The following is a 144,179-nucleotide window of genomic DNA, read 5'->3' as shown; positions in this document are numbered from 1 at the left end:
ATGGATTCATGTGCTTGACAGTTTGGTAAAACTGAAAACGTTTTAACTCGCCGTGTCACGCGAAAGTGTGCTGGCACGTTTTATTGTTCATCGTCTTGTTTTTAATGTCCAAGTCGGCAATAAACAGAAAAAAAATGCTGTAGAGTAGTGGTTAAGGTGCCCGTCTGAAAACCATAAGGACCGAGGTTCAATTCCAGACTTGGTAGTAAAATCTATTCTAAAGTAGTCGTTTTATTTTATATTGTTGCGTACTTTTCCATCCTGGCGTCAAGTTTCTTTCCGAAAACGAGGGCCATCAACCATACAGACCATTCCGGCATCAGAGCTCCGCGCGGTTTCATTCCGGACTTTCTGGGGAAGTACAGCAATTTCCTGAAATAGCCTAATCCTGTATACCACATCCTGTAAAGTAATCTTGTATACGATTTCCTGTACGAATTTTATACAGAATTTTTCAGTAGGGCTAGCTGGTAATATACGGTCTGTGCATGCGCCTGGTACTGCCGTCAGTAAATTCCCGGCGTCGCTTCTCTGGACCCCTTTTGCATGCACTGACTGCAAAGACAAGGCGTAGCCAAGCAAAACAATTATAATGCTGACACAGTTTTATTCAAAAGAAATGCGCAGGGATAATGTTTGAAATAATTTACCGCATCCTCGCTACGGACAGCAGTTCCAAGCTTGATATTGAGCCACTTGTGTGTGCTGAATTCTGTCAGAGCTGTTTAATGTAATAGTGAATGTGGGTCACTACTTTAGATATCACGTTAAGGAAAGCAAAGGCGTGACACATCAATACGTTCTCCAGATTGCACAGGCGTTGGGATACGTTAGTCGATGAAGTGTTGTGCAAAGCGCCTGATGTCCTAGCACCATTTCCATTTGTGGATTTAGCACCACCTTTATTATGAGAAGTCACTTGCGAGGGATCTAAATGCACTTTTTCGAAGCTAAATCACAACCTAAACGTCGAGCGTTCCTAGTAAAGTACATTGAACAGCCCATGCTCGGCGATGTCGCCCGCATCAGGGCGCTTGCTGCTTGGGGAGGACTGACTCCGCCCGGACAAGAAAATTTGATTTTCGTACAGTGTTTCCAATGTATCCGAATCATTACATGTGCTGTATCAGGCTATTTTTAATGCTGATGAAACACAAAAAGAATTTCCCTAACGAGTCACGGTACCCATGACTGCAGAGCGTAAAAAATGGCAAAGGCTTAGCTCGGTTCTGCTAGGATATGCGTAGCGAGAGGTACGTTTTTCTTGCTAAACTTGTTGTGGTCATGTATGTTTAGCAATGCGAGACGTTTGGTATACACATCTTTTATTCATTTTGCTTGACAGAGACGAAGACTGCTCGATGATCTGTGAAGTAGCAGGCAGCAGTCTCAATTTTGTCTATACAGTATTTCGATTTGGTAGCCACCAAAGTTGACGTCTTATACTTTGCCTTACTCACCGGTGTCAAATTCAATTGGTGCCAGTCTCTCGCACACACTACAAAAGCGTGGAAGCGTCCAAATAGATTGCTCACAATGCTTCCTTCAAACTTGCAGGTCGCAGATGCACTTTCGGAAACTCGAATGATGAGATCAGTCCTACGACGGGCCTTCACATCTTTGACGAAGCTGTTTCATAGGCCCCATTTGGCGGATATGCGTCTCTATTACGCTCGTCAGTCTGGCATCACCGTTTGGCAAGCCGTTCTTCTCTCTGTTCGGGCGTCTCTGCTTCTCTCTTAGCCTTTAAACTCATTCCCTCTTTACTGCTGCTATCCCTATTGCAAAAACCAGAGTCTCCAGTGCGAAACCAGTAAGATTTTCGCGCTGGTTTTGCAATGAATCTGCTGGGCACGCTGGAGGTCTGCGATATTCACTGGAGCAGTAACGGGAAGACACTGGCTGCACTGGTGCGATGGGAGAAAAACGCTGGGATTAGACTTTTGACACTGGGTGTGTCGCTGGCATCCGCGATGCACTGGGAGGAGCGCTGTAGGTGCGCTGGGCCGCACTGGTCCCAGTGCCCCAGTATAGCTGGTGCGGCCTGCGGCGTCAGCCGGAGTAGCATCCCTCAGGGGCCAACAGGGCAGCAGCGTACTCGCAATCGACCATCGGGGCGCATATGAAAAATATGGTTCAAGCAAGCGCTTTTTGCTGAGAAGTCGTTGCGCATTTGTAAGAAAACAAAGGCAGTACCTTTTTTCTACAGTTTCCATGTTTCGATAGGCCGTTTCGAGTGTTTCGAGAGCGACAACGATCGCTGCGCCTCAATCTCATAACATACTGACGATTAACGCACTACTAAAGCTGGAATTGAATAATGTGGGCTACCATGCATAACGAACTTCACAGCTGATCTTAAGGGCACTCTAAAACAATGATTACTGCCAAAATGTTCAATGCGTACTCAATCGCAGGCGAGTGTAGCCTGCACCACGGCCCAGTATCAACAGCAGAAAGAAAAACTAAAACGAGGAAGAGAGTAGTTTACCGAGCGATGGGTCCATGAGAGAAAAAGCAACAACATACAGCGCTTGTAATACATAATATTTGGCGTGTTTCTCAAGCTTTTGCGCTCCTTCTTACTCTGCGTATCAAGCAGCCGAGCCCTCGGTCATCGCAACGCTTCCCGCAATGTTTACATACAAATAAGGTTTAGTTACAGGCAATTAGGGTCATCGCTGCGGCGCTTGCCGGTATTGAAGCTTGGTCGCACGTTTTTCCTTGAAGGCTTCTACTAAAGCTCCGTGTTCAGCGAAAATTGCGCCCACGGTAGCAGAGCACCACTCAAGAGCCGGCGTTGGTAAATTTGCCAGCGATGTTAAACTCCACATGTTAAAATGATTCCAGTGCACAAAATAGCGCGCATAGGCACCCAGAACATTAGTTGCAAGTCGTGAGAGCAGACAGAAAGCTAAAATGATCAAGAAGTTGCAATTGTTAGAGCGGTAGCAATAGCCTGTAGACTGCGAAACATGAAGTCCCAGCCTTATAAATGCGGGTCATGATATAAAATGCAAAAATGCTTATTGAAAATTCAGTTGGTTAGCGTGCTGGTTAGCGTGCTGAGCTGGTGATTGCTATGTACCTAGGGACATAGTTCGAGGCACGCTTGGTGCAGTAATTTCTTTTCTTTTTTTTTTGCTTTTTTAAAGTTTTTTATGTACCTAACTTGTTTCGTTACTTTTTACTTTTTAATTTTTATCCCACGCCTTTTTTTTCGGGCGAACAATGCCGCCAGCGCGGAGCGTCCCAGTATGCCGCGTCCCAGTGCGCCCAGTGTCCAGCGTCATACTGGGACCATAATCAGGTATGGCGCTGGGGCGCTGGCTCCCAGTGGCACTGGTTTTTGCAATAGGGATGCGCCGCTTTTTACGCTCTGCCGGCGGCTGCGTTTCGATGAAGGCGAAACTGAGAAAAGGCCGTGTGCGGTCGATGTCAGCGCGCGGTAAAGATCTCCAGGTGATCGAAATTGCTCCTTAGCCCTCCACTACGGCTCCTCTTTCACTTTTTCCTTTTTTCTCTCTCACCTTTCTTCCTTCCCTAACAGCGCGGGTCAGGTGTTCAGAGAGCAAGTGCGACAGATACAGTGTCCTTTCATGTGAAGCAATATAATATTTTTACTACTATTATCATTATTACGTTCTGCATCTTGGCATATCCGCTTGGCAAGGTGTTCTGTTGTTCGGGCGTCTCTACTGCTATGAATCTTGCAGTTTCCGCGTGGCAAGACGTTCCTCTTTTTGTTCGGGCGCCGCACGTTACTCGCGTTGCAGCTGCAGTTTCTCGCATGTGCACTTGCGGCCAAACGGACATACTGCGAAATGCGCAGCTGACTACCGTAGTGTAGCTGTAGCTGCAAAAAGAAAAGAAGAGCCTTACAGGTGAGTTGGATTCGCTCGAGTAGAGCCGAAAGCCATCACTGACGCCAGCCAGCAACCAATTTTATAGTTATTACAAATTATGCAAATATTCAAAATGAAGCCGAGCTTTTGGAAATTATGTCCCAATTTATTGTGAAAACGTGAATGGCCCGAATAGAACTGTAATAAATATACTTATCTCGTTTTCAATGTACCACATTGCTAGCACTCGTACGCTAAAGCATTTAGCCCTGGCGCGTTCACTGCTATACTGAGGAGATGCGGTTCAAGCATATTATGCGTCGCGGTAGCAGTTCACAGTAATAGGGCGTGGAGGTCGTGGTACTATAACTCCATACTAGAGATGTTTAGCATTACAGAGAAGTACTGGCGCAGATATATACCGGTTTATCGGGTTTATAGATATATACCGGTGGCCAGACTTTTCCCCACTTTGCCACTACACGTGCGCAGTGGGTGAGCAGTAAATCGGCCTACGTGTAAGTTGTAGTGAGCCTCATGGTGTAGGTTCAGTTCACTCGTTCAATCGTGTCCGACTCTTCGTGACCCTATGGACCATGACACGCAACGCTTTCCGGTCTCTCACTATCTTCTTAACATCGCATAACTTCATCTGCAGTGCCTCGAGGATGCCATCTAACCATCGCGTTCGCTGCCTACCCCTTCTCCGGTGACCCTCAACCTTTCCCAACATCAAATCTTTCTCCAGCGACTCCTCTCTTCTCATCAGATGACCAAAGTAGCTGAGCTTTAACTTTAGAATTTGATCCTTCAATGAGCAGTCAGGGTTTATGGTCGACAATATCGACTGATTTGATCTTCTGGCAGTCCAAGGAACTCTCAAGGGTCTTCGCCAGCACCACAATTCAAACGCGTCAATTCTTCGGCGTTCAGCCTTTTTCCCAGTCCAACTGTCGCACCCATACATCGCAACTGGAAAGACCATAGCACGAGTTATACGGATCATGGCTGGCAGACTAATGTCTCTGCTCTTTACTAGTGGTCAAGGCTAACCATTGCTCTCTTTCCCAGAAGCAGGCGTCTCCTAATTTCATGGCTGCAGTCTCCTTCTGAGGTAATCTTGGAGCCCAAGAACAGAAAATCTGTCATGGCTTCCACTTCTTGTCCATTGATGCTCCAGGACTTGATAGGGCAAGACGCCATGATCTTTGACTTTTTATGTTCAGTTTAAGCCCAAACTTCTCACTCTCTTCTTGTACGCGCATCACAAGTCTCTTTAGTTCCACTTCACTTTCTGCCATTAAAGTGGTATCATCCGCATATCTAAAGTTGTTGATACGTTTTCCAGCAATCTTCACTCCAGCTGAAGACTCGTCCAGACCGGCCTTCCTCATGATGCACTCTGCATATAGGTTAAATAGGCAGGGCGACAGTATGCAGCCTTGCCTCACTCCTTTCTCGATCGGAAACCAATCAGTAAGACCATGCCCAGTTCTGACTGTGGCCTCTTGCCCTTCATACACATTCCTGAGGACAGATGAGGTGAATTGGAACTCCCATCTCTTGGAGAGCTTGCCACAATCTGCTGTGATCTACGCAGTCGAACGCTTTCGCATAATCAATAAAGAAGAAGTAGATGGGTTTCTGGAACTCTCTTGCTTTTTCCATGATCCAGCGAAGGTTAGCAATTTGGTCTCTAGTTCATCTGCCCTTGCGAAACCCAGCTTGCACGTCCGGAAGCTCCCGATCCACATACTGCTGCAGCCTACCTTAGAGGATTTTCAACATCACCTTGCTAGCATGAGAAATAAGCGCGATCGTGCGGTAGTTGGAACAATCTTTGGCACTGCCTTTCTTTGGAATGGGGATGTAAACTGACCTCCTCCAATCCTGTGGCCACTGCATACCCTGCAGTGGCCACATCTTCTGACATAATGTATGCAGAATGTCAACAGCGTCATGGTTGAGGATTTGAAGCAACTCAGCTGGAATGCCATCAATTCCGCTAGCTTTGTTCTTAGCAAGGCTGGATAAGGCCCATTCAACTTCACTCTTCAGGATGCCCGGCTCGAGATCAGTAATCACAACCGTCTTATGTTGGGTTTGCACATTCGGGTCCTTCTTGTACAGTTCTGTGTATTCCTGCCACCTCTTCTTTATCTCTGAGGCTTCAGTGAGGTCCTTGCCTCGTTTGTCCTTTATCACGCCCAGCTTAGCACAGAAGCTTCCTTTGATATCTTTGATTGCCTTATACAGAGTTCTTGTGTTCCTTAATTGGCTGTTGTCCTCAACTGCTTGGCACTGAATGTTCAGGACGGCATTCTTATCTCTCCTTGCTATTTTCTGAAAATCCGCATTGAGAACCTTGTATCTTTCTGTTCCCCCATAAATTTTGCCATCCTCCTTTCCTCAGCTGTTTGCAAAGCTTCTTCAGATAACCAGGTTGCTTTCTTGAATTTCTTTTATTTTGAACTACCTTAGTTGCAACTTGCAGCGGTGGCGTAGCGGTAGAACATCCGCCTCGCATGCAAGAGGACCGGGGTTCAAATCCCGGTGCCGCGCAATTCTCCACCGGATGACAAAAAAAAAAAAAAATCCGCGTGTTGATGGAATTGCATATACAGGTTTGGGGTGCGACCTGATGCCGGTGAACACCTCCGGCAACGCACTCCCTCACCAGAACAGGAGTTGGCCACCCTGGTGCAGTAATTGGCCACAACCTCCTATGATAAGCTCCATAAAACCTCGGCCCTCAGTCACCAGCGGCTGCGGAACAACTGACCACGGCGGCGGTCAGACCTGTGACGCAGCAGGGGGTGCTAAGAAAGCCTGGCTCCGCTGGACAGGCCGCCATTGGAAACTGACCCTGGCAACGTTTAATGCTAGAACCCTAGCTAGTGAAGCTAGTTTAGCAGTGCTGTTAGAGGAACTAGAGGGCATGAAATGGGATGTCATAGGGCTTAGTGAGGTTAGGAGGCTGAATGAGGCATATACTGTACTGAAGGATGGGCATGTACTGTGTTATCGAGGTTTACCAGAGAGGCGACAACTAGGAGTAGGTTTCCTTGTCAATAAGTATATAGCGGGTAATATAGATGAATTCTATAGTATTAATGAGAGGGTTGCAGGCATCGTAATTAGGCTTAATAAGCGGTATAAACTGAAGGTTGTACAGGCCTATGCACCTACAAGTAGTTATGATGACCAGGCAGTTGAAAGCTTCTATGAAGATGTAGAATCGGCAATGCGAAAAGTAAAGACGCAGTATACTGTACTAATGGGCGACTTCAATGCCAAGGTAGGGAAAAAACAGGCAGGAGGCAAGGCAGTAGGTGACTATGGCATTGGTTCTAGGAATAGCAGGGGGGAGTTACTAGTTGAGTTTGCAGAGCGCAATAACTTACGAATCATGAATACCTTCTTTAGCAAACGGAAGAACCGAAAATGGACATGGAAAAGTCCTAACGGAGAGACTAAAAATGAAATCGACTTCATAATGTGTTCAACCCCCGCCATTGTGCAGGATGTAGAGGTAATCGGGAAAGTTCGATGTAGTGACCACAGGATGGTGAGGTCCCGAATTAGCCTAAATCTGAAGAAGGAACGAAATAGATTAGTAAGAAAGAAACCCATCAACGAATTAGCGGTGAGGGGGAGGGCAGAAGAGTTCAGGATCTCGCTACAGAATAGGTATTCAGCTCTAACTGAGGATGGCGACATTACCCTAGAGGCAAGGAACAATAATTTCAGAGATATCATTACTGAGTGCGCGGTAGAAGTAGGCGGTAGGATAGTTAGAGAGGATACCGGTAAGCTGTCTAAGGAGACGAAAGATTTGATTAAGAAACGGCAGAGTATGAAAGCTTCCAATCCAACAGACCAGATCGAATTGGCCGAGATATCAAAGCTGATCAATAAGCGCAAGGTGGCCGATATAAGGAAGTATAACATGGAGAAAATTGAGCATGCTGTAAAGAACGGGGGAAGCCTTAAAGCGGTAAAGAAGAAATTGGGCATAGGCAAAAACCAGATGTATGCGATAAGGGACAAGGCGGGCAACGTCATCACTAATATGGACAAGATAGTCAAAGTAGCCGAGGAATTCTATACAGATCTCTACAGCAGCCAAAGTAGTCAGGACCGTAATGAGATTGGCGGTAGGGAAAAACAGTCAGACGTTCCACCAGTGACGAAGGATGAGGTCAAGAAAGCACTAGAAACTATGAAAAGGGGGAAATCAGCTGGAGAGGATCAGATAACTACAGATTTGCTGAAGGACGGGGGGGATATCGTGCTAGAAAAACTGGCCACCCTGTATACGCAGTGCCTGGTGTCATCGACGGTACCGGAAGCATGGAAGAATGCAAACATTATCCTCATTCACAAGAAAGGGGACTCTAAGGACCTTAAAAATTACAGACCAATCAGCTTACTGTCTGTTACGTATAAGGTATTTACTAAGGTAATCGCTAATAGAATCAGGACAACCTTAGACTGCAATCAAGCAAAGGATCAAGCAGGGTTTCGGAAACGGTACTCTACTATCGATCATATCCATACCATCAATCAGGTGATAGAAAAATGCTCAGAATATAACCAGCCCTTATACATAGCATTCATTGATTACGAAAAAGCATTTGACTCAGTTGAAACCTCGGCGGTGATGCAGGCATTGCGAAATCAGGGGGTAGACGAGCCGTACGTGAAAGTGCTGGAAGATATATATAGTGGCTGCACAGCAACCATAGTTCTGCATAAAGAAAGTAACAAAATTCCCATAAAGAAAGGTGTTAGGCAAGGAGACACAATCTCCCCAGTACTATTCACAGCTTGTTTAGAGGAAGTATTCAGAGACTTGGAATGGGAGCAGTTAGGGATAAGGCTAGATGGAGAATACCTCAGTAATCTGCGATTTGCTGATGACATTGCCTTGCTAAGCAACTCGGGAGATGAACTGCAAATAATGATTGATGACCTAGACAGGAAAAGTAGAAAGGTAGGCTTGAAAATCAATATGCAGAAGACTAAGGTAATGTTCAACAGCCTCGGGAAGGAACAGGAGTTTACATTAGGTAGCGAAATACTGGAAGTAGTAGGCGAATATATCTACTTAGGACAGGTAGTAACCGCAGATCCGGACCATGAAAAGGAAATAACAAGAAGAATAAGATTGGGATGGAGCGCATTTGGCAAGCACTCGCAGATTATGACTAGCAGCTTACCGGTATCGCTCAAGAGGAAAGTATACAACAGTTGCATCTTGCCTGTACTCACCTATGGGGCTGAAACGTGGAGGCTAACCAAGAGAGTTCGACTTAAGTTGAGGACAACCCAGAGGGCTATGGAACGAAAAATGGTAGGGGTAACATTAAGAGATAGAAAGCGTGCAGAGTGGGTCAGAGAAATAACTCAAGTTACCGACATTCTAGTGGAAATTAAGAAGAAGAAATGGACATGGGCAGGACATGTAGTGCGAAGAGAGGATAACCGATGGTCGCTGAGGGTAACAAACTGGATTCCAAGGGAAGGAAAGCGTAGCAGGGGGCGGCAGAAAGTTAGGTGGGCGGATGAGATTAAGAAGTTCGCAGGGGTCAAGTGGATGCAGCTAGCACAGAACCGGGTTAAGTGGAGAGATATGGGAGAGGCCTTCGCCCTGCAGTGGGTATAATCAGGCTGATGATGATGATGATGATGATGAGTTGCAACTTCTTGTATTATATCACGAACATCAGTCCACATCTATTCAGGCTCTCTGTCTTCTAGATCTAATTCTTGAAATCGATTCCTCACTTCCACAGCGTATTCTAGTGGAATTTCATCCAGATCATACCTGAAAGGCCTTCTAGTTTTCTGCGTTTTCCTCAATTAAAGGATAATTTTGGCAACAAGAAGCTGATGATCGGTGCCACAATCGGCCCCAGGCCTTGTTTTTACTGCTTGTATAGCGCTTCTCCATCTCTGCCGGCAAATAATATAATCGATCTGATTCCTGTACAGACCGTCCGGTGAAGTCCATGTGTACAGGCGCCCCTTGTGCTGTTGAAAATGAGTATTCGCTATGGTCAGGTTGTTTTCTTGACAAAACTCTACTAGCCTCTGCCCAGCTTCATTTGGCTCGCCAAGACCGAACTTGCCTATAATTCCGGATATTTCATGGTGTAGGCCTATGCTACAAAGCCGTAATAATTTCGAGTACAACGCATGTATACCAACACGCCGGCGGAGGGCGCAGGCGAAGTAATGCCGCTATGGTATGCACGTGTGCCGCAACTCAAACGAGCAAGCCTCGTTGTTATGTAAACGTAGAATAGCACAGGAATCAGTGAGCAAATGCTATGGTTATGATAAGCTTTGTGTGGATAGTTTAGAGGCATTGTAGCCTGCTTGTAAGACCCCTCGCGATGTTTAGTACGAGTCAACGTTTGGTGCAATTATGAAAAATCGTAACATGCAAATTGGTTGAGGCACTTATTAGCGAGCTTGTTGGTGTTTGATTAAATGTCGCAGTGCCGACCGCAATTGTTGCTTTTGTTTGCAACTCAGTGTTTTGTATGGCTATTACGAGAATGACTTTAAGTAAACTATGAAGTTACCATTATCCGGAGAAACAAAACCGAGGTGAAACTGTGAGCGGAAATAAATGAAAGAGCGCATTTTTTCATCGCCGTGTTTTTTTACAATCGTTATGTTAAACCCAATATTCCCCTTTTGTGAAAGCGTCCACATGTTCATCGAATTGAGTTGATATTTGTGTGTTGTTCAATTAGTTTTACTGGTAACATATATCGAATCATTACGGCGAATAGTTCCAGCTGTAGCTTTACTATGGAGTTCCCCTTTGAGGGCGCAGAAGTATTTTTGAGGTCACATTGCGTGCACATGCAAATAAAAAATATCTCCACGCCCAGGAAATCGGCAGGCGTTAAGAGGATTGAAGTACAACCATGCGGCCGAAAACATTGCAGTGTTCATTTTCGTCGCCACAAAAAGTTTGCAGGAAAGCCGTACTGTGCGTTAAACTTCCTGAAACATTCTCGTAATGTGTCTCGTTGGCAATCACAAATTCGTAAATGAGGCTGAGGCTGATAAAACTTTATTCACAATAAGTGGGAGGAATAGAGGAAGTCAGCTAGCGTGCCGCAGGCCGTGGAGACTTTTGGCAACGCCGGCCCATTCGACGGCCTCGAACTGAATGCCAGGGCCATCGCTGGACATTAGCTTGTCCCAAGCTTCTTTAGAGAGATCAGGCAAGAGTTCTGAGGGAGGCTTCTGGGCTTTGCACGCCCAGATCATATGCTCGAAGTTGTCTTTCTCGCCGCAAAACTGGCAGAAGGGATTCATATCCTTATTTATGAATTTTGATATATAGTTTGGATTGGGGAGGGTCCCCGTCTGTAGCTCTCTCCATATTACTTGTTGTCTGGTCAGTGTTTTATGGGGTGGTGGGCATCAACATGATTGACAGCTTTCATCTGGGAGATATTTCTACAACAGCTTATACAAACCCTTCCATCTAATTATCCCACTCGTCACAAACATGCTGCCATATCTTGCCTTAGTTGACAACATCTAGTCTGAGGGTGAAATCTGTTTCATGGTGTCGCACAAGCATGGTGTACAGCGCTTCCTCTAACCTGGCCCGGTGTACGAGACTGTGGCCATGCTGCAAGTAAAAGCAGCCACCCAAAGGCATATTCTCACGTAGGGGTGACAAGGCCGTACACACAAAAGAAGACACAGGCGTGATGGTACTGAGATTAACTCTTTATTGGGCAAAAGAACTAAGCAACTCGGCGGCGGCGATATCAACAAACTTGCTCGTCGATCATCAAACTAAGAATGCCCGTCGCATTCGTCAACGCTCAATTTATAGGCTGCTCAGAACTATCTAGATAACGTCGCAAACTGCTACTAGCACAACTTGGAACATTGTAGAAACATACGCGAGTGATCGGAAGATTCGAGACAGATCTCGGCGCATCTTGCATGGTAGAATTAGTATGGTAGCGTAACTCCCATAGAAGCCTGCGTGTCGACTCTGAGCGACGCTTTAGTTTCCCGGCGCCCCCTGCGAACTGTGAGGCAAAACGAACACGGGACGTTGCTGTGACGTCACAGTGACGTACTTTTGGCGAGGAATTTGATTGCCTTTGTTCTTATGAACTAAAAACAAGGCCAACAACGACGGAGGCAGAACGATGTTCGGATAAGGCAAAAAAATGAACACCGTAACTTCTCAGCCAACTTTGCTTGACATGGATGTCTACTGGCAAGTTTCACGTTAACTGAAATGTTACGGCATCTTTAACCACCTTATCAAAGCATCGTTCTGCCTCCGTCGTCGTTAGCCTAGTCTTTCGTCGCGCGTCATGTAAACGCATTCTGGGGCTTATTTCTTCGGGCACGTTTTTGAATAAGTGCCTTCAAGTGAATTCGGCAAGCATAGGATAGAATCACCATGGCTTGAGGGATTTCACTAAAGGCATGCATGAGTGAAGCTGTGCTGCATAGAAAGCCAGGCTTTATTTATTCACGATTATTTACATAGACGCTTCACGACCAAGCAAATCTTGAAGTGTAGGAAAGCGACCACCGATCATTCGTCACGGTCTTCATGAAATCCTCCTGATAACAAAATTACCTGAGCGTAGTCTCCCAACGAGGCGCGGTGAGATTATAAAAGGATAAAAGATTTTGCTAAAACAAAGTACATATCAGTGTCAGAGAACAAAAAAAAAAACGAGTGGAATAACTAACGCTAGCGCTAGAACACCAATCTGTAAGAACTTAGGTCAGCAATTCAAACTGGGATTGCTAGTATTTAGACGTTAATTTGTCTTAAAAGTGAAAATATCTGCGATATAGCTTCGCTCCAATAAATCTCGCCTTGTTCACGATTCCATTATTTTACTCGCGCTTCATTTGCCACTGAGAGGAGTCAATGTGAGGCTACAAATTTAAACCTTAAGCATTTTATATGTGTATGAGAAAGCTCCCATTGACAATAGAAACATCCCTGTGATGACGGCTAAAGCACATTCAGCGAACGGTGATGCGGTAATACGACGCAGTGAGCGAAACACGCAGCAAAGGGAGCGGAACGGAAGGCTTTGCGCAATGCGACACGCGTCTTGGGGGCAATAAAATCTCACCTTCACCGTTCAATTCAAACAGATGCAGCGATACGCCGCTCATGCAGACGTGTATCCGTAAAACAAGCTACCACTTTTGCGACGTGGGAGGCCGAGCTGGCCGAGCCGAGCCGCCGAGCTGTGACGCAGCATTATCCCATCGTCCGGAAATGCGCACATGCAGCGGCAATCAGTTTCTCATCGAGCACACACCGTTTTCGCCTTGCTTTAAAGCTCTACCACAACCAACAGAACGAGATACTGACTGTTTGGTACAAATAACCCACTCTCTGTACGCAGCACGCAACGATCAACGTTGCACCCGGGCCGATGACGCACCCATTCCACGGATGAAAAAGCTTTGGTCTGAGCCATATTTGAGCTTTGGGCAACTACGCAGCGGATACTAAATGGCCGAGAGAGGCTTTTAGAAACAAGTTAAAATGTTATTATAAATGTGACACGTTTTTTCTTACTCAAGAAATAAAAACTACATTCATTCCTGAGCGCGAATATTATGTTTACTTTCTAGTTCTTTGGAGTGCTGCCAGATCTTATTTTCTGTGCTTTAGTATTTGGCCTCACAGTTTGCAGGGGTCCTCATCATCGAGTTGATGCCGCTGGCAATAGGCAGCTGCACGCGTTTTCTTTCAAGTAACGTGATCATTTGAATTGACCTTGCATCTTGAGCGACAGCGAAACTGATAGAGGTGCGTTTCGAGACATCGAACATTACCAAACAAAGAATACAGAACTGATACGCGAGCTAGAATCAGAGTGATAAGGCAGCATGACGGTGGCTGCTAGAAACAGCAAATACAGTTTAGAAGGTTTCGCGGCATTACTCCCCCTTCAAAAAACTTTGCCTCGACGTTCCAAAATAAACAAAGCAACCTAAATATAAACATTACAAAGTTTAAAGACCACGGATTCTTTAACGCGCATAACAAGGCTTCAGACGAACAACATGTACGATTTCAGGGTGCGCGCGTCGCCGTTTTGATGCTGTCGTACCGTCGGGAATGACTTCATAGTCGAGTTGACCGACGCGGCGAAGGATTTTGCATTGCCGGAAGTATCAACGCAGCAACTTTTCGCTTAGTCCTCGGCGACGAATTGAAGTCCAAACCCGCACTTGATCTTCTCGATTGTACTCTGCGTGGCGTCGTCTTCAGTCGTATCTTCAGGGTTCGGCGCGCTGTTGGTCTTTAATCCGCAGCCGTGTGAGTCTTCGGGCTTCCTCTGCACGTTGCAGGCAGGCGGCGACGTCAAAGTTGTCCTCGTTGGTTACGTGTGGCAGCATTGCGTCGAGCATCGTCTTGGGCTTCCTGCCGTACATAAGCTTGAAGGGGGTCTTTCTGGTCGTCTCTTGAACTGCTCTGTTATACGCGAAGATCCCGTACGGCAGGATGGCGTCCTAGGTCTTGTGTACAGTGTCGACGTACATGGCGAACATGTCCGCGATCGTTTTGTTCAGGCGCTCCGTAAGTCCATTCGTCTCGAGATGGTACGCAGTTGTTCGTCGATGACTTGTATGACTGTATTCCGGGATGGCTTGTGTCAACGCAGCCGTAAACGCCGTTCCCCTGTCCGTGATTAACACTTCCGGGATGCCTTCTCGCAAGATAATTCGTTCGCAAAAAAATGGCGACTTCTGAGGCGGCATCATTTGGTAATGCTTTTGATACTGCGTAACGGGTAAGGTATTCAATGGCCAAGATTATCGACTTGTTACCCATAGGTGAAGATATAAATGGGCCTAGGAGGTCCATCCCAATCTGTTGAAAGGGCAGGGTTGGGGCGAATTCGGGTTTAGCAGTCCAACTGGTCTTATCGGCAGCCTCTCGCATCTTTTTCACTCTCGACACGTCTTCACGTAGCGGGTAACTTCGGCAGGCAGTCGCGGCGAGTAGTCGTTCTGGATTCGATACAACGTGTGCGCAAACCCGACATGGCCTGCTGTGGGCTCACCGTGGAACGCCTGGAGAATTTCCTGCCGGAGGTGTTTAGGCCCTACAAGAAGCTGTGTGGTCCTGTTAGGTGCGAAGTTCTTCACGAGGAGGCCAATGCTTAACGCGAACAATGCTAAATTATGCCTGAACAAAGCAGGAGGGGAAGCGGTCTTTTCTTCTAAGTAATCGGCTGGCGCTCTGAGCGCAGGGTCTGATCGCTGTTGTTCTGCGAACCGCTGGCACTTACCTCTGCCAAAAGGCGTCTTCGCCGTCTTCTTTCGCCGGCGCATCAACGGGGGCTCGTGACAAGCAGTCTGCATCGGAGTGCTTGCGCCCTGACTTGTAGACGACTGTGATGTCAAATTCGTGAGGACGTAGGCTACATCAGGCAAGGCGGTCGGAGGGGTCTTTCAAATTGCCAGCCAGCAGAGCGCGTGGTGATCGCTTACCACCTTGAATGGTCGGCCGTATAAGAACGGGTGAATATTCCAAACGGCCAAGATGATCGCAAGGCACTCCTTCTTGCTGGTCGAGTAATTGGCTTCGGCTTTCGAGAAGGACCTACTCGCGTAGGCGATTACTTTCTCCTGTCCGGCATTCTTCTGAATGGAAACGGCACCTAGGCCCAGACTGCTCGCCTCGGTATGTATCTCGGTCTCGGCGTTCTCATCAAACTAGCCTAGCCCAGGAGGGCACTGCAGGCGGCGCCTAAGTTCGTCGAAGGCTTCTCCTTGCGGCGCTTCCCATTTAAAAGGTACGTCCGCCTTTGTAAGCTGCGTCAATGGTTCGGCGATGCGCGAAAAGGTGCTGACAAATTGTCGATAATAAGCACACAGCCCACAAATCGGAGCACAGCTTTCTTGTCGGCAGGCGGTGGGAATTGTGAGATTGCAGCTGTTTTCTCCGGGTCTGGGCAAATACCATCCTTACTAACGATGTGACCTAGGAGCCGCAGTTTTTTGTAGACGAAGTGGCACTTCTCTGCTTTTAGCGTTAGTCCCGATGATTTGATGGCTTCCAGCACTGTCTGCAGTCGTTTTAGGCCGTCTTCAAAGTTTGACGAGAAGACAGCAATGTCGTCCAAATATACCAAACAAATTTGCCACTTCAAGCCTGCCAGGACTGTGTCCATTACTTGTTGAAACATCGCTGTTGCGGGGCAGAGGTCAAATGGCATCACTTTGAACTCAAAGAGGCCGTCCGGTGCGATGAATGCGGTCTTCTCGCAATCGTTTTTGTCGACCTCAATTTGCCAGTAACCGCTCTTCAGTTCCAATGACGAGAAGTTCTTAGCGTTACAGAGCCGGTCCAGTGTGTCTTCGACGCGGGGAAGCGGGTAGACACCCTTCTTATTTATGCTGTTCAAGCGGCGGTAATCAACGCAGAAGGGGAGTGTGCCGTCTTTCTTCACCAAAACGACTGGTGCCGCCCTGGGGCTGTTCGATGGCTGGATCACATGGTTACGCAGCATTTCCTCAACTTGATCGCGTAGGGCCTGGCGTTCTCGCCGTGATACAAGGTAGGGGCTTTGGCGTAGCGTATCTAGAGTTTTCGTCCGTAATGATGCGATGCTGTGCCAACGGAGTCTACCGCACCTTCGAGGATGAAGAGAAGTGCTGTAGTTTTCAAGAAGAGTGTGAAGCCGGCCTTGTCTGTCGCGGGAGAGCGCAGTGCTGATTTCGAAATTGGGCTGCCTTGCTCGATTGGGTTCATCGTCTTCAAGTTGGCTGGGGAGGGCGAATACTTTTCGGGTGTCGGCTAGCTCATCAAGAAATGCAATTGTCATGCCCTTGTTCAGGTGCCGGTATTCTTCGGTGAAGTTCGTGACGAGCACTTGAGCCTGTCCATGACATGAACAGACGATGCCTCTTGCGATGCCAAGTCCTCTATCCAGTAACAATTGTTTCCTTCGACAACCCCATCAGTGATTTCGACTTCTTTTGTAACCACAGGGACGATGACGCTTGATCGGGCGGTACGATCAATTCTCCGACGAGGACGTTGAGAACGACATGATGCGTCAAATTTCTTGGAGTTGGTATTGCATTGTCCGTGGAGACCTTGATGAGTATGGATCGGAGGTCGATGATCGCTCGATGTTCGTTCAGCAAATCCATGCCCATAATCACGTCACGGGAACACTGCTGTATGAGGACGAAGCTGGTAGGGTAGGCACGTCCATTTACTGTACCAATGCAGTGCATTGCCCCGACAGCGTATTAAGGTTATCACCAGCGGTGCGGATTAGCGGCCGTCCCAATTGGTCGTCACTTTCTTGAGCTGGGCGGCGAAAGTTCCACTGATGACAGAGTAGTCGGCTCTGTTATCCACTAGGGCGGTAACCGTGCGTCCGCCGACATTAACCTGAATTTCGCTTTTTCGCGTGTGTCCTATTATTGCATGTTGCAGGAACTAAGAAAAATAAGATTGGGATGGAGCGCATTTGGCAAGCACTCGCAGATTATGACTATCAGCTTACCGGTACCGCTCAAGAGGAAAGTATACAACAGTTGCATCTCACCTGTACTCACCTATGGGGCTGAAACGTGGAGGCTAACCAAGAGAGTTCTACTTACGTTGAGGACAACCCAGAGGGCTATGGAACGAAAAATAGTAGGGGTAACATTAGGAGATAGGAAGCGTGCAGGGTGGGTCAGAGAAATACCTCAAGTTACAGAAAATCTAGTGTAAATTAAGAAGAAATGAGCATGGGCAGGGCATGTAGGGCGAAGAGAGGATAACCGATGGTCGCTTAGGGTAACAAACTGGATTCCAAGGGAAGCAAAGCGTAGCAGGGGGCGGCAGAATGTTAGGTGGGCGGATGAGGTTAAGAACTTCGCAGGGGTCAAGTGGATGCAGCTAGCACAGAACCGGGTTAAGTGGAGAATAATGGGAGAGGCCTTCATTCTGCAGTAGGTATAGTCAGGCTGATGATGATGATTGCACGTTGGCTTCGGTGTTCGATCTCTGCTTCGTCTTGTGCTGATGTATGTCGCGGCCGGGGCATACCATCCTCACGACGTCGCTGGGCGGCGATGTCAACTTGAAGTCTGATCGTAATCTCGTCGACATTTGTCGTCTTGTGAATCGGCGATTTAATGGCTGCGTCGTCGTCACTCGTCGTCGGCGATAGAGGATCTTCATCGTTTCGCCGTGAGGCAACCTCGCCCCCGAAGGTTGCTCTATTTAGTTTCCCCTTCGCAGGTTTGGGGACCTTCTGTGCACACTGTCATTGTATTCACAGCCTGGCGACGAAAAGCTGGCCCTGTATGGCGATGGGGACGTGAACTGACGGCTTGGTGGCGCGATCTCACCGCTACACAGACGTCGATTTATTGCGGTCGTTCCCCTGGGCGTGGTCGTGGAGCGTCGACTTCAAATTCGCGGAGGCCGATTCGTCGGTACGGGCAGTGGCGCAGAATGTGGCCGGCCTCACCGCAGTGGAAGCATAATAGCCGGTTGTTCTCTGTCCTCCAGGCGTCGCACTTCCTGGGGCTTGGAGACCGTTGGCCGGCTTGTCGGGCGGGGGCCAAGAACGGCTTTCAGCAAAAGGAGCATAGGGGCGAGCGCTTAGAAAATTATCACGTCATGGCGCAGGGCGACGAAATGCAGCAGCATTGTTCATCACTGTTGCCTTTTGTACTGGACCTATCGCAGCTGTTGCTTTAGGAATGCCCAGCACCTGCTGGACTTCTTCATGGACGACGTCCGCGAGCGTCGCCACTTGGAGTTGTTGGGTTGACGGCAGGAATCAGCGAAGGTCCTATCGCACGAGCTCCCGGATGAGGTCCCGAAGGTTCTCTGGGCTTTGCACATGCGCTGAAGTAGTGGCTTGGGTAGTCCGGTTGAAGTGGTCGCTCGCGGTGGCGCATCCGGGTGTCCGAAGTCTTCTCTATGGTAGACGGTTCGCTTTCAAATTTTGCCACGGTTTTGCAGGATTTTCGACAACACCTGCAAAAAGCCACTCTAACGCCAGGCAATAAAAATTTGACTCTCTCACTTTAGGTCATGGTAGGGTTGGCGCGGCGAACGAGGCGCTTCATCTCCTCACAGTATTCCAGAACAGTCTCGTTAGGGAGTTGAAGTCTACATTGAAGGAGGGCCCGGGCTCTTCCCTTTTGGACGACACTCGAAAAGGAAGTCAAAAAATATTTCTTGAAAATCTCTCAATCCTTCAAAGCTGCCTCATGGTTTTCAAAGTATGTTAGGACAGATCCTCTAGGTGAAAAGTAGACTTGCCTGAGCTTCAATTCGCCTTTCCAGGAGCTGAAAGTTGCCACGCGTTCAAATAGGTCGAGCCAGTCTTCCGCATTTTCGTCCCGTCGTCCATGAAAGCGGGTTAGCTCACGAGGTTGGACGAAAACAACCGGTGCTGTAGGCTGGGCCACTGTCAGCGTTGATGCCTTCCGTGATCGAACGGGGTACGGCAGCAGACCGTGTTCGGGTTGGAGCACTTGACGACGGCGGCTGGTTCGCTGGCCTGTTGGCTGATCCCCCAGGATGGCAGGAACAGGGTTGGTGTCTTGGCTTGAAGGGGTAACCCGAGATCTGAAGGGCAGCACCTCCACCAGATGTCACGCAGTGACACACCAAAACATACAGGCGTGATTGTACTAAGATTTACTTTTATTGGGCTAATTTGCACCCACAAAAGGACTAAGCAACTAGTTGGCAGCGATAGCAACGAACGCGCTCGTCGATCGTCGAACTAAGACTGCCCGTCGCACTCGTCAACACTGAATTTATAGGCTACTCAGAACCATCTAGATAACGTCGCAAACAGCTACTAGCACAACCTCGAACATTGCAGAAACACACGAGAGTGATCGGAACCTTCGAGAGCGATCTCGGCGCATCTTGTGTGACAACGAAACTGATAACGGTGCGTCTCGCGACATCGAGCAATAACAAACGAAGAATACAGAACTGATACGCGAGCCAGAATGAGAGTGATAAGGATGCATGACGACAGCTGCTAAAAAACCGCAAATACAGTTTTGAAAGATTCGCGGCAATATTGCAGCATGTAACGGTCGAGGATGTCATAGTACTCATGAGCTGTGAGCAACAGCAGCTATCGAGCACAAGCCGGACTCATTTTCGCTTTTAGCTTCTAACACATTCACAGCACAGCTGCTGCAGCTCAAGACTTCTGAAATATAGCTCAGCTTGTACCTAGGCGCAGGCTGACAGGGGAGATTGAGATTTCCTGGTCAATGAATTATGCTTCCTATGAACACATTTTGCCAGAGGCGTAGCGGTACAAGAGTAGCTACTCTTGTACCGCCTCAAGTCATAGCTTTGCTGGTACCACCAGTAGGAAGATCTAAAGTAGTGAAGGGACAGGTGTTGGTTTTAGCGCCTGACCATCTCACACTCAACTTGATACGCTGCAGGGCGTTTGGATTGTACGTTACGTGCATTTTTTGTGTTTTATATTGATAAAGAGGCATCCTCATTTATGCGAGGCAACGGTACGGACGCCCAGAGCCGTTTTAAAAGTGTGGTGGACTGACAGGTTATTTCCAGGAATTTCAACTAAGAGTTAAACACCGCTGCGGAGCAACTGGCTGCAACCAACGACGCACGTGATAACGCTCTTGCAGAAATTTATTGTAGCAAATGCAAATGCGTTTTCAATGAACAAAGCCTGCGCGCCCACCGCGCGGCCGACGCCTCGATGATAACAGTCGCCCAGGCGCATTAGCACATTCTGACGGAACATCGAAGCCATGCTCCTCGATTTAAGATGAGTGAAATGCAGGTTAGCGATAGAAAGTTCAGCGTCGCTTCTTAAGCGAGAGCATTTTGTGCCGCATCAGCCACGTAAGCCATCGTCGACATCCAGCAAAATGAGGCACGGAAAACATCATGACAGCACAGCCGTAAGGCGTAGCGCGGGAATTTAAAACACCTCATAGCGCTAACATTAAAGGCGACGTTGTGCGTGGAATATGGAACATTCACAGTGGCGACATACAATTGAAATGATAAGACACCGCATAACTCAAATGATTCAACTTTATAAATTAATTGATTTCGCTTATAGAAAAAGTTCAGCATATGAATGAAATTTTAATCCACGACCCAGTGGCTCAAACTCTGAATACGCTACTGACTGGGTGACTTAAATTTTGCTCGTTTAGGTGGTGAACAAATTATATTTTTGGTATTTCGTACGGTCAATGAACCTTGCCAGGGAACTCATACTGAGACATTAGGTTTAGTGGGATTTGTGGGGTTTAACGACACAAAATGAGTCAGGCTATGCAGGCCAAAGGGCAAGGCTCCGGAAACATCTTCTACATGTGCTGCTTAAAAGTGCACGAAAATCACACAATATAAAGCCGCGTTGCTTTTTCCGTTCATCGAAAAGCCACCATTGCCGCAGTTGGGATTGAACCTGTATGCTTGAGGTTTAGCATTCACAATATGTGGTCATCATTAGCTTGACTATGCCCACTCCAGGATGAACTCACCTCTGTTTAATCCTGTAAATCACATGTTAGTACTCCTAACTGCCCTCCACTATCATGTGTGCTATCAGATAGAAAACTAAATTATGGGGATACCTAAATTCTTCCTAAGTGTAAATCCGGTAGCGACTTGAACATCGTATTTTCATTCCGCCCTCAACCGTGGTGCTGCAATGGTTGAGGAAATGCGGGACCGAATCCCAGCCGCGGCAGCCCCTTTTCTATGCAGGCGGAGAGTAAGTCTGCCATGTGATCTGCGATATCAGTATCGGTGAAATTCCCCCAGTGGTCGAAGTTCTTGAAGCTCTCCACTACGATATCTCTCATGCGCCTCAACCGCTTTGAGATGTTGCTATAAACCAAAGCAACATTTTTCATTCCGTGATTATATATATTTTTGTTAAATCGCTGTGTCGAAACGAAGGTGCAGTATCTGTCTCTCGTTTCGACGGACACGTACACAAGATTTGCAAATTGTTTTCATAGAAAGTAAAAGCGCAGTACCTATCCTAGTTCTCGGTGGACACCTGAATCGCGTAGAGACACCTACTTAACTGTAGGTGTCCATTTTTCCTACAACGTTCCGGACACTTCCGTCAAACACCGCGCCAAAGCTACGGTACAGCGACGGGTTTTCGACTGAATGAGCTGTGCAAGCTTTAGCGTAAAAAAACAAGGTGACGCTTACGCTCCTACTTAAGGGTGTGGTGCAATGGCAACTTTCAGTGGTTTCGCTTAACACGCAGTGTTCTTTGTAAACATTACCACATTACTAAGTTTGAATAGGCTGGCAGCAAACGAACTGCACCCCCGCCACTCCTTACCTTAGCAACGTCACGATCATTAACAGCCAAAAAAGAAGACATGATAAGCAGAGCTCACGAGTGGCTTTCGTGTGGAACGCAGAAAAAAAGAAAACCGGCATTGACCTCTTGAAGTGTGGCTTTAAATTATAGCACGTTGTGGGTGCATGTTGGTTTATCGTTTGTAGTAGAAGTGCGAAAACGAGGCGCACGGAAGGAGCAGCAAGGATGGGGCATGCGCTACTCGAACCCATTTCTTTGCACATTGACGATAGAGGTGCGTAGGCAGCTTTGCGTTTAGGGGGGGAAAACGTAGCTGAGAAAAAGAAATTAATGACTAAGCAGGAGAACATGAAAAAAAAGAGGCTGCGCAAATATAATTGAACATCATTTAAAGCATATGTAAAATTTTCATTATTTCTTACGAATCATGAGTGATGGGATACTAACACAGGCACCCCCTGTTTTTCGAGTCTATTCGCGCGCAATTTCATCATTTTTTGAAGACAAAAAAGACAAAACTCATAATTTGAACCTTCATTACCATATCTTCCTCATATTCTTACCGACATCGTTGATCTGAACCGTGAAATTATATCTTATTTTGTTTCTTAAGTGACAGTTGACGCTGCGAAGTACACTATCCCACACATCAGCGGAAAACTATAAACGACCTGGTCAGCACTCGCCATAAAATGATTTGCATCCCTACCAAAACACTGTTCGCTTCGTATTTCGGGAATAATTCGTTTGGCACAAAGACGCGATTTTCTAGTGACCAGGAGAAGCCACAGGAACGTTGTACTTAACAGCCACTTCCTTCAAGGTGTGAGATACTTTGAAACTAGGGAATCACAACTTGGTTTCAATTTAATCCAGTTACCCCTCACTCTATTTCCTTATACGTTCTTTTTGATGATTCTTATCGCAATGTCTTCATGACGCCCCGTAAATTGAAGAAGGGAAGCAATAGTTTCATAGCTTGCGAATCTGGTCATAAAAACTTTTATTCAACGCACTCTAAAACCGCCAAGCGTACCATTTGCACTGTGGGCCTAGAACGCACCGTCGAGAATTGGCTTGGCTTGTAGGCTTTAACGTCCCAAAGCGACTCAGGCTATGAGATGCCATATTGGAGGATTCGGGAAATTTGGACTACCTGGGGTTCTTTAACGTGAACTGACATCGCACAGCACACGGAAGCTACTCCGTTTCGCCTTCATCAAAACGCAGTTGACGGCAGTTTGGATCAAACCTAGTTAATCCGGCATAGTAGTCGGGCATCTCAACCACTGCACCACCATGGCGGGGCACACCGCCGAGAGGTCGTCTAGAGAGAAAGAGCAGAAATGCTTTGACGGTCAGACTGCCTATCCTTTTTATTGGTTTTAAGCTCAGTCGCGGAGGCATTACGGAAACAAATTGGCAAAAAGAGAGTGCAAAGAAGAGACATGAGACTCAAACACGCGAAGGGATACCTAGCCCAATGTTGTTCCCTACTACCATAAGGCTGTTCATAACCTCAAGCACCTGGCTATGACGTGTAAGGGACCGTTGCTTTTTCTTCCTCTGATACGTTATCATCATTGTGGGGAATTGTTCTTTCTTAGTATACGAAAAACGCTGTATACGACTAAACATGCAAATCCATTCGTAGAGCATACTGTGAGGATTGTATAAAACACTGCGCTGACGTGAACGAAAGTGCGCAATCCGACGAACGGGCCAGAGCGCCAGCGGACGCCTACGACAGCATAAGCTGCCCTTTCTTTGCAATGGTGGCCAGGATGACTGGAGGATATGCGAAGCAAAGTTTTTAGATAGCAGTATTGTGAGCAGAAGTAAAAACTCGCGCGAGCGTCAATTGATAAAAGCGCATCTGATACGAAAAAGCGGGAATTATTATGTTGGCATACTATATTTCACGACTGATAACAATGAAAAAAATTTTTTTTGCAAAATGTAGATTAGGCTGAACGCAATCATGCCTACTTTGCTTTGATTTTTTATTTCCTGCTCAAGCGCGTGCTCATTCACTTGCTTTCCCTTTCTCCTCATACTCTCCCCTTAGTGCTATATAGTCAGCTGTGGTTTGGTTGAAGAAGCACTTGCAAGTAGCCTATCCCACAGTGGTTACGTTTCGTCTCTGGCTACTTTCCATGCCTGAACAAAACATCCACTCCGCAATGTCTTGCCGCGTCCAGCTAGCGTGGTTTCTGGTGTTGTTCTACTTGGCCGAATTTGTGGAATCAGCTGAACAGCCCTTCGCTGCACCTGACGTGGAAAAGGGAGAGCTCGAGTTGAAGGCCGTGCTGGCTGAGATCACAGATTACGGTGCCTGCTGGAGCAACGCACTTTCAAAATTTAACCGTGACTGCGATAATCTTGGCGAGGAAGTGCAGAGTCGCCTAGCGCTTTCATTTACTAGCTGTTTCCTGACGAAGATGGGACAACGTCCTTTGAACTGCGCCGAATCCGAGCCTCTGTCGCGTTGCAAGGCTCTGGCGCAGTTCCTAGAGGGGCCGCTGGGCACCACCTACTCCAAGTTCTTCACCCACGCACAGGTGATATGCAAGTGTCTTCGTAGTCACCACTGGGAAGCGGAGACAGTGCGCGCCACCTCGGACCTGGGAGCATTTAGCGTTTTGACTATTGCCCAGCTGCAACACTCGACCAAGATGCAGGAGAGGCTGTTGCAGCAGCAACGTCTCATGCAGGAGCGCGGTGAGCACCTTCAGCAAGAACTTGGCAGCGTCTACTCCATTCTCCAGAAGCACGGTCGGCAACTCGATGCGTGCGTGATCCGCTTGTTCAACGTGGAGACATTCATTGCCGACCAGTTTTCGGCGCTTCGCTCGATGTCCTACTACATAATGGCTGCCGTGGTATCCCTGCTGATGACCACCTCCAAGCGGACGGCGGACGCCCGGCCCTGGTTGCTCGTGCTCTTTCTAGCGAACCTGGGCGTCGACCGTCTGCTGTTCAAGTGGACCTACCTGGACGCGGCGGACAGCCGTGCACCTCTTGTGGAGGACAGCCCCGTGTGTGAGCGCATTACGCTGTGTCGCCGGCTCGTGTGCGCGGTGGCTCTGGTAGTCTACCTGTACAAGTTTTACACCTACCGCAACCTTGCTGCAGGCACCAACGAGCTGCTGGCCAGCCCACGGACAGAGGCGCGTGCTTTACACCCCCTGCACACAGTGCAGTCGCCATCTGTAGGCCTCGCTTACTTGTTTACAGGGCGGGGAAGGTCTTAATTTTTAGACCAGGACTCCGGCAGTGGTCCGTCCGAGGACTCTTCGAGCGATACATTGCATCCTACAGATTATTACAGCGAGGCAGGCGACAGCTGAGCAGATGTAGCTGCGTTACTCCAGCGTGGAAGCAGTTTACGTCGCGACGTAGGGTAGCGAGGTTAGTGCCAGGGCGGAGACGAACACCGCTCCCTGCATTGTGCTCTACCAGGCGCCGACACTGACTCACCTGTCTTTTTATCAGCTAGCTACACATTCCCTGCTGCCATCGGGGAAGTCACATGTCTCACCGAGCAGCCGCTACAATACCCACCGATTTCCTTTTTCCCCACTGGATTTTGGGGCAGCAAAGAAAGCTGGCCATTTCTAAACGACCCGTCGAGCTGGTTGCAGTCTTTTCATCGGCTGATGATTGAGCCCTGTTGCTCAAAAGCAATTTCAATAGACTGACATGATGGCTGAACGTTACTGCCAACACAATTGTTTATGGATGTTGGAGATTTTTTTATATTACTATAACTTATAACTGTGACGACAAATTGCTAATGAAAAGGCTGGCGCTTCTGTATTTTCTTCTGACGAGAATTATTGGCGCAAGCAAGCTCGAATGTATTTTTGAGACTAGGTGTAGACTAAGATTCACAGTTCTTGACGGCACGCCCATGTTCCATAAGTGTTTTAGAATTAAGGTAGTTTGGAACATCCAGTCTGTTACTTTGTCGATTAAGGTACATCCCACAGTTTCCTGCTTGTGTCTGGCTTCACAAGAATTCATGATGTAGCGAAGGATTAACATCATAATTTTATTTCGCCACCACTTTGCGCAGCTACATCCTTCAACTGTTCTGGCACTTCTGGTTTATCTTTTGCCTTATTTTGCTTATAGTTTTAGATAGCAATTTTTTTTTCCGTTTTGTAAATGCGTTATGACATTGCACTGCCTCAGGCTTGTAGTGCATTTTGACCTTATGTTGTGCTACGTTGAATAAAGTGCTTTTTTAACAAGAAAATGCCTACTTGTCATTCTGGAGGGCGTATCCGGCTGGCGTGTAAAAAAGCGAGGGGTAGCATCCAGCGTAAAATATGGCAATCCTGCTGTGTCTACCCTAATACCTCGGGTTGTCACCAACCCCTTATTTCAGGCAAAGTATTGATTGTTCGAAAACGACCATGGCACTGCCCACCGCAAGGAAAAAAAAAATTACGGCGGTCTAAATGACGTAACTTCAAGAACGTACAAAACAAAAATAAAGCAGGAGACAAAGAAACATTGTTTTACTCATCTATTTTCGGCGTTTGCCCATTCGCTGCCTTTTTTTCTAGTTTACGTTACGAAGCAGCCCAAGGCACTGGCCGCTTTTTCTAACATATAACTTAGGTACTTTTCTTCCTCGCCTTTTGTCGAGGTGCTTTTTTTTTCTTTCACATTTTCGATCAACGTTTTTCTCCTTCGCCCTTCTTACTGCGCTTGCTTTAGGGCGCAGGTTCGGCTTGCCCTCTTCTTGAGCTGTCCTGGCGCCACGCAGGCAGTGAATATCGAGCACTGATAAACTTTGACTATTGGTTTTCCGAGCAAGTCAACCTCCCCCGATCAATGATGGTGTGTCTCCTGTTCAGCCATGCTAGATACAAATTATTCCATTTTTGTTTGATACTCAGGAAGTCAAACGCCCCACATTTTCTTTTCAATTTTATGTGGCACCAGCTTGGACGATGACTGGAGACATTGGCATTAGTTGTGTGACTGAAGACACGCGGGTGCCTAAATTATCATAACAAACTCCCTTTCAAATATGCTTGGTTGAACATTTCCGCGAACTAGAACAATGATGCAAAAATGAACGACTGAGGCAGGCGCTATCTCTGTGACAGGGACAGGCACTAGCGCCTAGCCCTGTCGTTTTTTTTCTTCGTCATTTTGTTCAATTCGCATTTTATTATCCGTGCACGTAAGCCAACTTGCCCAACTTTCTTGTCCCCTTTCAATGGTTTCGATTCCAAAAAATATAAGCGTCGGGCGGGATTTTTGACACGAGAATGTAGCCGTCGGGACCACGCCTTGTTTTCCCTGACCAACACCTTAAGGACTTTTAACTTAAAATAAACAAGACTAATAGAAAGAAATTGAAATCGTTTTGATCAGGCAGCCTCTGCGTTTTTTTTCTGTTTGCTTACACCGTTGTGTGCCTCGTCGACCTGTGCGAATAAGCACGTTTTGTGTTTGTTTTTTAGATCCGGATGCGGCTGCGAACACTACAGTGTGATTGCGCACGACCGCAGTCACGTGTTTTTTTTTTCGAGAGAAAGTGTTCTTTCTTGGAAAATTTTGGTGAGTTTAAATTTTTTTCCACACCGAAACAAAGCACGCTTGTCTACAAAGTGAGTAATAATTATTTTAAATATTGTGGTTTAAAAGGTGATTGTAAATTTATCGCAATATAAAAATGTACTTCGAAAAGCGCCACACGTGTAATAAGTTTCACCCGGCCACTATCTGCGACGTTGTCCGTGCGACTTCACTACTTCACTGGTCTCGACCTTTGACTTTGGAGGACTCTGTCAACAAGAGGCAGTTCGCAAGTTCCATGACTGCTCCGTGTTTGTGTTTGGTACGTGGTTCTTGTGATGTCAGACACCACCTGTTATGTGTAAATCGGGAAACGCTGCTAACTTTAGCTTCTCCATTCATATGGAAGGGGAAGTTCCGAACCCAGCCTTCCCTTGGAACCCCAGTTAGACACTATGCCTCTACTTGACGTAGGGACGTTCATTGGGCCTAACTAAAACGCGAATTTATATCCATATCGGTTCTGGCAACTTGGGCAGAATACATCACGGTCCACCTCACGAGCGTTCGTATGTTATGTGGGAGTTACAAGGTTACATGCACGGACTCCGACTGGTTGGCAATTTATATCATGGACACTACTTGTCCCAGTCACCAGTCTGTGCTTGCTTACATGTTTGTAACATCGGAAGGGTCAAGCGGGTGACGGGGTTTGACCATACAACTCGCGTAATAAGGAGGGTGAATTCAGTCTGCTTTGAAATGGAGAGCGAGCCTGTTCCTTTGAGGCACTTGTCGGAGACAGAATACGCTGGCACACGACGAATGAACAGCAGCGACTAAGAAGGCAGCGACAACGTCATCTAACAAACTGCAGTGCTTTGCCCGTTCTACAAAGTGCAGCCGCGTTCAAGTGTAGCAAATATTTTTAAAATTTGGGTCAATATATTTGAAAGCACTCGATGTATGCAGTATTTTAGCCAACTGGCGCGTATTACAGATGAAATATATGACGAATATTGAAAAGAATGGGAGGACACTACTACATTGGACAGTCGGAGGTTTAACTTTAAATAAATGCTAGTTGTTTGCTTCGAATTTGTGGATCGCCGCGAGTTTCTGTGAATTGTTCTTTTGTGCAAAATGAAAACGGTACGGAATGTGATGTCCGGTGAAATATTTGCTTTTCAGAATCCTTATTCTCATGAAACCTGTCGTACAAAGGGGTCATACTAGGTGGTCCAAAGACGCTGGTCCCTAATATTATATATATGCTGTTTTGAGATATGACGGCTTCTGCGGCACTGTTGCACCAATATTGGTTGATATCTAAAAAGAGGGATATAATGCTACCTAGCGAAAGCAATTTGTTATAATTGTCTTTTTGCTAAGGCGGTTAGGAATCTAGTTGCGAAGAGATATTCCTATCCAGATATTATTGTTTGCCGTATCAGTTGTTAGAATTTCGAAAACGTGATAACCCCCATCGTTGTGTCTCAACAAATTGCGGATCAGGAACGCGCGTTTTGAAACTCCCGCGCCCTGCGCATGGCGCCCGATGCCATCAGGCGCAGATCTCAAGTCACCTTTGAAGTCATGCGTGGGGTGGAGCAGCGAGCAGCGGAGGCGTCACCCAGAAAGTGACTTTCAGATATCGCTGTCTCAGCGTAAATATTTTGAATCCTTACTGCACATTTGAGGATTAAGCGGGTTTCCCAGGAAAACAAGGAGTCACTGAAGACACCTATTTCCTCACGGTGCAAATTCACGTTCATGGGCCCCGTAATCACCACATCGTATTTATAAGACCTGCTAAATTATATAATTATTAGGTGAGCCTAATTTCATCTTACGGTGAACTGAGCAAGTCAGCCTCGCTACTCATTATCTTCGCCGGTGCCAGTGTTCTATGGCTTATTAGTGACCATATGTCACACTATGATTTGGATATCGCTGATTTTCGCTGCCATCCATCGGCATGTCGGTCCAAAAATAAGAGCAACCAGGGGCTGTGCAAACCGGAACTTAAACGCGTTGCCGCTTTAATGGCCACAAGACTGGTGGCTCGATGCTCGATGTAGCGCGCGTGAAGCTACTCATAAAATGAAATTTGAACCAATTGCAATTATGGCTGATTCGCGTTAACTTCGTTAAAATGTGTTATCCGGGCGTAATGTCAGCTGTTCATGCAAATTACGCGCAACCGTTCCCTGCTTTGCCTGGCGCGGGAAATCAGCGTTTGAAACATACCTACTGTTATCTAAAGCTCCAGCAATTACCATATTCTCATTAAATATATAGTCCCTTTATTCTAAATCTCGCTACCATCTCTTCTCACACCGCAGCGACTGGCTATAGGTCACTCAGCAGTCGATAATCTGAAAAAGCCACGACTGTAGTGGGCACATAATGCATTTCAATTTCCTTATATATCATTTTACATACTTGGTATATGGGCATAATATGATACATTTGTCTACCTGTGTATTAAGGCGATAGCCTTTAATGGCTCATGCTGTCGTGGACAAAGCGTCTACCGCTTTTGAGGAGCTCTGATTGGCCGAGACGGGATGCGTCCCAGCCATCTGCAATGCCACACTTGAGCGCGCGCTCTGTGAAAAGTGGTTCTTTCTGGCCCTACGGGGCTGGGACTGGTAGGTTATAGCCGCTTGCGGCGGGGGCTAGCCTGCCACCGAATTTTGCGGCGGCTGTCACGTGGCGTTCTTTAGCGCGCGTTCAAATGTGGGATTGCAGATGGCAGGAACGCTAGACAAGAAGAGACCTCAGGCTTTCGCCTTTCGCTACTTTAGTCACTAAAGTGCCTCAAAATATTTTGCTTCTTGCCTTGTGCAATATATATATATATATATATCTTATATATACGAAAGCACAATGAAAGCCCGGCAACCCAGAGTACGTTGTTGCTTATGCGAGCCGTACCTTAACAAAGGCCGAAAAGAATTATTCGGTAACCGAAAAGCAGTGCTTGGCCATCATTTAGGCCATTGCGAAGTTCCGCCCATATCTCTACGGTCGTCCCTTTTCTGTTGTTACGGACCATTACGCACTCTGCTAGTTGCCCACCCTTAAAGACCCATCCGGCCGTCTTGCTCATCGGGCCCTCCGCTTACAAGAGTACGACATTCAGGTCACCTACCGGTCTGGCTGTAAGCATTCTGGAGCCGACGCCCTGTCTAGGTCACCTCTTCAATGTGGCTCTGACTCGACAGCTATCACCATAAGTGACTCATTTTAGCTAGAAATTGCCGACATGCCCAATGAACAAAGGCAAGACCCTTGGATCGCTTCTCTTCTCACGCTTTTATCTACACCTTCTCTGCGCCCAGCTTCACGAACGCTTCACCGCCAAGCTCGTCATTTTTCCATCCGCGACGGCATGCTTTACCGCCGAAATTACCTTTCCGACGGACTCAAGTGGCTCCTTGTCATTCCTCGGCATCTCCGTTCGGAAATATGCGCCGCTTTTCACGCCGATCCTCAGTGTGCCCACGCCGGAGTGTTGAAAATTTACACTCGTCTTCGCCTCCGCTATTACTGGCAGGGTATGTACCGCTTCGTGCGTCATTACGTTCGCGCATTCCAGAAATGCCAACGCCGCAAAAGCCCTCCACACCACTCCACCGTTCCGATGCAGCCCTTGCCCTGCCCCAGCCGACCATTCGATCGTGTTGGTATTGATCTTTACGGGCCACTACCAGAAACTCCAGCTGGTAACAGCTGGGTCATCGTGGCTGTTGATCACCTTACCCGCTACGCAGAAACATCTTCCTTACCTTCAGCGTCGGCGCCAGACGTTGCGTCTTTCGTCCTGCACCATCTCGTTCTGCGCCACGGTTCACCTAAAGAATTGCTCAGTGACCGTGGCCGTGTTTTTCTTTCCGAGACCATTGAAGCCCTTCTTCAGCAGTGCCGCATTGTCCACCGTTCTACCTCGGCTTACCATCCGCAGACAAATGGCATGACGGAACGTTTTAACCGCACCTTAAGTGGCATGCTGGCCATGTATGTCACGTCCGACCACTCAAACTGGGACCAGCTTCTCCCATTCGTCACGTACGCTTATAATACTGCCATACAAAGCACGACCGGCTTCTCCCCCTTTTTTCTTCGATACGGCCGTGAACCCACCTCAACTATGGACACGATACTTCCTTATCGCCCTGACACCTCCGAAGCGACCACCGTCTCTCAAGCAGTAGCATATGCAGAAGAATGTCGCCAGTTGGCCCACTCATTTACAACCCAGAACCAAGGTCACCAGCAGTTCCTTCGCGCACCGTCTTCTCCACCTCCTTCATACAGCACAGACTGCCTCGTGTGGCTTTGGGTTCCTGCCACCCCTTCCGGCCTCTCTACCAAACTTGCTTCCAAATACCATGGCCCATATCGGGTTATTTGCCAGACCTCTCCGGTGAACTACGTTATAGAACCGCTTGTACCGACACCGGATATGCGACGCCGCGGGCGTGAAACAGTGCACGTTGACCGCCTCAAGCCCTGTTACGACCCGCCTGTTGTGTCCACACCATGAGTCGGCAGGATGCCTCTCTTTTCTCCCGGGGATAATTGTAGTGTCCCACCAACGCTCGGTGATTGTCGACAGGGACAAAGACGACGAGCGTATGACGAAAGGCGCGTGCTGAAAAAGAAGACGGCAGACAAAGACGAAGACGCGAGAGACTGACGCCCTAGTTAAACGGTCGACCTGAACACCGACCTGAGCTTCAATGCACCCTTACATTATATATATATATATATATATATATATATATATATTGTAACGTAACGTTACACAGAAGGCGCTCTGGCACTCTGACACCGAAGAACACCAACAGCCAGTCAGGGCAGCACGAAAGCGGAGCACCGTTTCGCTTCGTCGTCTTCTCCGAATCGCCGGTCCAAATCTTCGTCGTCTATGAATGGCATGTGTCATTGCCCCCCTTCTTGGCAGCATCGCCTCGATGCTGCAAATGCTGCTTGATGCGGTGAGCTGACAGATGTTATGCTAGGTTGGTGTGGGATACTACAACACAAAACGGGGCACCATCAGTCTCAAGAATAGTCAGCGGGGCGATCATGGTAGGGTTTCATCCGGACGACGTGTACAACATCAGTGAACTTGCGTCGTCTGCGGCTTGAGGGATCTTGGGTCGCGGATTCAACTTCGTAAGTAACGTCGCTGAGGCGGCGGAGGACACGATATGGGCCAAAGTACCGGCGCAGCAATTTTTCAGACAGCCCACGATGGCGAACGGGCGTCCAAATCCAGAGATAGTCTCCAGGCTTGTAGGCAGCGAAGCGCCGTCCCTTGTTGTAACGGTCAGCGTCTAGTTGCTGTTGTAGGTATATGCGCTGCCTTGCCAGCTGCCGTGCTTCTTCCGCACGCTTGGTAAAACTAGCGATGTCCAGGTCAGGTTCATCTTCGTCGTCGGTGTATACGGGCAGCATTGTATCCAGTGGAGTGGTCACTCGACGGCCGAAGACAAGTTCGAAGGGTGTGAGCCGCGTCATCTCCTGAAGTGCCGTATTATATGCGAACGTGGCATATGGGAGGATTTGATCCCAGGTCTTATGCTCTATATCCACGTACATAGACAGCATGTCGGCCAGAGTTCTGTTTAGCCGTTCCACCAAGCCATTAGTTTGCGGGTGGTATGCCGTGGCCCGTCTATGGCTAGTGTGTGTAAGGTTCAGTACAGCCTTAGTCAGGCGGGCCGTAAACGCGGCCCCGCGATCGGTAATGGTAACAGCCGGAGCGCCATGACGCAACACGATGTCGTGGACAAAAAACTCTGCGACTTCGGTGGCAGTTCCATTTGTGAGCGACGCGGTCTCAGCATATCGGGTCAAGTAGTTTGTCGCGACAACAATCCACCGCTTTCCATTACTTGACTTCGGGAAAGGACCAAGAAGATCCATCCCCACTTGTTGGAAAGGAGTTTTCGGTGGAGCGATCGGCTGAAGAAATCCAGCTGGTTTGACGGGTGGAGTCTTTCGGCGTTGACAATCACGGCAGGTTTTTACGTAAGATCGCACTGAAGGTAATAATTTCGGCCAATAGTATTTCTCCCGAATTCTTGCAAGCGTACGACTAACTCCCAAGTGGCCGGAGGACGGTTTGTCGTGGCAAGCGCTTAAGATGTCAGGCCGTAGGGGCGTAGGCACTACGAGTAGAAATGTCTCTTTGGATCTTTCAAAATTGCGCTTGTAGAGAACTCCACTTCGTAAAGCGTATGACTACAAGCCCCGACGAAAAACAAGTGGTACTCTACCACCGTGTCCTTCCAGATAATCGATGAGCAGCGCCAGCTCCGGGTCCTTGCATTGAAGGTCAGCCATATGGGATAGGGTAATGGCCCCAATAAAGGGAAAATCGTCGGCGTTTTCCACTGCAGTGGAGTCCAATGGCGCGCGTGACGAGCAATCCGCATCTTGGTGTGTATGTCCAGACTTATACACAACAGTGACGTCATACTCTTGAAGACGGAGGCTCCAACGAGCTAAGCGTCCAGACGGGTCTTTAAGGCTTGCTAGCCAGCACAAGGAATGATGGTCGCTGACAATACGGAAGGGTCGTCCATACAAATATGGTCGAAACTTGCTGATGGCCCAGATTACCGCAAGGCACTCCTTCTCCGTTGTCGAATAGTTCGCCTCTGATCGTGAGAGTGTTCGGCTCGCGTAGGCGATAACCCGTTCTATTCCGCCTTGCCATTGAATGAGTATGGCGCCGAGGCCAACGTTGCTGGCATCAGTATGTACGTCGGTTGCGGTGTCTTCATCGAAATGGGCGAGTATTGGGGGTCTGTGTAGGCGGCTTCTAAGCTCCTGGAAGGCTTGTTCTTGATCGTCTCCCCACAGGAAGGGTATGCCTTCTCTGGTTAGTGCTGTCAGTGGTTCAGTTATCTTAGAAAAATCTTGGACGAAGCGTCGATAGTATGAACAAAGACCTAGAAATCGTCGAAGTGCCTTTTTGTCGGTGGGGCGTAGAAAATTTGACACTGCGGTAGTCTTCTCGGGATCAGGGAGAACGCCCTGTGCACTGACAACATGACCGAGAAAGCGTAGTTCCTTGAAAGCAAAGTGGCATTTCTCAGGCTTCATCGTTAGTTGCGCGCCTTTGAGTGCTTGAAGCACGATGCGCAACCGGTCCAAGTGTTGCTCGAAAGTAGGCGAGAAAATAACGACATCATCTAAGTACACCAAGCACGACTGCCACTTCAGACCTGATAAAACCGTGTCCATCATACGTTGGAACGTGGCCGGTGCAGAGCAAAGACCAAACGGAAGCACCTTAAACTCGTATAGGCCGTCGGGCGTCACAAATACAGTCTTCTCTCGGTCTCTCTGATCCACCTCGATTTGCCAGTATCCGCTTTTGAGGTCTAATGCGGAGAAGTACCTGGCGTCGCGTAGTCGGTCGAGGGCATCAACAATCCTGGGCAGCGGATAGACGTCCTTTTTAGTCACGTTATTTAACTTTCGGTAATCGACACAGAATCTCAAGGTGCCATCTTTCTTTTTGACAAGGACCACTGGCGATGCCCATGGGCTCGTCGAAGGCTGGATCACGTCGTCCGCAAACATTTCATCCACTTTCATTTTAATGGCGTCACGTTCTTTAGGAGAAACCCGGTACGGGCGCTGGCATACCGGTAACGTGGTCTCATCGGTGATGATTCGGTGCTTGGCGACAGGAGTACGACCAACCTTAGAGCCTGTGGCGAAGCAGTCTGCGAAATCGCTCAGAAGAGCCGAGAGATGATTCCTCTGATCGGGCCTCAAGTCGGGGTTAATTTTAACGGTCTGCAAAGCATGACAAGGTGCGGCTTCCTCTTTAGGGTTCGCTCCGGTGGTGCATAAATGAGGCAAGGCAGTAACATCGTGAAGGACGACAACAGCCGTGTCCTTGGCGAGATGTCGCATCTCCTTAGCAAAATTAGTCAGGAGGACAGTAGTACAACTGTTCTCGAGTTGTACGAGTCCTCGAGCAACGGCTAATTCCTTCTGGAGTAGTAGCGGAAGGTGCCCATCCGCGATGCCCTCGTAATCGTGGAATAAGTCATGCTTTACAAGAACCAACACACTAGAACGTGCCGGAACCCTCACGTCATCGTCGACTATACGCAAAACGTTCAGACCCGGATCTTCATTTTCAATGCGCGCCACGGCTCGTTTCGTCGAAAAGGAAACACGTGCTTCTTTCAGGTCAATGACAGCGCCGTTGGTCTGCAGGAAGTCTAGACCAAGGATCAAGTCTTTGGAACATTCAGGAAGCACGATAAATTCTCCGACATACACAAAACCACGGATGCCGACCCGCGCTGTGCACTTGCCTGCAGGTTCGATCAAGTGGCTTCCCGCCGTGCGAATTTTCGGGCCGGACCAATGTGTCAAAACTTTCTTCAATTCTCGGGCGAGACCACGGCTCATTACTGAATAATCGGCACCAGTGTCGAGTAACGCGGTGACATCCACTCCATCAATCGTTACACATAAATCGGAGGTAGTATGCCGGATGCTGTCGCTACCTGACACAAGCGAAATCTCGTCGGGTCGGCCTGACGATGACGGAGGATCTTCACATTTCCCGACATCAGCGACCCTGCCTCCGAAGGCCGCTGGTATTAGTTTTCCCGGCTAGGGCTGGCAGAGGAGCGGCGTCGGGAAGAGTGGGGACTTGTCGAACGGTAGCTCGTCGGGGACGTAGACCGACGCTCTTGGTAACCGGACGTGACGGGATACTGTCGCGCTGCAAGGTCGCTCGCAATCTCAGTAGGCCGTTCGTCATTCCGAGGGTGGAGTTCCTCCGAGGCGAAACCCCGCATGTTGACGCGGCGGTACGGGCACGCCCTGTAAAGGTGACTGGCTTCCCCGCAATGATAGCACAGGGGGCGACGGTCCCGGGGCCGCCATACTTGACGGGGTCGCTGGTAGATTGGCGGAGGGGAGTAGTGAGGCCCCATGCGGTTCCATGCGAGGCCCTCCATGCGAGGACCCTGTGGCTCCATTGCAGGAGCTGCGGCGTTGATACTATGGTTCGGCGGGGGAGCCCTACGTAAGACGAACGCATAGGTGGGCCTCGCATCGATCGTCTGGTGGGGAACGCGCTGCTGGGGAACGTCAGCAACTTGCTGAGCTGCCATACACACCTCGTCCGGGACGACTTCAGCCAGTGAAGGAAAAGCTGTTGTGTTGCAAGCCATCCGGAGCGCTTGCAGTTCCTCCCGCACGACAGAACGGATGAGATTTCGTAGTGCGTCCATGTCGCTGCCGATATGCACAGGAGGTGCGTCGGACCCAATGATGTTCACGTCACGGTTGTACTGACGGGCTCGGTGTTGCAGCGTTGTCTCCATGGTCGCTGCCTCGCTGAGAAAGTCCGCCACAGTGCGCGGTGGACTGCGCACCAGTCCCGCGAAGTTCTTCTTTAACGCCCCGCATCAGGTGACGCAGTTTCTTATCTTCAGGCATTTGTGGGTCTGCACGCTTGAAAAGGCGTGTCATGTCCTCAAAGAACATACGCACGCTCTCGTTCGGGCGCTGATTGCGCGAGTGTAGAGCAGCTTCTGCTCGCTCCCGGCGGTTGGCGCTAGGAAAGGTGGCTTTGAAATCACGACAGAAGGCTGCCCAGGATGGGAAGGCAGCCTCATGGTTTTCAAACCATGTCCGTGCAGACTCTTCGAGAGCGACGTACACGTTGTGGAGCTTGCGCTCATCAGTCCGCCCGTTGTAACGAGCAACTCGCTCGTAGTTCTCAAGCCAGTCCTCGGCGTCCTCGAACACGTCGCCATGAAAGGAGGGGGGTGTTCGTGGCTGATGACACAGGATGTGGGTGGGAAGCCTGCTCTCAGATGTCATTGCAGCAGGTTCTACGGCCGTCTGAGGATGCGTCGTCCTGGTAGCGGCCGGAAGGGGTCTGAATTCAGGGGGCTCTCCAAGTAGGCGGCGGCCGAGGCGTTGATGTACGGGGGTAAGCTCCGTATTGGCAGGTTGATTATGCAGGACTGGATCGATACCTGGCAATTCCTCCACCAGATTTGTAACGTAACGTTACACAGAAGGCGCTCTGGCACTCTGACACCGAAGAACACCAACAGCCAGTCAGGGCAGCACGAAAGCGGAGCACCGTTTCGCTTCGTCGTCTTCTCCGAATCGCCGGTCCAAATCTTCGTCGTCTATGAATGGCATGTGTCAATATATATATATATATATATATATATATATATATATATATATATATATATATATATATATATATATATATATATATATATATACAGGGTGTCCAAGCTAACTTTAGCCAAGGGTTAAAAAATGAAAAATTTCAGATAGGCCAGAAAAACGGCTTATGTACAGCTGCCAGCCATGTGGTGCACCACAGGCAATTTTTGTTGTGCATTAAGTAATGAGGAATTCAGATAATTTTTTTTATAATTTGCTAGCAATTGCCTTCAGACAACAAATCTGATTTGCAGAGTTGGAGAACATCTTCTAAAACCGCCATTCCACCTTATTCGGATAAAGAAAGCCTCACGTTCATCGTTTTTCCAAGCCTGAAAAAAAGCCCGCGAAATACGAAAACTATCATGTGACTGGCGCATTCGTGCGCCACGATTGTGCTGCTCTCAACTTGGCTTTCAGTGAACAAAATCAGTTGTGGGATTTGCTCCACGACCCTGTTGAGCGGTAGGCCGATATGTCTGCAGTGGTTCTTCGTCCGCTTCACGCAGTCGGCGCTCGTGACGATGCAAGTCGCAACGGGCTCAACGCGTCGGCTGCAACCAACGTCAACATATACATATCAGCCTGCCGCTGAGACTGGGCTGTCGAGTCGCTGTCGCAGCTAATTTCGTTCACTGAGGTTGCGATTGAGAGCACCACAATGTTGGCGCATGAATGCGCCAGTCACGTGATATTTTTTGTATTACGAAACGAGCACTGGGACTCCCAATCTAGACCTGAACCGAGGCACTAGAGGGAATGGGGGTGCAAACAAATCGGAGGAGTTAGCGGAAGCAACGAGAACGGCGCAACTCGAACGCCTAAGTCTGAGACAGGACAGTAGATTCTAAGCAGGGTAGGACTACAAGCGAACAGAGGCACTAAATACCAGACGTTCCACATTGAGTCCAAAATTAGAAAAGCCCTCCCTATCTCACCGATACCCAAGAACATGCACCCACAACACGATCAGGAAAGACGCCAGCACAGAGCCAAACACTTGGTAACAAAACTAAGCAAAATATCCCCGAGACGGTTACCTACACAGACGCCGCTTTTGACGATGACGGGAACTCTGTCTAGGTGGTAGTCGACGGGTCCGGATTAGAGCATGGCAAAATATATACAATCGGAGTAGACGCTACGGCAGCGGAGGAAGCTGCGATCGCCCTAGCGTGCGTTAGTACGGACGCGAAGGAGATCATCAGTGACAGCAAATCGGCAATAAGGAATTTCTGCAAAGGCAAAATATCATACTAGGCGTTGAACATATTAACGAAAAGCAACATAGACAGAGGGAGCACCCTAACCTGGGTCCCCGCTCACACCAGCATACCAAGAAACGAAGCGGCCAATGCCCTTGCCCGAGCGCTCAATATCCGGGGGGACGCCGGCCTCAACCTAACTTTAAGGTCGAGACGCTCGCGACCTACAACGAAGTCATGGAGCACTATAAGTTATGACGGTGGAAATATCCACCCCCCGGTAGGTCCCTCACGTCCACAGAGGCAGTCATCTGGCGCCGCCTGCAAGCCAAGAACCACATGTCTCCCAGATAGAGATACCTCACGCAAACTGGAAATCCGGAGGACCAATTCTGCAAATTCTGTAACAATATAGGAACTCTAAAACATATCCTCTGGGAGTGCAGCCACTTCCCGGGCTACAATTTATTCAAGGACGCAGAAGCATGGGAGACCACACTTCATAGCGAAGACCCGGCGACGCAGGCCAACATTGTCCGACTGGCAAACGAAGCGGCGAGCCGCTTCGTCTACTAGCCCCTGTCTCTTAGGGTGACATCGGGTTCTCTGGACGCCTGCGAGCGGTACTGGAACTCCGGTGTCACCTCTTCTGGACAATAAAATTTTTCACCACCCACGCGGGCTTTCTTTAGGGCTTCGAAAAACGATACACGTGAGGCTTTCTTTATCGAAAATAGATGGAATGGGGATTTTAGAAGATGCTCTTCAACCCAGCTAATCATATATGTTGTTCAAAGCAACATTTAGTAAATTAGAAAAATTATTTTAATTACTAATTAGTTATTTCAAAACAAAAAAATTGCCTATGGTGCGCAAGATGGCTGGCACCTGTACACAGGTGGTTTCTCTGGCCTATTTTGTTTCATTGTTTTTTAACCTTGGCAAAAGTTAGCTTGGACACCCTGTATATATATATATATACTACGTTTTGAATGTCTTGCTGCTTACTTTTGTGTAACATATTGTGACATAATTGTGTCGGTTTTAGTTTTGTATGAACCAAAATACATGTGTTCACAGAGATCCTGGTATATTTCCTTCAATACTGTTGCTTGGCAAAGGCTTTGACGCTGCTGCGTTCATGGCCAGTCAGCAGTAATTGTGACCTGATTTTATATTTCAGTCATGCAAAAAAAAGCGAAACAATAGGACGCCGTACAGAACAGAAATATTACGCCAACCGGCCGCGCCAGTATGGCAGCGCTTGCTAGCATTCAAACTACCGCCTTTAACCGAAAGCGCATGTGCGTCAAGCACCAGCCGCTTGGTAGGCTACAGTCACTTGGGCCGCTGGTCCGTATGGGAGTTTCCGCTCTTTGCCAAACACCCTTCCTCTATGTTTACGACCCCGGCGCTAAGAATTGGTATCGCTAGATACCGGCGTCTTTCGCCTCGCCTAGCCCCACGCGCATGAATTTTGCTTCCGGCGACGCTGGTAGCCGTGACGCTGACACGGCGCCAAAGAAACACTGGTATGTAATTCGGCCTTTAGGCATATTAGGATGATGTGCTGGTTGTAGACGGATGGGGCTGGCGGTGTGGAGACAAGGACAAGGGGGTGAGAAGTAGAAGGGAAGTGTTCTCCACGAGATGGAGAGGATCGATTCCCCGCTTCTGTACTTGAGCTGTATTTTGCGCATTGAGAGTCTTCGGTAGGGACGTCCCGACTTCCAAGCCGCATACGGTATCGTTAAACCGGGAACCAAAGGGCCGGGCTCGAATAGCGCTTTAGAGCGTAGTTTGCCGAGACTTCAGCGACTCCATGTCAAATTCGCCATGTTTTTATGCGTTCGACTCAATGTACTTACAAACGTGGAGCCAAACTTCTGGTATTTAGGGAAATGGCAGCACATCTTTTACGTTATGAAACATGATTTTGGCATCATCATATAAAATGTACGCATGACATATTTCCTGCTACGCAACCTCAGCCAATCAAATATCAGGAAGCGCCTGTTCGCAGCGAGCAGTACAGTTAACCTCATTCGTCATACAAGCACCAGTCAATTCCTCTGTCACGAAATCGCGCCCATTTTCGTCAAGCCGGCACGGCGCGAGGCCCGCGCGGCATCGCGTGGAGAGCATGGAGAGAAAAGCCCCTTCCCCGCGCGGGAGAGCGCGTAGCTTTGTACGCGTTGCGTCACCCTCTTTCCCATTGCCCGGGGAGGACGGTGGTTCATCGGCCTGGAATGTGCCAGGCCCTTCGAGAACTTTCTATGGGACCTGGCCAATGACGACGCGCGGCTCGACGGGAGGAGAAGAGGGAGCTATAACCAGCGAAGCTATGTGTGTGTGCGCGCTAGCTTTGGCGCATGTTAACAGACAGACGCGGCGCGCCCTATTTAAAGCGACCGCGCCGCTTGTTGAGTCAGTCAGTCAGTCAGTCAGTTCGCCAGTGCTTTGCGACGTGTTCGGCTGGACTCCCGGGGATCACCCGCTGCTGGCAAGCCCACGGACTTTCAAGGGAGCGGCGCTCGTCTCGTATGGCGGCCACATCGTGACTCTTAAGGCGTCGGACTGCAACAGTGCCCGGTGAAAAATTTGGTGTTTGTTTATGTACTCTCTCGTGTTTCATCTATTGTAAAGCCTCTATGTTATTGGATACCTGTGTAATTGCATGCTTAGCGTTTGTATTCTGTGAACCTCTCGTCTGTTGTATTTCAGGTGATCTTGTGTATTCCTTTGTATCGTCTCTTGCTGTGCATAAATTGTGTTTTGTTTGTTACTTCTGACTCCGATCCTTACTCTGGTTTGAACCGGCGACCGCTGGGCACCAAACGACCACCCCCTTCTGTCACTACAAGGTAGCTGAATTCCGGCTGAGCTTGCCACGCAGGTCGAGGGCATCTCCTTCGCGACCGGAACAGCTACCCCCACTCACTCTAAGGGTGTCTGGGAGTGTGCGCACCGTTAAGGGCGCATCGTTAATAATCCCCCTAATTATTAACGGCTGACAATTATTCTGGCGTCCGCGACAGGACGTTTGGTGCACTCAAGCTCAGAGGACGGAGAACGAGTTGGAAGAGTTTACGAAGAGGTCGTAAACAGTGTAACAGCAGAGCGATAGCGTGAGGTACCGCGCTGAAGCGGTTGTGTAAGGTCCATTGATAGTGCTATGTGTTAGCATTAGGCAGTTCAGATTGAAGATGAATCTCAAGGAGATTATTGCGTTGGGCTTAGAAAAAGGTCTAAAAGGAGCTGAACTGCGGGAATGGGTGGACCGAAAAGAAAGAGGTTCGAGAAGAGGCTGAGAAAGAAAGAGAGAGGCAAAGAGAAGAACGAGAGAAAGAATGGCTCAGGAAGCAGGCAGAAAAAGAAAAAGAATTCTTAAAAGAGAGAGATATCCTTCTCAAAAAGCTGGCTGAAGTTCGGCGTTTGAAAGGTATTACCGAGCCTCCGGAGGTTACCTTTCCTTATATTAGAAAGTACAGTGAACCAAGCGATACATTGACAGCCACAGGCACTGTAGAAACTGGCTCTAGCAGCCAGAATGAGGTTGTGGATCAGCGTGTTCCTGCAACAGAAACTTCAGATGACCTAACTGGAGTTCAGAATTCTCAGAAAAATGAGATTGTGCCCTCCGAGACGACAGGTTGCACAGAAGCTGCAACGGCAATTGTCGAGCCAGAAACCTCGGTGTTTTCAAAGCTTGAAGATGAAGAAGGGCAGGATTGCAGCTCCTCATTAAATGACACCATGGCTGAGTGCATGAGTGACCGAGATGAGGAGATTTCAAATTGCAGTGAGCACGAAAGCTGGGATAAAGGTGATAGTACAGATCTTAACCTTGAGGGTTCAGGAAGGAAAGAAAGCGAAGACTGTATTGCAATGAAAGGATTCAAGAAACATTTTAAGGAAACTTTTAAGGAACGGGATGTAACTGAAAGTGAGGAGAATGAGTCTCCAGTTGCAACTGAGCTCAGCTTCAAGAAAATACGACTGAAGGTCGTAAAGAGAAGAAAGAAAATTAAAAGGATTGAGAGAGAACCGAGTTCTCAAAAGGACGCTCCTTTCAGACAACAATGTTCTGATTATGCGGGTAAAACCGGACCAAACGTTCCTCGGCAAAAGGTGCGAATAAAAGGGGAAACAAAAAGAAACGAATCCAAACCTGCCAAGTCAGACAAAGTCGACAGGGAAATGTCCTATAGAAAAAGAAGGAAGAAGCGGCTGAACGACTGGATGCGCAAGCGCATGGAGAGCCGCCCCGACCGAGAAAGAATGAGACGGCCTGCTCGAAGCGCCGCTAGGCTAGGTAGAGTTAGTTCTGGCCAAGCTTCCGATCGGAAAGCAGAAGTCAAGAGTAGAGGGAGGAGCGAGACAAAATCGCGGATGAGAAATATCATTAGAACCAGAAAAAGAGTCAGGACACGCGAAAGAAATAAAAACCAGTGCTTTGTGAGAATGAAAACTTGCGTATCTGAAAGTTGGAGAGGAACCGATACGTTCCAAGAAGGTGCATCCCGAGTGTGGAAATATAGGCGAAAGCATGCCTTGAGTTTGTGCGCTAGCATTTGAATAGCTGTGCGTTTCTGTGTTGTTGATTCCTAGGTGTATTCGACGGCAGTGTGTTGTCATGTTTGTGAATTTCATGGCCTTGATGTATGAATTTTGTAATGTGTCATTACAGTTTGTGAAATTTCTGCAATATGTGTGATGTGAACATTTGCCCCTACAATTGTGAGCGCATGCACGTGCGCGCGATGTTCGTGGTTGCTGTGAATATTGTGGGACAATATTCTTTAAGGGAGGGGCAGTGTCACGAAATCGCGCCCATTTTCGTCAAGCCGGCACGGCGCGAGGCCCGCGCGGCGTCGCGTGGAGAGCATGGAGAGAAAAGCCCCTTCCCCGCGCGGGAGAGCGCTTAGCTTTGTACGCGTTGCGTCACCCTCTTTCCCATTGCCCGGGGAGGACGGTGGTTCATCGGCCTGGAATGTGCCAGGCCCTTCGAGAACTTCTATGGGACCTGGCCAATGACGACGCGCGGCTCGACGGGAGGAGAAGAGGGAGCTATAACCAGCGAAGCTATGTGTGTGTGCGCGCTAGCTTTGGCGCATGTTAACAAACAGACGCGGCGCGCCCTATTTAAAGCGACCGCGCCGCTTGTTGAGTCAGTCAGTCAGTCAGTCAGTTCGCCAGTGCTTTGCGACGTGTTCGGCTGGACTCCCGGGGATCACCCGCTGCTGGCAAGCCCACGGACTTTCAAGGGAGCGGCGCTCGTCTCGTATGGCGGCCACATCGTGACTCTTGAGGCGTCGGACTGCAACAGTGCCCGGTGAAGTTCCACAGAAATCGTAGCCCAGGTTCGGACGGCCTGACTGTTGAGTTTTATGTCAAGTTCTGGAAGCAGCTCGGGAAGCCTTTCACCGCTCTTGTAAACAGGCTCCTGGGTGAGGGGACGCTCTCAGGTACTCAGAGGGAAGGACGGATCACTCTCCTTTGTAAGGATGAGTCGAGACGCACTGACCTACGAGCCTGGCGTCCCATCACGCTCCTGAACGTCGACTACAAGCTCATAGCCAAGTGCCTGTCCTCTCGGTTAACTTCTTTTCTTCCAGACATTATAGGTCCGTATCAGGCTTGTAGTGTTCCTGGTCGTTCCACTCAGCTTCACGGTTTTGCCCTTAGGGACCTTTTCCTCTGGGCTCAACATAGAAATCTTCAGGGTATTCTTTGTTCGTTTGATCAGGAGAAGGCTTTTGATGTTGTTAGTCATTCCTACTTATTCCAAGTCCTGGAGGAAGCTGGTATAGACTCTGATTTCCAGCGCATGGTCAGAGCTCTGTATACCAGGCCAGTTTCAGCCGTTACTGTGCTGGGACGCACCTCCGAAGTTTTTGACGTGGGCCGTGGAGTCAGGCAGGGATGCCCCCTATCTCCTGCCCTCTACGTGCTCGCATTTGAACCCCTGTTACAAAGGCTCTCTCGAGACAGTCGCATAGCTCGCTTTCCGCTCCCGCCAGGTTCTCCACCAGCCCCCATCTTTGCCTATGCAGATGACCTAACCATTGTCGTCCTGGATGAGGCTTCTGTCTCCTCCGTTCTGGATGTCATGGAGGTGTACTGTAAGGCGAGTGGGGCTAAGGTTAATAGGTCGAAGAGTGCCACCCTCTATTTTGGGTGTGCACCATCCAGTCCTCAGCCCACTCATGGTCTTCCCGTGAAGGCTGAAGTCCGTCTCCTTGGTTTTTATTTCAATTCACAAGGCCTTTCAGATAGGAATTGGTCCTCTGCTCAAGAGAAAATTGAATCGAGGGCAAGAGAGTATGAGAAGCTCTTGTGTCCGCTTACGGCTCGAGCCACTATCACTCGGTCCCTCCTGTTCTCGGTGCTGACCTATGTCGCTGGCGTAACACCTTTGTCAGCACGGACGAAGCTTCACCTGGAGCGGATCCTTTTCCGTTTCTTGTGGAGGGGAGCTCCTGACAAGGTCAAAAGACTTGTGGTGAAGCTGCCTAGGGAGAGGGGAGGCCTCGGCATCTCCGACCTTGGCATCGTAGCCTCAGCCTTGCACGTCAGGTGGACCCAAGTGGCATTGAACTCGGACATGCCTCTGACTCAAAGCCTGACTTCGTTTTTTCTGAGTACTCGACTCCGCCTTTTCGCCCAGAGCACATATTCTCATTGCGTGCCACGATCGGGCTCTCCTTCCCCTTTTTATGCTCAGGCAGCTACCTGCCTTGAGCGCCTGCGTAAGGAGGAGGCGGACATTGATGTGGTTTCGGTTCCCTTAAAGGAACTAGTTAGGCTTCTGACTCCCAGTCTCCCCCCTCACCTCCGTCTTTACGACCTCGCTAATGTTAAGTCCAGCTGGCGGTATATCACAGCGGATTTTTTGGAAGCAAGCAGAGCGTCCTTTATGTACCGCTTCGCCAGGGGAGTCCTCCCCATTAAGGCGCCGGCGTTTACACGGACCAGCCTGCGACCAACTTGTCCGACTTGTGGTGGTAGAGAGGACACTGTGCACATATTCTCGCAGTGTCTCCTTCCTGAAGCGCTTCTTCGTCGTGTAGCTAACCTCTTCCAGCTTCCGGGTATACCGTACCAGACCGTGCAATACCTGAACCCGTTGCCAGGCGTGGCCGTTAACCAGTTCGTCCTCTTGCTCGTAGAGTGCGCGTACCAAGTATGGCTGGCACGCTGCGCGGCCGCATACAACAGCAGAGTTCCGGGCCTCCATGAAGTAATTGCAAAAGTACGGAAAGAGGTCTGGTTCTGCCTGCAGCGGGAACGTCGCATTCTTGGCGAGCAGAGGTTCTCGAAGATTTGGTGCGGACCGTCTGTGATTTTTTCGGTTAAGGGTGGAACACTCTCTGTGTCATTATGATTTTCTCACAGGGATTGGTTGTCCTTAGTGACACTTGTGCTGTCATGAAGGTTCGCCTCGTCGGCTCGATGCCACGATGGCGCTGCAGGCCGTCTTTGCGTTTGATGACACTCACTCCTGTGAGGGCATCACGCGGCGGCCCCCTTGTCCGGGTAGGACCCTCACCTCGAACTAAAAAACTCTCCCAGACCCCACTTGGCCCTGGGGGGGACTTTGCCGGAGGTGTTGAATGGATGATGATGGGCTGATGAGTTATGTGTGACTCTGGGGCACGGCACCTCCGGGTGTCAATCCCCCTCCCCATCTGACAACGGCAATTTGGTGTTTGTTTATGTACTCTCTCGTGTTTCATCTATTGTAAAGCCTCTATGTTATTGGATACCTGTGTAATTGCATGCTTAGCGTTTGTATTCTGTGAACCTGTCGTCTGTTGTATTTCAGGTGATCTTGTGTATTCCTTTGTATCGTCTCTTGCTGTGCATAAATTGTGTTTTGTTTGTTACTTCTGACTCCGATCCTTACTCTGGTTTGAACCGGCGACCGCTGGGCACCAAACGACCACCCCCTTCTGTCACTACAAGGTAGCTGAATTCCGGCTGAGCTTGCCACGCAGGTCGAGGGCATCTCCTTCGCGACCGGAACAGCTACCCCCACTCACTCTAAGGGTGTCTGGGAGTGTGCGCACCGTTAAGGGCGCATAGTTAATAATCCCCCTAATTATTAACGGGTGACATCCTCCCTACCACAGTTACAGATATTTACCCTCCAAGGAGCATAATAGCTCTGTTAAAAATTATTTTGCAAGGTCACGTCATTTTGGCTTCAGCGCAAAACGCCATTTGTTCTGCTCAGATTTTCGCTACACAAATTTAAACACGTGAATATTCCCAAAACAAATCAGAAAAACAATATGGCGCTGAACAGCCGCCGTGTGTGTCCAGAATCCGGCCCCTGGGTTCCGGTGCCTGCATCCAGTCAGCCCTCTTGCATCTTCTGCTTGTACAGGTTGGTGTGTTTTATTCCTATAGGACAATTGATGACCTTAAGAAGCCACTACCGGAGCCCAGTAAAATTGTCTGCAGGGTTGCACTTGACTGCATCGTTCTTTGATATGTCGATCGACTGATGTTTTCAATGTTTTGAGGACGCGACTGCAGTTATGCAGTGATATAAGGAAACATCCCTGGCTTCCATGTTGGATCAGAAGGTTGTGGACGGAATTCATTGCTTGTCAAAAATAATAGAACAGCATGAAGCTATTCTTAAGGAGGTCCTTCTGATGAAAACTCAGCGTGATATGCTCAAAGATCATCATCATCATCAGCCTGATTATACCCACTGCAGGGCGAAGGCCTCTCCCATATTTCTCCACTTAACCCGGGTAATACCGGGTTAAGTGGAAGATAGTATTCCACTTAACCCGGCTCGAAGATAGCATTAAGAATTTGGCCTATAAAACTGATAATCTGGGAGAAACCCTTACTACGTTGACATCAAGCAAAGTGAAAGAATTGAAATCACAGAGCTACCAGTGGGTGGCGGCTTTGCGTAACCTGCTGTTACTCAAGGCAAACTGAAAAAAAGAAACAATTTATTGTTATTTGCAATTACTTTCACTGCAAAGAAAACTTGAATGAATCGGAAGCGAAACTTGCTAATATCTGCGAAAAAATCCTGGTTCTAACGATTTTCCCAGCTTAAACAAAAAAGCTAATTCAGTTGTTAAAAAACCGAGTAACAAGCAGCGGCCGATAATGGTAAAATTTAGCGTTTTTAGAGTTAAAGAGCCTCTGCTGTCCGCCACGTCGAAATTGAATGGCACAGGTTTCACTAAAAGTGAAGTTTACTCAACAATAAGCACCAAAGAAGAAGAAACCTTGCCTATGCCGATTGCGCATGAAAAAAGCGCAATCTGAAATATGCTCTCAAGTTCCACAAATAATAATGCAGATAAAAACCTGCGCGCATAACTACCTTACAGGTCCTCTTCCGGAGAATGCGCAATAACAACCAATCCTGAATAAGGCAAGGGGTAGCGCTATCACTGATTACAGACTGTCTGCCATTGTGGTCAATTGCAGGTGTATAAAAAAACAAGAATTTTCTGGCCTAACACAAATATCACCCGCCAATGTTATCATTAGCACTCAGTTGTCGATCGACACTGGTACTCAAGCTATGATGCGTTTCCATCAGTATACGTGCTAATCACAAGTACCGCAATGCGCACGGGAGGCGACTTTGTTCTGGTGCACAAAAGAATACAGTGTGCATTTGGACAGTGTCAATGCGTGTTCAGGATTAGTTTCTGCAAAATATTTGTTTCAGGCGGAAATAGCAATACTGTGGGTTCTTTCTAAATGCCAACCAGTTATACTAGCAAGGATCCTTTACTTAGCCTGTCTCTGTCTACTCTGGATTCTGAACCCATTTTGCTTGGATGTGACTAACTTCCTGGTAATTACATGAGACCACTACAATCCTGCCAAAAGAGTCATTCCGCTCTTTATTCTGCGTTCTGTTAAATTATAAGTGTTTACGGGTTGTGCCAATTTGTGGGCTTTCCTACGTGCTTGAGTCTGAATGGGGTAATACTTCAGATTAGATTTTCTCTAATCGAGATGACATAGCGGAAAATATAGTTGCTATAGCCGGAATCAGCGATAATGAAGTACAGAAGTAATCAAACGCGAAGGTCCGAGGTAGTGTCATAATGCAGTTTACGTGTGTAAAAAAGGTAAATATTATTTTATTAATGAGGTAGACATATTATTTCTTAGATATTCAAGTCATTCCACCCTCTGTGGGGTAAACGAGTGGTAGTAAACATTCAGGACATACTGGTGTCTCTGGTCCTCCAGTTCGTTCTGTGAAGGTCGATGCCGTCCAGAAGACGTATGGATAAACCACGGATGAATAAAAAACTAGGTGCCTCTATTAGAAAAAAGCTTAAGTTTAACAAGGTTTTGTCAGAACAGGAAACACAACCGACTGCACACGAGAGAAAACCCTGAGCGCAATCCTTAAGTGCGAATTAAAAACAGAGAAGCGCACCTTGTATCTATCCTCACTGGCAGACAAAAAAAGACCAAACCTAAAGAAGTGTGGGGCTTTATCAAAAAGCAACAATAACGATGCTACTGGTATACCAGTAGAATCCGCTATGACATCCTTGTCGTAGAGCATCCGCCTCGTGTTCGGGAGGTACCAGGTGCGATCCCTGGTGCCGCCGGGTACCCACCGGCTTTTCAATGGATACAAGCTTTCCCCCGGCCTGGTGCTCGGCTCTTTAGGGTGAAATCGTTAGGAAAGGGGTCATAGGTTGCACGTAATGGCTGCAGTATACTGCAGCCATTAAGTTTGGCGACTGTTACGTAACAGAGTACAAACTCCGAGCTGACCACGTTAAAGCAAATCTTCAATCCGCCATCGGTACAAGGTGCTCGCGCACAAATACACAGGAGCTACAGCAGCCGGTAGCTGAGATGCCAGATGTAGCTGTAACAAAACAAGGTGTCGGAACAGTACTACGTTTCTAAATGCCATTTTCTAACCAGACACCTATTGTACTTCGAACCATATTCGTAAGCGCTGCGCAGATATTAGTTCTTTTTTGGTTGTTTCATTCACAAATAATTTCTATCATTATCATCATCATCAACCGAACTATACCCACTGCAGGGCGAAGGCCTCTCCCATAATTCTCCAATTAACCTTGTTCTGTGCTAGCTGCATCCACTTCACCCCCGCGAACTTCTTAACTTCATCCGCCCACCTATTTTTCTGCTGCACCCTGCTACGCTTTCCTTCCTTTGGAATCCAGTTTGTTACCCTAAGCGACCATCGGTTATCCTCTCTTTGCAATACATGTCCTGCTCATGCCCATTTCTTCTTTTTAATTTCCGCTAAAATGTCAGTAACTTGAGTTATTTCTCTGACCCACTCTGCACGCTTATTTTTCAGATCAACTAAAGAACGTACAATTGTTTACTCGAACCCTCAGCTGACAGGCAATGTAGTTGGGTGCCATCGAACGTTCCCTATGCTCCTTGTTTTGTGCTGACTCACTGAACACGGTTTTCTAGCTTCTGCGCAATTGGAGCAACTGAACAGCACATGAGAATAGAGTAATCAGCCGTGATTTAGTTTATGTAAATGAACGCGAAGGGATGACATTTTGACCGCACCCTCACCTAGCTTAGCATGACGATGCACTTCTATGGTAGCTTCCTTACCGGCAAGATCATCGCCCAGCTTTACTGGTGAAGTATATTACCGCCCTCGGGTAATTTTAGGCCTTCATCATCTGCATGGATAGTTAGCTTGTCGACAACATGGAAAATGACTGCATATGTTAAACTTAGCAAGCCATCTGTATTAGCAGCTCTTGCAGTGTAGAACTTCTGTTAACCAAGGTCGCCGCATATGGCAAAATGCGATTCTCGGCGAGCTCAAGTAGACCCCATAATATGCACATTATATGACGGCAAATCTCCAGTTTAGAGGCACTTCACACTGAATCAAGCAAATCAGCTCAGTAACGTACACGCATCTTATCTCCTTCGAAATAAACCTGTGAAGACGAAACCTCTCAAGTGCGGACCAAACTATGGCGGCAAGTTGGCAGTGCAGGATGTGACCTCTCAGAGCACGTTAAAGAATACCATGTGGTCGAATGTTTCAGAACCCACTACTACTGCGTTTCTCATACCCTGAGACTAGATATATGATGTCTCATGCAAACAGTGTACATATACCATCAATGCACGAAAAGCACATAATTAAGCTCTGAAACTTAACACTTTAACTCGCTCCTAGACTGTGGGGTGAGACCTTTAATGTGCATCATGACGACTGGCCAGTAAAGGCAGAACTTCCAGGGAAAGGGCTTTCACGGTAATTCACACTTCACACTAGTGTCAGCATTTTTCATTAGCCAAGGATGCCTCAGAACATCCTCCAGGCTGATGCGGTTCTTCGGGTGTTTGTGGAGAAGCTGTAAAAAACATGTTTTGTACTTGATGCCATATTTACGCAAGGACATCATTTTCTCCATTATAGCGACCCACCTCTCCCTCGCATATTTTACTTGCCCAACACCCTGCCTTCCCGCCTTCTGCTGGTCTCTCTGAGTAGGAAAAAGTGTTATACGTTTACCATGAAAACAGACTACCGACAAAACAGTTAGGAAAATGTGCGGTTCCTAAAGAACAAGAGGTTTATGAACACATTTCTTTAAGGGGTTGAAAAAACTTTACTGTGCTACAGCAGGCAACTAAATAACAAGCAAATATGAAATACACACACACACACACACAGACACACACACACATATATATATAGCATAAGTAAATAGACGTACTTGGTTGCTAGAGGTTACATACAAGTGAAAAATTGCTTCATACTGTTTCCAAGTTTATTTGGAGTCGACGTTTCGGCAGGAGCCCTGCCTTTCTCAACACTGAGGGTACATGATTATTATTCGTGTTCTTATAGCGTTGGCAAGAGGTGATACAAACATAATATGGGCACATACACGTGAACCAGCTGGACACGCACAACACAGACATACACACACAGGTGCGGAGAGCAGGCTAGGCCCAAAGGGTCATCCACCCAAGGCACCGGCCGCTGGGAGTCCTCTGTATACAATACACAATACAGGCAGCCGCGGAAACACCTTGAAAAAAAAAACAGGTGGGGGAACGTGTTTGCTGCATATGGTGAGAAAATTATTTTTTTTGTTCTCACTAAAAGATGGGAGCGCCAAGCGTGATGAAAAAAAAAAGCACCACAACCAGGTGGACATTGCTGCTTAGAAGAACCTAACAGCGGCGAATAAAGTTCGAGCAACTCGCGGCGAGAGATGAACCTCAAAGAAAGAAAAGAAGAAGAAAAAAATGTGGGATAGTAGAATTGTGAAATACTTTGACGTTTTCGATAAAAGATGTGAGCGCCAAGCATGAAGAAGGCTTTTACGAGAAGTGGGATGTGGAGGGTATCAAAGAAGCGGGAAAAAAAAGGGAAGAGGGGGAGAAAAAAAAACCCGAAATGTGCTTAGCATTAAACTTGCAGGGCTCGTAAGGACGACATTGCCCCAATGTTTTCATTTATCCTAGTATTAATTGTCCTAAACTTATAAACAAAGTATGACTCACGCTGCTCCCGCTCCAGTGTATTATTGAATCCCACCTGAAGAACTGTTAGTTTGACTGAGTCGAATGAGCGCTGTTTCTGGTTGATATGTTTTGAAAAAGGAAGGTTGGGCAGAGAGCGGACATGAGCACGGTGATTATTAAACCGCATTCGTAGAGGGGTAGCTGTCTGGCCAATATACTGCATGCGGCATACACCTCATTCTAGGAGATGTGTAATGTTTGAGGCATCGCAATCAAAGTTACCATCTATTCTTCCCTTAAAATTTGAAGCTGTGCTTGTTGCGCAGCTTGATGTCTGCATGTGCCTGCACACCTGGCATCTACTCTTTCCGCAAGGCCGGCACCCCAACCGCGGGTTAATACCTAATCTTGAGTGGACTAGGATGCTGCGGATGTTTTTCGGTCGTCGGTAGACAACCTGGGGAGAAGTCGTGAAAATATTGGAGAGACGTTCGCTCTGTTCTAGAATGTTGAAATGTTTCTTTAGGATTTTTTTCACGTTGGGTGGGTTACTCATGTAGGTGAGTACCAGGCTTACTCGACGGTCTATGTTTTCCTTTCGTGGACGTCCCTCCAGTATTTCCTCTCGGTTGAGTGCATATTCCTCTTTTATGGCGTCGTCAACAATATCTGGCGGGTACCGTTATTTTGTCAGGACTTCCCCCATACGTTTTGCGATTCGTGTGACGTCCTGATCTTGGGAACACATTCTTTTGAATCGATGAGCCTGAGAATATGGAATGCTTGTTTCTGAGCGATGAGGATGACAGCTTTGAAAATGTCTACCGACGACCGAAAAACGTCCGCAACATCCTTGTCCACTCAAAAATAGGTAATATATATATATATATATATATATATATATATATATATATATATATATATATATATATATATATATATATATATATATATATATATATAGCAAGTAGCAGCAAGTACCCAAGCAAGTAGCAGGGGGGACAGCGGCCGATGTAGCTCAGTTGGTAGAGCACCGGACGCGATATTCGGAGGTCGTGGGTTCGGTTCCCACCATCGGCACGTTGTTTTTTCTTCTACTTTGTGTTTAATTATCTTTCCTCTAAACAGATTACATTACTAATTTCTGTGATTATCCAAGTAAACATTAAAAAAAAGACAAAGTACCATCCCCAACGCTTTCCTTGGCCTCGCCGACTGTTGGCTTCTTTCCTTCATGTATTATAACGAGCACCCTCATTTCCCCTTAATTGATCTGCTTGTAGCTTACGGGGGTCTCGGTTCTGGCAGTATTGAAGCCATAGGTAGCGTAAGAGGGTTCTAGCACAGCTTTCGCCCTCGCTCTTGATCACGTTCTACGTGACGCTGGCGGTAACGAAGGACGTTCCACGTCCGCTGCTTTGGCTGAGGGTGGCGCTGGTGAACACTCTCAAGGTTCGTATACAGACAACGTAAATACCCAAGCAAGTAGCAGGGGGACAGCGGCCGATGTAGCTCAGTTGGTAGAGCACCGGACGCGATATTCGGAGCTCGTGGGTTCGGTTCCCACCATCGGCAAGTTGTTTTTTCTTCTACTTTGTGTTTAATTATCTTTCCCCTAAACAGATTACATTACTAATTTCTGTGATTATCCAAGTAAACATTAAAAAAAAGACATAAAGTACCATCCCCAACGTTTTCCTTGGCCTCGCCGACTGTTGGCTTCTTTCCTTCATATATATATATATACTGCCTTCCCAGAAGGCAGTGGCGTGGGCAGGAGCGCGTGCGTTAGGCCCGCACACAGATTCATTAGTCATCTCACGACCATCAAGCATCTTTTCTTGGTCCTCTGATCTGTTTTCATCGCTTGCCGCCACGTAACATTTGGTTGGAGGTGCGGCGTACGTCATCCCCAACCTCGCCTTGGAGCATCGACGCCATCTGTGAGCCAGGGCCATCGACCGAGGGCCCAGGGACATTGCCGAGCATCTTTGCCTCAGTCCTTCAAGCCCACACCTGACCAACTACCACCGCGCAGCCCGCGCCCGGACCTGAAGAAAAGGAGAACAGACAGTCCAATCAGAACCAAGACGAAGGACCCGAAAGACCCGAATGGCCCGAAGGAACCGATGGACATGAACACGCAACCCCCGCCCAAGCTGCCCCACATGACCTCGAGCCATCGGTGCCATGGACTCTAGTGACGGATGGTTGACAGCTCCAGAGGAGGCGGATCACCCACGCATCAGACATCGTACCGGCAAGCCGTTCTATTCTTACTTCTTCCTCTTCTTCAAGCATCCAGTCATGCCCATTGCCATGCCATGGAATCATCATTGGTAAACTTCCTCGTTTACGATCGGGTCAAGTCACAGACGAAGGAGGAAGAAGAGGGTAGTGGCGCGGGTAGGAGCACGCGCGCTACGCCCGCACACAGATTAATTAAACGTCACCGCACGACCATCGAGCATCTTCTCTCTGTCCTCTGTTCTGTTTTCATCGCTTGCCGCCACGTAACAATATATATATATATATATGGGTATATATATATACATATATATATATATATATGTATATATATATATATATATATATATATATATATATACATACATATATATCCCACCGCTGCACCAAAATGTTGTGGGACGCTGTGCCCGCCTAGAGATAGACACAGAAGAACGGAGGAGACCAGGCAAACACCACTTGCCCCGGCGCTCTTCTTTTGTTCTCTAACCCCCGCGCTGGCGCTCGTCTAGCGCTCGTCCCGTGCCACTTCTTTTTCTGGCGCAGCGCTCCTCGGCGCGCGCCGTAACAACATATATGATTCGTTTCTGGGGTTTAACGTCCCAAAGTGACTAAGGCTATGAGGGGATACGCCGTAGTGGAGGACTCCGGAAATTTCGACCCCCTGGGGTTCTTTAATGTGCACTGACATCACACAAAGCACGGGCGCCTTGCTTGTCGCCTCCATCGAAAAGCGGCGGCCGAGGCCGAGATTCGCTCCCGCGTCATTGGGAACGGTGTATATATATGTATGTATGCATGAATATATATATATATATATATATATATATATATATATATATACACACATACATATATATACACTGTTCCCAATGACGCGGGAACGAATCTCGGCTTCGATATATATATATATATATATATATATATATATATATATATACATATATATACACTGTTCCCAATGACGTGGGAGCGAATCTCGGCCTCGGCCGCCGCTTTTCGATAGAGGCGACAGGCAAGGCGCCCGTGCTTTGTGTGATGTCAGTGCACGTTAAAGAACGCCAGGGGGTCGAAATTTACGAAGTCCTCCACTACGGCGTATCCCCTCATAGCCTGAGTCGCTTTGGGACGTTATACCCCAGAAACGAATCATATATATGTATGTATATATATACGTTGTTACGGCGCGCGCCGAGGAGCGCTGCGCCAGAAAAAGAAGAGGCACGGGACGAGCGCGCGGCGCCAGCGCGAGGGTTAGAAAACAAAAAAGAGCGCCGGGGCAAGTGGTGTTTGCCTGGTGTCCTCCGCTCTTCTGTGTCTATATCTAGGCGGGCACAGCGTCCACAACATTTTGGTGGCAGCGGTGGGATCATGCAGCTCACCCGCTTCGAAAGTCAAGGACCCGACGTGCCAGATGACAGGACTCTACCACCAGGCGATGGCGCCGACGACACAGCGGCTGGCGCAGCTAGACCTAGATGCTCGGAGGGGCTCGGACCTTCGCCGCAGCTGGATGGCGGTATTGAGTGCCTCCTAGATATAGTTACTCAGCGGATCGAGGCATGGGAGGCCCGTCGGACTACCCAGGCTGTGGAGATGGAAGCTCTCCGGTGCGACTTCCGTCGCCTTGTGCCAGCTGAGCCGAACGCAGGTCATGAGTCTTAAGGCGTCACCGCCACCGCTGCCTCCAGCCCTGCCGTCTCTGGGCCTGCTGCCGTAGCCGCCATTCACGTGCTCGGCGCGGGTACCTAATTGGACGTAGTGCAATTGCCCACGTTTGACGGCACTATCTCGTGGGATGCTTACCGCATCCAACTAGAAGGCATTGCGACGGCGACAGGCTGGGATGAGCAAATGAAGGCATGGATGCTCGTCTCCAAACTGAGAGGCCGTGCAACTGAGCTGCTGCATAACGTGCCGCCCGACCAGCTGGGCTCTTACACCGTCTTGGTGGGCCTCCTGTCCTACCACTACAGTGCTTCAGGTCAACTCCGTGCGCAGTACCACCGCCTGCGAGCCCGCCGTCAAGAGCCCGGGGAGACATACCAAGACTCCGCCGCCGCCATTAAGCGCCTGGTTCTGCAGTCGCTGCCGGGGGCACCTCAGAACGTCATGGCCCTGGTCGGCACGGAGGCATTTGTCGACGCCATCCGACTCCCTGAGGTGCAGCGCTTGGTCCATTTTGGGCGTCCTTAGTCCGTCCGAGCCGCCATGGCGCTTGCCAGCGAGGCGGAATTGACTTTGTTGGCCACGTGAGGGTCGCCACCGTCTGCCGCGCGCACCGTCTCGGTGCAGGCTCCTCGATTGGCACTCCATACAGTGGCCTCTAACCGACGCGGGCGTAACGATACCCGCACGACCAGCTTCAGCTGCGGCCTGAGGGGGCACTACGCGAGGGACTGTGCTAGCCTTCCGACTTTGGAAAACGATTTGCCGGAACTCAGGGGGCACCGTTCCGCCGAATAAAGTCCGTCCCCACACTCCTTTGTTCTCCTTGTCCCCTCCTTTCGTCGGCGTCGATAACAACTGAAGCTCCCTACGTACTCGTCGACGTCGCTCTGCTTGACCGACACGTAGAGGCCTTGGTCGACACCGGAGCGGCTATCAATGTGCTGGACAAAGCGTTTATTGTTAACGAGCCCAACCGGCTTCTTCCAGCCGCCAAAAACTGGCTCTTAGCTTTTAACGGCGCCCCGGTGGAGCAAGTCGGACGCGTCATCGTCAATCTGACAGCGCTCGGAAAGACCCTCTCCACCGAGTTTGTTGTAGCAGACAGCCCTATCTGGCCTGTGGTCCTCGGCTGCGGGTGGTGCCAGCAAGCCGAAGTCGTCCTTAATTTTACCATAACAGAACCACGCGCGAGCCGAACTCTCCGTTGGCCGGGCTGGCTTAGCCGGATTTCCAGTCTCGGTGTCGCCCTGTGGCAGTCCCTGGTGTCGGCGACCAAGCGTGCCTCAGAATCTGTGCATTACCTCGCAACGAAGTGGCCACGTCGATGCTTAACATCAGCCGCGCACCTCTCGTGCTGACGCCTGGCATTCAATGGGGTACAGCCTCAATCCTGAACTCTGGATCACCGCTTGCGTCTCTGCAACCTGAAGCACCTCCTCAGCCCCCTCCAGCGCCGGCGGTCCTACTATGGGAAACATTTAACTTTGGCCCCACCCTCACCGACGCGGAGCTTGTCTCTCTCAAGGCCTTGCTGCTGGAACATCGCAGTTGCTGTGTTCTAGGTGCCGGTGAACTCGGGTGCACTTCCTGGGCCCAACACCGGATCAACACCAAAAACCGTGGGCCCGTTCATCACCAACCTCGCCGTGTAGCGCTAGCCGAACGGAGAGTCATCCAGCAGCATGTATGCGACATGTTTGACCAGGGAAAAATTGTCCCGTCTTGTAGCCCTCGGTCCTCCCCTGTAGTCCTTGTGCGCAAGAAGGATGGAACACTCCGCTTCTGCGTTGATTATCGCAAGATAAATGCTATTACTCACCTCGACGTGTACCCTCTCCCCCGCCTCGACGATGCACTTGATCGCCTGAAGGGTGCCCGTTATTTTTCCACCCTAGATCTGCTCTCGGGCTACTGGCAAGTGCCTGTTCACCGCGATGATGCGGAAAAGACGTATCGTAACTGCCGATGGCCTTTACTAGTTCAACCGTATGCCCTTCGGTCTCTCGAATGCTCCAGCTACCTTTCAGCGCCTCATGGACCACGTCTTAGGCAATATGAAGTGGAATATAGCGTTGGTCTACCTGGACGACGTAATTGTCTATGCGGTTACGTTTGAAGAACACCAAACGCGACTCAAACTCGTCGCGTTTGAGTGGAACGCCGGTCCAACAGCTCGCGTTCCTTGACGTCAAGCACGCCCTCCTCAAGCCTCCCACATTGGCCAACTACGACGAATCGGTCCCCATCGTCCTTCACACGGATGCCAGCCATGATGGGCTCGGCGATCTCCTTCTGCAGGAAGACGAGTCTGGTGACCATTAAGTTCTAGCTTATGCCAGCCGCCAGCTTTCCGACGTAGAGCTCCGCCGCCACTCTTCGGCACTCGAGTGCCTCGCCGTTGTCTGCGCCGTCGGGAAGTTCCGTCCCTACCTGTACGGCCGTCATTTTACCATAGTCACGGACAATAGCGCTCTCACTTGGCTGCAGTCTGCCAAACACTTAAGTGCGAAGATTGCACGGTGGTCACTGCAACTTCAAGAGTACGATTTCACCATAGTGCATCGGCGCGGTTCTGCCCATCAAGATGCCGATTTTCTTGCTCGTCACCCTCGTCTCTTGACGGCTTTGACGGATTTCAGGACTGCACAAAGGCAAGATTCCGACATTGTGGCCATAGTCCAATCCCTTGGCGCCGCCGCCGGCGCAGGTCTCCGTAAACTGCGCCGGGCCTATCGAATTAAAGATAATCTCTTGTGTCAAGTGAGGCGGCGCGTTGGTCGACCACCCGTGCGGTTGCCAGTGGTGCCAGCAACACTGTGGTCGCAAGTCTTGCGCGGCCTGCACAACGCTCCCACAGCTTGTCACCTTGGTCGCGGCATGACCTACGCACGAGTGCCGGAGCGCTCTTGGTGGCCTAATATGTCCAGAGACGTCAAGGAACACGTTGCGTCCTGCCAGACGTGCCACTACCGGAAATCGTCCACACGAATAACCAAGCCACCCCCGCAGGCTTTTTCGCCGCCGATCTCACCTTTCGAACTGGATGGACTGGACCATTTGGGCCCATTCCCGAAGACGCCCGCCGGAAACAGGTATATTCAGGTTGCGATCGACTACTTTTCCAAGTGGGTCGAAGCACTTCCCTTTCCAGACACCTCTTCCGCTCATGCCGTTTTGTTTATGGAACAGCAGCTCGGTCTTCGGCATGGTGTGCCCCGACGCCTCATCACGGACCGTGGGAGCTGCTTTATGTCCCATGAATTTGAGCGAGCCCTCCGCTCCTTCGGCATTGCGCATTCCACTACATCCGTCAATCATCCCCAGTGCAATGGCCTCGTTGGGCGTATTAACCGTACCATCACGGATATACTCGCTTCCTACGTGGCTCCGTCCCACAGAAACTGGGATCGTTTTGTTTCTGGGGCAGCTTTTGCACTCAACACTGCGAGGCAAGAAACAACGCATGTTACGCCGTTCTCAGTCGTCTATGGCAGAACACCCTCCATCCCTCTCGACACGCAGTTGGGCCTTCCCCATCAGAATGCGTCCCCAACTGACTCCGCCCAACGACTTCGTTACGCCCGCCTCGACGCTCAGCGCAACCTTCTCACGGCTCACGCGCGTGTGCAAGTGGCCATTGCGGCAGCACCACCACTTCCTTCCTTCCGGTCCGGTGACTTGGTCCTCGTTCGCCGCACCATCCGCGCGAGTGGCCGTGCCACGAAGCTCATGCCCCGATACCGCAGCCTTTACCGTGTCGTTGAACGGCTCGGCTCCGTGACATAACGCCTCGAAGACCGCCCCGAGCATCGATCTTGCGGTGTGCACCACATTTTCCCGTAGCATGTGTCAAACATGAAGCGATATGTCAACGGCGCAAGCACTGACTCCGACTTAGATACCGGGACATCACCACTACTGTCGTCGCCTGCTGCCTCATTGCCTTCCCCATGAACTGCCGCCCCATAAGTGGAGCGCCTGCAGCAGCTCACCGACACTTTCTTCCCCCCCCCCGGTGCAAAGATGGCACGGCGCGCGCCGAGGAGCGCTGCGCCAGAAAAGAGGCGCGGGACGAGCGCGCGGCGCCAGCGCGAGGGTTAGAGAAGAAAAGGAGAGCGCCGGGCAAGTGGTGTTTGCCTGGTGTCCGTTCGTCTGTGTCTATCTCCAGGCGGGCACAGCGTCCCACAACAATATATATATATATACATGCAACACTATCGATCCACAACCAAAAGTACCTGCGCAAGCAGTACAACCTTGTCAAAAAGCCTGGCATTACATATCAAATTTTGTTCAGATAAAATTTTTACACTTAGCATGAGCTACAGGCGTCTGGCTGATGAAATGGCCTTTTTGGGATAAAATAATTCGGCATCCTTAACTTTACGTGTCAGGCGGACGTGATGGTGATAACCAATGTTGGTTTGGGAAAACAGCGGATAGCAACCTTCTTTATCGTTTTGCTATTCTTTTGTTTTCTTTGTTACTGTTGCAATATACAGCGACTTGGGTGTGTCGGCCGGATGACGAGGTTCCCAAACGTTCCTTCAGACGGACGTTTACACATCGTCCCGTCTGTCTAACTTATACCTTACCACATGATAGGGAACTCATGCACAACCTCACTCACGCAGGATACAAAGGCTGATTTATAATTAATATTGCAAACGAAGGGCTGCAATGTCGTCGCATATCAGGTTTCCGCTGAACACAGACACATTTGGCCTACTATAAAGGGACCGAAAAAACTAACACCGTAGCGATGGGACACATTTCTTGTTTCCTGGGATAGTTGGTGCAAATAAGAGATGACAGCAAGCTTCTTGTCATCACAGAGATCGCTACGTTGAACGGCCTTAAATCCAGATTATACATACTTTGTTCACTTTTGAGAAGCCGCTGCTATTAGCGATACCGGATACCCAGGTGTGCGCAGCCTTTTAACCTGTAGAGCAGTAGTATGTCCTACTGACGGAAAAAAAGACAATTCCGCACGAAAGCACCCCTTTGCTATTCCATTTTCACAATTTAGTAGTGGCCTTATGAAAACACCGAAAACTGGAACAACAATAGCGTCTCTTTTTGTGGAATTACTGTCTTGCTTTCATTCAGTGAAATTAAGTACTGCGCTAACGGTTAAAAAGCTTCGCGCTCCTGGGTATCCGGTGACGGTAATAGCAGCAGCTTCTCAGAAGTCAACACATTATATCTAATCTGGATTTAAGGTCGTTGAACGTAGCGATCTCTGTGATGACATGAAGTTTGCTGTCATATCTTATCAACACCGCCTATCCCAGGAAACAAGAAATGTGTCCCATCGCTATGGGGTTAGAGTTGTATTTTCTGTGATATAAAGTTTACAAGGTGTTGCCTCCGTGTTCAGGGAACCTGATATGTAATGCATAACAGCCCCTTTTTTGCAATATTAATCACAAATCAGAGTTTGTATCTTGCGTGCTCGCGGTTGTGTCTGAGTCATACATGGCAGTAATTCAATTACAGCAAGGACCCAGGTAGCACAAAGTGAGCAATGAAGGGTGGTCCCCAGTGGGTACGACGTAGTCAATGCAGGACAGCCGCGGTGAGCTCAATGTGGGTGCTGCTGAGGGGCCGACGTAAGCCTGAAGGGGGCTGTCGACAAAGTCCCGATGGGCCCCACTAGGGACCGATGCAGGCAGCCCTTGTGGGGCTGCCCCCATTTTTCCCGCATTGCCAAAAGGGCACATCCCGCCAACTCCCCCTGATGGTTCTACTTTGGACAGATTCGGGCAGCCGCTCTGTATGAACATATTTTTTTTTAATTTCGGTTAGCCCCTCAGATAATGAGTTAGGACTGATGCGGGTTCTATAGCGCTAGCCGCACTCGGGCTTGCCCACATTATCATCATAGGGGTCTGACACAGGAAATTGATGGGAAGCCTAGTCCAAGTTTTCGCAATCAATATTTATGCCATAATAAGTAATATTTTATACATGTCTGCACTTTCTAAACAGCAACAATATTATATTTTACAATAATTTATAACATTATTCTAGCCTAAACGACTTTATGGACATCTTGTTCAGGCTATGCAGATGCGTGTTCTGAACAGTAATATTGTGCTTAGAGTTGCAGGCTGTCCACAGCAACCACATAAGGAGCAACAGTTAGCAATCAGTATGTTTTAGTATTTATAGCGCAATTCGCATGAGCGCGAGAACTAAAGCCATGTAATATTTTGTAACCGAATAAACATGGCAACCATTGTTATATTAATCATCTATAATAGTAAGTTAGGGCAATATCTAATATAAATAAAGGTTGGAAAGAATGATTACATAATTGTGCTCCCGCCTTCTAGCCCCATTACGGCCGATGTGGAACCTACAGCGGTTTTGTGTGAGCAGCCCCAATTGGGCTGTGTGTTGTTTTTGAACCTAAAGCCCACTTGCTGTTGCACACGCCTTCAAATTCACCACAAGGGAGCGATTTTGGTATCATGCGGGCCCTCCCGCCCTCTAGCCCTATTACAGCCTATGTGGAACGTAAAGCGGTTTAGCTAAGGCTACCTCATTTGGGCTTCATGAGGGCTTGCCCAAATTGAGCTCTCACTTGCCCTCAAGTAACTTACAAGGGGCCGATTAGGGCAGCATGCAGGTATGTCCGCCTTTTTGCCCCACTACGGCCGATGTTGGTCCCCCAAAGATATAATGGGGTGGCCTCACTTCGGATCTAAGAGAGCTTTCCCATAAAGAGCCCACATTTAGGTTGGTTTGCCGTCATATATCCAACAAGGGACCCTTGTGGTCTGGATGCAGGAATGTGCTCTGCATTAGCCCAAACAACTCCGCTCTGGGACCCATGCAGGAGGAACAGGGGCTAGCCCAAATGAGGCTTGCCCACTTTTGCCCCATCGGGGACAGATACAGGTTTTATGATGGCTGCCCCAACCCCCCCCCCCCCCCGCCCACATCGGACCTACTGGGGCAGAACATTCTGTGCTACCTGTGGACATTACTGCTTAATTACTTTTCTCGGTAATTGGTAATGTAATAAATTACTTTTCAGTCTGGTAATTTAGTAATGCATTGAATTATTCTTGGGCAGTAATTTCGCAGCAAAAGTAAATAATTCCTTTCGAAATTGCTTTCAGTAAAGCACACTACTTCAACAGACAACACTTGAATGGCGCGAAAGCAGGAACGACGTACGGTAAACCAGGGTCAGCATGAGATGGCACCATGTGTTAACTTATACACCGCCACACAGGCCCTCCTTTTTAAACGAACATTTTTTCCCTTTATGTATTGCACACTTCAACCGCTCCCTACGGTGCTATAATGCTATAAAGCTATATGCTATGGTTATAATTTATAACCGACATCAAGACCCTAACGCAAGTGCATCTTCCATTCGTTACAACCTTCCGCGACACGTCGATGAGACCATCGTGAACTATGCGTATTACTTCGTTATAACATACCGCTCATTGCTCTCTTGCGCGATATCGGAGGAGCGCCGGCGTGCATAAAACGGTTTCCGTACCATATATACTTTACTAATGCAAAAAAAAATATGTGCCAGCCCACAGGTGTTCATGCACTGGAGTAATCTAGGCGATATGCGACGAAAAAGCATTTGACAAAATAGAAACCCAGGCGGTGATGCAGGCATCGCGAAATCAGGGGGTTGACGAGCCGTAAGTTAAAGTGCTGGATTATACATAAAGTGGCTGCACAGCAACCATAGTTCTGCATAAAGAAAGTAACAAAATTTCCATAAAGAAAGGTGTTAGGCAAGGAGACACGATCTCCGCGGTACTAACCACAGCGTGCTTAAAGGAAGTATTCAGTCTTGGAATGGGTGCTGTTAGGGGTTTATTTATTTATTTATTCCTCAAAGGTCCGGGGACATTACATGAGGGGTGGGCTATGAAATTTAAAGAGACAGAATGTCTTCGATGGTGGTTTTGTATTGTTTGAAGTTGGCGATGGTTGCCACTTCGCATGAAAGGCCATTCCAGTCTCGAGCCGTTCTCATGAAAAAAGGGTAGAGGGAGAATATCTCAATAATGAGCGATTTGCAGATGACTGCCTTCCTAAGTAACTCGGGGGATGAACTCCGATTGATGATTGATGACCTAGACAGTAAAGGTAGAAAGGTAGGACTGAAAATCAATATGCCGAAGACTAAGGTAATGTTCAGCAGCCTCGGGGAGGAACAACAGTTTACGTTAGGTAGCGAAGCACTGGAAGTAGTAGGCGAATATGTCTACTTAGGACAGGTAGTAACCGCAGATCCGGGCCATGAAAAGGAACTAACAAGAAGAATAAGATTGGGATGGGGCGCATATGGCTAGCGCTCACAGATTATGACTAGCAGCTTACCGGTATCGTTCAAGAGGAAAGTGTATAACAGTTGTCTCTTACCTGTACTCACCTATGTGGCTGAAACGCGGAAGCTAAGGAAAAAGGTTTTACTTAAGTTGAGGACAAAGTAGAGGGCTATGGAACGAAGAAAATGGTAGGGGTAACATTAAGAGATAGCAAGTGTGTAGAGTGAGTGAGAGAAATAACTCAAGTTAGTGACATTCTTGTGGAAATCAAGAAGTAGTAATTGGCATGGGCAGGACATGTAGTGCGAGGAGATAACCGATGGTCGCTTAGGGTAACAAAGTGTATCCCAAGGGAATGAAGGCCTAGCAGGGGGCGGCAGAGAGTTAGGGGGGAAGATGAGATTAAGAAGTTCGCAGGGGTCAATGGAATGCCGCTAGCGCAGAACCAGGTTAATTGGAGGAATATGGGAGATGCCTTCGCCCTGCAGTGGGTAGTCACCTGACGATGAACACTGCTGAAACTTTCAAGGACCAAACGAAAATTAAGCGCCGCGTGTCGGATTCTACGTACTTTCTTCATAAGAATTGAAAGCAAGCGACATCTGCCCCTGCCTCTACTGAAATACAGCCCCGCAAACCTATCAGCCCAGTACGTTTTGCCAACAAGCCATCATGTTGAACTCCATACGCGATTTAGGCTGTGGAGGCCACTACGTGTAAGGAATGCGAAGACAGCATTTCCCACTAATCACGCTTACAGAATATTATTAAAAAGAGGTGTCAACAATCAGTTCTTGGCAAGCCTGGTTATGAGACCGAAGATGCTTAACATATGGGAAGTTTACAGTTATACGCAATGAGGACAGACAACACCAATTGGTGTCATTGCACACCGGCTCCGAATATGGCCATTACTAGAAGCGTTCACAGTACCCCAGCTGAAATGCAGTAATGTTACATATAGCAATAAAGCAATGAAAGCAGTGCTCAGTAAAATTAGTCGGAGCGCTTACTGATTTACGGCGCCTGCTGGGGGCTTTATCAAAGTCCGGCGACAGTTGACGTTGCTTGTAATCAGGCGGGTGGTTTTCTTTCGCTGCGCGCTGCGAAACGTAATTTGTAGACAAGAAGTAAGGTGCTATGAAATGAACTGTTATGAACGGACAATCATATAAGGCACCAGTTTTAATCAAAAGCCGAGTCGCCAAACTTAGTCGGCCTCCTTCCTTTTTTTTGGAGAAACCCGTCATGTGTGAAAGACGTGCTTTTGATTAGTTGAAAGTTTGTCGTCGCTAATGGGGTAAAAGGGCACAAAGGAACAAACGTTCTGACTTGGTACGCCTGACTTGGTTCTGACTTAGCGTAAGGCGCCGAAAAACCTCTACCACTTTGCGTATCATCTTTCACTGACAATATCAATGTACGCAGAGGGATATATCAGGCCGCAGGATCTTTGTGTATGGGGAGCACTAGTTTTCTAAGAGAAAATCTGAAGGCACTACAGTATCAGCTGGCAGGTGTGTATTTAAACACGGGTGCAATCGCAAACGTAAACAACCTCAATTGTATTTCGAATTGGACGCGCAGTCGCAGCATAGTCGAATGGAGAATTTTGAGCACCATGTGATTGAGTCAAGCTGATAGTTCACACTCAAGTGCGACTAACGCTAACACGGAATTCGTCAACTCCGCATTACGTAAACTTAGGTGCGCGTGCATCAAAAATAGAGTATGAAATATATATGGTATGAATATATGGTACGATGGCATTCAGCGATGCAGCAGCAGTGGCGGTGGCGCAGTTCCACGTTCTCTGCCTAAACCTGTCATCGAATTCTTGCAGAAATTTTCGCACGGTGCCGTCTACAACCTGGTTCATCATATCAGCGCACTGCTGATATCAACTCTGGCCGTCACGTGGGGACCCAAGCGCCGGGACCTTCCTATAAAAGCGGCGACAAGCGACCCCCGTCTTCATTCAGCGATGCAGCAGCAGTGGCGGTGGCGCAGTTCCACGTTCTCTGCCTAAACCTGTCATCGAATTCTTGCAGAAATTTTCGCACGGTGCCGTCTACAACCTGGTTCATCATATCAGCGCACTGCTGATATCAACTCTGGCCGTCACGTGGGGACCCAAGCGCCGGGACCTTCCTATAAAAGCGGCGACAAGCGACCCCCGTCTTCATTCAGCGATGCAGCAGCAGTGGCGGTGGCGCAGTTCCACGTTCTCTGCCTAAACCTGTCATCGAATTCTTGCAGGTTGGTAATAGACAATTTATTAAGCACATCCTTTTTTCGCGACCGCCCCTGCTGCTGATCTAGCTGTTTTGCATTTTTCTGTTATTGCCTATTGAATGCTGGTGTCTGCTCTTGTTTACCATGAAGGACGCATGCTCCTCTTGCAACGCAAATTTTGCCGATGGTGACACATTCATGACGTGCGTCGACTGCACTTGTAATTTCCACATTGGAAAATGCAGCGGCGTGACCGAACGATCGTTTAGGATGATGAAAGAAACCACTAGGAAAGCGCTGAAATGCCCAGCTTGCAAGCAAGCAGCTGGACAGACCGATTCAGATAATGTCTTGGAAAATTTCCAAACAGAACTAGCGGAAATAAACAGAAAATTGTCTGGCATGCTCGTACTGGAGACCAAATTAGACAAGCTAATGAACATGCAGGAAACTGTGTTGAACATCGAGAGGTCAGTACAGCTTCTGTCTGACACTTATGATGACATTAAAGTGAACCTACAACGACAGGACAAAGAAATAGGCGACTTGCGGCGTCGAGTGGAGGCTGTTGAGAGTGGAAGCGGTGAAAGTACTGTCCAAACACTAAAACAAGAATTAAATGAACTCGAACAGTATAGCCGCCACCAGAACATTGAAATCCATGGGCTTGAGCTGAGTGAAAATGAAGACCTCATGGCTGAAATTAACAAGATTGCCCGAAAATTGGAGCTCCCTGATTTATCCGATAGCAACGTTGAACATGTGCATCGTTTGCCCCCCAAAAAGGACAGAAGGCCTGTGGTGATTGTAAGGTTTTCCAACCGAGCCCTCAGGCGCAAATGGTTTGAAGCACGCAAGTGCGCGCAAGAAAAGTTGACCAACATCAGCTTCTATGAAAACTTGACAGCAATGAACAGGCGATTGCTGTGGCTGGCGAAGATAAGGGCAAGGGAATATGACTACAAATTCGTGTGGACTTCTGAGGGTAAAGTGTTTGTAAGAAAACAAGCAAAAGCAAGTGCTATCAGGATTGCAACCGAAAATGACCTGAGCAAAATTCTTTAGGTTAGTGACGACGGCTATTTCGATTTCAAGAAATCAAGATGGCGTACCACACGACTACTTCGTTCAATGATCTGGTGAAAAGTAACAAGTGTTTTCGTGAAAAGGGGCTTTCTTTTTTTCATTTAAATACACAGAGTCTGAGGAACAAACAAGATGACGTGAGTACATACCTCTCACAACTACAGTGTTCCTTTGATTTCTTGGCTTTTTCAGAAACATGGTTCTCAAGTGTCACTGATGTTACGAATTTTTCCGGGTACAGTCACGTTTCTGTTTATCGTGTGCAAAAACGGGGTGGAGGTGTGTCCCTATTTATCCGCGACTGTTTTCACTATGATACCATAGACGACTTTACCTGCATGTGTGACGACCTTGAAACTGTTGCCATCATGTGCAAAAACATTGCCATCGTATGCGTCTACCGACCGCCCCAGGGCACGCTGTCAATTTTTTTAAACTACATTGAATCACTCATGGATTTTGTCAATTCCTGGAAGAGGCATGTAGTGATCATAGGGGACTTTAATATCGATCTTAACTCTAATAACCCTGCTAAAGTTCAACTTCTTGAAATTATGCTTCAAAATGGTTGTGAGAACGTCATTGAACAGCCTACGAGAGTCACATTGAATACAAGTACTCTGATCGACTTATGTTTCACAGATTTTTCTAAGTCTGCTAGTTGCTCCGGTGTACTTTGTTCAGGACTGAGCGATCATCTACCAATTTTTGTAGCATTACCGATCGCCACACGTACACAATGCACAAATAATACTATCCGTATCATCAATGACGGCGGAAAAAAGACCTTTCATTCACCTGTTGATAACTTGAACTGGGCGAACGTATATAAGGAACCCGATCCATCTGTATCCTACGATATTTTTATGTCCGAATTACAAATTTGTTACGATGCTGCATTCCCCCTCACAGCAATTGTTCGGCACAAGAAAGCAAGGAAAGAATGGATTACGAATGACCTTTTTAAGCGCATAAAACACAAGGATAAGCTGTTCGAACAGTTTCTGCGGACGCGTGATATTGCAAAGCTGCAAGAATTCAAGCAGTTCAGAAACAAACTTAGCTCTGACTTAAAGAAAGCCAAGTGTAGATTCTATCAACATAAGTTCGAAAAGTGCGCAGATAACCCCCGAAAAACATGGAAACAATTCAATGAACTAAACGCCACGCACGTTTCTGGTATACCATTTGAATTAGTTATAAATGGAGCCACTTATTCGGAGCAAAACTTAGTTAACCTTATCAATGATCATCTAGCTAACGCAGGTGCTGGAAACTTTTCATCTCTTTCATTGCCTCACAGCAGTCTGGAGAGATATATAGGACAGGCGCTGCTTGAAAGCGCATTTTTAACGCCCACTTCTGAGGATGAGATAAACCTTATAATAAACTCGTTCGATAACCGATCGGCAGCTGGCCACGACGACATTAAAGCCGCACCTATAAAAGAAACTGCCCACTTAATCTCAAAACCACTCGCTTACATCTGCAACCGCATACTCGCTTCGGGAATCTTTCCTGAGAAAATGAAGATAGCTCGTGTCGTCGTCATTCACAAGGGAGGAAAGTACAGTGACCTGAACAACTATAGGCCGATTTCAGTTTTGCCTCTTTTTTCGAAAGTGATTGAACGTGTCATACACAAACGCCTCAACAACTTTTTTGTTGCAAAAAACATCATATCAACAAAGCAGAACGGGTTCCAGAAAGGAAGATCAACTGAAATGGCTCTCGTACAAATAAAAAATAAAATAATTAAAAATATTGAGGATAAGCTGTACACCGTTGGAATATTTCTAGATTTTCGCAAAGCCTTCGATTCCATCAAACGTCATATTTTGCTAAGAAAACTGGAAATATGTGGAATTAGGGGCATAGCACTTCAACTCATGCGCAGTTACCTTGAGTAGCGTTTTCAGTTCGTATGCCTACATGGCTACAAATCAAACCCAAGGACTGTAAAATATGGTGTACCGCAAGGATCTATATTAGGCCCTTTGCTCTTCTTGATCTATATAAATGATATAGTTAACATTCCTCAAACTGATGACATAGTATTATATGCAGACGATACGAATGTATTCTTCTCTGGAACAAATCTTAATGAACTTGAAAACACTGCTAACACGTGGCTATTAAATCTTAGTGTATGGCTAAACTTAAATAGTCTTGAACTCAACGAGAAAAAAACTAAATTTATGCTTTTCTGTGCAAAAAACAAACCAATAGATTACGATTTTAAGCTTCGCTACGGCTCTTGCTACCTTGAACGTGTCAGCTCCCATTCCTTTCTAGGAGTTAAATTCCATCACAACCAAGGCTGGAGCGACCACATAGACCACACCCGTGTCAAGATAGCGAGAGCTATTGGTATGCTTTCCCGGCTTCGAGATCTTATACCTTGCTCGCTGAAAAGACAGTTGTATTTCTCTCTTATCCATTCTCGCATCAGTTATTGTCTTCTTATCTGGGGTACTTGTAACAAAACTGACTTAGAAAAAATATCAGCCCTCCAGTCGCGTGCAGCTCGGTTACTTTTACCTGCAGGAAACAACACAAATAGTTGCTCGGCAAATACACAGTCTCGAATGATCCCTGTGAAAATCATGTATGAACTCAAAATATGTGTGTTTATTTATAACGAAATAAAAACAAATTACATTAATTTTTTTTAACACGTACCTAAACAGATCTACTGGTTACAGCTTGCGTCAAACTTCTGTTGTGGTAAATAGGCCTCGTACTAACTACGGAACACAATCAATTGAGCATCAGATCATGTTGATGTGTAAATCTCATCCGTTTGTAATAGATGCAGCTAAAAATAGTTCCACGCACAGGGGTTTTAAACGCATCTGTTCGTCTTTCTTTTTGTCTAACGTTGTGTCCTAACAAAATGCTTACTTCTGGTTCCGTTTGATGTAACCCTGCTGGGGGGGGGGGGGGGGGTCCTGTGGTGCGGTGGCCTCATAGATTGTTCATAGTAGGATGTCGTGCGGTCTGTGTGGCATATCGTGCGGTCTGTATGATATGCCATATAATTCGTATGATATGCCGTGCGGATGGGGTGGTGTGTCGTGCAGATTGTGCGGTGTTCTGTGGTGGATGGTCTGTGGGGTTGTTGCGTCGTAGGAATGCTGTATCGGTTCGAACAACCCTAATGTATTGCATTACTGTACCATTTTTGTATATGATTTAGTGTGTATTATTATTTTATTATCTGTATATATTTACAAGAACTGTTTATGATGCGTCTGTTTTGTAAGCGATGGCAAAGACAGCGTTTTGTTGTTGTACAATGCAATACCGCTCCTGCTGCTGTACCCAGGCGAGGACAAGACCCAGTCAGGAGGTTTAGCACCTCCTTTTGTCTTGCCTCGTGGGCAATACCTGTATGTTGCCCGAAGGAGAAATAAACAAAAAAAAAAAGAATATAGGGTGTGAGGTATATATAGTATACTTTTCGCATATATGGTATGAAAGCGCTCTGAGCAAGGATAGAGGGCAGTCATGAGCAGTATCGAAGATACATGTATCTTCGATTCTATCTTTAGATACATTTTGTGTACGGAATTAGGTATCATGTGCTGAAAGGTATAGGAGTACCGGTATCGAAAATACATTCTTAAAGTATCGTTTATTTTGAAGATACTCGATACTAAAGAAAACTCCAAATATTGAAACCCCTACGAGACGTTGGATTGACGTCGCTCGCTGACGATAGTACAGGCTCAGAGACAGCTCGGCTTGTAGTACCGCTTGAGTTCCCTATAAATGCTCCGGCCGCTCAGCGTCGACAACATTTCCAGATTCCCTTTCTTTAAAACTGAAGGAGGCAATGGTAAGCAGGTGCTCACTAGGTGCTTTACTTTTGAGCACCGAGTGCGTACCACGAAGCTGCTATGCCTTTAAAGACACTGATATATTAACGACATGGAAACGCAGTGCGAATACGCAGTAGGGATCATGCACACTGCTGTACCCCTACTTCCCAATCTTTGCCATCCGTCCTCAGTTTCTTCGGCGCTTTATTCTCGTCAAGCAGTACCCTCAGTGTGCTGTCGGATGCAGTAGCGTATGCACAAACCCAAAACCCCTGGACTCTTCGTGCCACCTCTGCTTGGTGCATCTGCTAATGCATCAGTCCACCGCGATGCAGTCGGCTAACCACGTTCTCTATAAGGTGTTTGACGGAAAACAAATCCATCCTTCGTAACTACACAGGGGACAAACAGGCTTCCACTAGACTTTTTCTGGAAAAAGAATTACGTCAAATATTTTATCAAATGCACGACATGAAAGGTATAAAGGCAGTTTTGCATCACAGTTCTAATAACAAATTATGCGTTGTCAAAGAATTTATTTTTGCAAAAAACATTTCACCAAACCTTGAATAAAACATCTAAAGTTATTTCTATCGTAAAAATACAATGAAAACAATATTTTTGAAATATGGGAACTGACTGACACCATATTAACCACTTTCAGTTAAAAAAATTTGGCTCGGGCTTAACTAAGGCTAAGCCTGGATATCTCGAAGCGAAAAACTTCGGTGATGCTTATGGTTTAGCTTACGGTCATGCTTTATGATTTAGCATTCGGATACGCTTAAGGTTTAGCTCGTGGCTGTGCTCTATAATTTACGCTATGGATATGCTTATGGTTTAGCTTATGGACTTTGCTGCGTCGTTTAGTGAGACGTTCTTCTCGTCGTTCGGGTGTCTCGGCCGCTCGTATAGCCTTCAGCCCTTCACTTCTTCGCTCCTTTTCAGTGGTAGCGCAGTGGTTACGGCGCTAGACTACTGTTGACAAGGACGCGGGTTCGAATCCCGGCCTCTGCGGCCGCTTTTCGATGGAGGCGAAAAGCAGGGCGCCCGTGTGCTGTTGCGATGTCAGTGCACGGTAAAGAACACCAGGTGGTCGAAATTTCCGGAGTCCTCCACTACTGCGTCTCTCATAGCCTGAGATGCTTTGGAACGTTAAACCCCACAAACCAAACCAACCAGACCTTTTCAGCCAACTCCCGCGGTAGCACTTGTGCATCGATAGTACCACTCCCTTCTATTGCGATGTTGAATGCGCACGCCTATTTTCTGGCAAGCGGTTATGTAGCCGGCCTGCGCGATAAAACACGCGTTTGCGGCGAACGTCGAACGATGATGTATAGCGCGTGGCAGGGGCCACCTGCACCGTGCGTGACGTCACTCCTGCTCAAACATACGCCGGCTCACGCGAAGCGCGGTGTTGACTAACAGAAGCGAAGATTTTTGCTTCAAAATTACGGCCTCTCTTTGCGGTCTCATAAGAGGAGAATGACGAAAGCCTACCCTCCTTCTCCTAACGCTTGCCTCACATCGTTTGCTCTGATCGGGTTTTGTCGAAGTGGTACAATTGGGAAAGGCGCAGTATCTCTCACACATTCTCCGGCAAGGGTGATTGGACGGCGCACCATCGCTCCTGTTGAGTGGCGTTTCGACCCATTTCAAGTGTTGGATCGCAGATGGTGAGAACGCTAGGCAAAAACTAATCTCACTAATTTGCCGGAGTATACGGGTTCGAACCCGACCGCGGCAGCTGCGTTTCGATGGAGACGAAACGAAGAAGCGTCCATGTGCTGTGCGATGTCAGTGCAGGTTAAATACTATCCCCAGGTGGTCGCAATTACTCCGTAGCCCTACACTACGGCTCACTCAATCTATTTCCACTTTCACTCCTATCTTGCTCCCTTCTCTTACGGCGTGGTTTATTCACAGAAACTAGTGCGGCAGATACTGCGCCTTTCCTTTTCTGTGCGCCGTGCTTGACGTCACTCGTGCTCCGACATACGCGGCTTACACAAAGCGTGGGGTTGACTAGTCTAGCGAAGCTTTTCGCTTCAAGAGATGTTTATATCTTTTATCTACAACCAACCGCAGTTCTCCAGCGGCGCTAGAGAACCTCAAGTTTCCTAACTACTTCCAGGATGCTTGCGTCAACGCGGCTACGGTTCAATCTTATACGCAGATGAAAGGCACCTTCTTCTAATGCAACACTGCGGTGTGTTCGTGAGCGCATTCAGAGAGGCTTTGCTCATTTGCGTCCTTTTTAGCACGCTTATATCGCGCTCTTTAAGGACTAAAAAACATTCTACCAATTTTTCTTTTCCTCCTACCTTTTAACAATATCCAGAGCTTCAAACATTGGTTATCGCACTAATGGCAATATAACTGCTGAGTTGTCCAAATGAACGCAGGTTGCATCTTTGTATCATATGTATAGCAAACTACTCACAGGTCGGCTCGCATGAAGAGCATTAGTTTAGAGAAATATTTCGCTATGCTGCTTGGGGAAGCAATCGCTTAATTGTAACTATGGCTTCAATTCAATGTGAAGTTCTGACAAGGACAGCTGCCTAAACAATAACTTTGGGCTGGCGTATTCGTTAAGCCCCTTCAGAAAAACTAAGCTATAGGATTGCTCTAGAGATTACAGAAAGCACGCTAAAATTTCCGCATGCCTTTAATCGTATTAAAAACTTTATCATGTAAGGATTTCAGTGATGCGTCGAGGTATCGATGATACAGTATCAAATATCTGCATCGAAACTCGATTTCAATCCTGTATCTTGTATCGGCATCGGAAATAGAATTTTTAGTCTATCGAGTATCGGTATCGAAGATACCTTTTGAAGTGTCTAGCCCAGCCCTGATAGAGGTGGGGAAGCCTCAGTTTGCACGTTGAGCCTAAGATGGTCCGGCCTACGAACTGATGCATCCCCCCCTCTAGCCTTGTTCAGTGCGAAGCTTTCATACCATGCAACTACCTTCCTCCTCTCGTCACATCTATTTCGCATATATGTAAATGGGATTTTCATGATGGAGTTTTAACCTGCGCGCAAAACCTGACTACCTGACGACTATAACTACTTGACAAACCTGGTGGGCTGTATCGTGAAGAAAATGATGCGATATCATGTCATGTAAGCAAATTAACTATGAAGTGCCAGAGCTATTTGGAAGCATTCTTCAAGGACATATCTTACACTCTTTGGTCTTTTATTCTATCCCACGCCGAGATGAGAAGAATGCATGGAATCAAAGAATAATAGGGCTTTCGATGGAGACCTTCTAATAATGTTCCAAAATATTGTGTTGGGTAACTGACGTGTAATTAGCTCTAAAATAGTCATTGGCGCCTCCACCGCTTTCCCTTCTCGAATGTCCTCCACAAAACTTGGGAAACGGAGCTCATTTACCACTCACCAAATAGGTGGGCGTTCAACAACACAAATCGCACCTTCAGAGGCTGCTCAGGATCGAAGCAAGTGACGGCAATATTACGCCTGAAGCATGCATGCAGTAAGCTAGGAGACAAATTTCCGGACAGCTGTGCGTGGAAGGCACGTAGGTGCACTGTTAAACATGCGGATTGAAGAGACGTCAGTGTGCACTAGCTAATGCACGCACTCTTACAAAAATGGCCGGCACTATAAATTTTACAAGCTTCACTAATAATGTTATGCAGCCGCAGTGCAAAGCACCGAATATACTGAAAAGCGATGTTTAAGAGGAGTCGAAAGACTTACTTTTCCTTCGAGACTGTCGTGCTGCTGGTAGAGGGATGACATGAGGACATTGCTCTGGCATCGATTTGCGAAGGTTCCGCTTTTCCCTCATCTCTGCAAATAATGACGTTGCGAAAGAAGTAATAAGTCAAGTCGCAATGAACGCGCTGTTGCAACAGACACAAGGTACGTATTTACCGGAATGGTATCGTCCGCCCCCCTCGTTCTCAGTTCATCTTCAGATTTAAGGGAATGCAATATAACTCAACGGTAGCCTCCTCTGGAGTTGAATGCTTGCTTTTTTGCATAAGGCTTAACCTTCTATTGCAACTTAGACAAGGACAGACGCTGTAGCGAAAGGCTGAAAACATTTCGTCTTCTTGTTTTCTTTAATGAAGTGATATGAAACAGTACGCGGGCGCATTTCCTTACGAATTTATTGAAAAGTGGTAGCCAATGCCAGGTTATATCCTGGGACTCCAAGGTTGAGTTGACATTCACCTTTATATCGAGTCAACGCTGCAGGTGTTCGAGCGCGTCGTCAGAGAAAACATGCGAGTTTATCTTTCGTAAATTACAGAAATTTAAGGTGTCGGATTTTTTTTTCAGCCTGCCATAAGGACATATCTGTTTCTCTAATCTTGTAGAGTGAAATCACTAGCACAGAAGTTAACAGACTAGAAAAATCGTCTAATGTTTACGTGTCTTCCTCGTGTTTGGGTCCACCGAGGAGCGAAGCAGATACTACGGTTTTTGGCCTCCCGAACAAACCGCCTAAATACCTTTAGTATGGTTTGTCCTACTTTATTTAGAGGGCAACTTTAAAAAAAATTGATTATACAAGATTCGCAACAGTGGAGGGCTGCTGAAATTTCGACAACCTAGGAGTTGTAGCGTGCGCTAAAATCGCAAGTGTATACAGCGCCTTGCAACTGCATAAATTGCTAATTGGTGGGTAGGAAATAAAACGCGCCGTATCTTTCACACATCTCTCTGGACGCCTCATTTAGCCACACTCGATAAGAAGGAACTAGGAGAAAAAATAAATATGTACAATAACGGTAATATATGACCTATTTTTGTAGCTGGGAATCTTTTACTTGCACTGAGATTGCTGCGTCAGTTTGCTAATGAAAGAGTGTGCTAAAGAACCTAGCAATATCTTGCCGATCACTGTCGCTGCATGTCTTAAAGGGTTGAAGTGGAGCAAAACAGCGGACATTTTTTTTTCCTAAATCAACGCAAACAGGAAGAAGATATATCAAGTAGAAGAAAAATTGACTCTGAAGTGGTCACCGAATTAGCTTCCACCACCAAAGGTTGAATGCAATTTGATATGTGTCAAGACTGTTAAATTTGGGGCGCTTTCTGCTGCTTTCAAAATAGATCACTCTATAAAAGCAAAATCGTTGTGTTCGCGACTATCGAGAAGAAAATTATTATTCCGAATGTCAGAATCAGACCGCTTTCTCTGTGAGGATTAAAAGCCAGCGACGACTGCACTCTGCCTCTAGGTACATGCAGCCCCCGCAGTTGTATCCGCCCAACTCGTTCTACCAACTAGCCATCGTAACGATTCTTCTAGATAAGGTTCAAAGCAATAGAGGCCATATTAGGAATGAAAAGGCCGCGTCTCGCTTAAATGGCGCGTGCAATGCAGTATTTTAGAGAGACGCCTACAGTCAAATTATTTTGTGGCTGCACTGGTTATGAGGCGCATAATGTATAAGAAGGTATGCGCGCAGTTCTATATAATTAGGGCAGACGCCACCCTACTGATGTTTTTGCACACACTTCTCTAAACATGACCATCGCTGTAAGTACTCTGAATCGCCCAAGCGGAATTTGAGTAATGGTGTAGAGAGGTCTAAAGCAATAACATCGGCTAGTAAAAGGAGTCGGAACAATTACTCATCTGCAGCGCCTTGCAGGCGCCTTGTGGATCCTTTCTTAACGTCCTTGCGGCTTCGCCTCACGCTCTTGCGTTTTTGTTCAATTTTTCTGCAAAAAGTAACGTTACAAGACAATTAAGAGGGGTGACGTAAAATTTGGGTAATAAGGGGCAATGACAGCATGTAACAGGTGCCCATATAAAGACAGGGTAAGTAGTTGCCTTCCTCAGACCCCAAAGTGAGTTTCGAATGTCGGGAGACAGTCCATCCTAAATGTGGGTCTCTTTTCATAGCTTGAGCTTAAGCCAGGCTGTCCGGCATTGCCATCAAAATGCGACTTAGGCTAAGATTGAATTCGTAGCGCAGTGCTCACCATTATTTCAACCGCACTCCAGGCACACTTGCGCTTAATTTTAACAGTTCCTGATTGCGTTCCGTTCTGTATATATGCAAAGACAATTTACATTGACGAGTTTGAACCTTGGCAGGGAAGATGAGAGCCTGAGTACTTTACTGAATCAGCGTGGCAGGCTGCGCCGTGAGGAAATTGTGGAACTTAGAATGTCGGAGTATTTTGGGAGTCTTCCACAAGACGTCTCTTACTCTCGCTGCCCTTTTCCTCTATCCCACGCAGCATAGAGAACGCATGGAATCAAAGGGAATCAAATGTTGTAAGCAGAGCTTTAAATAAACTTGGAGCAATCTTAGGTTAAGAAATTACGCGTAATGAGTTTTAAGAAAAATCATGGTTGTTCCTGTAATGGCCATGCTTCAAGGAAGTGGTCCCATGATCCCTGAGAATGTAGCGCATATACCACTCGCGCAATTCGGCGGGGGTGCAAGAACACGAATATCAACGGCAGTAGCTGCCACGCTGATAAAACAGGACTATGTAGTGCACACACTGTCCCGGGCTTTAATTTTAATTTCCCTGCAGCAGCTTCTCTGCGAGATGCATAACTACACCCGTAGTCAGGCGGAATGAAGAGACGTCAGTGTGCGCCTATCGTACACTAGCTGCAACATACACCCATCCACAACTGACCACGACTATAATTTAACTATGGGGACATATAAACTGATTTAGCCGTGCTTATGGCATAAAAGAAACGATGACAGCGGCGTTTAAGAGAAGTCGGGAGGCACATGCTTCGTCTGTGCCTCTAGGCTGCTGGTAGAGGGCTTCTCCTCGCGCACAGTTTTGACGACCTCTCCGGCCGTCTACGTGTTCGTAGATGTCGCCTAATCACAACATTGGCGCAAAATTGTTAGCCTGACAGACGTACAAAGAGTTTGCTTCAGGCACTAGGTTCGTATTTAACACAAGGGACTCGTCGCCACCATTCGTCCGTCATTTATATTTCGGAATGCGGCTAGGTTGCATTATAAACCTAAATGTACCCTATTTCGATGCTAAAGGTTTGGCATTGGGAATATGGTTTAACGTCTCAATGCGAAGTATGGAGCGATGGGTACCGTAACTAAAGAATAAGAGAAATTTCGCTTTTTCTGTTCTTTACTGCGCTGATATTGCACGGTACACGGGCGACTTCTGGTTCGAATTTATTGAAACGCAGTCACCAAGCCGGGCTCAATCCTGTTGCCCTCACGTTTAGTGGCCACGTACCATAACTATGGAGCCAACGCGAAGCCAACGCGATGAGGCAGTCAATGCGCATTTGGTTTTCTTTTCTTGAAAATTAGCGTTTTGGAGTAGAGGTTAGTAATTTTTTAACTGTTTAGAGCGCCGAGTATACTAGCGTTTTTGCATTTTATAAACTGGCATGGTTGTCATGAATGAACAGCTACAAATGCGTAATTCAGACTAGGTTTCCAAGTGTAATAGTCAAAAAGGTAGTCATAAGAAATTATTTACCTACGTTGCCAGAAAATGTTATCTGCTGTTCATTGATGTCCGCCAGCTATTGCACCCAAGTGACGCAGGAGAAGCCTTCGCGTCTCAAAAGTGTTATGTGTAATATTACTTGTCGACTGACTTGAAACACCTGGTACGTGCGTTAGTCCTTGCCTTTCTTGCACTTCAGTTTTCTTTGTTATTTTTCGACAACTAAATATAGATCAAAATAGTTGTCTTTAGGGCTCTATTTCCAAAGAACGTTCAATGTTTTAATGATTAGGAGCAAAAAGGGCTGTGCGTCCAACAGGAATGTGTCTACGAGTGAACTTGCTGTGTGGTGTGAAACTGTAAGAAAAAAAAAAGCGTTTGAATCTCGCTCGGTTGTACATTCACTTTGCAGTCATTAGTACCTCTAGATATCAGAGTACAAATAATATTATTGGTTTTTAGAAAGAACATTTAAACATATTCGAGACAGATGAAATCATGAGTTTTCTCAGTGATGCTGTGTATCTAGAGGCCCTTTTCCTCAAGGGTTTCTCCAAAGCGAGGGAGAAATACAGAGCGGGGGAACCTTGCGTTCATTACAAAATTGAAATATGCATATTGGAAGACTCCAACACCTTTGTAGCCTATATGTTTGTGTGACCGTTAGGCCACCACTCAAGTCGTCCAATGACGCTAATACTAATTCTACAAACACGTACGAGGCAATGTGGCACAGATTTTGATGGATTTCATATTAAACCAGTTAAATATGTAGTGAATCTCTTAGCACAATACTTAAGCAACATCTTTAAGGAAAATAAAACTGCAGCAGGCACAGGACGGAGGGTGGAGACAGCACCACCTTCTGCGGTTTTATTTTCCTTAGGTGTCACCCACTGACCTACACATCTAAACTGCAAAGCTACAGGTTTAACTTGTCGCTCACATGAGGAATATTTCTGCATGAATAAAATATGCAAACATAACTTGTTTTCGAGGGAGGTGATAGAAGCAAGACGATAAACTATTGGTCAATTTCTATTCCTCTTTTCTCAAAGGCTCTTGAAAAAGTAATGCTTAAGAGAATCGATGGGTTCTTTTCTAAACATGCCCTAATAAATGCCTCTCAAATTGTATTCCGAAAGGGCAAGTCCATGGAATATGGTTTACTCTTGCAATGAAAATTATTTTAAATAATATCGAAGCTAAAAGTTTGAATCTTGGTATTTTCATCGACTTTATAAAAGCTTTGGACCGACGTAATCATCAAATACTGCTCTGTAAACCTGAAAACTATGGTGTCCGTGGTCTTTCCCTCCAACTCTTTCGTTCTTATTTAAACATGCGCCAGCAGGTCGTTTCGGTCAATAATCACAAGTCTAGCTTCCTTTCCACTGAATGTGGTGTCCCGCAAGGTAGCTTTCTCGGCCTGTTCGTCTTTAATGTTTATACTAGCGACCTTGCGAGCATATCCTATTATACAAATTGTATTCAGTACGCTGACGACACAAGTTTTTTTCATAGGGGCAATTCTGCCGACGAACTAATCAATAGTAGAATCTGTTTATTTGTGGTCCCCAAAATTGGTCCACCGCTAATTATTTATTTTATTGAGTTATCAGCCGTAAGGCCGTTACAAGATGAGTACAAATACATGCAATTAAGGAACACACAGCCAAAAGTACAACCTTATACATTTTTAGAAAAATAAATTCCAAAAAATGACAAACCCGCACATCTCTGCAGATTCAGGACTTTAGTACAACACTAGCAGACAAATTATCCACTAAATATTTGGCCTGGAAGCCACAAAGATCACAACGAGGGAACAATATGAAAAACTAAACTAAAGGCCGTAATTGTAAACTGACCCTGACAACGTTTAACGCTAGAACAATAGCTAGTGGAGCTAGTTTAGCAGTGGTGTTAGAGGAACTAGAGGGTATGAAATCTGATGTCACAGGGCTTAGTGAGGTTAGGAAGCCGAATCAAGCGTATACTGTACTGAAGAATGGGCAAGCACTGGGTTACCGATGTTTACCTGAGCGGCGAGAACTAGGAGCAGGCTTCCTTGTCAATAAGTTTATAGAGGGTAATATAGATGAATTCTATAGTATTAATGAGAGGCAGGCATCGTATAATTAGGCTCAACAAGGGGTATAAACTGAAGGTTCTAGAGGCTTATGCACCTACATGTAGTTATGATGACCAGGCAGTTGAGAGCTTCTACGGAGATTTAGAATTGGCAATGCGAAAAGTAGAGACGCAGTATACTGTACTACTGGGCGACTTCAGTGCCAAGGTTGGGAAAAAGCAGGCAGAAGAACAGGCATAGGTGACTATGACATTGGTTCTAGGAATAGCAGGGGGAGTTACTAGCTGAGTTTGCAGAGCATAATAAGTCAAGAATCATGAATACCTTCTTCAGCAAACGGAGGAACCGCAAATGGACATTGAAAAGTCCTAACGGGGATACTAAAAATGAAATTGACTTCATACTTTGATCAACCTCTGCCATTATGCAAGATGTAGAGGTAGTCGGGAAAGTGCGTTGCAGTGACAACAGGATGGTGAGGTCCCGAATTAGCCTAAATCTGAAGAAGGGACGCAACAGATTAGTAAGAAAGAAACCCATCAAGGAATTTCTGGTGAGGGGAAGGCTAGAAGAGTTCAGGATCTCGCTACAGAATAGATATTCAGCTCTAACCGATGATGGCGACATTACCCTAGAAGCAATAAACAATAATTTCAGAGACATAATTACTGAGTGCGCTGTAGAAGTAGGTGGTAGGATGGTTAGAGAGGATACCAGTAAGCTGTCTAATGAGATGAAAGATTCGATTAAGAAACGCCAGAGTATGAAAGCCTCCAATCCAACAGACCAAATAGAATTAGCCAAGATATCAAAGCTAATTAATAAGCGCAAGCTGGTCGATGTGAGGAAGTATAACATGGAGAAAATTGAGCATGCTGTAAAGAACGGCGGAGGCCCTAAAGCAGTGAAGAAGAAATTGGGCATAGGCAAAAACCAGATGTATGCGCTAAGGGACAACACGGGCAACGTCATCACGAATATCGACAAGATTGTCAATATACAGATCTCTACAGTAGCCAAATAGTCAGAAGCGTAATGAGATTGGCGGTATAAAAAAAGTCAGAGTTCCACCAGTGACGAAGCACGATTTCAAGAAAGCATTAAAAACTATGAAAAGGCGGAAATCAGCTGGAGAGGATCAGATAACTACATATTTGTTGAAGGATGGGGGGGATATCGTGCTAGAAAAACTGGCCACCCTGTATATGCAATGCCTGGTGTCATCGACGGTACCGGAACCATAGAAGAATGCAAACATTATCCTCATTCATAAGAAACGAGACGCTAAGGACCTAAAAAATTAGAGACGAATCATCTTACTTCCTGTTACGTATAAGGTATTTACTAAGGTAATTTCTCATAGAATCAGGGTAACCTTAGAGTGTATTCAAGCAAAGGATCAAGCAAGTTTTCGGAAACGGTATTCTAATATCGATCATATCCATACCATTAACGATGAGATAGAAAAATGCTCGGAATATAACCAACCCTTATACGTAGCATTCACTGATTACGAAAAAGCATTTGACTAAGGAATCTCGGCGGTGATACAGGCATTGCCAAATCAGGGGGTAGATGAGCTGTACGTGAAAGTACTCGAAGATATATATATATATATAGTGAATGCACAGCAATCACAGTTCTGCATAAAGAAAGTAACGAAATTCCCATAAAGGAAGGCGTTAGGCAAGAAGACACGATCTCCCAGTACTATTCATAGCTTGCTTAGAGGAAGTATTCAGAGACGTGAAAATGGAGCAGTTAGGGATAAGGGTAGATGGAGACTACCTCTGTAATCTGCGATTTGCTAATGACATTGCCTTGCTAAGTAACTCGGGGGATGAACTGCAAATAATGATTGATGACCTAGACAGGAAAAGTAGAAAGGTAGGCTTGAAAAACAATGTGCAGAACACTAAGGTAGTGTTCAACAGTTTCGGGAAGGAACAGCAGTTTACTTTAAGTAGCGAAGCAATAGAAGTAGTAGGCGAATATGTCTACTTCGGACATGTAGTAACCGCAGATCCGGACCATGAAAAAGAAATAACAAGAAGAATAAGATTGGGATGGAGCAGATTTGGCAAGCACTCGCAGATTATTACTAGCAGCTTACCGGTATCGCTCAAGAGGAAAGTATACAACAGTTGCATCTTACCTGTACCTACCTATGGACCTGAAACATGGAGGCTGAACAAGAGGGTTCTACTTAAGTTGAGGAGAACCCAGAGGTCTATGGAACAGAAAATGGTAGGGGTAGCACTGTGAGATAGGAAGCGTGCAGATTGGGTCAGAGAAATAACTCAAGTTAGTGACATTCTAGTGGAAATCAAGATGAAATGGGCTTGGGCAGGACTTGTAGAGCGAATAGAGGATAACCGATGGTCGCGTTGGGTAACAAACTGGATTCCAAGGGAAGGAAAGCGTAGCAGAGGGCGGCAGAAAGTTAGGTAGGCGGATGAGGTTAATAAGTACGCAGGGGTCAAGTGCATGGATGCAGCTAGCACAGAACCGGGTTAATTGGAGAAATATGGGAGAGGCCTTCGTCCTGCAGGGGGTATAGTCAGGCTGATGATGTTGACGATGAAATGTAACAGGGATATCTATTCGGGTATGTGACTATATAAGCAATTATCAAGTTGAAGCGGATTGTCTCTTTACAGAAAGGCCTTAGGAAGTGAATTTCATTCTGTTATTGTTTCGGGGAAAAAAGAGTTTTTAAGACAGTTTGCACGGGCCTTCATAAGTGTAACCTGATAGCTGTGAGAGCTTCGTATAGGACGGCAGGAACGCTGTTGCAAATAGGGGCTTGTGTTGAAGTGATTGTTACACAACAGATAAGAAAATTTTTCCTGAAGCTCTTTTGCCGTTTAGACAGTGGAGGAAGTTGTATTTCATGTATCATGTCAGTCACACAATCTTTGTACCTATATTTTTATAGAATGAATCTGGCCTCCCTTCTTTGAACCTTTTCCATCTTATCAATTTGTGTTGACTGATACAGATCCCATATGACGCTCGCGTATTCCAGTGTTGGACGTACCAGCGCGAGATAGGCAGTCCGCTTTGCATTTGTGGAAGCAAGCTTCAGTTTCCTTCTAATAAACTACAACTTATTTTCGGCTTTTGAACAAATGTTATAATGTGTGAATTCCAACTTAGATTAGAGGATACAGTAGCACCAAAATAATTAAAAGAGCTTACACGTTTTATAAGTCGCCCCGCTATTTCATAACGAAATGAAAAAAAATATTTTTAATTTTGTTTTTCACTGTAATATATGAAGTTTTGTGTAAGTAGTTTTCATTTGGGAAGTGGTGCACCATTGATTATACAGTTCAAAGCCGAATTTAATGCCAGCTGGTCTTCTAGCTTTGAAATGGCTGAGTAAATAAACAGTCATTCGCAAATAGCCCGACTGTAACATAGGGAGGAAGTCAAATTGCAATGTTCTTGACATAACATAAACATAATATGGGCCCCAGCACAGAGCCCCGAGAACACCTGATGACACACCCAGGATGTCGGATTTTGCGCTGTCTACCTCCACAAACTGGGTTCTGTTTGTGAGATAAGCTTTTATCCAGTGTACAATATGTCTGTTTATGCCAAGGTCAATCAGTCTGTTAAGTATTTCATCTTGGGGCACACAGTCAAATGCTTTAGACATGTCTAAGCAATTTGCATCCACTTGATTCCTGTCATGTATTGCTTTTTAAAAAATCATATAGGGTTTCCATAAGTTGAGTAACAGTAGACAGCTTCGGTCTGAAACCATGTTGATTAAGACTTGGCTTCTTTGTGCCCTCAAGGTATTTGGATAAGCGGTTGGCCACAACGTGCTCAAGTATCTTGCAACAAGTGTAAGTGATAGAAATTGGTCTGTAATTGTCAGGGGTGTGCTTTTCTCGGGATTTGTGTACTGGCAATACCCTGGCCTGGAGCCAGTCATTTGTAAAGAATGTTGCTTCAGAGATGCGTTGAATCTAAAAATTAAATATTTAGTGACCCACTCCGCGTACCGCATCAGGAATTATTAGGAATAGCATCAGGATCGGAAGACCTTTTTGTGTCTAAATTAAGTGCAAAGGAAAACATACATTTTTGAAATAAGGCAATATCTGGTTTGTCAGACGGTGGGGAGCATAGTTTACTTCTACAATTTTGGGGAAAGGAGGTGGAAGCGCTAAAAACAGATTGAAAATTAGCATTACACCTGTTAGCGATTTTTAATTTATCAGTAACAACAGAACAGTCCACTGTAATAAGACCTATTTTTCATTCGAGGTTTAAAGGTGACGCCAAAAACGCTGCGAGGGAATTTTCATCAATTGCGTAAGCTTTTCTCAAAAAGTAGTGATGATTTGGTAGTTAAATGATGGTTGGTAGCGAAAATGTTTGGTAGTTAACTCTAGCAAGACCGAAGCCGTCTATTTTCGGCCCCTTAGCCTTACAATTACTGTAAATAATACTCTGCATCTAGAAAACAACATTATTCAAATTGTAGACAAGTTCAAATCGTTCGGTGTTGTAATAGACTCTCGCATGAGGTGGTCGGACCATATAATGTACATTGAAAGCAAGCTTACTAGATCTGTAGGCTTCCTTTTGAGACTCTGAAACGAATTTTCCCCAAAGCAAAAGCTCCTTATTCACCACTCTATGATTCAATCGCACAAAAACTACTGTCGCCTCATTTGGGGTACAATATCCAAGTTCAGTTCAGTCGTTCAGTCGTGTCCGACTCTTCGTGACCCTATGGACCATGTCACGCCACGCTTTCCGGTGTCTCACTATCTTTCTAACAACACATAACTTCATCTGCAGTGCCTCGAGGATGCCGTCTAACCATCGCGTTCGCTTCCAACCCCTTCTCAGGCGACCCTCAACCTTTCCCAACATCAAATCTTTCTCCAGTGACTCCTCTCCTCTCATAAGATGACCAAAGTAGCTGTGATTTAACTTTAGAATTTGACCCTCCAATGAGCAGTCAGGGTTTATGGTCGACAATATCGACTGATTTGATCTACTGGCAGTCCAAGCAACTCTCAAGAGTCTTCGCCAGCACCACAATTCAAACGCGTCAATTCTTCGGCGGTCAACCTTCTTTACAGTCCAACTCTCGCATCCATACATCACAACTGGAAAGACCATAGAACGAGTTATACGGATCTTGGTTGGCAGACTAATGTATCTGCTCTTTACTAGGTGGTCAAGGCTAACCATTGCTCTCTTTCCCAGAAGCAGGCGTCTCCTAATATCATGACTGCACTCTCCTTTCGAGGTAATCTTGGAGCCCAAGAAGAGAAAATCTGTCACAGCTTCCACTTCTTGTCCATTGATGCTCCAGGACTTGATAGGGCAAGACGCCACGATCTGTCTTTTTAATGAACAGTTTAAGCCCAAACTTCTCACTCTCTTCTTGTACGCGCATCAGAAGACTCTTGAGTTCCACTTCACTTTCTGCCAATAAAGTGGTATCATCCGCATATCTAAAGTTGTTGATACGTTTTCCAGCAATCTTCACTCCAGCTGAAGAATCGTCCAGACTGGCCTTCCCCATGATGCACTCTGCATATAGGTTAAATAGGCAGGGTGACAGTATGCAGCCTTGTCTCACTCCTTTCTCAATCGGAAACCAATCAGTAAGACCATGCCCAGTTCTGACTGTGGCCTCTTGCCCTTCATACAGATTCCTGAGGAGACAGATGAGGTTTATTGGAACCCCCACCTCTTGAAAAGCTTGCCACAATCTGCTGTGATCTACGCAGTCAAACGCTTTCGCATAATCAATAAAGCAGAAGTAGATGGGTTTCTTGAACTCTCTTGCTTTTTCCATGATCCAACGAAGGTTGGCAATTTGGTCTAGTTCCTCTGCCCTTGCGAATCCCACCTTGCGCGTCCGGAAGCTCCCGATCCACATACTGCTGCAGCCTTCCTTGGAGGATTTTCAACATCACCTTGCTAGCATGCGAAATAAGCGCGATCGTGCGGTAGTTGGAACAATCTTTGGCACTGCCTTTCTTTGGAATGGGGATGTAAACTGACCTCCTCCAATCCTGTGGCCACTGCAGGGTTGTCCAAATCCTCTGACATAATGTATGCCGAATGTTAACAGCATCATGGTTGAGGTTTTGAAGCAGCTCAGCTGGAATGCCATCAATTCCGCAAGCTTTGTTCTTAGCAAGGCTGGCTAAGGCCCATTCAACTTCACTCTTCAGTATCGTTTACTTCACAGCGTTAAATTGTCCCCTCAACGCTTAACCGACTTCTTGAAGAATATTGCCGAACTTAAGCCTTACGAAAAATACTTTCACACCAGAAGTAAACAATAATGGAACGTTCGTCAAACGAGGACGTTATACGGTAACGAGAGCCTTCGTTTTACTTTAGCGTGCATACTAAATCAATACAGCATACAAAACCCAAACATCTTTACCGCCTCAATTAAGGACTTTAAGCTGTATTTCATCAATTCCGCCCTGTCTTTCTGTAATTTCTGTTCCTTGCCTTGAACATTATCATATGAATAGTCACTTCAAGTTAATTAAGTTTTGCAATGTTGTGTGCGTACTGTTAGATGATTGTTGGCGGTTAATTTACTTTGCTAGCTTTTATTGCGCTGTTTCATTTGTATACTTGAGCTTTTTCTGTGCTTCACAATTTTCATGTTATATACGTGTACAATGCTCGCCTTCATCTCACACGTCTTGTTGCTCAGACTTTACTGCGTCTCGGGCATCTCTCAAACAATTATTATAGCTTTTCGCCTGAGGCCCATTTTCTTTATATTACTGGAAATAAAAACGTTTTCAATAAAACAAGTGTTGCCAGCAAGTTGCATGACTATTATAGGAAGTGAGCCTGCGCTTGCAACCCCGCCATGACAGCGAGCCTCGTACCTTATGTTTCAGTTAATGGCTGCCTGCTTCTCAAGATATCCGGTTAAGTTACCAGTCCCGCTCGACATCCGCAGCACACTCGTGAATACGAAAACTACTTCAAACTGTCGTCTGAGTGCTGGTCTCATAGGGAGCAATTAAGCTACAGTGAATCGTGTTCCACGCGACAATTACGAAAATATTGCAATCCTTTTCAAGAATTGAGATCAAAATGGATACATCTCTAAGCATTAAAACATGCGATGCAGATTTGTGTGAATGAACACATCTACAACACCGAGAGGAATGGTTGAAACTGAGACTAAAAGGAAGGTGCCGGAGTCCAGAGGTTTGAAATAATTACGACACCATGACAAACTCCACAAGGCCTCAACTCATGTCTCGGCTCAGCGTGTACGCAACCGCGGTGTATGACATCGACCAATGGTAAAGGCGGTTGTTAGAGCACCCGGCCACCGCGGCGGATGACGCTGTTTGGCATGCCATTGAATGTAGAATGGCGAAGCTTAGGTTGTCGAAGTTAATTTGCAGTCTTCCCCAAAAGGCGCTTCTTTATCTGATCGCTCTTTTACTGCACCCTGGGCCGACAAGACAACAATTCATAACGAAACAGAACGAGATGTATTTTAGTGGAGGGATTAAAATTGTAAGTTTGACATTTTAAGGATCAATAATGAATGCGTAATGACATCGCAAAAGTGGTGGGTATGCACGCGCCATGTTTAGCCTCCTCAGAAGCGCGCCCCCGCATACTGGGCACTCTACTCTAAATACTACAATCGTAAAAGGTTAACTTATGTATCTTCGCTGGAAGCATATAAGCAACGAAAACGAAGGAAGCCGGGGAGTCGAAAGACCTACTCTTTTCTTTTGAAGCCGCTCGTAGAGGGCTGATTCTCGTGGAGGACATTCGAATTCTCAGATTCTTGTCTCTTGCTTGGAACTAACCTACGCATTGCAACGTTGCCGCAAAATAAGGTGGTAAAAATGGAAACTTGCAACTAATACGTTATTTCAACAGCCATGATATGCCTATTTAACGGAATGTCGGTTCGCCCCTCTTGTACCAGATTGACTTTTCGGATGCGGCTAACGGCTGCAATATAAGCGTGTGGCACCGTCCTCGGAAAGAGGAGTTTTGGATTAACGTCCAAAAGTGACTAAGGAAACAACGCATGCCGCAGAGAAAGAGTAATTGAAATGTCGCATATTTGCGTTATGTAATGTTGCACAGTCCACGAGTGCCCGTGTGTAAGATTTGTTAACACGTGGTTACCATTCAACACCGGGTTTCGTCATACAACCTAAGGCGGAGCAGCTGAGTTCCTTAACTACTGAAGAAACGTAAAAGGGCACGCCGTCCAATAATTGACTCTATCGTACTGACCGTTTCTTACGCTGTTCCAAACGCGGCCAATATTTGAACACTTCAGAAATGCTTCATCTGAACGCACCTATTGGCACAAAGAAAACAAAGGAGAGTACACCAGTCCGAACTTCAAAATTCTCCAGCGCGTACTGGACTGATCGCCAATCTGGCTTCGCTTTGCGGCCACAGATGTCTTAGTTCGAAAACGCATTTAAAATCCTACCTTTCTCTGCCAAGGTATAAGGCGGCAAACATTAAATGCTATAAAGGCACCACTGTGTCAGCTGACATGTGCACATTTAAAGACGGGTGCAGCCGCAAATGCAACAACCTCAATTCTATTTCGAATGTGACGAGGATTTACACTATAGTTAAACGAGTATTTTGAGCACTTTCTGGTTGGGTCAGGCAGATAGTTGTTCATAGCCAAGCGCGACTAACGCTGAGATGGAATTCGAAGAGTAATGCACCAGATTACGTCAACCGCGCTGGAGCTTACGTGCGCGGCTATGGAATATATGGTATAAATATATGTTATGAAATATATTTGGTATGGTGTATATATGGTATGCTTTTCACATACATGGTATGCAAACGCACTGAACAACGGTAGAGGGGTGGAGGGGAAGCCTCAGTTCGCAGGTTGAGCCTAAGAGAATTCTGCCTGCGAACTGAGGCATCACCCCTATAGCCTTGTTCTATGCGCTTTCATACCCTGTAACATCTCCTTTCTTTTGTTCCATCTGTTTCGTATATACGGAAACGTGATTTTTGTGGTTGCATTTGAATCCGGGCACAAGAGTTGAGTAGCTGACGACTATAACTACTTGACCAACCCGGTGGGCTACGCTGTGAAAATGAATCATGAGGTACCGGAGCTATTTGGAAGACTTTTTCTAGGACATCTCTTAATCTCTTAGGTATTTTACTATATCCCTCGCCGAGATGAGAAGAATTCATGGAATCAGAAAGAAATAGGGTCTCCTCCTAATAGGATTGAAAAATATTGTGTTTGGTAATTGAGGTGTGATTAGCTCCTCGAAAAGTCTCCACGAAACGTGGTAAGTGGAGCTCGGTTACCACTCAACAAATAGGCGGGCGTGCAAAAACACAAATCACACCTTCAGAGGCTGCTCAGGATAGAAGCAAGTGACGGCAATATTACGCCTGAAGCATGCATGCAATAAGCTAGGGGACAAATTTCCGGACAGCTGTGCGTGGAAGGCACGTAGGTGCACTGTTAAACATGCGGATTGAAGAGACGTCAGTGTACATTAGCTAATGCACGCTCTCTTACAAAGATAGCCGGCACTATAAATTTTACAAGCTTCACTAATAATGTTATGCAGCCGCAGTGCACAACACCGAATATACTGAAAAGCGGTGTTTAAGAGGAGTCGAAAGACTTACTTTTCCTTTGAGACTGTCGTGCTGCTAGTAGAGGGATGACATGAGGACATTGCTCTGGCATCGATTTGTGAAGGTTCCGCTTTTCCCTCATCTCTGCAAATAATGACTTGCGAAAGAAGTAATAAGAAAAGTCAAGTCGCAATGAACGCGCTGTTGCAACAGACACAAGGTACGTATTTACCCGAATGGTATCGTCCTCCCCCCTCGTTCTCAGTTTATCTTATCAGTTTTTAAGGGAATGCAATATAACTGAACGGTAGCCTCCTCTGGAGTTGAATGCTTGCTTTTGTGTATGATGCTTAAACTTCCAATGCGATCAACTTAGGCAAGGATGAACGCTGTAGCGAAAGGCCGATAACATTTCGTCTATTTGTGTTCTTTAATGAAGAGATATGAAACAGTACGCGGGCGCGTTCCCTTACGAATTTGTTGAAACGCGGTAGCCAATGCCAGGTTATATCCTATGACTCCAAGGTTGAGTTGCCATCCACCTTTATATCTAGTCAACGCTGCAGGTGTTCGAGCGCGTCGTCAGAGAAAACATGCGAGCTTATCTTTCGTAAATTACTGAAATTTAAGGTGTTGGATTTATTTTCAGCCTACCATAAGGACATATCTCTTTCCCTTTTCGCTCTTGCAGAGTGAAAACGCTTCAACGGACGTTCAGAGCCTACGGCAATCGTCTAAAGCTTACATATCTGCGTCGTGTTTGGGTCCACCGAATAGTGAAGCAGATACTGCGGTTTTTGTCCTCCCAAACAAACCGCCTAAACACCTTTAGCATGGTTTGTTCTACTTTATTCAGAGGGCAATGTTAAAAAAGTTGATTATACAAGATACGCCGCAGTGAAGCGCTACCGAAATTTCGACAACATAGGATTTGTATGTGCCCTAAAATCGCAAGTGTATACAACGCCTTGAAAACTGCGGTAATTGCTAATTGGTGGGTAGGAAATAAAACGCGCCGTATCTTTCACACATCTCTCTGGAAGCCTCATTTAGCCACACGCGATAAGAAGGAACTGGGAGAGAAAAACAGAAATATGTACAATAACGATAGTCTATGAAATATTTTTGTAGCCTGAAAATTTTACTTTCACTGACACTGTTGCGTCAGTTTGCTAATGAATTAGTGTGCTTAAGACCCGAGCGAAATCTTGCCGAACACTGTCTGCACATGTCTTAAAGGGTTGAAGCGGAGTAAAACGCTGGACAATTTTGTTTCCTTAAATCTACGCGAAGAGGAAAACGATAGATTAAGTAAAAAAAAAAAAGAAAACGACTGTAATTTGGCTTTCAAATCAGCTTCCACAAGCAAAGGTTCAATGTAATCGTTTGTCGCAAGACGGTCAAATTTTGTCACTTTCTGCTGTTTTCAAAATAGTTCATTCTATAAAAAGGAAATCACGGTCTTGACGGCAATCGAAAAGAAAATTAAAATTCCGCATGCCAGAATCAGCAAGCTTTCTTCGGGATGATTGAAAGCGAGCGACTTCTGCACTTTGCCCCTACTTAAATGCAGCCTCTACCAATGAGCCATCATGACGGCCCTTCTAGATAAGATTCACAGCAATAGAGGCCATAGTGGAAGTGTAAAGGCCTCGTTTCGCTTGAATGGCGCGTGCATTACAGAATTGTAGAGAGACGTCTGCCGTCCAAATTATTTTGCGACTGCCCTGGTTATCAGGCGCGTAATGTATAAGAAATTCTGCGTGCAGTTCTATGTATTGAGGGCAAACGCTACCCTATTGATGTTTTTGCACACAGTCCCCTAAACATGACCGTCGCTGTAAGCGCTCAGAATTGCCCAAGCTGAATTTGAGTACTGTTATAGAGAAACCTAAAGCAACCACAACATCGGCTAATAAAAGGAGTCAAAACAATTACTCATCTGCCTGGTGCCATGTGGATCGCATCTTGTCGTCCTTGCGGCCGCGCTTTGCTGTCATGCGTTTCGGTTTAACGGCGCCGCAAAACGTAACGTTTCAAGACAAATAAGGCGAAAGAGGTAAATTTTTGGTAATACCGGGCAATAACTGCAGGTAAGAGGTGCAGATTTAAAGAAAATATCATACAGTCGCCTTTCTCAAACCCCAATGTGAGTTTAGAACGTCGGGAGAAAGTCCATCCTTTTTGTAGGGTGTCTTTTTCATAGCTTGAGGTTTAGTCAGGCTGTTAGGCTTTCCCATCAAATGGCGAGTGGGCTAAGATGGAATTCGTAGCGCAGTGCTCACCGTTACTTCAACCATACTGGAAGCTAACATGTGCCTAAGTTTCACAGATCATGAGTACATTGCGTTCCGCATATATGGAAAGTCGATTTGCATTGTCGAGTTTCAACCGTGGCAGCGAAGATGAGAAACTGAGTACTTTACTGAACCAGCGTGGCATGCTACGCGATGAGCGAAATGCTGGGATGAGATCCCATGTAAAATATTGAAACTTAGAATATCGGAGCTTTTGGGAGTTTTCCGCAAGACATCTCTTACTGTCGTTTTCCTTTTACTCTATCCCACGCCGCACGGAGAACGCATTTAATTAAAGGGAAATAAATGTTGTATGTAGAGCTGTTAATGAACTTCGAACAATCTCAGGTTAAGTAATTAACGCGTAATGAGTTCTAAAAATAACATGGGCTCCTTCTTCTATGACCTTGCTTCCAGGAAGTGGTCCCGCGAACCATGTGCAACTTACCACTCGCACGATTCGGCGTGCGTGCGAGAACATGAATCACAACCGCAGTGGCTGCCATGCTGATAGAACAAGACTATGTATTGAACACACGATCCGCGGCTTCTATTTTAATTTCTCGGCAGCAGCTTCTGTCTCAGATGCCTAATTACACCTGTAGTCACGCAGAATGAAAGGACATCACTGTGCGTCTATTGTGCACTAGCTGCAGCATACATCCATCCACAAGTGACCACGACAATATATTTTACTACAGGGACAGAATAATTGCTGTAGCCGCGCTGGAAGCATAAAAGAAATCATGGCAGTGGCGTTAAAGAGGAGTCGGAACGCACATGCTTCCTCTCCTCTAGGCTGCTAGTAGAGGGCTTCTCCTCGCGCACAGCTTTGACGTCCTCTCCCTCCGTCTACCTTTTTCCTAGATCTCGGCTAATCACATTGTTGGCGGAAAATATGAGCCTGATAGAAATGGAAAACTTTTGCTCCAGGTACTAGGTTTTTTTAACAGAAGGGACTCGTCACCTCCATTCGTCCATCATTTGTATTTCGGTATGCGGCTAGGTTGCATTATAACCTAACGGTGCCCTATTTTGATGCTGAAGATTTGGCATTGTGCATATGCTTTAACATCCCAAGGCGACGTAGGAAAATTTTATTTTTTCAGTTGTTTTGTGCGCTAATTTTGCACTGTACACGGGGGACTTCTGGTTCGAATTTATTGAAACGCAATCACCAATCCGGGTTTCATCTTGTTGCACTAACGTTTAGTAGCCATGTGCCTTAACTATGGAGCTAACGCGGGAGGGCACACCGTTTGTGAAACCAAGCAATGTTATATCTGCTAAATAGTTAAGGTGTTGTAGCTAGTTTGGAGCCTCACAGAAGGACATATCTATTTCTTTGTCTTGCATCGAGCGTTAGGTATCAATGCAATATTACGGTAGTTTAAAGCCTAGGAAAACCTTCTTATATTTATCTTTATGTCTGTGTTGTGTTTGTGTCTGTCGACGAGTGAAGCAGATATTGCGCTTTTGTTTCTTCCAGAAGAAATCAACTGATATATTTAGTTTGGTTTATACCGCTCATTTTTGCGGTCTAACCTCCGAAATTGGCTCATAATATAAGATACGCCGCAGCGGTGTGCCATAAAAATTTCGACAACCGGGGATATGATGCAGGAATGCATTCAACAGCTCCATTTTCATCTCCAACTGTCCAGCACTGTTCCGTCCAACACGGCAGATGGAGATCCCTTGATGGCACGATTACTATCAGATGATTTTCAAAAAAATATGTATTGTTGCAGTGGGTGTTGCTGCAAACGAATATCAGAGAAAAAAATTAATAGCTTTAAATGCTCTTTGGTATTCGCTGCCTCAAACAACGATATTGCGAAGAACAGCCTGGGAAATATTACAGCCTTGTTTTCAGGATTGCCGCCCCTGTGTTCTTTGCTGCCAAATACTGGACCAGTATGCCGGCTGGCATGTTTATCGCGCACCAGAAGTTTATTTGAACCACGTCAATGGCATGAGATGGCGCCACGTGTTAACGCCACCACACAGGCCCTCCAAATTACACGAGCTTTTTTCACCTTTGCGTAGTGCGCACTTCAACTGCTCTACGGTGCTATGATGCTATGCAACTATGTGATATGATTATTGTTTATAACCCATATCAAGACTCTACGGCAAGTGCATCTTTCATTTATTACATCCTTCCACGACACGTCGATGAGACCACCATGGACTATGCGTATTACTTCGTTATAACATACCGCTCATTGCACTCTTGCGTGATATCGGAGGAGCACAGGCGTGAATAAAACAGTTTCCGTATCATCTTTACTTTACTACTGCCAAACGAATATATGCCAGCCCACACGTGCTCCTGCACTGGAGTAACCTAGGCGATATGCGACGAACAAGCATTTGACTAAGTAGAAACCTAGGCGGTGATGCAGGCATTGCGAAATCAGGGGGTTGACGAGCCGTACGTGAAAGTGCTGGAAGATATCTATAGTGGCTCTAGAGCAATCATAGTTCTGCATACAGAAAGTAACAAAATTCCCATAAAGAAAGTTGTTAGGCAACGGGACACGATCTCCCCAGTACTATCCACAGCTTGGTTAGAGGGAGTAATTCAGAGTCTTTGAGTGGGAGCAGTTAGGGATAAGGTTAGAGGGAGAATGCCTCAGTAATCTACGATTGGCTGATGACATTGCCTTGTTAGGTAACTCGGGGGATGAAATGCAAATGATGATTGATGACCTAGACAGGAAATGTAGAAAGGTAGGATTGAAAATCAATATGCAGAGGACTAAGGTAATGTTCAACAGCCTCGGGAAGCAACAACATTTTACGTTAGGTAGCAAAGCACTGGAAGTAGTTGGCAAATATGTCTACTTAGGACAGGTAGTAACCGCAGATCTGGACCATGAAAAGGAAATAACAAGAATAAGATTTGAATGAAGTGGATTTGGCAAACACTCGCAGATTATGACTAGCAGCTTACCGGTACCGCTCAAGAGGAAAGTAAACAACAGTTGCATCTTACCTGTACCTACCTATGGGGCTGAAACGTGGAGGCTAACCAAGAGGGTTCTACTTAAGTGGAGGACAAAGCACACGGCTATAGAACAAAAATGGTAGGAGTAACATTAGGAGATAGGAAGCGTGCAGAGTGAGAGAAAAACAACTCAAGTTAGTGACATTCCTGTAGAAATCCAGAAGAAATTGGCATGGGCAGGTCATGTAGTGCAAAGAGAGGGTAACCGATGGTCGCTTAGAGTAACAAACTTGAGGATCAAGGGAAGGAAAGCGTAAAAGGAGGCGGCAGAAAGTTAGGTGGACAGATGATATTAGGAAGTTTGCAGGGGCCAAATGGATGCAGCTAGCACAGCACCGGGTTAATTGGAGGAATATGGGAGAGGCCTTCGCCTTGCAATGGGTGTAGCCAGGCTGATGATGAACACTGATGAAACTGTCAAGGACGAAACGATAATTAAATGTCGCGTGTCGAATTCTACGCAGATTCTACGCGATTCAGAGGGTAGTCATGAGCAGTATAGAAGCTACATGCATGTTCGATGCTATCTTTAGCTACATTTTGTGTACGGTATTAGGTACCCTGTGCTGAAAATGAAGGAGCATCGGTATCGAAAATACATTTTTAAAGTATCGTTTATTTTCAAGATACTCAATACTAAAAAAAACTTCAAATATTGAAACCAATGTGAGACGTTGGATTGACGGCGCTCGCTCAGACGATAGTACAGGCACTGAGACAGCTCGGCTTGTCATACCACTTGAGTTCCCTAGAAATGCCCCGGCCGCTCAGTGTCGACCACATATCGAGATTACCTTTCTTTAAAACTGAAGGAGGCAGTGGTAAGCAGGTGCTCATTAGGTGCTTTACCTTTTAGCACCGAGTGCGTACCACGAAGCTGATAGGCCTTTAATAGACGCACAGATAAATTAAAAACTCGGAAACGCAATGCGAACACGCAGTATGGATCACGCACACTGCTGTACCCCCTCTTCCAATTCTTTGCCATCCGTCTCCCGTTTCTTCGGCATTTTATTCTCATTAAGCAGTACCCTCAGTGCGCTGTCGGATGCAATAACTTATGGACAACCCAAAACCCCTGGATTTCGTGTGTCGGCTCTGCTTAGTGGCAAGAACACAAGCTTTTAAGGCCTCAGTCCACCACGATGCAGTCGGCTAACCACGTTCTCTATACGGTGTTTGACGGAAAACAAATCCATTCTTTGTAACTGCACAGGGAACAAACAGGCTTCCACTAGACTTTTTCTGGAAAAATATTACGTTCAAAATTTTATCAAATGCACGGCATGAAAGCTATCAATGCAGGTTTGCAGCACAGCTCTAATTACAAATTATGCGTTGTCAAAGAATTTGTTTTTGCAAAAAACATTTCAAACAACGTTGAATAAAACTTGTAAAGATATTTGTATCCTAAAAACAACGACCACTTTAATTTTTGAAAGATGCGAACTGACTGAAACTATATTAACCACTTTCTGTTAAAAAAAATATGGCTGGGGCTTAGCTACGGTTAAGCCTGGATATCTCGAAGCGAAAAACTTCGGTGATGCTTATGGTTTAGCTTACGGTCATGTTTTATGATTTAGCATTCGGATACGCTTACGGTTTATCTCATGGCTATGCTTTATAATTTACGCTATGAATATGCTTATGGTTTAACTTATGGACTCTGCTGCGTCGTTTAGTGAGACGTTCTTCTCGTCGTTCGGGTGTCTCGGACGCTCGTATAGCTTTCAGCTCTTCATTTCTTCGCTCCTTTTCAGTGGTGGCGCAGTGGTTACGGCGCTAGACTACTGTTGACAAGGACGCGGGTTAGAATCCCGGCCTCTGCGGCCGCTTTTCGATGGAGGCGAAAAGCAGGGCGCCCGTGTGCTGTTGCGATGTCAGTGCACGGTAAAGAACACCAGGTGGTCGAAATTTCCGGAGTCCTCCACTACTGCGTCTCTCATAGCCTGAGATGCTTTGGAACGTTAAACCCCACAAACCAAACCAACCAGACCTTTTCAGCCAACTCCCGCGGTAGCACTTGTGCATCGATAGTACCACTCTCTTCTCCTGCGATGTTGAATGTGCACGCCTATTCTCTGGCAAGCGGTTATGTAGCAGGCCTACGCGATAAACACGCGCTTGCGGCGAACGTCGAACGATGCTGTATAGGGAACCCAAGCTCAAGTTTCGCCGCGCGACGGCAGCGCCGCATTCTTGGCATGGTGGCGAAATGTGAAACGATGGGGCTTCGCCGGAGCATACGCTCCGCTAGCTTCCTGTGCACACGCGGCGATCGCGTTGCGCCTGACGGTTATTTGGCGATACAAAAACGCTTCCGCTGATGCAAAACGGATGTACTAAGTAGCATTTTGTCATGGGAAGCCACAATAGTAGGCAAAGCACCAAAAGACGAGGCTCACGTGTGCAACTTTACAGTTTTCTTTTGAAGCGTGTCCACAATACCTGTTTTCCAACCACATGACAGCGTACTGGAAGTCTCGCGTTCTTTGTGGAAACGAAAAGAGCCAATTTCCCCTCTCTTTGTAAACTCAGAAAGGTTGACAGTTGATAAAGATGGCTTGGATAGGCATCAAAAAAGTACAGTGGTTTAACACCATGCATAAAAAGTTAAGAGGATGGAAGATCCTCTTAACTTTCTCTTCCTCTTAAGATCCTGCTCTTCGCTCCCCGCGCGTCTAGTTTCGGCGAATTTCTGTGCTTTCTCCCTGCTTTGTGGGTGCTCTGAAAGCAGCCAAATCAACTGATGCGACGTCCGCGGTCGAGACTGATGTGTGAATGTGCTCTTAGTGTCCACAGCTGCCTTTTCATTTTTAGATAGACCGAGAAAATATCTAGAACAAGGCCTTTTTTTTTTCGGGGGTGGGGATGGCGTTGGAAAACATACCTTGCTGAAACGGTTTTACAGATTTTCGCAAATTGGCCAATAAGTGAACCAATTATTATTATTTTATTATTATTATTATTATTATTATTATTATTATTATTATTATTATTATTATTATTTTGTAAGGACGCATGTGCGCTGTGCTCCCGCCCGTTTTTTGGCAAGCAGCAGTTTTTACGATGTGCCGACTGTGCGAAACGTGTTCACACGAAGTGCGTCACCTGGGCGGATGACGAGCTGCAACTTCTGAAGTCCGGCTCTCGGCCATTCTTGTGTAATTTGTGTGCGTCGTCGTCGTCTGACGGTGTTAGTCTTAGCGACGGTGGTGCTAGAGTCCCTGGTGCCCCGCTCCTGCCCAGCCACCCGACCGGTTTTCCCCCTTCAGCCGCGACCGGCGAACATGGCGGTGAGTTTGCCTCGCTACGGGCTCTCCTCCTCGACGCGCTTGAGGGAATCTCTTTTCTGAGCGATGAGGTTGCCCAGCTACGGGAAGAGAACGAGCGCCTTCGTGTAGAGAACTCGCGGGCTTTCGTACAACAAGCCGAGGTTATCGCCTCTTTACGTGCCGATGTTCGCGGCCTACGCCAGGAGCTTGTGCGGTGCGCTGCTTCGCAGTGTGAGCGTCCTCTCGTCGAGCGTCCTCTCGTTGTCTCTGTGGGCAATCCTACCCGTGAGGAGCAGCCATCTGTGGACTACTCCGCCGCTCTTCATCGAGGGATGACTCCTGGAGATATTCCCTGTTCATCTTCTGCCTCTGCTCCTCGCCGTGCGGTTGACTTACCCAGTGAGATGAAGAAGCACCGAAGTCGAGCCATTACTGGCGCATCGAGCTCATCTGTCCTGAACGTTGCCATTTACCAAAAGAAGCGTCCGAAGACTATTTTCGTCTCTAAACTCAGTCCCGATACTACATCGGTAGACCTTACCAACCATCTAAAATCAGTGAATATTACTCCCATTTCCTGCCGGCAGCTGAAAACAAGGTACGACTCCTACTCGTCCTTCCATATTGAAGTTGATGAAGAATCCTACAGTAAGCTTGTTGAGCCTTCGATGTGGCCGATGGGTTGCATATACAAGGACTTTCGTGGGAAGCTTTACAACGATATGCTTCATCCCTCTGAACTGACGCAAAATTGCAGTGGCCCCTAATTTGGATATCTATTATCAAAACGCCCGAGGTCTTCGGACTAAGGGATCAGAATTTTTTTCTAGCGTCTTGTCCTCTTGTTATACCGCTGTTGTGGTTACCGAAACCTGGCTGTCAAGTGATATTCCTTCCAATGATTTCTTTCCAAATAATTACTCTGTTTTTCGCAGCGACCGCCCTGAAACAGGTCCCAAATCAAGAGGAGGTGGAGTGCTCATTGCTATTGACAGTTTTGTGAAGTGTGTTCGACGTTCCGATCTGGAAACTGTTGAAGAATGTGTGTGGCTCGAGCTCACTTTAAATCGACATGAAAAACTTTTACTTGCAGCTTTCTACATTCCTCCGAATCTACCTCCTTCAGCCTATGATGATGTTCTGCTCTCAATCGAACATGTTATAACCTGTCATAGCAAACACAAACTTCTTATTTTAGGTGATTTTAATACTCCTGGTATCAACTGGAACTCACTTATTTCTTCTCACAACAATCATTACATATTAAGTAAGTGTAACGCTCTACTTGATTTCATAGCCTTTAACTCTTTGCAGCAACACAATTTCATTGAAAACTGTTGCGGTAATATTCTTGACATCTGTCTATCGAATTTTGAAAGTGTTCGAGTCTCGAGTTCGGACATACCGCTGACTCGCTGTGACAAATTTCACCCTCCGCTTCTAGTTACTACTGCTGTCTCTGCCTCACCTTCTACTAACTCAGATCGGGTGGGGAATTCGCCCCGTTTCGCGTATGCACGTGGTGATTATGTCGGTCTTTTCAATTTCTTCTCTTCCGTCGACTGGTCCCTTTTAAATGACATTAATGATTCAGATGGACAAGTCAGTCGCTTTACAGAAATAGTTCTTGATGGTATGCGTCGGTACATACCTTTGCATACTCCTACGCGTAGGAAGTTCCCTTCCTGGTTTTCAAGGGAACTAATAACGGCGTTAAAGCTCAAGGAACGGGCCCATCGTAAAGCGAAACGCCCTGGGTTTCACAATTGGGCAGATGAGTTTCGCCGTGTGCGTTCTCTTTGCAAACGCTTATACAAGCGGGACTACGACTCCTATCTTGAGTCTTTAGAGAGGTATGCCTCAAATCGTCCTAGTCAGTTCTGGCGTTACGTTCGCAAGCGTTCCATTAAATCAGATTTAAGTATCAGCTTAGTTGACTCTCAGGGTTCGGAAATTCGGGATGTTGCCGACAGTTTTGCACAACATTTTTCCTCCGTTTACAAACATCCACATTGTGATTCCGTTTGCCTCCCATCTGGTGCACTATCTAATTCCATTCTCTTTGACGAGGAGTTGATAACTGAGAGTCTTAAGCGTCTGAGACCATCTTTGTCTCCTGGACCTGATGGCATTCCAGCTGCCATAATAAAAGCCTTCAGTTATATCTTCGTACCAGTACTGACTGCCATATTTAATAACTGTTTAAAAAATGCTGCCTTTCCTCGCGTGTGGAAAATGGCACGCGTGTTTCCTGTCTTCAAGTCTGGAAACAAAACTGATGTTTCCAATTATCGTCCGATTTCTCTTCTATGTGCAACCTCTAAGCTTTTCGAATTAGCTTTGCACCGCGTACTTTCCTTCCATCTCAAACATATCATAGTACCGAATCAACATGGCTTCATGTCGGGTCGCTCTACTTCCACCAACCTAGTCACGTTTATGACGTATGCCTCTGCAGCAGTCCTTCAGAGGGGTCAGGTTGACACTGTGTACTGTGATATGAGCAAAGCTTTCGACGTTGTTACTCACTCACTACTTCTTGAAAAACTTCTACTCTCTGGCGTTGAAGTCTCTCTCGTAGCCCTCCTACGCAACTATCTCCTTGATCGCTTCTGCTTTGTCAGTGTCAATGGACAGACTTCTTTCGTTTACCCTGCAACGAGTGGAGTTCCTCAAGGTTCAGTACTAGGCCCGCTTCTCTTCTCCGTTTTTATTAATGATGTTTCCTCGGCGATAAAGAACTCCTCGTTTCTTCTTTATGCTGATGATATAAAAATATTCAAGGTAATACATTCTTTTCAAGATTGCGTGTTGTTGCAATCGGACATATCTGCTTTTTCTGATTGGTGTGCGATGAATCGACTTACCCTCAATTCTTCCAAAACTAGGGTTGTGTCCTTTACTCGTAAAACACATAGCTTTCTCTACCATTATTCTGTCAATTCTGTGCTGTTGGATAGGGTTGATGAAATTAATGACCTTGGTGTACTTTTTGACCGCACCCTCAGCTTCTCCTCTCACACTAAACGCATTGCTCAGCGGGCTATGCGCACACTCGGATTCGTTTGCAGACTTTCGAGAGAGTTCCATACTCCACTTCCGTTCCTAAAACTGTACCTGTCCATATGCCTCCCGGTCTTGGAGTATGCGTCGGTTGTTTGGAATGGCACTTGCAAATCGAACTTGGACAAGGTTGACAGAGTACAAAAAAAATTTTTACGGATATTTCATTATCGCTTTCCTTTCGCAACTTCCCCCTCTCGCTCCACCAGGAGCGCCCAACTGAATCTTCCTTCCCTTCACTGCCGTCGTATCAGACTTGATATCATATTTCTGTACAAACTCCTTCATGGCCACATTATGTGCCCTCAGCTCTTAGAGTACATCCTACTGCGCGTTCCGCGAAAGAGCATGAGGGAATTCAGACCATTTCAGGTTTCTCCTCTTCATTCCCACTCCCCTCTGGACAGGATGCAGTGGTTATTTAACTCTTTTTGTCCTCACCTTGACATCTTCCAAAACTCGCTCTGTTCATTTACATTGGATGTTCGTAGCGTTGTATTCTAAATAGTACTTTATCACATATAACTCCCACTTTCTAGCCTTAAATTGTATTTACTTCACTTTTTGCTTTTTCTCCTGTTCAATGCTGTCTGTATCTTGAACTACTTTTTATCCGTTTCTTGCTTATATTTCAACTTTAAACTTTATATTCGAATCTTACTGTCCCTTGTTCAATTTTACTTCTTTATTGTATTATTCTGTATTTCTAGCCTGTGTTTTAAGTACCATGCACTTGTTGCGCCTGGAATGGTTGTTTATTTTATGTATATTTCTATATTACTATAATCAATGTCAGTCATCTGTTTTTTTTTTTTTTTCTCTTCTACCTACCGTTCTTTTTTTTTTTTCTTTATTTCCTGGTGTGCTAAAAAATTCTCTCACTGTGTATATAAGTGATGATACTCATTGTTTGCTTAATTTCCGTGATACTTTTCGTCTCAGTTTCATTTCATGTATTATTTATTTCTTTTTTTTGTGTTCTCTCTGTGTGTGTAAACATGTTTGTGCTTTTTCATTTTTTTTTTTTTTGTGCTGCAGCACAAAGACCACATGGTTGTTCCTGCGCACATTAAATAAAGATTGATTGATTGATTGATTGATTAACGAAGATATGTCGGAAGTGCAGTACAAAGGTGATCCTAGCTATGGCTCGACTGACACTACTCGCACGGAGCACCCCATTCGCGTCACAGTGTTCGTGAGTGCAAACCAAATATTATCCCAAATGAGCACAACCATTTATTAAGAACTGAAATAAAACACAATGTAGTACAAGCTTGGATTTCACCTGCCTTCCGAGCCAGCGAGCCGGTTATGTCGCGTGCAGCGCACGGAGCACGCATGTGCTTATGAGATTGCTAGCGTTCTTGTCTTTGAAGAAACACCTTCTTCGGACTACATACTTATTCTTCTACTGCAAGATTTCCTTTGGTAACGTCGTAATAATAAAAAACGAAATCCGTATACAGATGGCATGCTACAGGCCAAAACGATGGTCAACGAGCGGGCCACTTTACTTCACAGTGCTGATGATACTTTAGCAGTTTTTAAACATATTATATACGACAATAATATAATTACCGGACTTACCTCGAGATACACTTCCTAGGTTTTTGCTAACATAGGACGCATTCACAATCAATATTTACTCATCCCCGTCTGTTGTCTGCTCTACAGTGCAGACGTGAATAAAAAGTTTCACACCTATAATTAAGTATCCTTCATGAAAATACGCGTCAGTTTGCCCAATCAAACCGGAATGCAGGTGGCATGTCGCGGTGCGCCTGCGGGGGCGCGTCAAGACGCGTGCTCGTGCGAGAGAAAGCGCACGGCGCACGTCGTGAAGGCAGCGAGCTGAGCCGGCGGTGTCCAGTGCGCGCTTTCTGTCCGCGCGACAAAAGCAGCCCAAGACGTGTGCACGTGCGCGGAAGCGAGCGAGCGAAAGGAGAAAACTTGCACGGGATGCCTAGGTGGTGCCGCCGCGTTTATCCCCAGTTTCTATTTTTCTGTCAGAGATGGCGCTCCCTGTCAGGAGCAGCAGCGCCGCTCGACGGTGCTTTGGAAGCCTATAGCGCATGGCAGCGGCCACCTGCACCGTGCGTGACGTCTTGCTGCTCAAAAAAACGCCGGCTCACGCGAAGCGCGGTGTTGACTAACAGAAGCGAAGATTTTTGCTTCAAAATTACGGCCTCTCTTTGAGGTCTCATAAGAGGAGAATGGCGAAAGCCTAACCTCCTTCTAGTATCGTTTGTCTCATATCGTTTGCTCTTATTGGGGTTTGTCGAAGTGGTACATGTGATTGGGAAAGGCGCAGTATCTCTCACACATTCTCCGGCAAGGGTGTTTGGACGGCACACCATCGCTCCTGTTGAGTGGCGTTTCGACCAATTTCAAGCGTTGGATAGCAGATGGTGAGAACGCTAGGCAGAAACTAATCTCACTAATTTGCCGGAGTATACGGGTTCGAACCCGACCGCGGCAGCTGCGCTTCGATGGAGACGAAACGAAGAAGCGTCCATGTGCTGTGCGATGTCAGTGCAGGTTAAATACTATCCCCAGGCGGTCGCAATTACTCCGTAGCCCTACACTACGGTTCACGCGGCTTACACAAAGCGTGGGGTTGACTAGTGTAGTGAAGCTTTTCGCTTCAAGAGATGTTTATATCTTTTATCTACAACCAACCGCAGTTCTCCAGCGACGCTAGAGAACCTCGAGTTTCCTAACTACTTCCAGGATGCTTGAGTCAACGCGGCTATGGTTCAACCTTATTAGCAGATAAAAGGTATCTTCATCTAATGAAACACTGCGGCGTGCTCGTGTGCGTATTCAGAGAGGCTTTGCTCATTTGCGTCGCATTTAGTACGCTTATATCGCGCTCTTTAAAGACTAAATAACATTCTACCAATTTATTTTTGTTTTCCTCCTAGCTTTTAACAATATCCAGAGCTTCAAACACTTGTTATCGCACTAATGGCAATATAACTGCTGAGTTGTCCAAATGAACGCAGGTTGCATCTTTGCATCATATGTATAGCAAACTGCTCACAGGTCGGCTCGCATGAAGAGCATTAGTTTAGAGAAATATTTTGCTATGCTGCTTGGGGAAGCAATCGCTTAATTGTAACTATGGCTTCAATTCAATGTGAAGTTCTGACAAGGACAGCTGTCTAAACAATAAATTTGGGCTGGCGTATTCGTTAAGCCCCTTCAGAAAAACTACGCTATAGGATTGCTCTAGAGATTGCAGAAAGCACGCTAAAATTTCCTCATGCATTTAATCTACCCCCTTTATCATGTTAGAATTTCATTGATGTATCGAGGCATCGATGATACAGTATCGAATATCTGCATCGAAACTCGATTTCAATCCTGTATCTTGTATCGGCATCGGAAATAGAATTTTTCAGTCTATCGAGTATCGGTATCGAAGTTACCTTTTGAAGTGTCTAGCCCAGCCCTGATAGAGGTGGGGAAGCCTCAGTTTGCAAGTTGAGCCTAAGATGGTCCGGCCTACGAACTGATGCATCCCCCCCTCTAGCCTTGTTCAGTGCGAAGCTTTCATACCATGCAACTACCTTCCTCCTCTCGTCACATCTATTTCGCATATATGTAAATGTGATTTTCATGATGGAGTTTGAACCTGCGCGCAAAACCTGAGTAGCTGACGACTATAACTACTTGACAAACCTGGTGGGCTGTATCGTGAAGAAAATGATGGGATATCATGTCATGTAAGCAATTTAACTATGAAGTGCCAGAGCTATTTGGAAGCATTCTTCAAGGACATATCTTACACTCTTTGGTCTTTTATTCTATCCCACGCCGAGATGAGAAGAATGCATGGAATCAAAGAATGATAGGGCCTTCGATGGAGACCTTCTAATAATGTTCCAAAATATTGTGTTGGGTAACGGACGAGTAATTAGCTCTAAAATAGTCATTGGCGCCTCCACCGCTTTCCCTTCTCGAATGTCCTCCACAAAACTTGGGAAACGGAGCTCATTTATCACTCACCAAATAGGTGGGAGTTCAACACAAATTACATCTTCAGAGGCTGCTCAGCATAGAAGCAAATAAAGGCAATGTTATGCCCCAAGCATGCATGCAATAACCTAACAAATTATGGGACAAATTTCCGGACCGCAGCTGTGTGTGAGAGGCGCGTAGGTGCATTGCTAAAGACGCGGATTGAAGAGGTGTCGTCGAGGAAATTGTGGAACATAGAATGTCGGAGCATTTTGGGAGTTTTCCACAAGACGTCTCTAACTCTCGTTGCCCTTTTCCTCTATCCCACGCAGCATGGAGAACGCATGGAATCAAAGGGAATCAAATGTTGTATGCAGAGCTTTAAATAAACTTTGAGCAATCTTAGGTTAAGAAATTACGCGTAATGAGTTTTACGAAAAACATGGGTGTTCCTGTAATGGCCATGCTTCAAGGAAGTGGTCCCATGATCCCTGAGAATGTAGCGCATATACCACTCGCGCAATTCGGCGGGCGTGCAAGAACACGAATATCAACGGCAGTAGCTGCCATGCTGATAAAACAGGACTATGTAGTGCACACACTGTCCCGGGCTTTAATTTTAATTTCCCTGCAGCAGCTTCTCTGCGAGATGCATCACTACATCCGTAGTCAGGCGGAATGAAGAGACGTCAGTGTGCGCCTATCGTACACTAGCTGCAACATACACCCATCCACAACTGACCACGACTATAAATTTAACTATGGGGACATATAAACTGTTTTAGCCGTGCTTATGGCATAAAAGAAACGATGACAGCGGCGTTTAAGAGGAGTCGGGAGGCACATGCTTCGTCTGGGCCTCTAGGCTGCTGGTAGAGGGCTTCTCCTCGCGCACAGTTTTGACGACCTCTCCGGCCGTCTACGTGTTTCGTAGATTTCGCCTAATCACAACATTGGCGCAAAATTGTTAGCCTGACAGACGTACAAAGAGTTTGCTTCAGGCACTAGGTTTGTATTTAACACAAGGGACTCGTCACCACCATTCGTCCGTCATTTATATTTCGGAATGCGGCTAGGTTGCATTATAAACTTAAATGTACCCTATTTCGATGCTCAAGGTTTAGCATTGGGAATATGGCTTAACATCTCAAGGCGAAGTATGGAGCGATGGGCACCGTAACTAAAGGAAAAGAAAAATTTTGCTTTTTCTGTTCTTTAGTGCGCTGATATTGCACGGTACACGGGCGACTTCTGGTTCGAATTTATTGAAACGCAGTCACCAAGCCGGGCTCAATCCTGTTGCACTCATGTTTAGTAGCCATGTACCTTAACTATGGGGCCAACGCGGGAAGACACACCGTCTGTGAAACCATTCAATGCTATCCCTCCTACATTGTAAAGGTTACAGGTGTTCTAGATAGTTTTGAGTCTTACTGAAGGATATACCTATATCTCTCTCTGGCATCGATCGTTAGGTGCCAATGCAATACCATGGATGTTTAAGGGAAGTAAAATCTTCTAACATTTATCTCTAGGTCTGCGCTGTGTTTGGGTCTGCCGACAAGTGAAGCAGATATTGAGCTTTTCTTTCCTACAGATCGAATCGGTTGGCATATTTAGTTTTTCTACAGCTTATGTTTTATGGTCTAACCTCCAAAATCTGCTCATATAAGAGATACGACGCGACGGCGTGCTATTGAAATTTCTACCACCTGTGTTTTGATGCAGGAGTGCATTCAACAGCTACATTTTCATCTCTTACTGTCGAGCACTGTTTCGTTCAACACGGCCGATGGAGATCTCTTGGTGGCACGATTACTATCAGATGATTTTCGAACATTCTGCTGTGTTGTTGCAATTCGTGTTGCTTCAAAAGAATATCAGAGAAGTAAGCATTAATCCTGAATACTCTCTTTTATTCACTACCTCAAAGAACGATAATGCGAAGCACAGCCTTGGATATATTATAGCCATGTGTTTAGGATTGGCGCCCCTGCACACTCTGCTTTCCATGTACCATTGCGCCGGCTGCTTTTATCGCGCACCAGAAGTGTGTATTGTCACGTACACGGGGATTAAAGATACCAAGGATAGCTGGGGGTAGCCCAGACACCACGGCAGCAAGCAGCACAGATGCAGACGCGCAAGCGACACTTTGTCGTCCTCTCAACTTCGTGCTCCTTCACTCCTCAGTCATGCGCCACCTGACAGCGCTAGGTGACATTACTCCCCTCCGAAAAAAAAAATCGAAAAATAAAGAATGAGGACGGTCGGTAAGAACGGTGTGAAAAGCAAGAGAGGGGTCACAGCGGCTGGCCATACGTTATCGTTGGTAGTACGGCTTCAGCCGCACAATGTCCGAATTGGGCTTTCGACATTTGGTTGTGCGGGACCGTCTGGAATAACTTCATAACTGATGTCACTCACACGACGCAACACTTTGTACGGCCTTAAGTAGCGGGAAAGGGGTTTTTCTGACAAGCCTGGACGGCGAACTGGTGTCCATACCCAGACTTGGTCCCCTGGTTTGTAGTCAACCTGGTGGTGCCGGAGGTTGTAACGGTGCGCGTCAGAGGTCTGGTACCGCGCGATGTGCACAAGGGCGAGCTGGCGGGCTTCCTCAGCGCGGATGGCATATTGCCGGGCATCTGGAGAAAGCTGGTCGTCATCTGGGCACGGGAGCAAGACATCGAGCATTCTCTGAACTTTGCGTCCGTAAACAAGTCGAAATGGTGTGAAGCGCGTTGTTTCTTGTAAGGCTGTAATACGCAATTGTGACGTACGGCAGCACCTCGTTTCAGATCATGTTCTGCACATCGACGTACATTGACAACATGTGCGCAATCGTGTTATTCAATCTTTCTGTAAGACCATTGCTTTGTGGATGGTACGCGGTGGTCTTGCGATGGGTCGTGCCACTCAGTTCAAATATGCGGTCGATGAGCTGCGAAGTGAAAGCTGTCCCTCTGTCGGTAATATCGCATGAAGGGGCGCCATGCCGCAAGGCTATGTTGTGCATGAAAACCTCGGCTACTTTGGAAGCTGTGGCATGAGGAATTGCTTTTGTCTAAGCATTTGATTTAGGTAGTCAGTAGCTACTACTATCCATTTGTTTCCCGCCTGCGACAAAGCGAAAGGACCAAGGAGATCCATGCCGATTTGGTCGAACGGAATACCTGGTGCTTTAACGAGCTTGAGAAATCCGGCAGATTTCAGGGGCGGTATTTTACGGCGCTGGCATTCGCGACAGCTTCGTACATAGCGTTTCACAGCTGCGGAGAGTCCTGGTCAGTAATACATGTTGCGCACTTGAGCAAGCGTTCGTGAGCAACCCAAATTACCAGACGTCGGTTCATCGTGGCAAGGAGACTATCCGCACGGAGCTCGCATGGCACTACCAAATGATAAGCTCTGTCTTGGCCTTGGGAGTTTCTTTTATTCAAGGCGCCTTGGCGCATACAGAAGGAACCAAGGTGCCGATATAGGTGTCGAGGGAGGGTCGTATCACGCCCTTCCAGATAATCGATGAGTGGAAGGATGTCTGGATTAGCCGTTTATCGATCCTTGAGCTCAGATGCGCTGAGGGCTACTAGAAAGCCGTTATCGTCATCGGCTGCAGCATCGCCAGTGTCAACGGGTGCTCGTGACAGCGTGTCGGCGTCTTCGTGTTTGCGGCCTGACTTATAAACAATAGTTATGTCAAACTACTGAAGCCGTAAACTCCAGCGTGCAAGTCGTCCAGATGGGTCTCGCAGATTTGCTAGCCAGCACAAACAATGATGGTTCGTGACGACTTTAAATGTTCGTCCGTAAAGATAGGGGCGAAACTTCATAGTGGCCCACACGACACCCAGGCATTCCTTTTCTGAGGTGGAGTAGTTCGTTTGGGCACGAGAGAGTGTGCAGCTAGGATAGGTTATTACTCGCTCAATTCCTTCTTGATGCTGAACAAGGACAGCGCGAAGACCGATACTACTGGTGTCAGTGTGCACCTCTGTCAGACACATCATCAAAGTGCGCCAGAACAGAGGAAGTTTGAAGGCGCTCGCGAAGCAAAGAGAAAGTTGTTTGCTGCTCAGAGTTCCACACAAAGGAGGTGTCCTTCCTTGTGAGGCACGTCAGAGGTTCCGCGATCTCGTAAAAGTCCGCAATGAACCGCCGATAATATGGGAACAGACCGAGAAAGCGCTGAACAGCCCTCTTATTAGCTGGAATTGGAAAACCGTGCGGCGGCAGCAGTCTTATCGGGATCCGGGCGCACCCCATCAGCGCTTACATGTCCAAGGAACTTGAGTTCTGTATACCCAAAGTGGCATTTCTGGTACTTCAGCCTGATATCAGCAGAACGGAGGGCTTCCAGCACAGCTCGAAGGCGTTCGAGGTGTTGGCCAAATGTTTCGGAAAAAACAACTACGTCGCCCAAGTACACAGGACAGATCTGCCACTTGAGGCCAGTGAGGACGATGTCCATCATCCTTTGGAATGTAGCTGGGGCAGAGCACAATCCAAGTGGGAGTATTTGAATTCATATAGGCCATTTGGAGTGACAAATGCGGTTTTTTCTCGGTCTCTTTCGTCTACTTCTATTGGTCCAATAGCCGCGTTTCAAATAAATATATGAAAAATGCTTAGCACGTCGCAATCTGTCCAGCGATTCATCAATGCGCGGCAAAGGGTACACATCTTTCTTTGTCACATTATTCAATTTCCGATAGTCAACGCAAAATCGAAGAGTGACTTCCTTCTTCTTTACCAGAACTACTGGTGAAGACCATGAACTTTGCGAAGGCTTCACAACACCAACATCCAGCATCTCCTCAACTTGCGTCTGGATCCTTTCTCGTTCTTTGCCAGACACACGATAAGGCTGCTGTCGTATAGGGCGAGTGTCGTCATAAGTAATGATATGATGATGTGAGATGGGCGTTCGATGAACCTTAGAGTTAGAGCAAAACAGTGCTTGAAGTCCAGCAGCAGATGCTCGAAGGCCCGCCGTTTCTTCTTTGACAAGTGGCAATTAATGTCGATGTTGTCAAGAGATGGCTTGTTAGTTTCTACTGCCATGGATGCAAAACAGACCGGATTGTGCGCAACAGGGTCAGCGAAAGCGATAAGAGTTCCCGGAAACAAGTGCCGGTGCTCATTAGAAACATCTGTGACAAGGAGTGCAGCCCGGCCATTGTGAAGCAATAATAAACTTTGAGCAGCGCAGATGCCTTGATAAAGCAGGAGTGAATGGTCGCCTCCGCTACAGCATCGCCGGCACGAAAATCGTAACAACTTCCACAAGAACACTGCTTCGCGGTGGCAGCGAGAAACTCGCGGCGGAAGCGCGAAGTGCGGCATTGCAAAATTTCCTACTATCGTGTTCGGGAGATTGTCCCATCGAAAATGTGACGAGTCTATTTCGCAGGTAGATAACTGCTTTGTACTCTCGCAGCAAGTCAATGCTAAGGATAAGGTCACGGGAGAAGTCACTCAAAACGACGCAACTAACAACGAACGTACATCCGTTAATCTGAATGCGAGCCGTGCACATCCCCTTTGGAGTAAATATATGTCCTCCGGCGGTTCGAAAGTACACACCTGGGCAAGCAGGGAGCACCTTCCTCAAAACAGTTGCCATGCGACCACTCAAAATCGAATAATCGGCACCAGTGTCCTCTAATGCATTGGCTGTAGTACGATCGTCTAAAATAACAGGAATGTACAGAGAAACGCTTTTGGCTTCCCTAGGAGACGGTACCAGCAGCTCGTGGTCGGATCGAAGCGGCGACGACGGGAAGTCTTCAACGCAACGACTACCAGTGGCCTCTCCCGGAAGGTCGCTGTTTTCAGTTTTCGCGACGAGGGCTAGACGAGCGGCCTTGGTCCTCTCGCGAGGAACTGTGGGTGAACGTCAAGGAGCGCCTTGGTGAAGGGGAGCGGGACTGACGCTGCGAACGAGCTGAAGAACTCTGTTCCGCCAGGTACTCCTCAATAACTCTGTGTCGTTGACAAAACCGGGGAGGAGGCGAGTCGATGCAGAAGCTGTGAAGACCGAGGCGTCGATAAGGGCAATCCCGGTAGAGATGGCCTGGTTCACCGCAGTGGAAGCAGAGCGGATGGCGGTCAGGCGTGCGCCAAATATCGGCTTTGTATTGTGGCAGGGGACGTTCGTCGAAGTACTGCATTGGCTGCACCGAGGGCAGCGGAACTTTAGGCGGCGCGAGAATGGGGGCGGTGAAGGGGGAGCCTGACTCTGCAGAACTTCCGCATATGTGGGATGGTTGTCGGTCCTCGACGGCAATGGCGGGCTCGTAACTACAGGCGGAAGAGGGCTCTTGAGTGCCTGTCGCACCTCCTCCCGCACTATAGCAGAAACGGAAGCTGGCGATTGCTGCAGATGGTTCCAGAACTTGCTCAGTTCTTCGCGTACGACACTGCGAATTAGTTCACGCAAAGCATCAGGATGCCGCTCGGAAGAAGCAAATGATTCCGCGGTTGGGCCAGTATAGGAAGGTCGGTCATACGCCGCGACACGTTGTTGTAGCACTCTTTCCATTGTGGTGTCCTCCGCAAGGAATCCGTTTACAGTCGACGGTGGATTGCGCATAAGGCCTGCAAAGAGCTGCTCTTTCAAACCCCGCATCAAGTGCCTGACCTCTTTGTCCTCGAACATATCGGGATCGGCTCGCCTGAAAAGGCGCGTCATGTCCTCGACGTACGCTTGGCCACTCTCATTCGGCATCTAGATGGAAGAGTGAAGGGCACGTTCTGCATGTTCGCGACGATCCGCGCTAGTGTAAGCCTCGAGCTGTTGACGACGGAATTCTAGCTAAAACAGACTAAAACAGACGCTTGGCCAAGTTGGTAATCCATTGAGGGTAAACACCGCAAAAAAAAACGAGGACGAACGAAACGAACGAAATATACAAACGAGCGCTGACGACACGGAATTCTAGCCGCGATGTTAACACTTGCTCTCGGTTCTCGAACCAGATCCGGGCGCCATCCTCACGGCTGAAGTAGACGTTCCTTAGTTTGTTAGCATCGTCCCAATGGCTAAAAGCAGCGACACGTTCATATTGAAGGAACCAGTCCTCCGCATCCTCAAAGAGGTCCCCAAGGAAAGACTTCAGTGCCCGAGAGGTCTGAAAGGTGTAGTTACAGGCCGGTGCGACGCCCGTTACCTGCTGAGCAGAAGCACTGGATGCTATGGCGGCGGCTAATGGCTGAAATTCCGGAGACAGTCCCTCGAGCCGCCTACTGGAGCGATGCACTGGGGTGTCAATGGCACAGGGCTGGCGAGACGTCTTTCAGATGGAGACTCTTGCCTAGGTGATCGTACCCAGCACCTCCACAAGAATGTCACGTACACGCAGATTAAAGATACCAAGGATAGCAGGGGGGTAGCCCAGACACAACGGCAGCAAGCAGCACAGAGGCAAACGCGCAAGCGACACTTTGTCGTCCTCTCAACTTCGTGCTCCTTCACTCTTCCCTCATGCGCCACCTGGCAACGCTAGGCGGCAATATGAACCACGTCAGTGGCATGAGATGGCACCTTGTGTTAACTTTACACCGCCACACAGGTCCACACGAACATTTTTTCCCCATTACGTATTGCACACTTCAACCGCTCCCTACGGTGCTCTGACGCAATGAAGCTATGTGCTATGGTTATGGTTTATAACCCACATCAAGACCCTAACGCAAGTGCATCTTTTATTCATTACATCCTTCCGCGACACGTCGATGAGACCACCATGAACTATGCGTATTACTTCGTTATAACATACCGCTAATTGCTGTCTTGCGCGATATCGGAGGAGCAGAGGCGTGAATAAAACAGTTTTTGCACCATCTGTACTTTACTGATGCCAACAGAATATGTGCCTGCCCACACGTGTTCCTATACAGGAGTAATCTAGGCGTAACACTGATCTGACTATCAACGGCCAAAGCGAAAATAAAAGTCGACGTGTCTGATTCTACTCGCCTTGTTCATGAGGATTGAAAGCAAGCGACATTTGCCCTCTGCCTCTGCTGAAATGCGGCCCCGCAACCTATCCGCCCAACATGTTTTACCAACGAGCCATCATGACGGATTCCAGGCAAGATTTATGCTGTGGAGGCCACTATGTGGAAGGAATGCGAAGGTAGCGTTTCGCCCTAATCACGCTTTCAGTATGATATTGTAAAGAGACATCGACCGTCAGTTCTTTTTTGTGGCTACCCTAGTTATGAGGCCGAAGATGCTTAATATATGGGAAGTTCTACAGTTATACGTAATCAGGACAGACACCACCAATTGATCTCACTGCACACAGGCTCTCGAACAAGGCCATTGCTAGAAGTACTCAGTATACCCTAGCTGAAATGGAGTAATGTTGCATATAGAAATAAATCAGTGAAAGCAAAAATATGCTCAGTAAATTTAATCGAAACGCTTACTGATCTACAACGCCTTCTGGGCGCGTTCTCGAAGTCCTGTGATAGTCAACGTCGCTTGGATTCGGGCGGTTGGTTTTCTTTCTCTGCGCTCTGGGAAACGTAAGTTGTAGACAAGAAGTTAGGTGTTATGAAAATACTTTTATGAACGGACAATTATATCAGGTATCACATTTAAAAATAATTTTTTTTAGAATAGAAAAATAATTCGAAACTAAAAGGGACAAACCGAATACATTTTAGATGCTATTTGCTTCATTTATCAGAAGTGATTGGTTGCAACTTCTTCCTATTGTATCTACGAAATTGCGGCCCCTGCGCCCTTTCTTGCCGACCTCGATTCACTATTTATCCAATTCAGCGGCAATGCAAAAACAATCGTCACATGTATACTGGCTGCAAAGAAGGCACGAGACGGACACGTTACACATGAAGCATACGAGCGCTATAATCCATTCATACATCAACACTCGGCTAGAGGAGTTTTCTTTTTCTTTTTTTTTTGATCTCATGGATATATCAGGCCGCAGGATCTTTGTGTATGGGGAGCACTAGTGCTCCATCAAGAAGAGAAAAAACGCTATGTTCTTGCACGCACACTCCGAAACGGTGACTTTGTATAGAGGTTGAAAATAACCACAGGGGAACACTCAAAGGCACGCAATGCATTAAGTAAGCGAAAATGGTAGCAACTAAAATTAGTCGAAACACTTACGAAACTTTGGCGCCGTCTTGGGTGCTTTTGGAGGCCTGCTGGTCGTCCATGCTACTCCGAGGAATCACACTGGCTTTTTCATTGCAAGGAAGCTGTGAATCATAACGTTGCCAGAGAAGGAAATGGAAATTTATTATGAACGCGCTATCGCATCAGGTACCGGATGCGGATTTAAAAAAAGGGAACAGTCGCCACCCTTGATCTACTCTCTTTATTTTTTCATGCTTGAGAAGCTTCATTATATATGAAAGATATCCTTCTCTGTGGCTGATAGGTGTGCTTCATAAGGTTAACGCGCCAAAGCGATGGAGGTTAAGAGGTACGCCTGAGCGAAATGCTCCATATATTTTCTATCAGCTTGTGTTTTAGCATCTATTGTACATGGGCGTCTCGTCCTCTCCTTTATTGGAATGCTTCGTCATGGTCGGGTCCGAACTTGGCCCTCACGCTCTTAGCCGAGTGCTCTAACTGTTGGTCCACCGCTACAGCTTATGCCATCCGAAAGATCTGAGTGCGTAATACGGGTCTTCCAGTTAGTCAGTGTTACTCAATGGCAGTTCATTAGTGATGCGAGGTACCCGAGTTCGATCCTGGCCGCCGTAGCGGCGCATTTATAGCAACGTAACGAAATGAGAATTTGGCGGCATCAGTGCACGTCAGTGAACCATACGTGGTCGATACATCCCAGAGCCCTTCACCGCAGCCTTCTTCATAGACTGAGTTGCTTTAGGTAGAAATTCTTACAAACAGAAACATCTAGTTGCCAAAATTATTTCGGAGGCGTCCGCTAGATCAACTGGACCATTGTTCGTTTTTGCTGCATCCCTTATTAACTAGCGTATATTTCCGCAAAACATTGAAATCTTTCTTTTTTCGACAGCAGCAGGCATGCGGCCTGATCACTCTGATCTGGGCACACGGATCGGTTCTGTGATCTTATTTCATGCACGTTCTCGCGAGACAAAGCGTTGTCAGTTTCTTTGTCACTCAAGAGGCGCTGAAATCTACCTCGAAGATTTTGGCCACTCGCGCATGTTGCTGCAATGTTCTAGGTTGTACTAGTCAGCGTTTGGGGCTTTATCAATAAATGTTTCCTCGCCGCCTTTAAATTGAGCGTTTGTCGGTTTCACGGCATTCGTAATTCGACGACCAGCGAGCTCGTTTGCAGCAATCGCCACAGCCGAGTTCAGTGATCTTGAGGACGCAAGTCAGCGCAATAAACAGTTGATTCCTGTTGGACTACACATGTCTTCTGTTTTGCTGCCTGTGTGCTTGTCACCCCTACGTGACAATATTGAGGAGCAGTGTGATGTTTGTACTCATCGTCAATGTAAATGTTTGCCATGCGCGCCTAGCAGTCGAGTGATGCATACCAATGAGACGCCCCAGTAGGCATACAAGAACAAGGATCAGAGCTACAGTTTTTTTTTTCACCACAAAGCAGAAAAGAGCTACAAAATGTGTGAAGGTTGCATGCATGCTGTAATGAAGAAGCCGATAGACGTCTGAATTACATTTGAGGTTTTTCTTTCAGAGAAGACGAACTGAGGGGTTCTAATGGCGAAGGCACTTACCTTGAAATCAGTTCTATACAAAGGGGAACGCACGCCCTCGTCGTGATGTGCTGACATTTAGAACGCCGTTTTCCAGAATCGGGCATGATGTTAAATATTTACCACTACTGCAGCTGCAGATACGTAACGGCGCTCATGTCGTGAAAGCAATAAAAACGCTTGTGGTTAAAAGGTGTCGAAACCTTTGCGATTTTTAGGCATCTTCTGGGGTACTGGTTGAAGCCAGATGCTATAGGCCACACTTTCTAAAGTTGCTCTCATGGCTTCTTAATTATTATTAGAAGGGCGCCGAAACTGTAACGTTGCAAGACAGGGATAAAGAGGAAAATATATGTGGTTGGGCAGCACAAGCTATTGCATGAGACACGAGATGTTGCTATAAGCCAACAATCGATGCCATCATATGGCTCTTATTTTTCCTCTCGACAAGATGTTTGTTTAGTGTAGACGCGTGGTACGAGAGGCGAATTTACGAAAAGGGGGAAAATGCTAAATCTACAAAGAGCACTAAGACACAACCTAGAAAAAGGCAATTTTTATGCCGTTGTAGGCATTACCTCGCCCTGAGTTTGCACTAAAGCTCACCCGTCAGAATGGTCCCTTCGTGAGCCCCCAAGTGTGTTTTGTTAGGAAAGGCCTCGAAATAAGTGGTGCAAAAAGATGCTTTAAAAAAATGGTACGGAATCCACCTACAAGGTATGTAAAACATTGCGAAGGGGATGAAGGAATCCATCAATCCCATCCATAAAATTTAAGAGCTCTTCAGCTTTTGCGAGGAGCTTGGATAGAGCTGAAATTGTGACAAGAAAGAGTGATACCAGCTACTAGGCATCGTGTTTAAGAAAAATGCAAAATAAAAAAGGATGGTAGGTTATTTACAGCAAGGTGGCATAGAAAACCGTAAGGCAGGGTAGACAAAATGTGCCAGGCGCACTTCTCTCTGACGTTATGCCATTCAGCTGATTTCTACACGTGCATGAACAAAATTCATCTGCAATATGTTCACATACTCGCATAACAAAAAGAGGCTTTACTTTGAGTCCCATTACAAGGGGATGGACTCTTCGTTACAGTCTGAAGCCAAGCTTGCACACGGCACATTTGTGTGTCCCATTGTTATCGTAACTGCTTCGCAGCAACCTCCACAGCGCCATACGCGAAAATTTAAAACAGAAATTACGTTTCTATAAAAACGGCGCACAAGATCTACTGCTTCCAGGCGGATGCCTAACAAAGTTGCCAGGCGGATGCCTAAAACCTGCCACCGAGGTACCTCGGTGACTGATTTGAATGCATCTGCAGTCTTACGCAGTCGTACAAGCTGATCGCAACTGTTCGGCAGGACATTAGCGTCTACAGATTGCGGAAAAGAATCACGACGCATTACAAACTTGGAACAAATTTGTGCTTCAGTGAGGCAGCTTCGTTATGAATGAAAAGCCATTGAACACACTGATGATTGCATCACTGTAAGCAAGGCGCCGTGTTCCAAGTCGCATAAGTAAGCGCATAGCAAGAGAACCCCGCAAAAGCATTCAAGTGTTCGGAGACAAACTGCTGTTCTATAGGATTGCGCTCCTTTGGCGGCCTTCCAACAGCACGACACTTCGCGGTGGCTTCCGCTTAAAGTTGCTTCTTGCCAAATCAAGGGCAAATAGGAAAAGCTAAAATCGCAAAAGAAACTGTCAAATCCGCGAATGCAGTTTTGATCGTTCGATACACGGTTTTGATACAAATGGGTTTTGATAATCTTGACGTACCTGGCGCGACAAAAAAAAAAATTATAATGCAGCATATCGCGACAATGAGCATAATCAGAGTACGAATTCGATGCGATGTGTGCGCTACATTCACACTTATAAGACAGCATGGGAGCGGCTGTCAAAAAACAACAAAATAAGATTTTAATCGTTCGCGGCTATATCCGGGACAAAACGCTGGCATGCCTTGGAGCGAATCTCTTTTGTACCCAATTCAGAGCATCAGCTGACGCACGTAAGAAGGAAATATAGCTAAAAGCGCGGTACCATGGGCCATAAAGTGGATTAGGAGTACTGGTAAGTCGCACTAAGAAGGAGAAAATACAAATCTGCTCCCTCCACTGCAACCCCAGAGTGCTAAACTCGGTCATCCAATGTTTGTCTTACCTTGCAGAGGACACCGATCCCATTTGGGTAGTATTAACACATATAAAATTTATATCATCTTACAAAGCAGTTGAGACTTATGAAACGCCTTGGTACAACGCGAAACCTAATGGTTAACATAGATATCCTGCACACATCCGGTAGACGCTAGCTGAACAGCTACAAATGGACTCAGGGCGAAACGCGCCGTTAAAATTGGGGGGGGGGGGGGGACGAGATCCCCCGCTTTAGTCTTATTGAGAATGAGGCTACCAGCTGCTGCTACTGGCAGTCATGGGCAAGCGCCGCCGACTTACGTGCCTATACTCCAGGCAGAAGCTCCGAATTCACCTGCGCCGGGCCATCGAGCCAGATCTGGATCGGCAAGACCTGCGCAACGCACGCGGTGAACAGTGGCGCGAGCACGAGGTGAATGACGAGAGCACCGTACTTTGATAGAAGAAAACAAAGTATAATGACTGTGGTACGCGAATAAGATGAAAAATACGGTTCTATATTAAACGCTACGACGTTAAGGCTGCCGGCCAATGGAGAACTGAGGAATAACGAGGTTGACCTCCTACGTGCCATGAAAACCAGGACCGGGCGAAAACATATGACGCCACATATGTAGCGGAGAAATCGAGAAGCGAGTGATTTTCCTGAAATAAAAGTTGACCAGGATAAAATGATAGCCACAACCAGCAATCTTGGATCCTGGGTCCTCTTGACCACACCAGGATGCTCGTAGCGCTTTCAAAAGCGAGGCTTTACGTCTGTGCCTAGTGGTCACTCACATAATGCTCTATCTCAAGACTATTTCCTAAAGAGTGTGCGAGGTTGCATAAGCATTAAATAAAGCAGGATGCTTCATCTCGCACACAAGCAGTAAATTGCTATTATAAGGGTGATTTTATCACACAGCCGAAGTGATCATGATTATGATCACACTCGTCTGTTCCCTGCGTAACAGGCCTTGGCGTACTCGGAGCGCCATCTCGCAAGCATGCTACCTGCTACAAAATGGTGGCAGATCTGGTTGAACAGCTTGGATTCTGACTGATATGCTTGGAAGCGCGGCGAGAACCCATGTCGGTGAGGGGTGAGTGTAAGCAAACCAGGCCATAGGAGTAACTGAAGAGAGCGATGCGAAAGGTATAGCATATTGTTTCCCTGATCGCGCTACCGTTCACCGGACTTTGCTTGCGAAACCTGTGCATGCGCTGTCATTATCGGTGTGCTAGAACTTTATAGGATCACTCAGGACTGCGGAGAATTAGGGGACTAACATATCAAAGCTCAGCTCTCGCGTTTCGGACACACGCAACATCACCACCACATTAGTCCACGCAATATTGCACTAAACAAGGCAGCATTGGCTTTTATTTCGGATATTCTAAGTCATATACTTTCAAGTATGCGCGCCGACTAGACGATTTTTTAGAAATAATCGGCAATATTTGAGCTGTTAAGTCTGGATCTACGCCGTGACCACGATAGCATTAGATGCTATTTAAGCTTTTACATCGAGTTTGGTCGCTCTTCATAAGTCTTCTCTGGGCTACCACGCATCTTTTGCGCACACATCCAGCTGGTTCTCAGATGCTTCCATAAAGATGCGTGGGAGTGGTAACAGGAAAACTAATCAGAGGTTATGGTGCTCGATTAGAGATCCAAGAGACCTGGGCAAGATTCCGGGTATGGAAGCTGGGATCGTACACATAGAGGCGAAGCGCAGTGCGCCTGTCTATGGTGCAGTGTCACTGGGTCTTCAGGAATCCGAGGAGACCGAAAATGATCTGAGCGATTTAATGGAGTGTAGTGTATATCCTGAGTTTCATTTGGACGATGAATTTGTGATCGACAACCCATTTTGTAACGCTAAGTCTTCTAACGCCATGCCAAAAAGTGTGGTCACTTATTGGGCTAAGTGACACAAGCTATATTATTCCGAATGAAGTATTGGCAAGTAGGAACTTGCAGACTGCCTCAGAATATGTCATGTCAGTTTCTTACTGTCCTTGTGAGTGGTTGCGCGGACCAAAGATGTACCCTACGTTTGATGTATGTGTCATTAGTGCTGTTAAGTCTATTTTTGTTCACTATGTTTTGTTCTGTTGTTTTAAATGACGATGTTTTGATGTAATAAATACTTGCAATAATGCTTCTCGGGCTGCTGCTTGTACATTGTGTGAAGCAATAAATAAATATACGATGTATCTGGCTACTAGATAGTGCTAGTGTATTATTTCAGTGCTGCTTATGTGACAGTTTTCAGTTCTGTAAAGTAAGGACACTTTATGCATCAGTGTGCGAAAAGGCAAGAGGCCTGCATTTTTTCAATATGTCGCCAACATGGCTCTATACTTTCGTAGGGTGACCATATCTTGAATTAAAGCCCACATTCAAACCCTGCCGATGGCAGGAGCGGGCACTTATTGTGGCGAGAAAAGTAAATGTACATCCTCTGAGAACTTGATATTCAAGACAGTGGGAATGGGATCTATCCGATGGCGGGTACTACACGGCGAGTACACTGGCAACGGCTTAGGGATCGATAACCGTCGACAGGCGGTCAGAAACATACATTGGAGATAGAGATGAGGTTGTTGGCACATTGCGTGGTCACTTAAGAGGGACCTGTTCTGTACCTGTACTGGCAAGCCCGATGGGAAAAAGGGAATCACGCGGCTGGGGACAGAACGCTTACCATAGTTTTTCTACTTGCTCGGAACCGGACCCAAATGATAGTGGCCGTGAGCTGAAGCTATCTTCTTTTGCTTTACAGATCATGCTTCATCTGACCACCCAGAGTATGGCTGGTGTGCAGAGTTAGAAAGAAGATGGTTAAACAGTATGAAAAAGCACTTAATAAGGCTAGCGGGGGCAGGCTCAGTTCGCTGGCCGAACCAACGTTTCGACAAGTGGACTTGTCTTCGTCTGGGCCTCTTCTTCTATGTGTCACCCGAAATAAGCATAACCCAGAACATTTACTTATCAAATTCGCAGAAGAGCGATTTGCCAAGTTTAGAGGTGGAAATATTAAGGGATAAAGTTTACGAATATTTTGTGACGGTTCAAACACATGTAAGGTATGTGCACATGCTTTTGCTTTTGAAACGTTATTTTTTCAAAAGAAAGCAGGAATATGCGCCCGTGAGTAAAAACATTTTAGCCTATAATGCATGCATATGGTTCAATTCGGTATATGCTGAAGCATCCCTACACCACAAACAAAAGAATTTTGCGAAAGTTTCAGGTGTTTGCTGCCTGTGGTAGTGCAATGACAAGCCTCAGCCTGGGACCTTGGACTTTCTGATCACCGATGGCCCGACACCAGATAAGTATGCTTTACAGCGCGCAGATTAGCGCATGCCGCTCCGAAAATGGCGCCAACTGGTGCAGGTTAGGAGGGCTTCTGAGACGCCCTGTTAACCCTCTAAAAAGTTTAGTGTGACCTTGAATGAGTGATCATACTGTCCACCCCCACTGGGCCACTTTTTTGCGCTGTATCAGAGTTCCATGAGCGTCCGTGTTATGCAATGCGAGCTTAAACATGCTTCTGAAAGGATTAGGCTTTAAAAAGGTGATAGCTCTACTAAACTGTTACAAATTGAATATTTCACTAACATACAGCAGACAAAAATATAAATTGTAGGAAAGCATACATACCGGCTCTCTGTGGCACTTCCCCTCCTGGCTACGCCGCGGCGGCGAGGGAGAGGTGCGTCCCGGGTACACATGCGACCGGCCCGATATAGGAAATTGACTGGCGACGTCCGGTCCACCAGTCGCCCGGTGTTTCCAATGCACTATCAATAATAGTACAGCCATGCGATAAGATTGACCACCCTAGGACCAGTGATTTACATGTTCCCCCCATGACTAGCATTCAGGGGCTATAAATGGGCAATAATGACCTTGTGTATTGAATTCCTTGCCAACATTGTATACACAATAATATATGATGACCAATATTACCCAGCCATCGGCAATGTCTAGCCCATAATTCGCGAATCATGGCATACATTGGTAAATATTTTCCTGCCAGTATATATGGCTTGTCGACATGGAATATACCTTGGCATTCATTGGTCAATATCATCCCGCTGGTCTTAGTGGCTTGCCAACATTGTATGCATCTTCAGTTCCAGTGGCCGATATTGCCCAGTGAGTGGTGGCCACTGGCCTACATTGAGTATATCATGGCATGCATTGGTAAATATTGTCCAGCCAGGTTTGGCGGCTTGTTAACATCGAATATATCTTGGTAAACACTGGTCAATATCCCCCTGCCAATTGTGATGGCTTCCCAACATTGTGTATATCTGCAGATAAAATGGTCGATGATGGCACGCAATGGTAAATATTGCCCTGCCAGTATAGCTGGCTTGTCGACATTTATTACGTCTTGGCATATATTGGTTAATGTTGTCCCACCGGTCTTAGTGGTTTCCCATAATTGTATATTTGTTGGTTCCAGTGGGCAATGTTTCCCAATAAGCTGTGGCGACTGGCCAGCATTGCAGCTATCATGGCATACATTTTGGAATATTGCAGTGCCAGTATGATTGCTTGTCAGCATAGAATTTATCTTGGCATACATTGGTCAATATCCTCCCGCCAGTCGTCTTGGCTTCCCAGCATTGTACATCTGCAAATAAAGTGGTCGATGTTGCCCGAGGAAGTGTAATGGCTTGCCAAAATACCATACATCTTTACATAGGTTAATCAATATTTTCACCATGGCCTATAAATTTGAAACGTTTAGTGCCATACGATGGTCAATATTTACTACTAGTTGAGATGGTTTCCCAATATTGTATCCATCATGAGTTATAGCGGTCGATATTTTATGGGTAGCTCCGATGGCTTGCCAACATAGCACACATCATTGTATGCATTGATGATCTTGTAAGAATAGCTGGCTTATCTACATTGAATACATTTTGGCCCACAGTGGTCCATGTGGCCGCGCCAGTTTTGGGGACTTCAAAACAATGAATATGACTGGATTGTAGAGTCGATAATGTCCACTGAGCTTTGACGGATGGAAAAACATTGCATATAACATTACGTGTTGGCCGGAATTGGCTTGCAGATATTAAAGATCAATTCTCAACCTGCCCTGATATATTTTTAACGCCCCGAACAATACTCTCGTGTCCTTCACGATGGCTTTCAAGCATGTTTTATACATCGTCAACGATACAGTAACAGTTGAGGAGAACTTTTATTCAAGAAAAATTGCTTAGGCGGTAAGGGCACGGTTGGTATACGGTCCTCCCCCATTGTTCCGGTGGCTGAAACCCTGCCGGTGTAAGGCTTCAGTTTCTTGACAAACCCATGCCATGAAATGAAGGCAGAGATTATTTAGCCAAAACATTTAAAAAGCCCCGGAATGAATAATTAGGTGGCACTACGCATGCAAGTAGGGCATGCTTCCTGCTATGTGGGCGTCAAGTCGGACGCGTGGCTTATGCCGTCTACGAAGCGCTTAGAAATGCCCGACTGTTGCGCTGTTCTCAACTGTGATGAAGTTAAGTACAGAGGTAGAACGCGCAGCAGTTACAGGCTCTACCAATCCTTCTATACGTCTTCAGTGTGATGCGTGACGACACTCATACGTCAAAATTTTAAGAATACTTCGTCTCCCTCATCAATAAAATCGCAACCAAACAGACACATAACTTTTTTAAGCTGACAACGGTCGCTGCCTGCGCATAGAAACACAATATGGCGCAGTATAAAGCATATACACTTCTGCAATCTGCAGTAGGCCAGTAAGACGTTGCACCTTCGAAGCCGTATATACTGTAGGTTGTTAGCCCGGCTTAATTTGCTGCGATGAGGTTTTACATCCATATCCTGAAAACGTTTGTCCATAACTGGAAACAGACGCATAAATGATTTTTTAATGCACTATCTCATTTGCGTGGTGAAAGAAAAGACAAAATTCTGGAAAACAGAGGTCGAAGAGATTGTGCTAGTGAAGGCGAATGCTTCACCCTTTCGTCATGTACGCTAGCTGACTCCTAAACGAGGTGCCAGCACCGACTGTATTCCGCCGTAGGTGGTCTCGTAAGCACAGTAGACGGGCTAGCTTCAGCATATTTTGTGTTGTAATTTACATCAGCCATAAACTTGCACTTGATTCATATATGCCGGCGTGCTCTGCTTTGAGTGCTTCAGCAAGGGACGAATTATGAACAAACACATGCTTTTGATGCAGCGCATAGCTCATAGTCATAAGGTAGATCCCTCCACATAAAAAAAAGCATTATTTTCAATACGTTCTCGGCCTTCGTCTAGAAGAGAAAAAAATCGAGCTTTCTCAGATGTTCTGGAATGAAGTGTATCACGCTGCCCAACATTTTACTACAAGTTGTGTACTTGCTGTGGCAGCTGTTGACTATCTCGGACTTTACATTTTCTGGTAAAGACTTAAAGAGAAAATATCGAAGACGCTTGAAGCAAAGCAACTCCACTATTGGAGGCTGGCGAAGGCTGTACGATGAATACTTTTTTTTTGCAGAAAAAAAAAAGCATGAATGCGTGCTCACCGCCGAAATATTTGTCATAGAAGTATTGTTGCCTGGTCATGCTGCTCTTCAAGAAAATTATTTCTATCCGAAAGATGTATAAGCGCGTGTATAACTGTCATGACCTGCCTTCGAATATTTTTGCAAAGACGGCTTAACGTCACGCGTTTAAATGGTTGTTGCTATGCAGTATTCTGGGAAGATTCTCCATGCGTTTTAGGAACATTATCAAAACACATTGCAACCACACCGAGGGTATTTCATCTAGAAATTACGTTTGTTCGCTCTAACAGTCGAGAAAAAACTTTGCCAAAAGTAACCAGGCAGCAGGGGTTCCTTCTCAACCGTGTTTGGGGCCCTTGATCTGTTTCAAAAGGAAAAAAAAAATAGTCTTTACATATAAGAGTGATGGGCTTTTTTTCCGCACAGGTGATTGTTAATTTGGCATGTCCTGTGAAACTCTTAACTAAAGGGCTAAGGAGCAAATCGGGCAGCATGGTTGCTTTTGGCAAAAGACGGCATACGTTCTTTTAGACAGGCGGCTATTTGCGAAACAGCGGTGCCAGAGTTCGCCGTTGCAGCATACTTCTTCTTCATTCCCACGCCTGAGCAGCATCCATTGAACCCCGGCGGAATTCAAACTGCGGTGTCATATGAAACCATGCGGACAGCTCGCATGACTGGCGTCGGCGCGCTCTCTCTTCGTTCTTCCCTCTCTCTCTAGCAGCGCGGGTGCGCGCCTCGCGGGTTATGTGCTGCAGGCAGCTCCGCTCGCACTCCCGGAGAATAAAAAGTAGAACCACGACATCCCTCGTCCCGTCCCGCGGAACAGTCTGTAGTTCGGTGTGAGTACCACTGACCGTTTATTTTAAGATATATGTTCGTAACGGAGTAGCGTTTTGGGAGCCTTTGTTGCTTTATTTGCCACCCATGTTGCTACACTTCCCTGCAGGAGGAAAGACTCGGGATTACTAGGACGGACATGCCTCGTCCCGTCTCGCGGAACAGTCTGCAGCTCAGTGTGAGTATCACTGACCCTTTATTTTAAGACATGTCAATAACGAAGTAGCTTTTTAGGAGCCTTTGTTGCTTTATTTGCCACCCATGTTGCTACACTTCCCTGCAGGAGGAAAGACTCGGGATTACTAGGACGGACATGCCTCGTCCCGTCTCGCGGAACAGTCTGCAGCTCAGTGTGAGCATCACTGACCCTTTATTTTAAGACATGTCAATAACGAAGTAGCTTTTTAGGAGCCTTTGTTGCTTTATTTGCCACCCATGTTGCTACACTTCCCTGCAGGAGGAAAGACTCGGGATTACTAGGACGGACATGCCTCGTCCCGTCTCGCGGAACAGTCTGCAGCTCAGTGTGAGTATCACTGACCCTTTATTTTAAGACATGTCAATAACGAAGTAGCTTTTTAGGAACCTTTGTTGCTTTATTTGCCACCCATGTTGCTACACTTCCCTGCAGGAGGAAAGACTCGGGATTACTAGGACGGACATGCCTCGTCCCGTCTCGCGGAACAGTCTGCAGCTCAGTGTGAGCATCACTGACCCTTTATTTTAAGACATGTCAATAACGAAGTAGCTTTTTAGGAGCCTTTGTTGCTTTATTTGCCACCCATGTTGCTACACTTCCCTGCAGGAGGAAAGACTCGGGATTACTAGGACGGACATGCCTCGTCCCGTCTCGCGGAACAGTCTGCAGCTCAGTGTGAGTGTCACTGACCCTTTATTTTAAGACATGTCAATAACGAAGTAGCTTTTTAGGAGCCTTTGTTGCTTTATTTGCCACCCATGTTGCTACACTTCCCTGCAGGAGGAAAGACTCGGGATTACTAGGACGGACATGCCTCGTCCCGTCTCGCGGAACAGTCTGCAGCTCAGTGTGAGCATCACTGACCCTTTATTTTAAGACATGTCAATAACGAAGTAGCTTTTAGGAGCCTTTGTTGCTTTATTTGCCACCCATGTTGCTACACTTCCCTGCAGGAGGAAAGACTCGGGATTACTAGGACGGACATGCCTCGTCCCGTCTCGCGGAACAGTCTGCAGCTCAGTGTGAGTGTCACTGACCCTTTATTTTAAGACATGTCAATAACGAAGTAGCTTTTAGGAGCCTTTGTTGCTTTATTTGCCACCCATGTTGCTACACTTCCCTGCAGGAGGAAAGACTCGGGATTACTAGGACGGACATGCCTCGTCCCGTCTCGCGGAACAGTCTGCAGCTCAGTGTGAGCATCACTGACCCTTTATTTTAAGACATGTCAATAACGAAGTAGCTTTTAGGAGCCTTTGTTGCTTTATTTGCCACCCATGTTGCTACACTTCCCTGCAGGAGGAAAGACTCGGGATTACTAGGACGGACATGCCTCGTCCCGTCTCGCGGAACAGTCTGCAGCTCAGTGTGAGCATCACTGACCCTTTATTTTAAGACATGTCAATAACGAAGTAGCTTTTTAGGAGCCTTTGTTGCTTTATTTGCCACCCATGTTGCTACACTTCCCTGCAGGAGGAAAGACTCGGGATTACTAGGACGGACATGCCTCGTCCCGTCTCGCGGAACAGTCTGCAGCTCAGTGTGAGCATCACTGACCCTTTATTTTAAGACATGTCAATAACGAAGTAGCTTTTTAGGAGCCTTTGTTGCTTTATTTGCCATCCATGTTGCTACACTTCCCTGCAGGAGGAAAGACTCGGTATTACTAGGACGGACTTTTGCGTGCCAATTTCCTCTTGGGCTGCTTCTGTTGAGCTGCATGCAAGGCTGTGCTGGACAACCGGTAAGATATCCATTTTTATACAGTGCAGCGTATTAACTGGAAAATAATCATCTTCTCAGTCATTGGCACCTGATAAATAAGATTAGCAGAATGTGCCTATCTGCTGTTTGTGTAAGAGTAAGAAAAGCTTCTGCTTTAATTGTATTGCACCAAACAGAAAATATGCATTTTTCATGAATTCCTATTTCAGCACACTGACTAGGACAAACTAATTTACTAGCAGCGGCAAATTTTACTGCTAATAACAGTTTTCCCAGACTGTACTAAAAAACGCCATATTGCATAATATTGTCTCTTATTTTTGTTTTCGCTTGCAGATTCTTGTACGAAAGGAAATGGTGACATGCAAGCTGCTCGAGCATACTGAAAGCTGCTGTCCTTTAACCGAGCGCAAAATGCGCATGCTATAGATGCTGGCTTGACAGACCTGAAGCTGCCTTTAATGCGGCGTCTTCCTAAAACCTGGAATCTGCCCACACCTTGCCAATAAACCGAACCCGAGGTGCAGTCCTGAAAGTCTGAAAGAATTCTGCCTATAGTTGTTTTTTTTCACGGTGTACTACGTGTGCACCTAATAAATATTTAAGAAATGAACAATTCTGGCTTCTTTGTGTGGATGCATGTATACTTTCAGGATGCTGTATATATATTATTCGCTACATGTAAACACCTGCACAAAAACAAACTCAACCCTGTGTTTGGCGCATGATGGCCTTCTGCCTCTGTGCCGTAACACCCATCAAATCACAAAATAGTCCCAAAAATCAAAATTAAACATTAATGGGATTTCCTGGCTGCCAATTATGCTAAGCCAGTGGAAAAGCTTGTGTGGGTGATGTTGGGCAGCCGATGAGCTTAGCTGGAAAGCAGTTATTAAAAGCCAGTGTGTAAGCTTGGTTGTAAGTATTGGATGGCCAGTGAGAGTGACTGGATGTACGTTATATAGGAGCCAGTGGATATGCTTGAGTGGAAGATATTGGGTTGCCGTTCAGTGAGGCTGCATGCCAATACATAACTTAGTCTTCCATTGGTGGCCATTGTTGGAAAGCCAATCTAGTAGATTGGATTAAATCTTGGCATGGGTAGCGCCCCAATGAAACACCATTATAGGTCCCAATATTGGGACCGGTTTCCCCCAATATTGGGCTTATGGCGGTCCTTTGATGGCGTGCTACATGGGGTGGTTTCTCTCTCACGTGGTAGCCTCCTTCCCCCTCTCTCTTGACTGCTGTGTTGTGTGTGCACCGACAGCAGTGCGGATCGGACGGGCGAAGAAACCGGACGCGTCCACGAAACCAGATGGACTGTTCAGGTGAACCCAATCCTTGCTTGATCGCACACTCGGCCGAGGAAGACCAATAAACGGTTAACCCTTTGGTCCTTGGTGTTCGTGTTGTTCATTGGGGCCACCACTGTGGTCTGAGCTAGCGGAGCATTGTTTGCTCTGAAAACGGAGCTGCTGCCCCGTAGAGAATTCCACATTTTTGGCGCACCAACATGTGTCCCTGTTGGCTTACCAGTGTGGAAGACTATCTGTTTATGAACAACATGACCAGCCCGCGCTACGGCAGTCTGACCTTATGATGTTGACCGACGTCCGCGGCCAAGCTCGGGAAATCTCGAGCATTAGCCTTCTGACTACATCAAATCCAACCGCCGATGCGATGTTGAGAGGTAAATTGGAAGTGCTGCATGATGCCGCAAGCGCGGCTACTGTCCGAACCGTTGCGCCGGGCATTCCCGCGGTAAACACTTCGAGCTTGAACAGTCCGATGGCTGTGGCTATAGAAGCCCCGTTCTTTTGAACATGTCCCCTGGCGCACACGCCGATGCGGCTCGTGCTAGTGTGTTCGCGCCGGGAACTCCCGGCCAGCTTCCAAAGTCCGTGCCCAGTGGCAGTGACTTCCAGGCTCAATCGCTCCGGCATGTAACAAGTGCGTCTGCCTATGCGGTTCGCAAACGAGCCATGCTTAATACAGGCAATCCTGAATTACTCGTACAGCCTTCGCCAGTCGGCGGCGGCCCCTCTTCGCTCCTTTCAAACGCTGCGCACGCAGGCTAGTCCGGTGGCCAAATTGCGTCTACACCCGCTAACGCGGCGAGCGCTCCCCGCCCTTTGACGGAGAGGCATGCAGCGTACGCAGCATTGGGAGGTCCCGAATTGCATCACAAGCTACCACCCGTTGGCGAAGGCTTTATTCCCCCCGGAATTCAGTCGGGATGGCCCATTGGCCCCGATTGGACAACACCCGCAACAGCAGCACGCGCATCAATCCCGATAGCTGATGAGTGCGCAGTTTGTCACCTGGAGGGAGACGCAGCAAACGTCCTCGCATCCGCTTTGCAACAACTGTTGCAGCAGGCGCGCTCGCCTGGCTCTCGGATCGGCGTACCGGTACCGATATACAGCGGCCACAGCGACACGCAGAGCGCTAATGACTTTCTGCTGGCCTTGCGCCAGTATGAGCTTGCGAGTGACCTGAGCAAGAGCGATATTCGGAGACGAGCTTTGCCAGTCGCACTCGTCGATCAAGCCGCCCGTGGTACCAGTTGGTAGGCCACAAAGCGAGCACTATGTCTGACTTTCAATGCTTGTTCAGGAAGGAGTTTTTTCTGTATTATTATAAGCAGCGAATGTGGCGAGAACTGGAGCTGCGGACACAGGCACCTGATGAATCGCTTGTCAAGTTCGTATGAGCGATGCAGGAATTGTACGAGTACGTTGACCTGGAAGCTTCGCATTCAGAGCTAGTGGAACGCGTCCTCCGCCAGTGCCACCCCAGATATGCCCGTTACTTGAGTAGCTGCCGATGCAGCGACATGAACGAGCTTGCCATTGAAGCTCGCAAAGTCCAGGCTCAGATTTCTGCGGCCCGTAAATACCGGCCACCACCACCAGCTCGAGAATCTCTAGAGCCGAGGTGTGCCTAGAGCGGCATCCCAACGGTAAGGAGTGAGTGCTATCCTGAGGCAAGTGGGTTCACGAGCGAGCCGTTGCCTCTCAAAGTATCGAATCACGCCCTGGATTCCTATGGGTACCGGTTTCGCAGTGCTGATATCAACCTCCATGAGTTCAGCGGGGTTCAGCGCGAAAGTCCGCACATACCCTATTGCGAAAACCAGTGCCACTGGGTCCTAGCGCCCCAGCGCCATACCTGATTATGGTCCCAGTATGACGCTGGAAACTGGGCGCACTGGGACGCGGCATACTGGGACGCTCCGCACTGGCGGCACTGTTCGCCCGGAGAAAAAGGGAGTGGGACAAAAGTTAAAAAGTAAAAAGTAACGAAACAAGTTAGGTACATAAAAAAAAACCTAAAAAAACAATAAGTGCCCCAATGCGCTTCGAAATTAGTCCCTAGGCAAATATCAATCACTAGCTACCAACGCTAACCACTCGGCCACGCCGACTTTTCTTTTGTCTTTTTTTTTCCTTTATTGCCTGACTTCAGCACAATACACAAAACCACTTACAGGGCACAATGAGCGTTCATTAATACAACAATCAGCCAGGTGGGTTGTGGCGTCGTCGTGCTAAAATTCTTTTAGGGTCATTAATGGCTCCAGTCTTCCGAGCCACTCGGGAGCTTCAAGATCAAGTTTCTGAATTTCAATATATCTACTCATGCCTTTCCGAAAATAGATCCGTGCTGGCCGTGCGTCCGGATCGCAATGGTATCCTGCCATTCTCGAGCGCCAAATACAGTGGAGGGCCATTAGCATAAAAAGGTCAAATGGCACCCCATCCTCATTCTCTACTGGCAAGTACCTAATACCATGCGAGTCTAATGGAAATTCCTTTTTTAAAGTCCTTTGTAAAATATCCCAAATGTATACCCCTTTCCAACAATCTAGGAAAACGTGGTCTATATAGTTTCTGGCTGCTTACAAATTAAGCAATGCGAACCCCAAGGTAAAAAAAAATTCTTCCTTTCCAAGAACTTTTTTACTGGCAGTGTTTCCGCATGTAACTTAAAGAAAAAAGTTTTTGCATTTGACGGGACCTGCATCGCCTTCACCCGCTTAAGTACGTCGCGTCCTCGTCCTCCACTGTATAAGGCCCTGCACATTGGTACGGGTACAACTACGTCGCACAAATCCTTGTACAGCTTCTTCCTTCTAACACAAGATAAATATTCATAAGAAAATCGAACAGACATGAATCACTCACTAGCGACAACTTCTCCAAAATAACCAAAAATGCGTCCCGATACACTTTCGGTCGAGACAACAAAGTCCGGCAGTGCATTTCCGAGCCTTAATTGGCACACAGCACGCAAAAATGGATCTTTTACATCACGAACAAAAAGAAATCTGCTGACAGTCTGTCGTAGAAACAAATGCCCCAAACCCAGTCCACCGTCCTTCACCCGCCTAAACAAACTTGCCCGGCTACATCGTTCCCATTCTGCTTCCCACACAAAAATGGCAAATATCCGGTGCAGTCTCTGTACGTTCATCCTTGCACAATGCAACACTTGCATCACGTACCACAGCTTCGACATGAAAAACATATTGCATACTGTGACCCTGGAGAAAACTGACAATTGTTGCCCTTTCCACACCTCCACCTTTTCCAGCATGGCTTCAGTCTGTGCCCTACAGTACGATTCGCTATCGCGATAACTATCTAGTGGGACTCCCAAGTACTTTACTGGAGTTGTCACCCAGGAAGTGTTTGCACTGGAAATCATTCAAATATTTCTGCATTTTATGTCATGACCCGCATTTATAAGGTTTGGACTTCATGTTTCGCAGTCTACAGCCCCCCCCCCCCCCCCCCCCCATTGCTACCGCTCTAACAATTACAACTTCTTGATCATTGGATCTTGCTGTTTCCTCTCACGACTTGCAACTAATGTTCTGGGTGCCCATGCGCGCTATTTTGTGCGTTGGAATCATTTTAACATGTGGAGTTTGACATCGCTGGCAAATTTACCAACGCCGGCTCTTCGGGGGTGCTTGGTACCGTGGGCGTAATTTTCGCTGAACACGTAGCTTTAGTACAAACCTTCAAGGAAAAAAGTGCGACCAAGCTTCAATACCGGAAAGCGCAGCAGCGATGACCATATATTGCGTGTAACTAAACCTTATTTGTATGTAAACATTCGGGAAGCGCTGCGATGACCGATGGGTCGGCTGCTTCATACACAGAGTAACAAAGAGCGCAATTGAGAAACACGCCAAATATTATGCATTACAAGCGCTGTATGTCGTTGTCTTTTCTTTCATGGGCCCATCGCTCGGTAAACTACTCTCTTCCTCGTTTTAGTTTTTCTTTCTGCTGTTTATACTGGGCCGTGGTGCAGGCTATACGCTCGCCTGCGATTGAGACCGCATTGAACATTTCGGAAGTGATCATTGTGTTAGAGTGCCCTTAAGATCAGCTGTGAAGTTGGTTATGCATGGTAGCCCACATTATTCAATTCCAGCTTTAGTTGTGCGTTAATCGTCAGTGTGTCATGAGATAGAGGCGCGGCGGTCGCGGTCTCTCTCGAAACGCTCGAAACGACCTATCGAAACAAGGAAACTCTAGAAAAAAGATACTGCCTTTGATTTCTTACAAATGCGCAATGACTTAGCATCAAAAAGCGCTTGCTTGAACAATATTTTTCATATGCGCCCCGATGGTCGATTGCGAGCACGCTGTTGCTCTGTTAGCCCCTGAGGGATGCTACTCCGGCTTACGCCGCAGGCCGCACCGGCTATACTGGGGCACTGGGACCAGTGCGGCCCAGCGCACATACAGCGCTTCTCCCAGTGCATCGCGGATGCCAGCGACACACCCAGCGTCAAAAGGCTAATCCCAGCGTTTTTCTCCCATTGCCCCAGTGCAGCCAGTGTCTTCCCGTTACTGCTCCAGTGAATATCGCAGACATCCAGCGTGCCCAACAGATCCAGTGCAAAACCAGCGAGAAAATCTTACTGGTTTCGTACTGGAGACGCTGGATAATACGAAAAGAAAACATTTGGGGTTGGTAGCAGAATATATAGACCAATTATGGAGCAATGGCATGTTGCAAAGATATATACGCAGGGTGTAAGATGACGGCGTGCACTGGGTCCGACAATGACGATGGTTTCACGCCGTTGCTGTAATCCGTTTTCCGGCGACTTTTCGCAGCTCTGGTATTCACAAATATGTAGCAAGCACAAACCGGAGCACATGTAACATATATAAGCAAAATATATAGGAGCAAGAGAAAGACATTCGACACAGCCTAATGCAAAAGGAAATAATGAAGGAAGAAATAAATACAGGCATAAGAAGCTGTCACAGGTCTTGTAGCGCCTGAATAAACTCTGAATTTAACGCTTCCGAATGAGGCCGCACAGCTACCGAGCTGGGGATTCTTTCTAAAAAAATAGAAGGCCTCTCCTTCCATCGTCAAAGGTTCTTTTGTTTTTCCTTGTTGGCTTCCGGTTTTCCGGCTTGAGAATCGCGGACCGAACGTCTCTTTCTGCTTCTACCCCGGTCCCCCGCGTTAAATGTTGTCTTCCTAGAAAACCAAGGCGACAATGGCACAGAGCCTGACTGCTACAAATGTACCCGATAGAGGGAGGAAGTGAGCGAGCCTCGCCTTCATAGAGATGCCTATCTCTCTTCGGCGCACTCTATGCCCCAAACCTCTCTCTCTCCCCACGCTTTCAACGAACTGTTGTGGCCGGCCGCGCCAAAAACATAAGACATGCACACTTCTGCGAGTATTAGAACGCCTGAGCAGCTTCGAAGGCTAATATTTTCTATCTTTTATGGTCAGAAGATTTCGCCCTGTTTTCACTCACATTATAGTTTCTGCCAGCGAAAAAACCTTGCCGAAATCCATATAGTTGGTGCATCGACAAACGCGCGCGTCATCCTTCCCCTCCTTTTCGCTTGCCGCTTATTCGGTCATTTCAGCGACGGGAATCTTGAGGCAGGTGAGTATCTTGTTCTTCAAATTTATGGCGAAGTAACGACGCCGAGTTGGCAGACGTTGGTCTTCGGATGTCACTGGGCTTTTCGTCTCCTAACTATAAATTTCCAGGGAGGGAGAACTGGCGCAGGTGGCTGAATAATAATGTGTGACTTTGCATACGCCCTCAGTGCTTGCGTGGAATGTGACAAAGTGGCCTTGAGTCTGCGAGCATCACGGCGCTGCTGCACCAGTTCATCGATGGTGTTGAGCTGCGCATTCTCCGGTAACGCAATGACCGGTGTGAGTCGTGGAAGGTATGTTATGGTCCTCATAGCTTCTCGATTTACGGCTTCAAGGCGATCCCATTGTGCTCTTTTAAGATGCTGGAACTGGGCCTGATAAACAATACGTGGCTGCAGAACCGCCCTCACTAACTGGCTTGCGACAGATGAGCCAGCGTCACCCGTTTTAGGTGCAATTCGTCTTATTAAACTCATAGTTTGAAGTGCTTGCTTTTTTGTCTGAGAAAGCCAAGCAGTCGCTGATCCTGATTGGTGAATTGTTAAGCCCAGAATTTTCAGGCTCGAACTTTCTTGTATTGGGGTGCCTGATAGAGAGAGACGGATTGGATTTGAGGTGCGTTTACGGCGTCCCCAGCGGTTGGCGACTGACGTGTATGAAGTTTTACACACAGAAAGTTGAAGGCCAATGGAGGATGCGTAATCAGAGGTTACGTCTAATGCTGACTGAAGGGCGGCCTCTTGAGTGAGAAGATCATGGTGAGTGCTCCATACCGTGACATCATCTGCGTATTGCAAAAACTTGATTTCAGGGATATCATGTAAGCGCCACGCCAATGGGATGAAAGTAATATTGAACAACGTCGGAGACAATACTGATCCCTGGGGCACGCCACGTAGTGAAACGAATGAACCAACTGTGTCACCACTGAGGCGTATTGCAAATTTTCTTCCGTCCAAAAATGATGCGACAAAGCTGCGTTCTCTCGGAGGGAGATAAAGCATGTCAATGGCATTCAGGATTGCAGCATGACTGATGTTGTCATATGCCTTTTCAACGTCCATTGCTAAATGGTACGTACATTGCGGCTGCGGGTAGATGATAGAACTGCTGATGCCAAGACAGCCAACCCGTCCTTTGTAGCTATGTATGGACTAAATCCAATTTGAGCAGGGTGATAAAAACCACGCTGTTCAAGCCACCAAGAAAGTCGTGTGGCTAGCATTTTCTCTGCGAGCTTGCAAAGCGTTGATGTTAAGGAGATTGGTCGTAAGTTGGCGAGGTCTGTTGGAGGCTTCCCAGATTTGGTAATAGGGATCACGACAGCGGTTTTCGAGCTTTCGACACATACTTTTCAGACGTTTTTATAAAAAATCTGAAATTTGGCCCAGGAAACGAAATTTTCCTAATTTTCAAGCCTTTATTTAAAAAAGTGTTCATGGTAGAGCAGCAATAATTCCACACAATGTTATCAGCATAGTTATCCGTAAACAACTACAGCTTATATTTATATGACATATCAATACAGAGATACGATCGCGGTAATTTCAAGAAAACAGCGAATAATGAATATTTGTGAGGACAATTAGAAAAAAAAAGCATTTTTGATATTCTTAACATTTTCCACCAATTCTTCTCTACTTCCGTTTTAAAAATCCTTAAAACATGCTGCATAATTTTGTTGCACTAGTAATTGCGGCCACTGCGATAAGGCCCTTGTCTAATTCACAGCGCACCACGCGGATGTAATGATTCTACTGAGTTTGGCACATTATTGCTAAAGGGAGAAAGATATTTACAAAAGGGGAAAAAAGATATATACATTGAGAGACAGCCAATGAGCTTGGCAATGAGGGCCCTCCGTTCGACGTATTTCTTAATCTTCCCCGAACGAGCGCCCCACTTCGACCTCATCGTTCTTCAGCCGTAAAAATATTTCGTTTGGTCATTTCTGTGTTGGCGTTGTAAATTAGCTGTGACAGACACAGCAATGAATGGTACAGATTCAGTTTTGTACGCTTCGAGTTCCTGATGCGCTGTTGCATCAGGCAACACACAGACGGTTTTTGCAATCATCTTCACCTTAACGTGGATTACACAAAAAGGCGATAACGTTCAATGAGCAAGCAACGTACTGGAAATAAGTTTAGTAGAATGGAAAAAATGTGAAGTTCATGAAGAACTGCCTCATTAAAACACAGTGTTTCTGGGCTGCATTTGTTTATTCGAATGACTCGACAGGGCCCATTAGTTTCATTCCTGTACAGGTTCTTCCATGCAGTGCCGGCTAGTGTGCCAACATGAAGTATGAACAGCATATCGAACGCTCGGCAAAAGGCCTAATTTAGGCCATCTCGAGGCCGTCATCTGAGAGAGGCAGTAGCATCCGGTTACCAATAGTTTTTTTGGGGGGGCCATTAGATGCCTCACTTTGCCACTGTAGCCCCACTTTCATGCTTTCCACCGATTGCATCTGGCGTAGCTTTTTCCCATGCGGCAGAGGTTGTCGCCCGCGCTGGTGAAGCGGGCGCTCAAATGTCTCCGAGAGGGCTCTCACCTCACTTACTTCACCCCTTGTTATTGACGTCTATTTGCGGTACGATAAACGTGCGGATAGAATAGTGAAGCTCCAGTGCAGATGCGTTGTACAGCTACAAGAGAGGTAATACTGTATGATAAATACAAGTCTGTGGGTCCGGAGACGTTAAACGAGTTCTGACTGCGCCGCCTCTTACAACGAACATCTGGGGTCAGCATACCCTCGCGCATGTCATGGCCGCTCAGGTGACCATATCATCTCAACATTAACGTCCTCATTTCCGTCGACATCTTTTCCGTACTGTTGGACATAATTTTAGAACATGAAATCCAATCCTGCTTGCATTTTCCTCACTTAGTAGCCAAGTAGTCGGATCCACAGCAATAGCGAATTCTTGCGTAAGGGTCTTATTGAACTGGCTGCAACTCCTAGTGCATCAATATAATTGGATATGTTTTTTTTTATATTGAAAGCTGATATAGAGGAGAATAAGTGGTCAAGGTTTAAAGAATTTCAAACACAGTTTTTTCAATCGTCCTCAGCAATTGTCATTTTATGTGAAGATGATTGCGAAAAACGTCTGTGTGCTGTCCTATGCCACAGCGCATCAGCAACTCCACGCGTACAAAACTGACTCCGAATAATTCATTGCTGCATCTGTCACATCTAATTTGCAACGTCGATACAAAAAATGAACGAATGAAATATTGGTACGGCTAGATAATGATGAGGACGAAGTGGCGCGCTCGTTTGTGAATTATTAAGAAAAAGAAGTGCACCGAACGGGGGGCTCTCGTTGCCTGGCTCCTTGGCTGTCTCTCATTAGTGTATTGCCATTCCCTGAAAACTGCCGCAGCCGAAGTGTCGTGTGGCGTCACTCAAAAATAAAACAACAAAAAGAATGTCAATAAAGCTGCATGTTTTTATGATTGTATTGTATTGTATTGGGGTTTTATGGCGCATAAGCAACTGAGGCTATCATGCGCCAAGAGCAAGGTTAAAATCTGTTCTTATTTGAAAAGGGGAAGAAGGTTCGTTTAAGTTTACAGTTTATTCAGAACGTCTGCTTCTTTTAAAAAACTAAGAACACATGTTAAGTTTATTATTGCTCTTTCTCCTAAAAGTAATTTGGGATGGAAAGGGATGGCATGATCATAAAAAATAGTGAAATGCTTTCTCCGTAGTGTCTCTAGTTTTGGGCATGCAATCAGGATGTGGTTGACTGTGAGTACTTCTCCGCATTCTCCACACGTAGGCTTATCTTGTTTCATTAGTAGAAAATTATGTGTGAGATGTGTGTGCCCGATACGCAGACGGCATACTGTAACCTCCATGAAGCGTTCCTGATGAGTGCTTGTTTCCCATTCTTCTATTATAGGCTTTACGAGGTGCAATTTATTACTTTCCTGGTTATTCCATATAGACTGCCATATATCCTTTTGTTTTCGTTTAATTAACTTTATGCAATCCTTATAAGGTATGTTTACTTTCTCTATTTCTTTCCTGCCTGCTTGAGCAGCACACACGTCCGCTCTCTCATTTCCTTCAATGCCCATGTGGCTTGGAACCCAACAGAATATTATGTTATGTCCTTGGGCTGATATCTTTATTACATCGTGTATTATGTTACCGAGTAATGGCATGACTGCATTTCTGGAGTTTAGAGCTGTGAGCACACTCAGTGAATCTGTATAGATAACACTGTTCTCAGTACCCTCGTACACAATTTTTGCTACAGCTACCCGGACAGCATAACACTCGGCTGCAAATACTGATGCACATTGAGGAAGTCGAATAATTTTTTCGGAGTTCCGATCCACTACAGCGCAGCCCACATAGAAGGCAGTTTTTGATCCGTCTGTGTAAAACTCTGTGCATTTGCTGTATTTCTCTTTTAGTGCGTGATATTCTTGTAATATATGTTCTGTAGGAGTTTCGCTCTTTTTGAACTGTGTAAGAGTGAGGTCACAGACTGTTGGAAAGTTGTACCATGGGGCCAGGGGCCTATTTTCTTGAGCGACATCAGGCAAGGTGTCCAGAATATGGAGCTCACGGCAAATGTCTTCAAATCGCATTATCAATGGTCTTGTTGTCTGAGGCTTATTTGAGAATATTGTTCGGGAGGGGCAAGTTGTGACAATCGGGTAACAGATGTGTTTTTTCCGTGTCCTTATTTTGAGGACATATGCGCATGTAAGTAAAGCTCGTCTATCTTTCAGAGAAGGCTCGTTAGTTTCAACATAGAGGCTATGCACAGGAGACGTTCTGTATGCACCACAAGCAAGGCGGAGGCCTAAGTTATGCACTGGGTCTAATTTCTTTAAATATGATTGCCTAGCTGCTCCATAGACTATGCTTCCATAGTCCAAGGAGGAGCGCACAACGGAGCGATATATATGCAAAAGGCATGCCCTATCAGATCCCCAATGTTTGCGTGAAAGGACTTTTAGGATGTTTAGGGATTTGGAGGCTTTCTTCTTTAGTGCTTGTATGTGAGGGAGAAAAGTGAGTTTTTTGTCAAAAGTAATGCCCAAGAATTTATGGTTATTGTTTATGGGCAATTTGATTTCATTTAGGTGTAAGGTAGGATTGGGCTGTATGCCTCGTTTGAGCGAGAACATAACTGCCACTGTCTTCTGCGGGGAAAATTTAAACCCATTTTCACTGGCCCATTTTGTTAGCTTATTTATTGTTAATTGGATCTGTCTCTCACATGTGGACATGTTGCATGACGTGTAGGCTATTTGAAGGTCGTCCACATAGAGTGAATACATTATGGAATTTGGTATTACTTTACTGATCGAATTCATTTTTACCACGAAAAGTGTGGTGCTTAAAATGCACCCTTGGGGCACACCATTCTCCTGCAGGAAGGTTCTTGATAAAGTGGTCCCAAGACGTACTTGAAACGACCGATGTGACAAAAAGTCACTTAAAACCTTTAGCATTCTGCCACATATGCCTAGATCTGCTAGGTCGCGCAATATCCCATACCTCCAAGCCGTATCATATGCTTTCTCAAGGTCAAAGAAAACGGCAAGGCAATGCTGTCGGTGTATAAAAGCCTCTCTGATAGTGTTTTCAAGACGTACGAGATGGTCAGTTGTTGAGCATCCTTTTTTTAAAACCGCACTGATGAATGTTTAAAAGTTGATGAGATTCTAAAACAAAAGTTAGTCTGATGTTTAAAACACTTTCAAATGATTTTGCTAAACAGCTGGTGAGAGCAATGGGCCTATAACTACCAGGAGATGTCGGCTCCTTTCCGGGTTTTAAAAAAGGTATGACAACAGCTTTTTTCCACGCCTCTGGCAATTTTCCTAGGACCCATATTTTGTTAAAAAAATTTAATAGTGCCTCTATGGCAGGTTCGGATAAGTGGGCGAGCATTTTGTAGTGAATTTGGTCAGGACCAGGTGCAGTTTGTTTACCGGCAGCTAGGACATTTTTTATTTCTTGTAGTGTAATTAAGCTATTTTAGGGTTCTTTTGTACCACTACTTGTAGGGAGTTTTTGTTTCTCTGCTGTGTTTTTGTGTTTTAGGAATGTTTTAGTGTAGTGTGATGAACTGGAAACTTCAGAAAAGTATTCACCTAAAATGTCGGCCTGTTCTTGTATAGTTGTCTGTACTCCGGGGGCTGTTAGAAGGGGAATGGTAAATGGAGAGTAGCTGCCATTTAGCTTTCTAACCTGTTCCCACATTTGTTTTGTTGTTGTTGAGCTATTTATAGAAGTTACATAGTTTTGCCAGGAGGCTTTTTCGGCGTGGCGGCGGATGTAGCGGGCTTTTGCTCTTGCTTTTTTAAACTTGACGAAATTGTCCTGTGTTGGGTATCTGCGAAAAATTCCCCATGTTTTGTTTTGTTCTTTTTTTGCTTGTTTACATTCTTTTGAATACCAGGTTTTGTGATTTTGTTTCACCACTCCTGAGGACTGAGGAATTGCTATATGTGCTGCAGTAAGGATACAATTTGTGTAAGCATCGTTTAGTTCATCTATATTATATTTATCTAGAGTAATTTTTTCTAGGCTGGCCTTCTCTCGGAACAGTGCCCAATCGGCTAAATGCAGCTTCCAGCGTCGCGGCTTGGATGGGATGATTTGTGGTGAAGATGTTAAGCTGATTAGTATAGGTAAGTGATCACTTCCGTGTGGATTATCTAAAACGTCCCATTTAAAATCTGTAAAAATTGATGGTGAGCTGAGGGATAAATCAATACAGCTCATTTTGCCTGAACTAGATGAACAGTAGGTTGGTTTTCCGGTGTTAAGAAGACAGATATTATTACATAGTATACAATCCTCGATGATTTCGCCTCTCGTATCTGTTTTTCTACTGCCCCAAAGGATGGAATGTGCATTAAAGTCTCCTACTATTAAAAATGGCTCTGGAAGCTGCTTTAAAAGGTCTTCTAATTCATAACTACTAAATTTAAGGTGCGGCTCTAAGTATATGCAGCACACAGTTATAGTTTTAAAAGCCTGTAAGGTTACCGCTATAGCTTCAAACTTAGTTTTTAGTTTGTATTCTCGAACTGCTATTCCATTTTTTACTACTATGGCAACGCCACCTGAGAGCCTGAGAGCTTGCTCTCGGTCGCGACGGAAGACTGTATAGTTTTTGAGTATGTTCTTATGTTTGGGACCTAAATTTGTCTCTTGCAAACACAAGGCTAGTGGTGAGTGAGTGGCCAATAAGTGTTTTATGTCATTTATATTAGTTAAAAGTCCTCTGCAGTTCCATTGTAAGAAAGCCATTTTGTATTAAATGAGTAGAGCAAGTTAAGTTTTGTTTTCAGGCCCTCTGATTCGGGGCTTTTCTCGTTTTTGTCTATCCAAGGAGCTGTGCCGTCCGTCTGACGTCGACGGCACAGGACTGCCTTGGCTTGTGTCCATCGCGTCTTCTGACACGCTGGACGCCCGTGCGGACCGCACAGGTGCGTTTGTATTTCCCCTCACCGCATGGTGGGAGGCCTTGAGGCCGGCTGACCTGGGGGTCTGCGCAGCCTGTTTTTCTGGTGGTGGTGCAGCGCTGGCCGCAGCCACCAAGGGCACGGATGGCCCTGCTCCCGGTTCACTGTGTGAAACCTGGGCAGGTGCCAGAGTCTGTTGTGGCTCAGTGCCCTGTTGTGCCACAACAGAATAGGCCGGTTTTTTTGACAGAACACGATTTCGTGCTTCCCGGAAAGTTATGTTTTCTTTGACCTTGATGGTAATGATTTCCTTTTCCTGTTTCCATATTGGGCATGTGCGTGAATAGGCAGGATGACTACCCTCACAGTTGGCACACAAGTGTGTCTGAACCTCACATTTTTGGGAATCGTGTTCATGGGAAGCACATTTTGCGCATCTCGGCTGGCCACGGCAGGTCTGGGAGCCGTGACCATAGCGTTGGCACTTGAAACAGCGGCGAGGATTTGGAATATATTTCCTGAGTTGAAGTTTCACATAACCTATTTCGACTGATTCGGGGAGGATACTTTGTGCAAATGTCAGGACAAGGTGCTTGGTCGGAATCTCTTTGTCATCGCGCCTCATTTTTATTCTGTAAACATCTGTTACGTTTTGGCCTCTGAGGCCTTCTAGAAGTTCCTCTTCGGTTAAGGATCTGAGGTCATCGTCAGAGATAACTCCGCGGACAGTGTTCAGAGAACGGTGTGGACTGA

General features: G+C 46.6%; 2 protein-coding genes and 1 non-coding gene across 3 annotated transcripts; 2 read left to right on the top strand and 1 right to left on the bottom strand.

Annotated features, from left to right (window-relative positions):
- Positions 1-53,711: 53,711 nt before the first annotated feature.
- Positions 53,712-53,784, top strand: TRNAS-CGA (transfer RNA serine (anticodon CGA)). Its single transcript has one exon. It is a non-coding gene; the product is annotated as a tRNA-Ser (tRNA).
- Positions 53,785-67,574: 13,790 nt separating this feature from the next.
- Positions 67,575-68,237, top strand: LOC146184454 (uncharacterized). Its single transcript, XM_084608548.1, has one exon. It carries the CDS (start codon positions 67,575-67,577, stop codon positions 68,235-68,237), a length of 663 nt encoding a protein of 220 aa, XP_084464674.1.
- Positions 68,238-72,222: 3,985 nt separating this feature from the next.
- Positions 72,223-123,544, bottom strand: LOC146184453 (uncharacterized). Its single transcript, XM_084608546.1, has 7 exons — positions 123,399-123,544; positions 120,044-120,116; positions 116,027-116,118; positions 91,313-91,405; positions 77,713-77,802; positions 75,823-75,915; positions 72,223-72,316 (listed from the first exon to the last, which is right to left on the bottom strand). The coding sequence occupies exons 3-7, from the start codon at positions 116,074-116,076 to the stop codon at positions 72,223-72,225; spliced, it is 420 nt and encodes a 139-aa protein (XP_084464672.1). The 5' UTR covers positions 116,077-116,118; positions 120,044-120,116; positions 123,399-123,544.
- Between the last annotated feature and the right edge of the window lie 20,635 nt (positions 123,545-144,179).

Source organism: Amblyomma maculatum, chromosome 7 (assembly GCF_055883805.1).
Source record: "Amblyomma maculatum isolate TAMU_Amacu chromosome 7, ASM5588380v1, whole genome shotgun sequence".
NCBI classification, from domain to species: domain Eukaryota; kingdom Metazoa; phylum Arthropoda; class Arachnida; order Ixodida; family Ixodidae; genus Amblyomma; species Amblyomma maculatum.
Note: the sequence above shows the minus strand (reverse complement) of the source record. Positions and strands in the feature narration are given on the sequence as shown.

Bases quoted from the DNA above. Each gene is read 5' to 3' on its own strand.
- LOC146184454 (XM_084608548.1), top strand. From the start codon at position 67,575: ATGCTCGTACTGGAGACCAAATTAGACAAGCTAATGAACATGCAGGAA.
- LOC146184453 (XM_084608546.1), bottom strand. From the start codon at position 116,076: ATGGACGACCAGCAGGCCTCCAAAAGCACCCAAGACGGCGCCAAAGTT. The intron at 75,916-77,712 runs GTAATTGTTCCG...CATTATTTGCAG, and splicing joins CTGCAAGGCGCTGCAGATGA to AGATGAGGGAAAAGCGGAAC. The intron at 72,317-75,822 runs GTAAGTCTTTCG...TGCATCCGACAG, and splicing joins ACGACAGTCTCGAAGGAAAA to CACACTGAGGGTACTGCTTG.